Genomic DNA, 132,941 nt, shown 5'->3' with positions numbered 1-132,941 from the left:
CTATTGTTTCTTTCTCTCCTTATTACTCATACACTCTTTCCCTTTCATATTACACTGTCGAGAAAGTGACATATGATCATTAGTATATTCACATTTTATTAATAGTAAAAGAAATGATATCTTTTTACTTTTTAACTTAAAAGTATAATATGAAAATTTTAAAATAAAGTTGTAGTGTGAAGGTATGTTGACATACCTTCATTCTATTGTTTTAAATCTTTTTAACTTTATAATTCAAAAAAAAAAAATAAGCGATTGATAACACTAATGAAAAAAAGGTTTAATTAAGTCGTATAATTCATGTTTGAGTACAAAGAATTTGATGTTAAATAATATCACATCGTTTTTTAAATTGAAGTAACTTTTTTATGTATAACATTTTATACTGCACGTAATATTGTCATTTATGTGGGGTCATGAGTGTTAAATTAATTTTTAAAATATTGACATAAATTATGTAAGTAATTGAACTTCTTCTTTTAATAGTTTGTATAAAACAAAAACTTAAAAAAATGTATGATTTATGTTAATTTAAGTAACATCCATCCATTGCAACAAAATTCAAAATAAAAACACATTTTTTTACTTATATTAACAAATGGTGGACGGAAGACAAAAGTATCAGAGAAATGTCAGTTTATTAAAATATAACAAAAAAAACTATTAGTAATAAATAAATATATTTTATTTTTCATTTATTTCTAATATCATTCAAAGAAAATTTAAGGAATCTTCTAAACAAATTCTGTCATAACATAAATAGAGAAGAGAGAGCCACAATTCAAATTCAGAGGAAAAAAAGCAAAAAGACAAGACCAGACCGACACATATGCATAGGTTGTCTTTGGACAAGAAAATCAAGGAAATGTGTTAGGTGTTGGACTCTCTTACTATATGGAAAAAAAGTCCATAACTTGAGAAACTTATGTCTCACTTAATCTAGTGAAGAGAGAGACTGCAAAAAAAATAAAAATAAAGAGGTAGAACAATAGAGTCAGAATACAGTAAAAATCTAACACATAGAGGGAGAGGAAGGGGAAAAAAATTGTTCACGTTTTTCACAGAGCTGCCATCGTAAAATTGGCATTGCGGAATCGTTTACAGTTGATCGGGCTGAAACTCTTACCGCAGGTTCGGAACACATTGTTCTTCATTCTGACTAGTTAGATTGTCGATACGAGGTCTAAGTTGGAAGAAATTATTTTTGCACTGCAGCAGTGATTTTATAGGTTTTTATTCTCTTGTTCTTCTCTATTTGAAAGCTTTGTTACTTTGCTCTTTGGTTGGGTGTTGGAACTAATTTGTCCAGTTAATTGAGACTCATTTGTACTCTTGTTGATCATAGTGGAGCTATTTCTTTGATATGGATGACTCGTGATTTTAGTCCTTGATTTGAGGGGCTTTCCAATTTAAAAAAAGTTCTTGGTGCCTTTATTTGTGATTATGATGATTTATTATTGCTACTCTTTGATTGTTGATCCTCATAGATTCTTAGGAGAAATTATATTCGTTACATTCCCTGGTATATTGTTTGTGTTGTTGCTCCTCATATAATAGATGATGAGCTTTAAAGGAAGAAAAACGTAAGAAGAGATGACCGGACTTGCATCGGGCCAAAAGTTCCGTTTTGGACAAGAAAATCATAGAAGGGTAGGAAGCTTCTAATGGAGAAGGGAACACCGAGAAATTTAAACGAAAAAGGTGTGGTCTTTCCTCTCATGTCCTTTCAATGATTATGACATTTTATAATTTTTCATTGCTTGAGACATTTCTACAAGAAATGAAGTTGTTACGTGTTCTTATTGTTTTCGATGGTTTAATTGTTGTCGTCGCTTTCTTATACCGATCCAGAGTGGTGGGGAAAAAACGAGAGAAGAAAGAGGGAATTCCTTTAGAGAAGAAATATGAAAAGATAGAAAGTTTCTCTCGCTATGTTGGTAAGATTGTTTTGGGTTCTCAATTCATTTAGCCTACATGGTAGATAATGTTTATGTTATGGTGTTTATTCATTTGGTTGTAGCAAGACATTTGGGATTTGAAGATGTTGAAAAAATTCCACATTCATGTATGTTGGTCCAAGAATATTTGAACATGTATGTTATTACACAAAGAGAACAGAGAGAGCCACGATTCAGAGGAAGAAAAAAGAAACAAGACATGACCGTACTTTGTCCAGGCTAAGAGTTCCATTTTAAACAAAAAAATCATGAAAGGGTAGGGAGCTTGTAACAGACAAGGGAAGGTCGAAAGCTTCAAACGAAAAAGGTGTGCTCTTTCCCCTCATGTCCTTTGCATAGTTATGACATTTTTTCATTTTCTCTTTACTTGAGACATTTCTACAATAAATGAAATTGTTACGTGTTCTTATTGTTTTCGCTGGTTTAATTGTTGTCGCCGCTTTCTTGTACGGTCTAGAGTGGTGGGGAAAGAATGAGAGAAGAAAGAGGTAATTCCATTAGAGAAGAAATATGAAAAGATAGAATGTTTCTCTCGCTATGTTGGTAAGATTGTTTTGGGTTCTCGATTCATTTAGCCTACATGGTAGATAATGTTTTTGATATGGTGTTTATTCATTTGGTTGTGGCAAGACATTTGAGATTTGAAGATGTTGAAAAAATTCCACATTTATGTATGTTGGTCCAAGAATATTTGGACATGTATGATATTACACAAAGAGGACATAGAGAGCCACGATTCAGAGGAAGAAAAAAGAAACAAGACATGATCGTACTTTGTCCGGGCTAAGAGTTCCATTTTGAACAAGAAAATTATAAAAGGGTAGGGAGCTTCTATCGGACAAGGGAAAGTCGAAAGCTTCAAACGAAAAAGGTGTGCTCTTTCCTCTCATGTCCTTTGCATGGTTATGGCATTTTTTCATTTTCTCATTGCTTGAGACATTTCTACAATAAATGAAATGTTTACGTGTTCTTATTATTTTCGCTGATTTAATTATTGTAGTCACTTTCTTGTAACGGTCCAGAGTGGTGGGGAAAGAAAGAGAAAAGAAAGAGGTAATTCCTTTAGAAAAGAAATATGAAAAGATAGAAAGTTTTTCTCGCTATGTTTCGTAAGATTGTTTTGGGTTCTCAATTCATTTAGCCTATATGGTAGATAATGTTTTTGATATGGTGTTTATTAATTTGGTTGTAGCAAGACATTTGAGATTTGAAGATGTTGAAAAAATTCCACATTTATGTATGTTGGTCCAAAAATATTTGGACATGTATGTTATTATACAAAGAGGATAGAAAGAGCCACGATTCAGAGGAAGAAAAAAGAAACTAGACATGACCGTACTTTGTCCGGGCTAAGAGTTCCATTTTGAACGAGAAAAGCATAAAAGGGTAGGGAGCTTCTAACGGACAAGGGAAGGTCAAAAGCTTCAAACGAAAAAGGTGTGCTCTTTCCTCTCATGTCCTTTGCATGATTATGACCTTTCATTTCCTTTGCAAGTTCATGATATTTTTTCATTTTCTCAGGGACAGTCTTAATGGCTTGATGAAAAAATATTTAAGGAAAAATTCTTCCCTGGTTATGTGTTATGAAACCAAAACCCTTCCCCTCCTCATTGTCTTAGTGAAACCAAAACCCTTCCCCTCCTCGTTGCCTCTCCAACTTTCTCGTGCTCTCTATCACTCAGAAGAGAAACTTATGTCTCACTTAACCTAGTGAAGATAGAGACTGCAAAAAAAATAAAAATAAAGAGGTAGAACAATAGAGTCAAAATATAGTAAAAACCTAGCACATAGAGGGAGAGGAAGGGGAAAAAAATTGTTCACGTTTTTCACAGAGCTGCCATCGTAAAATTGGCATTGCGGAATCGTTTACAGTTGATCGGGCTGAAACTCTTACCGCAGGTTCGGAACACATTGTTCTTCATTCTGACTAGTTAGATTGTCGATACGAGGTCTAAGTTGGAAGAAATTATTTTTGCACTGCAGCAGTGATTTTATAGGTTTTTATTCTCTTGTTCTTCTCTATTTGAAAGCTTTGTTACTTTGCTCTTTGGTTGGGTGTTGGAACTAATTTGTCCAGTTAATTGAGACTCATTTGTACTCTTGTTGATCATAGTGGAGCTATTTCTTTGATATGGATGACTCGTGATTTTAGTCCTTGATTTGAGGGGCTTTCCAATTTAAAAAAAGTTCTTGGTGCCTTTATTTGTGATTATGATGATTTATTATTGCTACTCTTTGATTGTTGATCCTCATAGATTCTTAGGAGAAATTATATTCGTTACATTCCCTGGTATATTGTTTGTGTTGTTGCTCCTCATATAATAGATGATGAGCTTTAAAGGAAGAAAAACGTAAGAAGAGATGACCGGACTTGCATCGGGCCAAAAGTTCCGTTTTGGACAAGAAAATCATAGAAAGGTAGAAAGCTTATAACGGATAAGGGAACACCGAGAAATTTAAACGAAAAAGGTGTGGTCTTTCCTCTCATGTCCTTTGCATGATTATGACATTTTATAATTTTTCATTGCTTGAGACATTTCTACAAGAAATGAAGTTGTTACGTGTTCTTATTGTTTTCGATGGTTTAATTGTTGTCGCCGCTCTCTTGTACCGGTCCAGATTGGTGGGGAAAGAACGAGAGAAGAAAGAGGTAATTCCTTTAGAGAAGAAATATGAAAAGATAGAAAGTTTTTCTCGCTATGTTTCGTAAGATTGTTTTGAGTTTTGGGTTCTCAATTCATTTAGCCTATATGGTAGATAATGTTTTTGATATGGTGTTTATTAATTTGGATGTAGCAAGACATTTGAGATTTGAAGATGTTGAAAAAATTCCACATTTATGTATGTTGGTCCAAAAATATTTGGACATGTATGTTATTTATTATACAAAGAGGATAGAAAGAGCCACAATGCAGAGGAAGAAAAAAGAAACTAGACATGACTGTACTTTGTCCGGGTTAAGAGTTCCATTTTGAACGAAAAAAGCATAAAAGGGTAAGGAGCTTCTAACGGACAAGGTAAGGTCAAAAGCTTCAAACGAAAAAGGTGTGTTCTTTCCTCTCATGTCCTTTGCATGATTATGACATTTTTTCATTTTTTCATTGCTTAAGACATTTCTACAAGAAATGAAATTGTTACGTGTTCTTATTGTTTCCGCTGGTTTAATTGTTGTCGCTACTTTCTTGTCTCGATCCAGAGTGGTGGGGAAAGAACGAGAGAAGAAAGAGATCATTCCTTTAGAGAAGAAATATGAAAAGATAGAAAGTTTCTCTCCATATGTTGCTAAGATTGTTTTGGGTTCTAAATTCATTTAGCCTACATGGTAGATAATGTTTTTGATATGGTGTTTATTCATTTGGTTGTAGCAAGACAATTGGGATTTGAAGATGTTAAAAAAATTTCACATTTATGTATGTTGGTCCAAAAATATTTGAAAAGAAGTGAGGAGTGTGATGGAAGAATCTATGAGTATATTTTTCATTTTAAAGAACAAACGTAGATCATGTACATATATAGTCGATGAAATTGAAAGATGCATCCTTAACTATTTTTCATTCATCTGGGATCCAACTCCATCTATCATTAGTCAAGTATAAATCTTAGCTCTTTTTAGTATTTATTCATCCGTATATTTTTTCTTACATTTTTTACCTAAATAAGCTCTAACAAAAAAATATATTTTAGTATAAGACTGATTGAGAATTTTATCAAGGTTAAGTTTGCTTTGATACCGTGCAATGATAATTTAAAATTTCTTAATAACTCTCCAGATACAGTTATATATCTTTTCAACTTACTATATTAATTATTTCATTGATTGGTTGATTGCAAGCTTTAAGTGTGGAATATCCCTTTTAGTAACCTGACGGAAATTATCTTAACAACTAGAAGGTAAAATTTGATTTTATTTAATTCGTGCATTATTTGTAAATAGCATCTCATATTATTAAGCTAAAAGTTTTGAAAATTTTAAGAACATATGTTTCTTTTAAATATGTAAGAAATGCATTATGTAATTATGTAAGAGAATACATTTTAATTTAAATATTGGTTGTACTTAATATATTCCTAATACTCTAGTACTTTATGTTTACAAGAAAATAAGGTTTGAAAGAGTAATTATGAGTTTGAGTGACCAGACTAATCTCCACCTCAGTATAAGAAATGAAAGCAATACATTGTGATAAAGAAATGGTGTCCCAAAACTTAATTGAAAGGAGTCCAGTATTGTTGTTTATGGGAGGTGGCATAGGATTGGAAAAAGCACATTTTCTGGAACTATTCTTAAAGTGTAAATCTCAACCTATTTAATTCTTATAACATTATTAATATATGATGATTAATAAACCTCGGTAACAAGAACCGATGCCTATTTCTCTTTTTTATTTTATTTATGATATTTAAATTGAAAAGGATATTAGGCTCTAGTTGTTCTTGAATAGACCTATAATGTAAAATTTTATGTTTCAATTCAATATCGAAGCTAAAACGCCACCCTTTTTAAAACACCGCCATTTTTAACATCGCTTGCATATGTTTTTTTTAAAAAATCAAAGCCGGTGTAAAAAATAGTTAAGGATGCATCTTTCAATTTCATCGACAAGCTGAAAAGAAGAATGTCATTAATTTAAAAAAAATTGAAAAATATGGATCACTTCTCTCACTCTCTCTTCGTGTTGGTACACTTACGTTTGTTTTGGGTTTTGAATTCCTTTACCCTACATATGTTAGTTAATGTTTTTTATGTGGTGTATTATTCATTTTATTGCAAAAGGATAATTTGGATTTGAAGATGCGGAAGAAGTTCCATACTTTTGTATATTTGTTCTTGAATATTTTAGAAGATTTCAGCGACATGATGGAAGAATTTATGAATATATTTCCCATGTCGATGCAGACATCATAAATTCTCTCTTTATAAGACTTGATATAGAGTTTGAAACAAAACATTTTTTACCTCGTCAGAATATGTTTTTGATTCAACAACCGAAGACCAATATAAAAAATAAGAGCTGCCAAAATTCTTTTGTACATTGGTAGGAAGAAGGTCATTCCTCCAAATAAATGTGGATAGATAGGACACTTATTTGAGAACGTTGTTAAGCTTGTTTTGGGTTTTGAATTCCTTTGTCCCACCTTTGCTAGTTAAATTTCTTTTATATGGTGTGTTACAACAAGACAATTTTGATTTGAAGATGCGAAAAAAGTACCACACCTATGCATATTGGTTTAGGAATATTTGAAAAGAGCTCATAGTGTGTGATGGAAGAATTTTTAATATATTTCCCATACCGTAAAAAAAAGAACATATATTCTCTACTCGATGATGAGTTTGAAAAAAAAAACTTATTTTACCTTGCTTGTATTTGTTTTGGTTCAACAACCGTAGCCAAATGTCCAAAATAATCGCAGTCAAAACCTGTTTCTACATTGATAAGAAAAAGGTCATTTCTCTAAAGAAATCTGGAGAGATAGAACACTTCTCTTACTATGATGGTAGGTTTGTTTTGGGTTTTGAATTCCTTTACGCTAAATATGTTAGTTAATATTTTTGATATGATTTATTATTCATTTTGTTATAGAACGACAACTTGGATTTGAAGATATCGAAAAAGTTCCACACTTTTGAATACTGATTCAGAAATATTTAAAAGATCTAACGGGTGTGATGGTGGAAATATTTATGAACATGTTTCCCACGTCAACAAAGAGAACATAGATCATATACTCGATGATGAGTTTTAAAGACCATATTTTTTTACCTCGCATGTACTTATTATGGTTCAACAATGAATCTTAATTTCCAAAATAATCACGGTCAAAACCCTTTTCCATACTGGTAAAAGGATCAAGGTCATTTTCTAAACAAATTTTGTTATGACACAAAGAGGACAGAGGGAGCCACTATTCAAAGGAAGAAAACAAGAAAGAAGACATGACTGGACTTGCACCAAGCCACAAGTTCTGTTTTGGACAAGAAAATTATAGAAGGGTAGGGAGCTTGCAACGGAGAAGGGAACGTTGGGAGCTTCAAACGAAAAAGATGTGGTCTTTCCTCTCATGTCCTTTGCACGTTTATGACATTTTATCATTTTCTTATGGCTTGAGACATTTTTACAAAAAATGAAGTTGTTACATATTCTTATTGTTTTCGCTGGTTTAATTGTTGCCGCTGCTTTCTTGTCTCGGTCCAGAGTGGTGGGGAAAGAACGAGAGAAGAAAGAGGTCATTCCTTTAGAGAAGAAATATGAAAAGATAGAAAGTTTTTCTCGCTATGTTGGTAAGATGGTTTTGGGTTCTAAATTCATTTAGCCTACATGGTAGATAATGTTTTTGATATGGTGTTTATTCATTTGGTTGTAGCAAGACAATTGGGATTTGAAGATGTTAAAAAAATTTCACATTTATGTATGTTGGTCCAAAAATATTTGAAAAGAAGTGAGGAGTGTGATGGAAGAATCTATGAGTATATTTTTCATTTTAAAGAACAAACGTAGATCATGTACATATATAGTCGATGAAATTGAAAGATGCATCCTTAACTATTTTTCATTCATCTGGGATCCAACTCCATCTATCATTAGTCAAGTATAAATCTTAGCTCTTTTTAGTATTTATTCATCCGTATATTTTTTCTTACATTTTTTACCTAAATAAGCTCTAACAAAAAAATATATTTTAGTATAAGACTGATTGAGAATTTTATCAATGTTAAGTTTGCTTTGTTACCTTGCAATGATAATCTGAAATTTCTTATTAACTCTCCAGATACAATTATATATCTTTTCAACTTACTATATTAATTATTTCATTGATGGTTGATTGCAAGCTTTAAGTGTGGAATATCCCCTTTTAGAAAGCTGACGGAAATAATCTTGACAGCTAGAAGGTAAAATTTTATATTATTCAATCCTTCCTTGCATTATTTGTAAATAGCATCTCATATTATTAAGCTAAAAGTTTTGGAAATTTTAAGAACGTATATTTCTTCTAAATATGCGAGAAATGCATTATGTAATTATGTAAGAGAATACATTTTAATTTAAATATTGGTTGTACTTAATATTTTCCTAATACTCTAGTACTGTATGTTTACAAGAAAATAAGGTTTGAAAGAGTAATTATGAGTTTGAGTGACCAGACTATTCTCCACCTCAGTAGAAGAAATGTAAGCAATACATTGTGATTGAGAAATGGTGTCCCCAAACTTAATTGAAAAGAGTCCAGTATTGTTATTTTATGGGAGGTGGCATAGGGTTGGAAAAAACACATTTTCTTGAACCATCCTTAGAGTGTAAATCTCAACCTATTTAATTCTTAATATATGATGATTAATAAACCTCGGTAACAAGAACCGAGACCTATTTCTCTTTTTTATTTTATTTATGTTATTTAAATTGGAAAGCATATTAGGCTCTAGTTGTTCTTGAATAGACCCATAATGTGAAACTTTATGTTTCAATTCAATATCGAAGCCAAAACGCCATCCTTTTTAAAACACCGTCATTTTTAACATCGCTTGCATATGTTGTTGTTCAAAAATAAAGTCTATGTAAAAAATAGTTAAGGATGCATCTTTCAATTTCATCGACAAGCTGGAAAGAAGAAGGTCTTTAATTTAAAAAAATTTGGGAAAAATGGAACACTTCTCTCACTCTCTCTTCATTGGTACACGTACGTTTGTTTTGGGTTTTGAATTCCTTTACCCTACATATGTTAGTTAATGTTTTTTGTGTGGTGTATTATGTATTATTCATTTTATTGCAAAAGGATAATTTGGATTTGAAGATGCGAAAGAAGTTCCATACTTTTGTTTATTTGTTCTTGAATGTTTTAAAAGATTTAAGCGACGTGATGGAAGAATTTATGAATATATTTCCCATGTCGATGAAGAGATCATATATTCTCTCTTTATAAAACTTGATATAGAGTTTGATAGACAACATTTTTTACCTCGTCAGAATATGTTTTTGATTCAATAACCGAAGACCAATATAAAAAATAAGAGCTGCCAAAATTCTTTTGTACATTGGTAGGAAGAATGTCATTCCTCTAAATAAATGTGGAGAGATTGGACACTTATTTGACTAAGTTGTTGCGCTTGTTTTGGGTTTTGAATTCATTTGCCCTACCTTTGTTAGTTGATTTTCTTTTATATGGTGTGTTATTCATTTTGTTACAACAAGACAATTTTGATTTGAAGATGTGGAACAAGTACCACACCTATGCATATTAGTTTAGGAAAATTTGAAAAGAGCTCATAGTGTGTGATGGAAGAATTTTAAAATATATTTCCCACACCGTAAAAAAAAGAACATATATTCTCTACTCGATGATGAGTTTGAAAAAAAAAACTTATTTTACCTTGCCTGTATTTGTTTTGGTTCAACAACCGTAGCCAAATGTCCAAAATAATCGCAGTCAAAACCTGTTTCTACATTGATAAGAAAAAGGTCATTTCTCTAAAGAAATCTGGAGAGATAGAACACTTCTCTTACTATGATGGTAGGTTTGTTTTGGGTTTTGAATTCCTTTACGCTAAATATGTTAGTTAATATTTTTGATATGATTTATTATTCATTTTGTTATAGAACGACAACTTGGATTTGAAGATATCGAAAAAGTTCCACACTTTTGAATACTGATTCAGAAATATTTAAAAGATCTAACGGGTGTGATGGTGGAAATATTTATGAACATGTTTCCCACGTCAACAAAGAGAACATAGATCATATACTCGATGATGAGTTTTAAAGACCATATTTTTTTACCTCGCATGTACTTATTATGGTTCAACAATGAATCTTAATTTCCAAAATAATCACGGTCAAAACCCTTTTCCATACTGGTAAAAGGATCAAGGTCATTTTCTAAACAAATTTTGTTATGACACAAAGAGGACAGAGGGAGCCACTATTCAAAGGAAGAAAACAAGAAAGAAGACATGACTGGACTTGCACCAAGCCACAAGTTCTGTTTTGGACAAGAAAATTATAGAAGGGTAGGGAGCTTGCAACGGAGAAGGGAACGTTGGGAGCTTCAAACGAAAAAGATGTGGTCTTTCCTCTCATGTCCTTTGCACGTTTATGACATTTTATCATTTTCTTATGGCTTGAGACATTTTTACAAAAAATGAAGTTGTTACATATTCTTATTGTTTTCGCTGGTTTAATTGTTGCCGCTGCTTTCTTGTCTCGGTCCAGAGTGGTGGGGAAAGAACGAGAGAAGAAAGAGGTCATTCCTTTAGAGAAGAAATATGAAAAGATAGAAAGTTTTTCTCGCTATGTTGGTAAGATGGTTTTGGGTTCTAAATTCATTTAGCCTACATGGTAGATAATGTTTTTGATATGGTGTTTATTCATTTGGTTGTAGCAAGACAATTGGGATTTGAAGATGTTAAAAAAATTTCACATTTATGTATGTTGGTCCAAAAATATTTGAAAAGAAGTGAGGAGTGTGATGGAAGAATCTATGAGTATATTTTTCATTTTAAAGAACAAACGTAGATCATGTACATATATAGTCGATGAAATTGAAAGATGCATCCTTAACTATTTTTCATTCATCTGGGATCCAACTCCATCTATCATTAGTCAAGTATAAATCTTAGCTCTTTTTAGTATTTATTCATCCGTATATTTTTTCTTACATTTTTTACCTAAATAAGCTCTAACAAAAAAATATATTTTAGTATAAGACTGATTGAGAATTTTATCAATGTTAAGTTTGCTTTGTTACCTTGCAATGATAATCTGAAATTTCTTATTAACTCTCCAGATACAATTATATATCTTTTCAACTTACTATATTAATTATTTCATTGATGGTTGATTGCAAGCTTTAAGTGTGGAATATCCCCTTTTAGAAAGCTGACGGAAATAATCTTGACAGCTAGAAGGTAAAATTTTATATTATTCAATCCTTCCTTGCATTATTTGTAAATAGCATCTCATATTATTAAGCTAAAAGTTTTGGAAATTTTAAGAACGTATATTTCTTCTAAATATGCGAGAAATGCATTATGTAATTATGTAAGAGAATACATTTTAATTTAAATATTGGTTGTACTTAATATTTTCCTAATACTCTAGTACTGTATGTTTACAAGAAAATAAGGTTTGAAAGAGTAATTATGAGTTTGAGTGACCAGACTATTCTCCACCTCAGTAGAAGAAATGTAAGCAATACATTGTGATTGAGAAATGGTGTCCCCAAACTTAATTGAAAAGAGTCCAGTATTGTTATTTTATGGGAGGTGGCATAGGGTTGGAAAAAACACATTTTCTTGAACCATCCTTAGAGTGTAAATCTCAACCTATTTAATTCTTAATATATGATGATTAATAAACCTCGGTAACAAGAACCGAGACCTATTTCTCTTTTTTATTTTATTTATGTTATTTAAATTGGAAAGCATATTAGGCTCTAGTTGTTCTTGAATAGACCCATAATGTGAAACTTTATGTTTCAATTCAATATCGAAGCCAAAACGCCATCCTTTTTAAAACACCGTCATTTTTAACATCGCTTGCATATGTTGTTGTTCAAAAATAAAGTCTATGTAAAAAATAGTTAAGGATGCATCTTTCAATTTCATCGACAAGCTGGAAAGAAGAAGGTCTTTAATTTAAAAAAATTTGGGAAAAATGGAACACTTCTCTCACTCTCTCTTCATTGGTACACGTACGTTTGTTTTGGGTTTTGAATTCCTTTACCCTACATATGTTAGTTAATGTTTTTTGTGTGGTGTATTATGTATTATTCATTTTATTGCAAAAGGATAATTTGGATTTGAAGATGCGAAAGAAGTTCCATACTTTTGTTTATTTGTTCTTGAATGTTTTAAAAGATTTAAGCGACGTGATGGAAGAATTTATGAATATATTTCCCATGTCGATGAAGAGATCATATATTCTCTCTTTATAAAACTTGATATAGAGTTTGATAGACAACATTTTTTACCTCGTCAGAATATGTTTTTGATTCAATAACCGAAGACCAATATAAAAAATAAGAGCTGCCAAAATTCTTTTGTACATTGGTAGGAAGAATGTCATTCCTCTAAATAAATGTGGAGAGATTGGACACTTATTTGACTAAGTTGTTGCGCTTGTTTTGGGTTTTGAATTCATTTGCCCTACCTTTGTTAGTTGATTTTCTTTTATATGGTGTGTTATTCATTTTGTTACAACAAGACAATTTTGATTTGAAGATGTGGAACAAGTACCACACCTATGCATATTAGTTTAGGAAAATTTGAAAAGAGCTCATAGTGTGTGATGGAAGAATTTTAAAATATATTTCCCACACCGTAAAAAAAAGAACATATATTCTCTACTCGATGATGAGTTTGAAAAAAAAAACTTATTTTACCTTGCCTGTATTTGTTTTGGTTCAACAACCGTAGCCAAATGTCCAAAATAATCGCAGTCAAAACCTGTTTCTACATTGATAAGAAAAAGGTCATTTCTCTAAAGAAATCTGGAGAGATAGAACACTTCTCTTACTATGATGGTAGGTTTGTTTTGGGTTTTGAATTCCTTTACGCTAAATATGTTAGTTAATATTTTTGATATGATTTATTATTCATTTTGTTATAGAACGACAACTTGGATTTGAAGATATCGAAAAAGTTCCACACTTTTGAATACTGATTCAGAAATATTTAAAAGATCTAACGGGTGTGATGGTGGAAATATTTATGAACATGTTTCCCACGTCAACAAAGAGAACATAGATCATATACTCGATGATGAGTTTTAAAGACCATATTTTTTTACCTCGCATGTACTTATTATGGTTCAACAATGAATCTTAATTTCCAAAATAATCACGGTCAAAACCCTTTTCCATACTGGTAAAAGGATCAAGGTCATTTTCTAAACAAATTTTGTTATGACACAAAGAGGACAGAGGGAGCCACTATTCAAAGGAAGAAAACAAGAAAGAAGACATGACTGGACTTGCACCAAGCCACAAGTTCTGTTTTGGACAAGAAAATTATAGAAGGGTAGGGAGCTTGCAACGGAGAAGGGAACGTTGGGAGCTTCAAACGAAAAAGATGTGGTCTTTCCTCTCATGTCCTTTGCACGTTTATGACATTTTATCATTTTCTTATGGCTTGAGACATTTTTACAAAAAATGAAGTTGTTACATATTCTTATTGTTTTCGCTGGTTTAATTGTTGCCGCTGCTTTCTTGTCTCGGTCCAGAGTGGTGGGGAAAGAACGAGAGAAGAAAGAGGTCATTCCTTTAGAGAAGAAATATGAAAAGATAGAAAGTTTTTCTCGCTATGTTGGTAAGATGGTTTTGGGTTCTAAATTCATTTAGCCTACATGGTAGATAATGTTTTTGATATGGTGTTTATTCATTTGGTTGTAGCAAGACAATTGGGATTTGAAGATGTTAAAAAAATTTCACATTTATGTATGTTGGTCCAAAAATATTTGAAAAGAAGTGAGGAGTGTGATGGAAGAATCTATGAGTATATTTTTCATTTTAAAGAACAAACGTAGATCATGTACATATATAGTCGATGAAATTGAAAGATGCATCCTTAACTATTTTTCATTCATCTGGGATCCAACTCCATCTATCATTAGTCAAGTATAAATCTTAGCTCTTTTTAGTATTTATTCATCCGTATATTTTTTCTTACATTTTTTACCTAAATAAGCTCTAACAAAAAAATATATTTTAGTATAAGACTGATTGAGAATTTTATCAATGTTAAGTTTGCTTTGTTACCTTGCAATGATAATCTGAAATTTCTTATTAACTCTCCAGATACAATTATATATCTTTTCAACTTACTATATTAATTATTTCATTGATGGTTGATTGCAAGCTTTAAGTGTGGAATATCCCCTTTTAGAAAGCTGACGGAAATAATCTTGACAGCTAGAAGGTAAAATTTTATATTATTCAATCCTTCCTTGCATTATTTGTAAATAGCATCTCATATTATTAAGCTAAAAGTTTTGGAAATTTTAAGAACGTATATTTCTTCTAAATATGCGAGAAATGCATTATGTAATTATGTAAGAGAATACATTTTAATTTAAATATTGGTTGTACTTAATATTTTCCTAATACTCTAGTACTGTATGTTTACAAGAAAATAAGGTTTGAAAGAGTAATTATGAGTTTGAGTGACCAGACTATTCTCCACCTCAGTAGAAGAAATGTAAGCAATACATTGTGATTGAGAAATGGTGTCCCCAAACTTAATTGAAAAGAGTCCAGTATTGTTATTTTATGGGAGGTGGCATAGGGTTGGAAAAAACACATTTTCTTGAACCATCCTTAGAGTGTAAATCTCAACCTATTTAATTCTTAATATATGATGATTAATAAACCTCGGTAACAAGAACCGAGACCTATTTCTCTTTTTTATTTTATTTATGTTATTTAAATTGGAAAGCATATTAGGCTCTAGTTGTTCTTGAATAGACCCATAATGTGAAACTTTATGTTTCAATTCAATATCGAAGCCAAAACGCCATCCTTTTTAAAACACCGTCATTTTTAACATCGCTTGCATATGTTGTTGTTCAAAAATAAAGTCTATGTAAAAAATAGTTAAGGATGCATCTTTCAATTTCATCGACAAGCTGGAAAGAAGAAGGTCTTTAATTTAAAAAAATTTGGGAAAAATGGAACACTTCTCTCACTCTCTCTTCATTGGTACACGTACGTTTGTTTTGGGTTTTGAATTCCTTTACCCTACATATGTTAGTTAATGTTTTTTGTGTGGTGTATTATGTATTATTCATTTTATTGCAAAAGGATAATTTGGATTTGAAGATGCGAAAGAAGTTCCATACTTTTGTTTATTTGTTCTTGAATGTTTTAAAAGATTTAAGCGACGTGATGGAAGAATTTATGAATATATTTCCCATGTCGATGAAGAGATCATATATTCTCTCTTTATAAAACTTGATATAGAGTTTGATAGACAACATTTTTTACCTCGTCAGAATATGTTTTTGATTCAATAACCGAAGACCAATATAAAAAATAAGAGCTGCCAAAATTCTTTTGTACATTGGTAGGAAGAATGTCATTCCTCTAAATAAATGTGGAGAGATTGGACACTTATTTGACTAAGTTGTTGCGCTTGTTTTGGGTTTTGAATTCATTTGCCCTACCTTTGTTAGTTGATTTTCTTTTATATGGTGTGTTATTCATTTTGTTACAACAAGACAATTTTGATTTGAAGATGTGGAACAAGTACCACACCTATGCATATTAGTTTAGGAAAATTTGAAAAGAGCTCATAGTGTGTGATGGAAGAATTTTAAAATATATTTCCCACACCGTAAAAAAAAGAACATATATTCTCTACTCGATGATGAGTTTGAAAAAAAAAACTTATTTTACCTTGCCTGTATTTGTTTTGGTTCAACAACCGTAGCCAAATGTCCAAAATAATCGCAGTCAAAACCTGTTTCTACATTGATAAGAAAAAGGTCATTTCTCTAAAGAAATCTGGAGAGATAGAACACTTCTCTTACTATGATGGTAGGTTTGTTTTGGGTTTTGAATTCCTTTACGCTAAATATGTTAGTTAATATTTTTGATATGATTTATTATTCATTTTGTTATAGAACGACAACTTGGATTTGAAGATATCGAAAAAGTTCCACACTTTTGAATACTGATTCAGAAATATTTAAAAGATCTAACGGGTGTGATGGTGGAAATATTTATGAACATGTTTCCCACGTCAACAAAGAGAACATAGATCATATACTCGATGATGAGTTTTAAAGACCATATTTTTTTACCTCGCATGTACTTATTATGGTTCAACAATGAATCTTAATTTCCAAAATAATCACGGTCAAAACCCTTTTCCATACTGGTAAAAGGATCAAGGTCATTTTCTAAACAAATTTTGTTATGACACAAAGAGGACAGAGGGAGCCACTATTCAAAGGAAGAAAACAAGAAAGAAGACATGACTGGACTTGCACCAAGCCACAAGTTCTGTTTTGGACAAGAAAATTATAGAAGGGTAGGGAGCTTGCAACGGAGAAGGGAACGTTGGGAGCTTCAAACGAAAAAGATGTGGTCTTTCCTCTCATGTCCTTTGCACGTTTATGACATTTTATCATTTTCTTATGGCTTGAGACATTTTTACAAAAAATGAAGTTGTTACATATTCTTATTGTTTTCGCTGGTTTAATTGTTGCCGCTGCTTTCTTGTCTCGGTCCAGAGTGGTGGGGAAAGAACGAGAGAAGAAAGAGGTCATTCCTTTAGAGAAGAAATATGAAAAGATAGAAAGTTTTTCTCGCTATGTTGGTAAGATGGTTTTGGGTTCTAAATTCATTTAGCCTACATGGTAGATAATGTTTTTGATATGGTGTTTATTCATTTGGTTGTAGCAAGACAATTGGGATTTGAAGATGTTAAAAAAATTTCACATTTATGTATGTTGGTCCAAAAATATTTGAAAAGAAGTGAGGAGTGTGATGGAAGAATCTATGAGTATATTTTTCATTTTAAAGAACAAACGTAGATCATGTACATATATAGTCGATGAAATTGAAAGATGCATCCTTAACTATTTTTCATTCATCTGGGATCCAACTCCATCTATCATTAGTCAAGTATAAATCTTAGCTCTTTTTAGTATTTATTCATCCGTATATTTTTTCTTACATTTTTTACCTAAATAAGCTCTAACAAAAAAATATATTTTAGTATAAGACTGATTGAGAATTTTATCAATGTTAAGTTTGCTTTGTTACCTTGCAATGATAATCTGAAATTTCTTATTAACTCTCCAGATACAATTATATATCTTTTCAACTTACTATATTAATTATTTCATTGATGGTTGATTGCAAGCTTTAAGTGTGGAATATCCCCTTTTAGAAAGCTGACGGAAATAATCTTGACAGCTAGAAGGTAAAATTTTATATTATTCAATCCTTCCTTGCATTATTTGTAAATAGCATCTCATATTATTAAGCTAAAAGTTTTGGAAATTTTAAGAACGTATATTTCTTCTAAATATGCGAGAAATGCATTATGTAATTATGTAAGAGAATACATTTTAATTTAAATATTGGTTGTACTTAATATTTTCCTAATACTCTAGTACTGTATGTTTACAAGAAAATAAGGTTTGAAAGAGTAATTATGAGTTTGAGTGACCAGACTATTCTCCACCTCAGTAGAAGAAATGTAAGCAATACATTGTGATTGAGAAATGGTGTCCCCAAACTTAATTGAAAAGAGTCCAGTATTGTTATTTTATGGGAGGTGGCATAGGGTTGGAAAAAACACATTTTCTTGAACCATCCTTAGAGTGTAAATCTCAACCTATTTAATTCTTAATATATGATGATTAATAAACCTCGGTAACAAGAACCGAGACCTATTTCTCTTTTTTATTTTATTTATGTTATTTAAATTGGAAAGCATATTAGGCTCTAGTTGTTCTTGAATAGACCCATAATGTGAAACTTTATGTTTCAATTCAATATCGAAGCCAAAACGCCATCCTTTTTAAAACACCGTCATTTTTAACATCGCTTGCATATGTTGTTGTTCAAAAATAAAGTCTATGTAAAAAATAGTTAAGGATGCATCTTTCAATTTCATCGACAAGCTGGAAAGAAGAAGGTCTTTAATTTAAAAAAATTTGGGAAAAATGGAACACTTCTCTCACTCTCTCTTCATTGGTACACGTACGTTTGTTTTGGGTTTTGAATTCCTTTACCCTACATATGTTAGTTAATGTTTTTTGTGTGGTGTATTATGTATTATTCATTTTATTGCAAAAGGATAATTTGGATTTGAAGATGCGAAAGAAGTTCCATACTTTTGTTTATTTGTTCTTGAATGTTTTAAAAGATTTAAGCGACGTGATGGAAGAATTTATGAATATATTTCCCATGTCGATGAAGAGATCATATATTCTCTCTTTATAAAACTTGATATAGAGTTTGATAGACAACATTTTTTACCTCGTCAGAATATGTTTTTGATTCAATAACCGAAGACCAATATAAAAAATAAGAGCTGCCAAAATTCTTTTGTACATTGGTAGGAAGAATGTCATTCCTCTAAATAAATGTGGAGAGATTGGACACTTATTTGACTAAGTTGTTGCGCTTGTTTTGGGTTTTGAATTCATTTGCCCTACCTTTGTTAGTTGATTTTCTTTTATATGGTGTGTTATTCATTTTGTTACAACAAGACAATTTTGATTTGAAGATGTGGAACAAGTACCACACCTATGCATATTAGTTTAGGAAAATTTGAAAAGAGCTCATAGTGTGTGATGGAAGAATTTTAAAATATATTTCCCACACCGTAAAAAAAAGAACATATATTCTCTACTCGATGATGAGTTTGAAAAAAAAAACTTATTTTACCTTGCCTGTATTTGTTTTGGTTCAACAACCGTAGCCAAATGTCCAAAATAATCGCAGTCAAAACCTGTTTCTACATTGATAAGAAAAAGGTCATTTCTCTAAAGAAATCTGGAGAGATAGAACACTTCTCTTACTATGATGGTAGGTTTGTTTTGGGTTTTGAATTCCTTTACGCTAAATATGTTAGTTAATATTTTTGATATGATTTATTATTCATTTTGTTATAGAACGACAACTTGGATTTGAAGATATCGAAAAAGTTCCACACTTTTGAATACTGATTCAGAAATATTTAAAAGATCTAACGGGTGTGATGGTGGAAATATTTATGAACATGTTTCCCACGTCAACAAAGAGAACATAGATCATATACTCGATGATGAGTTTTAAAGACCATATTTTTTTACCTCGCATGTACTTATTATGGTTCAACAATGAATCTTAATTTCCAAAATAATCACGGTCAAAACCCTTTTCCATATTGGTAAAAGGATCAAGGTCATTTTCTAAACAAATTTTGTTATGACACAAAGAGGACAGAGGGAGCCACTATTCAAAGGAAGAAAACAAGAAAGAAGACATGACTGGACTTGCACCAAGCCACAAGTTCTGTTTTGGACAAGAAAATTATAGAAGGGTAGGGAGCTTGCAACGGAGAAGGGAACGTTGGGAGCTTCAAACGAAAAAGATGTGGTCTTTCCTCTCATGTCCTTTGCACGTTTATGACATTTTATCATTTTCTTATGGCTTGAGACATTTTTACAAAAAATGAAGTTGTTACATATTCTTATTGTTTTCGCTGGTTTAATTGTTGCCGCTGCTTTCTTGTCTCGGTCCAGAGTGGTGGGGAAAGAACGAGAGAAGAAAGAGGTCATTCCTTTAGAGAAGAAATATGAAAAGATAGAAAGTTTTTCTCGCTATGTTGGTAAGATGGTTTTGGGTTCTAAATTCATTTAGCCTACATGGTAGATAATGTTTTTGATATGGTGTTTATTCATTTGGTTGTAGCAAGACAATTGGGATTTGAAGATGTTAAAAAAATTTCACATTTATGTATGTTGGTCCAAAAATATTTGAAAAGAAGTGAGGAGTGTGATGGAAGAATCTATGAGTATATTTTTCATTTTAAAGAACAAACGTAGATCATGTACATATATAGTCGATGAAATTGAAAGATGCATCCTTAACTATTTTTCATTCATCTGGGATCCAACTCCATCTATCATTAGTCAAGTATAAATCTTAGCTCTTTTTAGTATTTATTCATCCGTATATTTTTTCTTACATTTTTTACCTAAATAAGCTCTAACAAAAAAATATATTTTAGTATAAGACTGATTGAGAATTTTATCAATGTTAAGTTTGCTTTGTTACCTTGCAATGATAATCTGAAATTTCTTATTAACTCTCCAGATACAATTATATATCTTTTCAACTTACTATATTAATTATTTCATTGATGGTTGATTGCAAGCTTTAAGTGTGGAATATCCCCTTTTAGAAAGCTGACGGAAATAATCTTGACAGCTAGAAGGTAAAATTTTATATTATTCAATCCTTCCTTGCATTATTTGTAAATAGCATCTCATATTATTAAGCTAAAAGTTTTGGAAATTTTAAGAACGTATATTTCTTCTAAATATGCGAGAAATGCATTATGTAATTATGTAAGAGAATACATTTTAATTTAAATATTGGTTGTACTTAATATTTTCCTAATACTCTAGTACTGTATGTTTACAAGAAAATAAGGTTTGAAAGAGTAATTATGAGTTTGAGTGACCAGACTATTCTCCACCTCAGTAGAAGAAATGTAAGCAATACATTGTGATTGAGAAATGGTGTCCCCAAACTTAATTGAAAAGAGTCCAGTATTGTTATTTTATGGGAGGTGGCATAGGGTTGGAAAAAACACATTTTCTTGAACCATCCTTAGAGTGTAAATCTCAACCTATTTAATTCTTAATATATGATGATTAATAAACCTCGGTAACAAGAACCGAGACCTATTTCTCTTTTTTATTTTATTTATGTTATTTAAATTGGAAAGCATATTAGGCTCTAGTTGTTCTTGAATAGACCCATAATGTGAAACTTTATGTTTCAATTCAATATCGAAGCCAAAACGCCATCCTTTTTAAAACACCGTCATTTTTAACATCGCTTGCATATGTTGTTGTTCAAAAATAAAGTCTATGTAAAAAATAGTTAAGGATGCATCTTTCAATTTCATCGACAAGCTGGAAAGAAGAAGGTCTTTAATTTAAAAAAATTTGGGAAAAATGGAACACTTCTCTCACTCTCTCTTCATTGGTACACGTACGTTTGTTTTGGGTTTTGAATTCCTTTACCCTACATATGTTAGTTAATGTTTTTTGTGTGGTGTATTATGTATTATTCATTTTATTGCAAAAGGATAATTTGGATTTGAAGATGCGAAAGAAGTTCCATACTTTTGTTTATTTGTTCTTGAATGTTTTAAAAGATTTAAGCGACGTGATGGAAGAATTTATGAATATATTTCCCATGTCGATGAAGAGATCATATATTCTCTCTTTATAAAACTTGATATAGAGTTTGATAGACAACATTTTTTACCTCGTCAGAATATGTTTTTGATTCAATAACCGAAGACCAATATAAAAAATAAGAGCTGCCAAAATTCTTTTGTACATTGGTAGGAAGAATGTCATTCCTCTAAATAAATGTGGAGAGATTGGACACTTATTTGACTAAGTTGTTGCGCTTGTTTTGGGTTTTGAATTCATTTGCCCTACCTTTGTTAGTTGATTTTCTTTTATATGGTGTGTTATTCATTTTGTTACAACAAGACAATTTTGATTTGAAGATGTGGAACAAGTACCACACCTATGCATATTAGTTTAGGAAAATTTGAAAAGAGCTCATAGTGTGTGATGGAAGAATTTTAAAATATATTTCCCACACCGTAAAAAAAAGAACATATATTCTCTACTCGATGATGAGTTTGAAAAAAAAAACTTATTTTACCTTGCCTGTATTTGTTTTGGTTCAACAACCGTAGCCAAATGTCCAAAATAATCGCAGTCAAAACCTGTTTCTACATTGATAAGAAAAAGGTCATTTCTCTAAAGAAATCTGGAGAGATAGAACACTTCTCTTACTATGATGGTAGGTTTGTTTTGGGTTTTGAATTCCTTTACGCTAAATATGTTAGTTAATATTTTTGATATGATTTATTATTCATTTTGTTATAGAACGACAACTTGGATTTGAAGATATCGAAAAAGTTCCACACTTTTGAATACTGATTCAGAAATATTTAAAAGATCTAACGGGTGTGATGGTGGAAATATTTATGAACATGTTTCCCACGTCAACAAAGAGAACATAGATCATATACTCGATGATGAGTTTTAAAGACCATATTTTTTTACCTCGCATGTACTTATTATGGTTCAACAATGAATCTTAATTTCCAAAATAATCACGGTCAAAACCCTTTTCCATACTGGTAAAAGGATCAAGGTCATTTTCTAAACAAATTTTGTTATGACACAAAGAGGACAGAGGGAGCCACTATTCAAAGGAAGAAAACAAGAAAGAAGACATGACTGGACTTGCACCAAGCCACAAGTTCTGTTTTGGACAAGAAAATTATAGAAGGGTAGGGAGCTTGCAACGGAGAAGGGAACGTTGGGAGCTTCAAACGAAAAAGATGTGGTCTTTCCTCTCATGTCCTTTGCACGTTTATGACATTTTATCATTTTCTTATGGCTTGAGACATTTTTACAAAAAATGAAGTTGTTACATATTCTTATTGTTTTCGCTGGTTTAATTGTTGCCGCTGCTTTCTTGTCTCGGTCCAGAGTGGTGGGGAAAGAACGAGAGAAGAAAGAGGTCATTCCTTTAGAGAAGAAATATGAAAAGATAGAAAGTTTTTCTCGCTATGTTGGTAAGATGGTTTTGGGTTCTAAATTCATTTAGCCTACATGGTAGATAATGTTTTTGATATGGTGTTTATTCATTTGGTTGTAGCAAGACAATTGGGATTTGAAGATGTTAAAAAAATTTCACATTTATGTATGTTGGTCCAAAAATATTTGAAAAGAAGTGAGGAGTGTGATGGAAGAATCTATGAGTATATTTTTCATTTTAAAGAACAAACGTAGATCATGTACATATATAGTCGATGAAATTGAAAGATGCATCCTTAACTATTTTTCATTCATCTGGGATCCAACTCCATCTATCATTAGTCAAGTATAAATCTTAGCTCTTTTTAGTATTTATTCATCCGTATATTTTTTCTTACATTTTTTACCTAAATAAGCTCTAACAAAAAAATATATTTTAGTATAAGACTGATTGAGAATTTTATCAATGTTAAGTTTGCTTTGTTACCTTGCAATGATAATCTGAAATTTCTTATTAACTCTCCAGATACAATTATATATCTTTTCAACTTACTATATTAATTATTTCATTGATGGTTGATTGCAAGCTTTAAGTGTGGAATATCCCCTTTTAGAAAGCTGAAGGAAATAATCTTGACAGCTAGAAGGTAAAATTTTATATTATTCAATCCTTCCTTGCATTATTTGTAAATAGCATCTCATATTATTAAGCTAAAAGTTTTGGAAATTTTAAGAACGTATATTTCTTCTAAATATGCGAGAAATGCATTATGTAATTATGTAAGAGAATACATTTTAATTTAAATATTGGTTGTACTTAATATTTTCCTAATACTCTAGTACTGTATATTTACAAGAAAATAAGGTTTGAAAGAGTAATTATGAGTTTGAGTGACCAGACTATTCTCCACCTCAGTAGAAGAAATGTAAGCAATACATTGTGATTGAGAAATGGTGTCCCCAAACTTAATTGAAAAGAGTCCAGTATTGTTATTTTATGTGAGGTGGCATAGGGTTGGAAAAAACACATTCTCTGTGGAGTCATCCTTAAAGTGTATCTCTCGGCCTATTTAATTCTTACAATATTATTAATATATGATTATTTATAAATCTCGATAAATCTCGGTAACAAGAATCGAGACTTTTTTATTTTTTTATTTTATTTATGTTATTTAAATTGGAAAGGGTTTTAAACTTCAATTGTTTTTTAATAGAAGCATAATGTGAAACTTTATGCTTCAGTTCATAATCAAGGCCAAAACACCATCCTTTTTTACATCTTTTGTATATGTTTTTGTTCAACAACCGAAGCCTATGTCATAAATAAACGCAGTCAAAACCCTTTTCTAAATTGGTAAGAAGAAGAAGGTCATTCCTCTAAAGAAATTTGTTGAGATATAACACTTCTCTGTACGTTTATTTTGGGTTTTGAATTCCTTTACCCTATATATGTTTAGTTAATATTTTTGATATGGTGTGTTATTCATTTTGTTGTAGCAAGACAACTTGGTTTTGAAAATGTCAAAGAAGTTCCATACCTTTGTATATTGGTTCAAGAATATTTGAAAAAATTTAAGGGGTGTGATGGAAGAATTTATGAATATGTTTCCCATGCCGATGAAGAGAACATAAATTTTTTGTATATAAAGTTTGTTGTTGAGTTCGAAAGACCACCCATTTTTATCTCATTTGTATATGTTTCGATTCAACAACCGAAGCCTAATATCCAAAATTAACGTGGTCAAAGCCCTTTTCTACACTGATAAGAAGAAGAATGTCATTTCTCTAAGAAAATCTGGAAAGGTAGAACACTTCTTTTACTACATTGGTACATTTGTTTTAGGTTTTGAATTTCTTTACCCTACATATGTTAGTTAATGTTTTTGATATGGTGTATTATTCATTTTGTTGCAGCAAGACAACTTGGATCTCAAGATATCGAAGAAGTTCCAAGACAACTTGGATCTCAAGATGTCGAAGAAGTTCCACACCTTTGTATCCTGGTTTAGGTATATATGCAAAGATATGAGGGGTGTGATTGAAATTTTTTTGAATATATATCGCATGTTGATGAAGAGAACATAAATTCTCTGTATATAAAGCTTGTTGATAAGTTCTAAAAATACATTCTTAGCTATTTTTCATTTAGCTATGATCAAAGCTTCATCTACATCTATAGTTAGTCAAGTATAAATCCTTACTTGTTCTCTTTCCTGTCTTTATTTTTTCATCTGTTATTTCTCATTATTTTTTTAATAAGCTTTGACAAAAACATATTTCAATATAAAATTGGTTTGAAAATTTCACCATGGTTGAGTTTGCTTTGCTACCATACAATGAATGATAATAATCTAAAATTTCATATTAACTTCCCGAATTTAGTATAACATCATATTCTTCCCATGCTTAGCTTTTCAACTTAGTGTATTAATGATTCCATTCTTGATTGGTTGATTGCATGTTTTAGGTGTGGAGTCTCCCCTCAATTTTAAATAAAATTTAAAAAATTTTAAAAACATATGTTCCTTCTAAATATGTGAGAAATGTATTATCTAGGAAATACATAATAATTTAAATTTTTGTTGTGCCTATGGTTTGTGATACTTAAAGGAAAATAAGATTGAAAGAGTACATACATTATATACAAAATAAATTATATATATATATATATATATATATATATATATATATATATATATATTAAAAATTGTAAAATTTAAAAATTCAAAAACATTTACCCTTAAAAATAAAAAGATAAAAATAAAAGTAAAAAAAAATAAACTTTAATTAAAAGTAAAAAAAGTAAAACATAATAAATATTTTTTTTATTTAAAATTTAACTATTCTTTTAATTTAATTTATTTTTAAAGAATACATATATAATATATATATATATATATATATATATATATATATATATAAATGTTTATTTTTTATTTTTCAGTTTTAATTTTTTTAATTTTACTAAAAGTTTAATATTTTTTTTTTAATTTTAACTATTTTTTCTTTACCTTATTATGTTTTTTTATTCATTTTTATCCTATAATATAAATTCTAAAAATAAAATTAATTATTAAAAACAAAATTAATATATTAAAACAAACAAAACTAAAAATTATTAAACTATTAAAAAAATTTGAATATATATATATATATATATATATATATATATATTCTTTTTAAATTTTTTAAATTTTATTTAAAATTGATTTTTTAAATTTTAATATTCTTTCTTTAATTATGTTATCTTTTGTTTTATGTTTTTTTTATTTTTTAATTTAAATTTACTTTATTATAATATGTTAAAAAATAAATAAATTAAAAATAATAATAAACAAAGTCAAAAATATATATAATATTTTTTTTATATCCTGAAGTTCAAAATGTTTATCGGATGTGATCTGAAAGAAATATCCTTTCCGAAAATTGACATCTGAAAGAAACTTGGGGTATATGATCTGCATTTTAACAAACTGTCAAGGAGTATTTATTTGAAATGTTTTTGGGTGCAGAAAGAAACCCCTGTTTGGTTTCTAAACATTTTACTTGGTAAACCCCTATGATTTTCTATTTTTCTCTTCCACACTTATTTTTTCGTTTTCTGTTTCTAAACATTTTACTTGGTACACCCGTATGATTTGCTTTCTTTGTTCTCTACACCTCTGTTTTCGCTAATTTTGTATTTGTTGCACCCCACATTTTACTAGGTAAAACCCCATGCTATTAACACTATTTATTTACACCTTATTTACTGATTGCACCGCATTTTCACTACTTACACGTCATTACATTTTGGTTTAAGTTTATATCCCATTAGTCATACCTTTATCCTTTATATTATTTAGCATTTCATATTTTCAAGTGTTCACCGATTTTTATTAAATAAAGAAAATATAAATATGTTTTAAAGTAATATTAAAAATATTTTTTTGATAAATAATGAAAATACAAAAATATGCCTTTTAAATATTTTAAACCATTTTAGATGTACTTCTAGTCCGGTTATTCCAACATTTTAAATCCTTTTAGATGCATTTTTATTTTATTATTTCAATGTCTTAACCCACTTTAGGTCCACTTTAATTTGGTTATTTCAATGTTTTAAACTATTGCACTTTTAATTTGATTACCTCTATTTTAAATCACTTTTTACGTACTTATAATTTGGTCATTTAATTTTGGTGTTACAAAATTTTATATTAAAATTAAAGATGATATATTAAAGTTTTCTTTACTCATAATTTTTTTTATAAATCTTTCTTACATCCAAATATTTGTTCTTCATAAATAACTATGTATTCATAAATAACTATGTAATCTTTGATTCTCAACTATAGTGGAGATATTTAGGACTAAGGTCAATCTTGTCGGGTTCACTTCCCAAAATTCCAAAAGCATTTTTCAAATAATTTTTCTAGAACTAGGTGATCCTTAATTTTTCATTGTGAATGAAAATACGTAAGACCGAATTTAATTTTTGTCGGGTCAAAAAATAAAAAAAAAATATTTTTGTTTCTTTTATGCACTCTTATTTTTATTTATGGGGAAAATAAACATTTGAAAAAATCACATCTTAAGACTGATGTTGTAAGTGGTTAATACCTGTGTAACCGATTCTTGAACCCAATATCTAGTCTTTGCAGACCATGTCTTATTTTATGGTTTTTTTGTTGTCTTTCAGAATAAACTATGATGGCAACTTCAAATTATGTTTTTCGACCATTTATCCTTTTGTCGTCGTCTCATCGCGATTTAGGTTGCAATACCCCAAAATGATGCACGGTTCACATAAAACGTGTGCGAGTAGGATGACTTCCAATAGGAAGTTGTATCAGGGTACAACATTCAATTTAAATTGAAAGTTGTACTACTTCCATTAGGGAAGTCGTAGAGAGGTGCACAACTTCATTCTAATGTTATTAGGTGGTGCACGACTTCACTCTAATGTTTTTTCCCAGCCTAATCGTGAGCATTACAATGTTGTCTACAAGCGTGTGTTTGAGAAGATAAACAAGCACAAGAGGAACATAAAAGGAATAGATAGGAGGCGTTGATGAAGTGATGTCTATGCTTACTTATCTCGCATAACTTAAAACAATATACACCACTTGATTACACACAAAGGATTCTCTAAATGAGTTGATGGTAGAGTCAGGATGAAGAAACATATCTTCTAACAGGCAACCCTCAGCAAGCAAGCAAGCTACACCCAAAAGAAATGCTCCTTTTTCCTCATACTCATTTTCATGTCTTCTCCTTCTTTGGAGGCTTGCCTTTTCAAACTCTTGATTGCTATATTCTCTATTATCTCTTCCTTTCAACATCTAGTCTCCTCCCTCTCCTCTTACACTACAAAAAAAAGTGATATTTAGTTGAAGTTATTTTGTCGAGGTTATAAAAATTCTCCACAAATTAATATTATTTAAGTTGGTTATGATGAATTGTCTAAAACATAATAATAGTGGGGGTTTAATTCTTTTTTTAAGAGGTTTATGACTTCAAAACATTATAATACATTTTTCACTCTCCCCTCATTTTTTTTACCCTCCCAAGATTTTACACTCACTTTACTTTTTCTCCAAATTCCCAAACCTAAGCACGGCTTCATCAAACCTATGCGCATTTTTGTTTTCGTGTTTATTTTACCTAGGTACTCGATCAATCTCGTCACCATAGACGTTCTAATATGAAAAATTCTATTTAAAAATATTATTTATAAATACAAAATGTAACTTAAAAAATACAAATCAAATACTTTATATAAATATTTATTTAAATATCATAAAGAGGTATAATCAATTATTTTATGAATAATTATAGTGAATCAATCCATTATAAAAGAGTAAATGTATCACCAACCGTTAATTTATAACAATAATATCCTTTTGTCCTATGCATTTTAGTGTTTGACTTTTTCTAAAAGATGTATTGTTGATTTTTATTTGTTATTTTTTCAATTTTTTAAATGTTGATTTTAATTATACTCTTGATTTGTTTGATATGTAAAAGAAAATTAGTTATGATATATAAATAAAAAAAAAAATTATCCAAACAATATTTATCTTTTAAACAAAAATTGCAATAGAAAGAAAAACTATAATTAAAAAATAGTTATTAAAATAAAAACTGAAAAATGTAATAGATAACTGACTTAAAATTATATAAAAACAAAAAAATTAGATAGTTTCCTTAGTTTGGATAAAAAACCAAAAACTATAACTATTATAAATGGTTAATATATAAAACAACAAACAGAGTTATTATTTGCCTGTCACACCCGATCTGAGTAAATACGGTCCACAAACAAACTTCTCCGTGATGAAACCTGGCTTCATTATATAAAAAGAAAATCTTAAATTTGAGTACTGTGAATAAAAACATATTTTTTAGAAATAAAAATTTCATTAAAAGTTAGTTAATCAATTTCTTTAATAAACGTTAGATATTAGTAATGTGAGACCACTTTTCTTTCTTTTTTAGTCTGAACTAATCAAACTAGTTTCATTCTCAAAATATTCCCACTTTCAAATTCTTCTCTCTATTTCATTTCCTCTCTTAAAAGCTTGAGTTCTTGTCCATCATCTGAAACCATCCATCTTTTCTTGATGTAGCAGACAAAATATGGATTAGTGCACTCCATCCAGGATGAGCATTTTTCCCCTTCTTGTAAATCGAATTTCAGTTTATAAGTCCCCTTAATTTCCAATTTCTAAAATTGAGCCCTATTCTGAGTTGAATTTAGGGTCTCATTCTTTCTCCTATGTTTCTGCATTCCAGTCCCTTGGGTCCTGTAAGGTTATGGTACCCTTCCGTTAAGGATTTCTTCTCTGCAAAATGGTAACTGTCTAGAGGTAAGGGAAGTTAAGTTGTTTCTTTAATTTCGTATAGGAGCTACTTTCTGATGGCTTGATTTCATGTTTATGTGTTGTGTGATGTTTGGATTCTTAAGGATGACATTTTGTTTGGTTCTTCTAGATTGCATGTAAGAGCATGTTGAGAATGTGATATTTTCGTGCCTGAGCGAAAATACCAGAAACTCATCTCTGCCTTTTGTTCGAGCTGTCACCCAGGCGAGGGATTTTCGTTTGAGCAAGAGAAAACCTCGCCTAAGCTAAAAAGTCTAGCTTTAGCGAGAATTCGCAGAACTTCTGATTTTTCTCTGTTTTGAGTCTTGCTCAGGCGAGAATGGCCTGCTTTGGTGAGAGAGCACCTGTCGCCTGGACCAGACCTTCTAGCTTGAGCGAAAACCACTACAGTAGAGTGTTTAGTTTTTGTGAGTTATGAATGAATGATCACTTTAAATTTGAAAGCATGAATTGGGAGAATGAATATGCATGAAATGGTGTTTGACAACATGTGTAGTATTAATGTGTGAACTGGAATATGAGAGATGTGGTTGATCTAGGATTTCAAGGGGAAATTCTAAAAGGTATGTTTTAGTGTATGTAAGGGAATGATGACTCACTATTGGATGTATCCTAAAACTCCAATGATCATTCACGCTCAGATATAGCAAAATGGATTATGTTGTGAGGAGTAACAGGAGATCTTAGTATCTGGACTCAATCAGGTCCTAGACGAGAATGAGACTTATCTTGTGAGTGGTGGGTAATAACTCTTTGAGGGCAGACTCTGCAGAGTTTGAAAACCACACACAAGTGCTTGCCACCAAGAGGTCAAATGCCACTTACATAGATTCAGATAATTGAGTCTAGTGTCAACTGTCTTTTCTGGGTTATTGTAATTTAGTGATTCTTGCTGAAACGCTAAATTGATACAACGTTTATGAATGAATTGTATGTTTCTTTTAATCAATTTAGCTGACCCTTTTTGTTGTTTTGTGTGTTTGTACTTGGTCACTTCTTTTGCAATGAGCATTATTGTGTGAGCAGAGAAAGATGCAGATGAATGAAGATGCTCCCATCTTGGACAGGAGTTGAGGCGGTAGAGTAGGACCTGTTGATAGTAGTATTTGCGTGTATGTTTTGTTTAGAGTTGGAACTCTCTTTTAACTCTATTTCCTTTAATGTTGTAAATATAGTCAGCATTACCATAGTTATTTTGAATGACTGGATTAATACTCTATTAACCTTCTTCTACTGTATTCTTTATTTTATCATGATTATATATTTTTTTTAGTAGTTCAACAACTATTAAATGGGATGTTACAAGTAAAATTTATAAATATTTTATATTAATTATATACCGAAAGATTTACAAGAGTAATTATTATTAACAAGTATGACGATAAATGAACATCACATTTTCTATTCAAAATTTCTTCAACACCAATAAAATAATATTTTTATTTTAAAATATAAAATAATTTAGAATGAATTAACTAAGAAAGTGAAAAAAAAAATTATTAAGTGTTGGAAATGGGTATTAAAATTAAGAGGTGTAGATTAAAATTTTTCCTATTAACAAATATACACACAGAGGAACAATTTTCTTTAAATTTTTCTCTTTCTCTTAACTATTCATCTACTTATTTTTACTCCAAAAATCACGTATAAGGAGGTTTTAAAATAAAATAAAAAGTAAAGAGTATATCTTGATGTGAGTTCTTCAACATTTATTATACAGAATTATGTTTAATTTTTTTCAACCAAGGCAGACAATTTAATAGCACAAAGAAAAGCTAATTGGAGCCATAGATGAAGCCACCAATAATAGACACATTACAACATCTTTGTTGAGAGGGAAATTGAAGTTATTGTGCAGATACAGCCTTTATTTTTAAGAACAATTGCATGCAGGAGGAGCAGATGGAAGTTGAAGTCTTAAAAGTGCTTCCCAAACCAAACAAAACAAAACTTTATCTGACAAACGACCCCTCTAAAGCACGTCACAGACGCCACTTGTTATTAGGTTTTCTTTGATGGTGGAAAGTGACCAAAAGGTGGGGGACTGCAACCTGGTGGATTGTATGGAGGTTCCAACACTGGTGGTGGTTTCACATAAGGGGGTGGAAATAGCGGTGGCGGCTTCTCATATGGAGGTTGAAATACTGGTGGTGGTTTTTCATATGGGGGTTGGTACACTGGTGGTGGTTTCTCGTAAGGAGGTTGATACACCGGCGGTGGCTTCTCATGAGGAGGTTGATACACAGGTGGTGGCTTAATGTAGGGAGGTTGATACACCGGCGGTGGCTTCACGTGAGGAGGTTGATACACGGGTGGCTTTTCGTGAGGAGGCTGATACACCGGCGGTGGCTTCTCGTGAGGAGGTTCATACACCGGTGGTGGCTTCACGTAGGGAGGCTGATACACTGGTGGTGGCTTCACATGAGGAGGTTCATACACCGGTGGTGGCTTCATGTAAGGAGGCTGATAGACTGGTGGTGGCTTCACATGAGGAGGTTCATACACCGGAGGTGGCTTCACGTAGGGAGGTTGATACACCGGGGGTGGCTTCTCGTGCGGAGGTTGATACACCGGTGGTGGCTTCTCGTGAGGAGGTTCATACACCGGTGGTGGCTTGACGTAAGGAGGTTGATACACTGGTGGTGGCTTCACGTGAGGAGGCTCATACACCGGAGGTGGCTTCACGTGAGGAGGCTCATACACCGGCGGTGGCTTCACGTAAGGGGGTTGATACACCGGTGGCTTCTCGTGAGGAGGTTGATATGGTGGTGGCTTCACATGAGGAGGCTCATACACCGGAGGTGGCTTCACGTAAGGAGGTTGGTACACCGGTGGTGGCTTCTCGTGAGGAGGTTGATACACCGGTGGTGGCTTCACGTGAGGAGGTTGATACACCGGTGGTGGCTTCACGTGAGGAGGTTGATAAACTGGAGGTGGCTTCACGTAGGGAGGTTTATACACCGGTGGTGGCTTCTCGTGCGGTGGTTTCTCATGAGGAGGTTTGTACACCGGTGGCTTCTCATGAGGGGGTTGGTACTCTGGTGGTGGTTTTTCGACAGGAGGTTGATACACTGGTGGTGGCTTCTCATATGGAGGATGGAACAGTGGTGGAGGGAGAAATGGGGGGTTATATAATGGCGGTGGTTTTTCAGTTGGTGGAGGTTCATAGATGGGTGGAGGTTCAGTTATGGGTGGTATCCCAATTGGGGGAGGCTCATAAATGGGTATGTTGAAATTGGCCACCGCTGGTGTAGTAACAAGTGCCACTCCAAGAAAGAGCAACAAGAGTGAGTGTGAAGAAGTCATGGGAACAGCTTGTGGTGGAAACTGGTAACAACGAAATAGTATTTATAGGGAGATACCAAAAACTTTTCTGTCAATATCATCAACCTTTTGTTATTTTATGCAAAATAATATTTAAATCCGAATTAAAGTCAAAAGTGTGGCAGGTATAATTTGTGATTTTGATATTCAGTACCCGGGAATGGATTTTTCACCCATTCAGATTTAATGGAGTCTACTGGGAATTACATGTTCCGAGTTTTCAGTGTAACTATAAATAGTTTGTCTGATATATGAAAGTTGAATCTGCAGCAGCACATAGATAAGAATCCTGTAATTTTCACAAGTTGTCTTGCCATTAGTCTTAAATTTCCCGCGTATATATTTTTTTGATGTGTATTAAGTTATAAGTTTAGTAAATTTGAGTAGCACTATTAATATTATTTATAAAATGAGTTGACGTGTGGTGGTGGAGGCGTGAGTAACAGGGCAGAAGGTGTGGATGGAGGAATTTATGGGGATTATATTATATCTTTAACATATTATATGGTGAAACTTGAAAATTGTCCATTGAACTAAGGATTGGGATGATTGGTGATGGTGTTAAAGGAGTCACGAGAAGCTGATGAAATCATGACCACCCCAATTCACTCCAATCATACACCACAACCTGCTCTTACTCATCTTTACATTAGTATTAGGGTGCTCCTTTATCAATCAATCCAATTCAATCAAAATTCAAAATTAAAATATTTAAGGTTTAATTAAATTGGAATAGATTTTAAATTATTCTTTTTATTTAAGTCGATACCTATGACTAATTTCTTAGGTGGTGTAAACAATTTTCTGTCCTTTTAAACTTTACCCTTCCAGACTAACCTTTCCTGATATTCTTATATTTTTCACATTTTAATAATATTTTATGCAAAGAAAACATTTTAATGCTTAAATTTTTCCTTCTAAACATAGGGGCTACACGCATTCGTTTAATACGTATTTTACCTTTCAAAAAAATCCGCAACAATATTTAGTGAAGAAAAACTAATTCGATTTCAAGCTCATTATATTTAGTAAACTAATAATATTCCACCTTTTGGTTTCACGTAATAAATATCTAGTTATGGTTTGTAAGAAGATAATTTTAATTTTATAAAATGATTTAATGTGATACAGACACACAACAAATATTGAAAATAGTTTAAATGTGAATCAAAAATCTCACATTGTATAAAATAGATAAAGTTAAATTATATATAAAAATAAAGACTCATCACATTATTATTTTAAAATTTTAAAAATAAAAATAATATCAAATATCTTATATATGGAAAACTAATATCATATACATATAAACATAATCTCTCGATGCTTATTACGTATGATCATAATCCTCGTATGAAAATATATATATATATATATATATATATATATATATATATATATATAGTTCCAACAAAAAAATATATCTTCTGAACTAAAATATTTTATCTTGATATAATATATATTTTCATTTTGATAAGTTAGATTAGTTCCAGGTTTAAATTTTAAGCAAACTATAAAATAATTTTGCTCCTGTAAATGATGAACATAATTTAACAAAGTATAAAATATAATTGTGAATTAGAGATTAATATATAGTTAGGATTACAGTACAGTATATTTATATTACAAAATTATTAGAATATATAAATAATTAATTTTAATCAATATTAAGTTATTCTATATTAAAATACCCTATTTACTTTCACGGTTGATAAAAAGTTTGTGCGAGCCACATGAAGTACGAGTTCCACCGCCAAAATTTTGTCACTTGTACTGCCAAAAAGTTTTTATTTAAGTAGTCTGCTAATACTCAATCAAAGGAAATTTCACTTCAACCCAATTAAGGGTGACAAAATATTTTATTTCTCTGTTATCTATATATAAATAACAGATTAAATGAAATTTATTACTTCACAGCAAAAGATTCATTATTATTATTTTTAAATAGTGATTCCTTTTATACTTAATTGATCAAATTAACTTCAGCCAATTCTTTTATAAGTTTTTTTTTAAATATATTTTTGACTTTTACCAAATTTTATGAACATAATTTTAATTTTTTTTTTAAATATTGATTGCATGGATTGATATCATTTATCCTAAAAACATAACAAATAAAGGAATTTTTTTTATGGACAATATATTTGTGCGCGTGTATGTATTAAGAAAATTAGTGAATAAATTGAATGAATTTTATTAGATGTACTGAATTAGATCTAGTTTTTAATTAACTTTTAAATGAATCCAAATAATTTACTGGTTTTTTTACGACTTACTATATTAAACATAAAATTTAACTTATTATTTTTATTTAGCACCCTACACATAATTGAAAGTTATAAAAAATCACAACTAATATTTTTATTTGTAAAAATTAATATTTTTAAAAATTATAATAATTCAATGCACCCTACTAAACTTATCAGTGCTTCTTTACACAATAAATCACATTCAGCTGGAGTTTCTGTTGTTATGAAAAAAATTAAGCAATATAAAAATGTGTTGTTATGATATTTATAATTCATTTTTTAGGAAAAAGATTTTAGTGAAAAATTATATTTTATTCCCTTTAATAATCTTTTCATTCAAGAAGGAATTAGTTTTTTTTTTTATTTAGTTAAAATTTAGTTTTAGTACACATAAATATTTAGATCCGTTATTTCATTTAAAACTTTATTCCATACTCGTAAAAATTATAGGATATTGCCATATTTAGACGCATGTATGTTTTGTAGGAGAAAGTGATATGTGAACTAATCTTTGAAATTAATTGAAGCATGTATAGGTATAGGTCTTGCTTGTTAGCCAAAAGTCAATAAGCTGTTCATTTTTTTCTTCCATTACTTCTGAGTAATGCCTGGAATCTAACAACACGTAGTTTAACAATGAATAAGATATTATGCAAATGGACTCATCTTTTGGATTCAATCATGCAGCTTGGATACAAATTTAATTTACTTATAAATGAAAATGAATAAAGTTATAATTATAAAACAAACCCTCAATTTGTGTTTATATTTTTGTCTTTGTGAAAATTTTCCTAATATCTTATATGAGAGGCTAATTTCTCCCAATTGTAGTTGCTGACCGGTGAGTTACTAAATTGTTAAAACATATTTGAAATTAAATTTCACTAAGTTCCTACCATTAATGATGTAGTAATTTCATTTACAAACCCAATAATGAATTTGATGTTTAAATGAATGTGTTGCCATCTGTAAAATCTAAAAAGGTTTGTGTGATCTGTCTTCTTTACTTTCCAAAATTTTGTAGAAAATTAGAGGGGAACAGCTGGATCCATCGTTGATTTCGTGTTTAGGTTTGGTGAACATGATTAAGACCCTTAGAGATAATTATAGTTCTTATGTGAGTGTCTTCAACGAAAAATCAGTGTAGTAGGCGAGTCCTCAATGTAAAATAGCATAAACAATTGTGTCTTTTAACAATATATTATTTTGTAAAACAGTAGGTTTTATTTAATTAGTGCAAACAAATTTATCATGTGTTGACACATGACAAAAAAGTGCCTTTGAAACAGTATCCTGAATGTATAGTTACTTTGTTTGTATATAAAATTTACTGCCAATTACACGTCAAAATCAAATCCCTTGATAACTTAATTAATTCTTAAATAAACCTGGTTGCGCTAATGAAGACAAATTAGTTGGATCCAAGTTGCTTAGTAGGAGGCCTGTCATAATGGCCCAACTCTGATCCATTTAAGCTAAAGCCACTTAAACAAACCAAACAAATATGGTTCAACAAGTTCTATACGGCCTCACAAAGGGAATTTCTTGAATTTCTTCCTGCACCCCCATACCATAAATAAAGTAAAAAGTTAAATTTGTTCTCCTCTTCTTCCTTCCTCCTCCCCCACAACACTTCCATACTTTCCTCCACCTTCACTCCATCTTCTTCCACCTCCACCTTCACCCAATCTTTTTCTTCTACCTCCAACTCCACCCTATTTTCACCTCCCTCCATCTCATCTTTTTCTTCTACCTCCACCTTCACCCTCATCTTCTTCTTCCACCTTTAACCTCATAAACATTCACAAATATTCATTAAAACAAATGAAAATATCACAACAATATAAAGTGTAAGAAGAAAATGACAATTAACAATGAAAAACATAAAATATAAGTTTCAGATTTCACAATCTGTATGCATTCTGATTATAGAATTTGTAATGAAAAATTATATTATGAATTGTATAATCTATAATGTAATTTGCATCAGAAACTGTTTTTTAAAATTACATTACAAATTATACAATCCAAAATATAATTTTACACTATAAATTATACAATCCAAAATCCAGAATGTAATTTGTTTTTCAAATTGACTTTCAGTTTTGCATTACAAATTATATAATTGTAAATTTGTATTACTTCTCTACAATTTAAAATATATTTTTTGATTACAAATTGTACGATCCTAAACTATAATTTCAACGAGATATAATTGAAATTTAAAAAAGCAAGGAGTGCAAGAAGAAAATATGGGGCTGCAGAAAGAAAATCCCCCTCACAAAACTTATTCACGCGACTAACAAATATTTTATAAAATATGATTTATACCGTTCAACATAACAAATTAATTTTAAATGGTCAAGTTCGCTTAAGTATTATAAAAATGTATAACTATAGTTACACGAATAAATATTTAAATTATGCATATAAGTCCTAATTAGAGATGGCAAATAAACCCGTCCCCGTGGGTATTGCCCGAACCCGTCCCCATTTTGACGGGGAATCCCCGCATTGACTGGGTATGGGTATGGGTATGGGGAATCCCCGACTTTTTCAATTGGGTATGGGGATGGGTATGGGGATGTACGTATCCCCGCCATAATACCCGTCCCCGCCATATCTCCATCTCCATTTAAATTATTAAAATATTCATAATTAATTAAGTAACTATATATATATATATATATATATATATATATATATATATATACTTTCTATTTTTTATTTCTTTTAATTATTTGGTTTGTCATGAAACTCATTCGCATATCTAATATATTTTTTATCTTATCATAACTTTTATGTAATTATGTTAAAATGATTTATGTTAATTAAAAATTTTTTATGCCTCACATTTGAATATTTCTATTATTTTTTAATATTTTTATTTATTATATATTTTCCTTTCACATGAGAATGTTTATACTATCAATTTAAGGTAATATAAAAAAAATTATTTACTTATTATTATTAATTTTTGTTTAATTTGAAGAACTCTTTTGTTTCATTAAAATAATTTTCGTTATTTTTCAACTATTGAGTATATATGTTGATATTTGAAAAGTTTTCTTAGTTCTCTAAGGTATTTTTCATCTTATCATACCTTAATTATACATTTGATTTTTTTTGTGCGATTTCTTTCGATAGTCTCTCAAATTATTTTTAAAACACACATTTGTTAATTTTTTAATATTTTTATTTATTGTTTATTTTCATCATGTAGAATAATATTTCGATATATTCTATCTAATTATTTTTTATTTTATAACTCATTATTAATCATACTATAATTTTTTCATTTTAAATTATGTTTGAAGTGGTTAAAATTATATATATATATATATATATATATATATATATATATATATATATATATATATATATATAAAATGATATTTGGGAATAATATATGATAATTCACTACAAAAAAACATGAAATAGTGACCGATTTAGTCAATAACCCATATGAATCACTATTTTCCGTCATTGGTGGTAGTAGTTGATTTATTGACTGAATAAGTGATTAAATTAGTTATTGAATCGGTACTTGATTTAGTGACCAATTTAATTACTAATTTATTTGTAATTTAGTGACAAATTTTTTGGGCACTAATGATATTTCTATTTAATTTTAACCACTTCAAACATAATTTAATAATTTGTTCTCTAAGGTATTTTTCATCTTATCATACCTTAATTATACGTTTAATTTCATTTGTGTGATTTCTTTCGATAGTCTCTCAAATTATTTCTAAAACACACATTTGTTAGTTTTTTTAATATTTTTATTTATTGTTTATTTTCATCGTGTAGAATAATATTTCAATATATTCTATCTAATTATTTTTTATTTTATAACTCATTATTAATCATACTGTACTTTTTTTACTTTAAATTATGTTTGAAGTGGTTAAAATTATATATATATATATATATATATATATATATATATATATATATATATATATATATATATATATATATATATATATAATGATATTTAGGAATAATATATGATAATTCACTACAAGAAAAACATGAAATATTGACTGATTTAGTCATTAACCCATATCAATCACTATTTTTCATCATTGGTGGTAATAGTTGATTTATTGTCTGAATCAGTGATTAAATATTAGTGACCGATTCAATGATTGAATCGGTACTTGATTTAGTGACCAATTTAATTACTAATTTATTTGTAATTTAGTGACAAATATTTTGGGCACTAATGATATTTCTATTTAATTTTAACCACTTCAAACATAATTTAATAATTTGTTCTCTAAGATATTTTTCATCTTATCATACCTTAATTATACATTTGATTTCCTTTGTGCGATTTCTTTCGATAGTCTCTCAAATTATTTCTAAAACACACATTTGTTAGTTTTTTAATATTTTTATTTATTGTTTATTTTCATCATTTAGAATAATATTTTGATATATTCTATCTAATTTTTTTTATTTTATAACTCATTATTAATCATATTGTAATTTTTTTCACTTTAATTGTATAAATAACTTTTATTTACTACAATATAAAAATTTAATGTAATTGTTATGAATATTTTTTTGTCACTATCCAACATATATTGAAGTTTAAAAGATACAAAATCTATGTCAAAATTTTATTATTGTGTTTATTATTTGTTCTTGGTGTCATTTTGATCAAATGATGTATTATAACTTTTATTAGTGTATAAAAAAGAGATTCATTAGAATTTAAAAAATTGAACGAAACAAACATTTAAAATATATTTTAATTTAAATATTTGTTTTCCTTTTATATTTTTTTGAAATATTTTTTAATTTTATCAACTAAGTTTCATTAATGTTGTAGTTTGCAAATTTAATAAATGTTTTGGTTCTCATGAAATTTTATTTGGTATTCAAATATAACATGTAGACAATTATAATTTATTTCAAAGTATTTGATATGGAAGAAACAATCATCCTCCTAATATTGAATATTTGATAATATTATGTTTTCTTTATCGTAATTTTTTTCTCTTATAAAAATTAATTAATATTGAAGTTGTTAGAACACGGGTACGGGTATGGGTACGAGATTATACCCGTTACCCGGTGGGGATGGGGATGGGACAAAAGTTTAATACCCGTTGGGTTTGGGTATGGGGATGGGGATGAAAATTTTTTGTGGGGATGGGTATGGGATAGCGAAACCCGTCCCCGCCCCGCCCCGTTGCCATCCCTAGTCCTAATCTTATAATACCAACACCCATCTCAACAAAAAAAAAATCAATATTTAAATCTAATTTATATTAATTTAAATCTATTTTAATAAAACTATTAATTTATATATTAAATATTTTTGAACTTTTAAAATCTAAAATAATTATAAGTATAAGTCAATTAGGTTATGAAATATTAAGTCAGATTAGATTCCCATAAAACAAAATTTGGTCTCATTGGGTTTCGTTGAGCCAAATTGGACCTAAGTCAAATAAGGTTGGATCTAGAAAAAGATAATTGAATCACACCAAAATTAAGATTAGGTTAGACCCAAGTTAAGTTGGACTTAGTCAAATCAAAGTCAAGTGCAGGATTAAACATTAATGAGTGGTCCGACAGCAGGTTATGATAGATTCTAATTCATGATTTTAATATCATATTAAGAAGTTGACTTTAAACTTAACTCAACCTTATAAAACTGATAGTTTGTAAGGTGAGGTTGTTAGAGATATCATATATCTCCTGGGTTTAATTCTATTAACAGAGATATAATATATTTTATTCTCTCGTATTAATATTAAATATTTTGTATTATGATGATATATTAGGTTTTACTTCTTTCATTTATATATTGAATAAATTTCTAATAGCTCAATACGAAAAATAGGAAAATTCTCTTTGAATTGCTTCTCATCAAACACCTCTTGTGCATATTTCTCTTTCTCATGAGTTATACATTAGCAGAGGTTTAGATACACTTATAAATTGTCAATCTGTGTTATCTCTAGTTAATATGTGATCTCTAACACATTTAAATGATCATATTTTCTTAAATCAATTATAATTATATTAGGTGAATAATTTATCTTTTTCTCCATAAATACATTAGATAAAAACTTAAGAAAAACATTTCAAAAGATAATAAAATGTTTTTTCAGGCTAAAAGATATCATGCTATCCTAACGAGATGTTGAGTAAAGTACATATAATTAAAATTTATCAAATCTCATTTTGTTTCTAATTAATTTCTTCAATATGTTCTTTTGTTAGAATTTTTCCGACCTATAAGTTTGTTCCATTTCGATTGGATCCCCCACAACACTATAACTCAAAATCATTGCACATTGACTTGTTCATCACATTCACTATTAAAAATTCTTATATTACATGAGAATTTTGTTACAAATTTGTTAAAAATTTTTGCAAGAAAAGTATTTTTCTTACTATTTTTTTCTAGGAATCTTGATTGAACAGGTAATTCTTTCATCGATAATTATTTCCTGCAAAATTATAAAATTTGCAAGTATTTATTATAAAATTTGTTGTGAAAAGTGTATTATATAAAGTATTTTGCAAAAAAATTGACAGCAATTTTCAGCAAATTTTTTTTCATAACAAAATTTATTAGTATTTCCTAAAAAAAATTTAAAATAAAATTTACGGGAAATATAATTTTTTTAATAATGATTATGTCATTACTAAAGAAGGAAGAGGTATGCTAAAAATATAATTTATTTAAAATTTATAAAAAAAATTATGAAATTAGTAGAGAGATCACTAAAGGGTGTTTTCCCTTGGCGGTATGGATTTGGGAGAGAGTGTGAAGATGAATTTATATGGATTTGAGTAGATGAATTTGTGTGTTTTTTTGAGTGGATTTAAAGGGTAAAGTGAGTGAATTTGGAGATAAGTTTTATGAAAGTTAGTGAAAAATTTGATTGATGTGATGAATAAAATAAATTGTAAAAATAGATAGATTTAGAAAGTGACCAAAATACCCTTAATGGAAAAAGAGAATGATTTTGTAATTTGATGTTATAAAGATAATTATAAATAATTAATACGAATTAAAAGAAATATTAAAATTATATGAAATTTTAAAATAAAAAAATTTCATGAATGTGAAAAAAATTATATATATATATATATATATATATATATATATATATATATATATATAACTCGGTTTTTTCATCATCACGAATTTAAATTTCTTTTTTTATCACAAATCATGAACTTGAATCAGTTTTATTATTATATACAAAGAGGGATATAAAGATAAAATGATGAATAATATACACAAATCTTCACATTTTGAAGCGGATAAAACTTATGATCATCACAAATCCATCGCTGCAATCCATTGCAAATCATCTCTATCAAACACAAAATAAATTTTATATCTATCTCTCCATATATAACTCGGTTTTTTCATCATCACGAATTTAAATTTCTTTTTTTATCACAAATCATGAACTTGAATCAGTTTTATTATTATATACAAAGAGGGATATAAAGATAAAATGATGAATAATATACACAAATCTTCACATTTTGAAGCGGATAAAACTTATGATCATCACAAATCCATCGCTGCAATCCATTGCAAATCATCTCTATCAAACACAAAATAAATTTTATATCTATCTCTCCAAATCAACTTATTTATTGAATCTCTATATACGAACATAACCTAAATAAGTTCTGAAACCCATTAAATTTTATAAATTTGAACCACTAAAAAAATTATTCAATAGAATATATTTTTGAAAAGAATAATTGGAGAATATATTCTTAACGTGATTCAGTATTGTATTAGATTACAAATGTAGGCAAACTCCTCTGTAGACCTCTTCAGAAAATGAGAAATGCCGTAGAATTAGTACGTAGTTCTTTTGGCATCTTTCACATCCGAAGAGACTTTAGGATATCACGCATGCAGTAGTGTCACACCAATAATTTCGATTTATTTGGAATGCCCAGTTTTCTAGGAATCTATAAAATGAGCGTTCATACTTCAAGAAGCGGTACCTTTCAATTTTTTTTATTAGAGAATGATATTATGATTCACAATTTTTACTTCGTAGATATTTTTTCTTTAGAAAAATTAATAAACCTACACTGAATCACGTCAAATAATAAAGTATGAGATTAAAAAATGGAAGTGAAAAAATAATTTTCCATTTTATTATACTACCAATGAGGACTACGTACACTGAAATAAAATGCTTCTCATGACGCCAAGACCATGAATCCTACTAATTTCAAATACTCAAAAGGATTTTGTTTAATGACATCCACTGGACAGTAAAAGTTACTCCTTTCGAGAAACAGGCCACTCACTATTAATATTTTTTATAGTAATCAATAAGTAGAGTTGATAAAATAGGTTGGAACCCACTAATTAATCCGGTTCACCACGGGTTTGGACCGAGTTGGGTTGAAATTTTTTACAAATCTTAATACAAGTTGATTTTTGACGCGGCTTACCTAGAATTTGGCTCACCTGGGTTGAACCCGTGGTGAGCCGGGTTGGCTCACCAACCCATAGATAAAAGAGTCACACAAGTGTTTTTATTAAGTTGGACTTTACATTTGAGTCATCTTAGGTTGTTTTTTTAGCCAACACATAAATAATTTGTATTTTTGTAATTTTGGTTTGTATTTGTATTGTATTAAAGTTTATTTAAATTTTAATTAGAATTATAATTTAGTTTTGACTGAAAAAAATTGTATTTTTTTTAATTAAGTGAACCCATGAACCAACCCGTTTAACCCGCCAACCCATGGTGGGCCGGACCTAGGGATGGCAACGGGGCGGGGCGGGGACGGGTTTCGCTATCCCATACCCATCCCCACAAAAAATTTTCATCCCCATCCCCATACCCAAACCCAACGGGTATTAAACTTTTGTCCCATCCCCATCCCCACCGGGTAACGGGTATAATCTCGTACCCATACCCGTACCCGTGTTCTAACAACTTCAATATTAATTAATTTTTATAAGAGAAAAAAATTACGATAAAGAAAACATAATATTATCAAATATTCAATATTAGGAGGATGATTGTTTCTTCCATATCAAATACTTTGAAATAAATTATAATTGTCTACATGTTATATTTGAATACCAAATAAAATTTCATGAGAACCAAAACATTTATTAAATTTGCAAACTACAACATTAATGAAACTTAGTTGATAAAATTAAAAAATATTTCAAAAAAATATAAAAGGAAAACAAATATTTAAATTAAAATATATTTTAAATGTTTGTTTCGTTCAATTTTTTAAATTCTAATGAATCTCTTTTTTATACACTAATAAAAGTTATAATACATCATTTGATCAAAATGACACCAAGAACAAATAATAAACACAATAATAAAATTTTGACATAGATTTTGTATCTTTTAAACTTCAATATATGTTGGATAGTGACAAAAAAATATTCATAACAATTACATTAAATTTTTATATTGTAGTAAATAAAAGTTATTTATACAATTAAAGTGAAAAAAATTACAATATGATTAATAATGAGTTATAAAATAAAAAAAATTAGATAGAATATATCAAAATATTATTCTAAATGATGAAAATAAACAATAAATAAAAATATTAAAAAACTAACAAATGTGTGTTTTAGAAATAATTTGAGAGACTATCGAAAGAAATCGCACAAAGGAAATCAAATGTATAATTAAGGTATGATAAGATGAAAAATATCTTAGAGAACAAATTATTAAATTATGTTTGAAGTGGTTAAAATTAAATAGAAATATCATTAGTGCCCAAAATATTTGTCACTAAATTACAAATAAATTAGTAATTAAATTGGTCACTAAATCAAGTACCGATTCAATCATTGAATCGGTCACTAATATTTAATCACTGATTCAGACAATAAATCAACTATTACCACCAATGATGAAAAATAGTGATTGATATGGGTTAATGACTAAATCAGTCAATATTTCATGTTTTTCTTGTAGTGAATTATCATATATTATTCCTAAATATCATTATATATATATATATATATATATATATATATATATATATATATATATATATATATATATATAATTTTAACCACTTCAAACATAATTTAAAGTAAAAAAAGTACAGTATGATTAATAATGAGTTATAAAATAAAAAATAATTAGATAGAATATATTGAAATATTATTCTACACGATGAAAATAAACAATAAATAAAAATATTAAAAAAACTAACAAATGTGTGTTTTAGAAATAATTTGAGAGACTATCGAAAGAAATCACACAAATGAAATTAAACGTATAATTAAGGTATGATAAGATGAAAAATACCTTAGAGAACAAATTATTAAATTATGTTTGAAGTGGTTAAAATTAAATAGAAATATCATTAGTGCCCAAAAAATTTGTCACTAAATTACAAATAAATTAGTAATTAAATTGGTCACTAAATCAAGTACCGATTCAATAACTAATTTAATCACTTATTCAGTCAATAAATCAACTACTACCACCAATGACGGAAAATAGTGATTCATATGGGTTATTGACTAAATCGGTCACTATTTCATGTTTTTTTTGTAGTGAATTATCATATATTATTCCCAAATATCATTTTATATATATATATATATATATATATATATATATATATAATTTTAACCACTTCAAACATAATTTAAAATGAAAAAATTATAGTATGATTAATAATGAGTTATAAAATAAAAAATAATTAGATAGAATATATCGAAATATTATTCTACATGATGAAAATAAACAATAAATAAAAATATTAAAAAATTAACAAATGTGTGTTTTAAAAATAATTTGAGAGACTATCGAAAGAAATCGCACAAAAAAAATCAAATGTATAATTAAGGTATGATAAGATGAAAAATACCTTAGAGAACTAAGAAAACTTTTCAAATATCAACATATATACTCAATAGTTGAAAAATAACGAAAATTATTTTAATGAAACAAAAGAGTTCTTCAAATTAAACAAAAATTAATAATAATAAGTAAATAATTTTTTTTATATTACCTTAAATTGATAGTATAAACATTCTCATGTGAAAGGAAAATATATAATAAATAAAAATATTAAAAAATAATAGAAATATTCAAATGTGAGGCATAAAAAATTTTTAATTAACATAAATCATTTTAACATAATTACATAAAAGTTATGATAAGATAAAAAATATATTAGATATGCGAATGAGTTTCATGACAAACCAAATAATTAAAAGAAATAAAAAATAGAAAGTATATATATATATATATATATATATATATATATAGTTACTTAATTAATTATGAATATTTTAATAATTTAAATGGAGATGGAGATATGGCGGGGACGGGTATTATGGCGGGGATACGTACATCCCCATACCCATCCCCATACCCAATTGAAAAAGTCGGGGATTCCCCATACCCATACCCATACCCAATCAATGCGGGGATTCCCCGTCAAAATGGGGACGGGTTCGGGCAATACCCACGGGGACGGGTTTATTTGCCATCTCTAGCCGGACCGGGTTCAAATTTTTTTGGCTCGCTAAAAAGTGAGTCGGGTTGAGTCAGCTCACTAACTCATCAACCCGTGGTGGGTCGAGCCGAGTCGGGCCGAATTATCCGTTTTGACAGCTCTATCAACAAGCATAGATATATCATTTTCATTCATGGATTAAATAAATGAGATTATTTGGTTTACAAATATAAGTTGTCTTAAGATTTTGAAGTGAAATCGGAAGTCATGTTTCCTTATACGTAGACTGAACTGATGTCTCACAGTATTGTATCTCTTTAATAATTTTTCATGAAAAATTCATAAAAAATAAGTAAAAATTTATCATCACATCTTATCCAAAACATTAATTTAACAAGTTTATATGTTTTTATTTTTATATGATGTTCATGTTTCTCATATTTAATCAATGTAAAATTTAAACTCATATTTAGATATATTAATTGTCTTTTTCTCAAAATTTAGTTTGTCTTTTTTCTTATTGGTGCATCCCCTCAAACGAAAATATTTCAAATCAAAGTATCTTTTACTTGTACATTTGACTAAAAACACAGGTATCTCGTACACTTGCCTGAATTTTCATTCACGAAAGCTTTTGATTCAGAGACCTTGTACGAACTTTCAGCTCTAATACTTAGATCTTTAAGAGGATTGAGAATTTTTCAGCAGGAAACATCTCATGAAATAGGTTGGAATTGTGCGACAGCTTTGATGAGTACACCTTCTAGTTTCTTACTTTCTTGATCTTAATTCGGGAAGGATACATTGTTTGTAGTTTGATTCTGTCAATTCTAATTAGAAAAATACAATGCATTGTTTGTAGTTTGCTTCTGTCAATTCTAATTAAGAGGAGAGACCATAATTGCCATTAATTGTTGTTGGCAAGAAGCTTTATGGGCCGAAGGAAAATGAGATATAACAAAAAAGTTAATTAATCTAAAACTTACCATATTCTGCAAATTAATTGAATATTGGAAGTGGTATCACATAGCAGAGAATGAATGAACTGAAGCCAGTTTTAACCTTTAAGGCAAAATGTTTGTAATTAAGTGAATAACTCATTATTAAGAGTAGTGGTGCTTCAAAATTTTGAAATATTTTTCCCAACATTTATTTTTTAAAACCATTGAAAACGTACGTGGTATTCTTCAGCCTTAGTAAAAAACTGCCATTCCAGATGAGAAAATGCATATCAGGATCACTTTTTTTTACTACAAAAAGATGAAGAAAAGATAAATGTTTGAGATAATGAGATGAAAAAATAGAATAAATACCCTAATTTTTATAAATTATTGGTATAATAAGTTTATACGCGATGAATCAATTAAATTTTGAAAAATAATTATTATAAAGTTAACAGTATACATGATAGTTTAGATTAGGTACTAAAAAAATATTTAAAAGATGACCGATGGATTTTAGTTAAATTAATCGCAAATAGCCCTAATCAGACAAAAAAATAAATTAGGCTGACAAAATACATTAGATCATCCAAGCAACCACTTTAACTTTTTTCTTTCTTAATTTTATGGATCCAGTTGGAACTCTTCAGCTTGTTTTTGACCAATCATATTTAACATGTTAGAGGATGATAGGACAAGTATACCTACAACCTTTTTTAAATTTATTGATGAATGGATATTACGTTAATATTTGTTTTTACCATTTCTTAATTTTGTTACGTTAATACATTCATTTAAATCTTAAATTATCTATAAGTGGTTAGAATCTAAGTATCAAGAAAATGAGATGGGGTAAATGTTTTAAGCAACTGATCCATCTCCCATATTTCCCAGGTCAATATAACAGAGTGAGTTGATCTATTTTATCATCATTATTACAAAAATTCATAGTTTTATAGAAATCACCTTTTGCCAAAAAATATTTAATAGCAATTTACTTAAGGTTCCTACAAGTTTAGTTTATGACAACTTTCTCTTAGATTCGTTTAACCTAATTCTGGCATACTAAAAAAATTCGTGTCTAACGTACAAACTGAAAAGAGTCAGAACTTGGTTCAAGATTCCCGAAACCAGACCCACAGCCCAACCCAGGCTAAGATTCCTGGCAGCTAAGATGTTCTTCTTTTGATAAAGCGATCTTATCTTTCATTTGGATTGTAAAACAATACAAATTGCTGTTATTAAACTTAAACATATACTTTGCAATACTTGCATACAATAAACAAAAAAAATATTTATATGCATAAATTACGTAAATATCTTCTGCAGTCACTATCCTTAAGGTGGGTATGAATATAGGAGTCTTGGTGAGAGAATAATTTGCTTAGTCACACATGTGTGCTTGTTTTTTGTATGTGATTTGATATGTTTTAGGGGTTATTTTTCTGATAATTACATATCTGAGACGGATTAAGGGAGAAGTAGTTGACGTTAGTTAAATATTATATTAGTAGTCGTAAGTACCTAATTAAATTGATTAGGATACAATAATGAATGATGCGCTGAGACGTGGCTGGTTACATAGTTTACGTGTTGAAAAATACTGCGAATGGATTAGGCTATTTAGTTTGGCGAAAACAGGACAAATGATGTGAGAAGTGGAACAAACAGAAGCAATTGGTAAATTGATGTATGCAGATTGAAACCGCGTCATTTTTCATGTATTTTTACGTCTCTCACTCTCACTTTCATAGCTTCCCCTTCTATTCCTGGGACCTCAACGCACTCACCTCGCTCCCACTTTATTCTTCTCACTTCATTCTCCTACGCGTTCGAATATGTTCTTCACTTAAACTTTCCACTTTTCAACGCCCTCCACTCCTTTCTTAAGCACTTCTCTCACAAAACACCAATATGGTTAAGCTCTTGTTCTCACTTGAATTTGACTTAAAGCTAAGATGATCGTTGTCAATATATAAGAACCACCTAAGCCCAACTTCAAACTGCTGCTATTACCTCTTTTCCTTTCCTTTCCTTTCACTTTGTTCTTTTCTTTCTTTTATTGACTTTTGAAACCTCAGACTCCGAATGGAACGTGCAGTTCTTGATGGTATCATCAATAGGCTGCTCGAAGTCAGAGGCAGGCCCGGCAAACAGGTGCAACTTTCTGAGCCTGAAATCAAGCAGCTTTGTCTTGTCTCCAGGGATATCTTCTCCAACCAGCCCAACCTCTTGGAACTCGAGGCACCCCTCAAGATCTGTGGTACTTTTCTTTTCTTTCCCCCCTCAACCACATCTTTCTATTTCTTCCTCAATTTTATTATTGCATCATCGTCTGAATTTTGTGACCTTGTTGTGTCTGAGTTAAAGCTATAGGAATAATGATTCTTTTCTTACAACAGTTATGGTCAAAATTTGCTTAAGATTATAGGAAAACGATCGTTGTTATTATTGAATTGGAGATCAAATTCGAAACAACTTTTTTTTCTTTTCTTATGTTGTTGGGGGTGTGTATCATCACTGAAAATTTTGGTCTTTAAGTGAATCGTGTTTGTCTGCGACGCTGCCTCTGTCATCACTGAAATGGGATAAGGCCTTGTTATTGTTTTTATTGATAATGTTGTTTTTGATAAGGTTGTGTTTGTCTTATTTTTCCTAGACCCCTAAATTCTCGTCCATTAATATTTGAATATTAATAATAAGTTGAGTGCCTGGAAATACGAGTTTTTATTAGATTCTTTAGATCGATTCATATTTGATCATATTTAAGTAAAATAAACCCTTCCCCTTGAAAGAGGTATGTTAAATTATTAAATTCTTTTTTTTTTTTTTTTGGGACGTTAAATTGTCTCTTCTTACTCTGTTAAAGTGATTGTTTCATAGAAGTTTGGTAAACTTTGATGTGTTGTAGATAATTGATTGGGTTAGAGGTAGCAACATAGTTGCGTTTTCTTCCTCTGTCGTGATGCCTTTGCACGTTTTATTTTTTAGAAATAGAAGTGTGCTAAATTCAACTGAGGTTTTCTCGTAACCTACTGTGTCAGGCCTTATCTAAGTTTGGATTTATCATAGCATCAATAAGAGTCTTTTATCTTCAGAAGGAATTTAACGAAGCAAAACTCTGGTTGTGGTCAATTGTACTAGCAAATGTCTCCCATATTTTCACTTGTAAATACTGAAACATGAATTTGTTCCCTCTGCGATTCAAGTACCTTAATTTACTACGAGTTGAGAAGCATCTCTGCCGCTAAAGAAATTATTAAGCAATCATAACACATTCAAAATTTGCAATAAAAAATTAATAGCATTTTTTATTACATGTCATACAAAGATTAACAGGGGTTACAGAGTAGTCCAAGGCCATCTAATATTATCTTCTCCCGGTATATATTTATTAGAGTACGATTTACCCACATGGAGAAGCTATTGACCTAAGTGTTTTTCATGCACTTCAACTGAAAAACCAGTATGGTATACATGAAATGTATATTATGTATATTTTCTTTGAATTTTTGTTAGTTATCTTAATTGGTAGTGGTAATATTGGAAAAAATCTATTGGACTCAAACTTCTTGAAAAGACATTTAAGAATGATACACACTGATCTGGTGATTTGCAATATACTCAAACTTCTATACTTGTCTTCTAAGATTAGTTTTCCCCTAGTTGATGTGTTAAGTTTTCGATGACTTAGAAGTGTAATTGTATCTGCTCCTTTGAAATAGTCGTTGCTTTCTTTCTTAAGGTTTGAAGTGGTCTTCTAGCTGTTAAATTAGCGAAACAAGTTCCGGAAGTAGTTAAATTCGTCTATTTAGGTTTTAAGCACTTAAAAGTTTTGTGGGATTGTGTAAACTGATATTTTGTTTGATTTGTCTGTTACCAGGAGATATCCATGGTCAATATTCTGACCTTCTGCGACTTTTTGACTACGGTGGATTGCCTCCTCGTTCTAATTACTTATTTCTAGGGGACTATGTTGATCGTGGGAAGCAAAGCTTGGAGACTATATGTCTCCTTCTGGCTTATAAAATAAAATATCCTAATAACTTCTTTCTTCTGAGGGGCAACCATGAATGTGCTTCAATAAACCGAATCTATGGATTTTATGATGAGTGTAAACGAAGATTCAATGTGAGGCTTTGGAAAGTGTTCACAGAATGTTTCAACTGCTTGCCAGTGGCAGCTCTCATTGATGAAAAAATACTCTGCATGCATGGTGGACTCTCTCCTGACTTACACTATTTAAATCAGATCAAGAGTTTGCCGCGTCCTACGGAAGTACCTGAAACCGGTCTCCTATGTGACCTTCTTTGGTCTGATCCTAGCAGTGACATTCGGGGTTGGGGAGAAAATGAACGTGGAGTTTCCTACACTTTTGGTGTTGACAGGGTCACCGAATTCCTTCAGAAGCATGATCTTGATTTGATTTGCAGGGCCCATCAGGTTTCATACTGTTTTCGAATGTGTGATTATAACGCTAGGAATCCAAAATGTACAATGTTTCGATTATATATGTTCCATCTTATGATGTTCCAGGTTGTGGAAGACGGTTATGAATTCTTTGCTGACAGACAACTTGTGACTATCTTCTCGGCTCCTAATTACTGTGGAGAGTTTGACAATGCTGGTGCAATGATGACTGTTGATGAATCACTCGTCTGCTCTTTTCAAATATTGAAGCCTGTAGATAAAAAGCCTAATAAGTTTCGCTTTGGGAGCACAACTACAGTTAAGCCTACTACCCCAACAAAAGCCAAGGTATTTTGATTCCTTAAATCCATTCCTGAGCTTGCAACAAAAATGTTTACAATCTTTCTTTTGTTTCCCTGCTCTTTCAGCAGTCATTTTTTGGTGCTAAAGCTTGACCTGATGAAGGTGACTATAATTAGTAAATGTTTGGTACATCAGAAGAAGTGTTCTCCGTGCTCACTTTAACGTGAGGAAGAAAACAACCATCAATATATCTCAAGAGGAATGAAGAACATTGGATACTGTCTTGGCTATACCCTTTGGGGATAGCTGAATGCTTCTTTCTTTTGCTGGCACACAGTTGCTCCTTGTACAATATTGTCAAATTTTCTTCTCCTTCAGCCCTCTCACATACCTTTGAATGTCATTTCGAAGTTATTTCACCATTGTGAATGTGGCGCTGTTGGTTAGAATGTTAAGTACTATAACCCTTGCATGTGGGATGAAAATAATGAGAGGTGAAGAAATAAGATTGGCTAAATCACATGCTAAAAAATAGACACATTTTTTCAAGTAGACTGCATAATGCTTCGGTTTTTATTCAGTCTGTGTGGATTATGCAGATGATGAATTGCAGATAACATTAGGTTATACTTGTGATGAGTTGTTTTCCAAGTTTGTTGCTAGCTGCTGCTCCATCGTGTATATATTGGAGCTTCTTGTAAATCGCATAATACACATGAACATACCCATAAACAAAGCTTATTTGGCAGTGAATTCAAATAGCAGCAGTAGCAATATCCAAAGACACCCCTCTTCTTTTTCTACGCTATACTGATCAGTGATCACATTAAGTTGTTTCTTTCTATTCTTATTATTAAACACATTTTAAAATAAATTATGGATATAAGTTTTATACAACTATTTTTTTTATTTACCTCTATTAAATATTATGAGTATTTATGTTTTGTATTAATGAACGGTGAGTAGAAAATGTTAAAATTTATTAATAATGAAATTCAATTTGATAGTGAAAAATAAAAATTCACCTCGAATACTTTTTATAGATACGTATTACTGATTTGGAGTGTCTTATATGGAAGACTGCAGGGAATAATTTCTATAGATGGATTCATTTAATGATCATCCTCATTAAATTGGTTGGATTTTTCAGTGTCTTATGTAATGTTGATAGTCTTCTAAATACAAAATTGGGTCTCATCAATTTGAACCTTGAAAAAAATTATTAATTTATTCCCATAAGGATGTCAATTATTTAGTTCACTCAAGACTTCAAACTTGCTCCGTACTTTTCACGATTAAAATTGGGCCTCAGAGTTATATCTATTACTGGGGTGTTTCTTTTTGTATCTCTCATGTTTTTCTTCTTGTACCCCCATAAATCATAAATCCAAATTACCCTTCATTAAAATTATAATAATAAGGTAAAATTTATCTATGCACCTCCTTTCTTTATTTGTTGGGTTAAATATGTTTTTGGTCCCTCAAGTTTCAGTGAATTTTGGAATTAGTCCCTCTTCAAAACTTTATACCAATTTAGTCTTTCATTTTTAGAAATACGTGGATTAAGTCTTTCTTACCAAATTTTGTTAACTTTATTTGACATTTGAAACGCATTTTATGATAATATTTGAATTAACATTGAAGCGAAAATGTGTTAAATTGTGTAAATAATTCAAATACTATCATGAAATGTGCTTGAAACATTAGATAAACTTAACAAAAATTGGTTAAAAGGACTAAATTCACGTATTTTTAAAGATAAAGGACTAAATTTGTCAAAAATTTTAAAAATTGACTAATTTCAAATTTCACTGAGACTTGAGGGACTAAAAAAATTTGACCCTTTATTATTTTATGTTTCATACAGGTAACAAATTTAAAAATATTTTTTGAAATACACAATTCAAAATATATTTTTTAATATATTTCAGAATATTTTGATAGATATTTTCAATCAGAGAAATATCTTTCGGACACTCATTTCAAAAAATAAAAATGTATTTTAGATAAAGTGTTTCGAAATATAATTCTAGATCCAAAATATTTATGGAAAAATGTTTTTTATTTTTTGAAATGAATGTTTCGGAATAAATCTATGAATTTGGAAATATCTTCCAAAATATACAATCCTGGATAAATTAAAAAAAAATCTGAATTGTGTTTTGGATGATATTTTCTAATCATAAAACATTTTTCGGAATATATTAAAAAAATTAGGTGTAGGAATAAATTTTATTGTATAATCTTATTTTCCTATTCACCTCTCCTTTATATTCTTCTCCAATGCTATCTGTATACTGATCATTTTATTACCCAATGTCCTCTGTTAAGAAGAATGGAGGATGAGGAAGATGATGGTGATTATGGCTGGCAATGGAGGTGTTAGGAATTATGGTTATGGAGAGGTTGAAGAAAGAAGAAGATGGAGATGGAAGGGTTGTGTGTGAAAATGAAGGAAAAAACAAATGGAGATGGTGAGTGGCATGATGGCATGGAGGATGAGGTCTGGTGATTTGAGTGGGAGGAAAGTGGTGAAGATGAAGGTGGAGGGTGATGGAAGGGAATGGAAGAAAGTGTGGGTTCATCGTCTTCCTCTTTCACTGCTCCTTTCGTTCTCTCTTGGATGATGCCTCCAAATACCAAATCCCATCGCAACCTCATCCCCCAAAACTCAACCTCGACATCACCATCGCCAAGTACAATGACTGGACATAGGAACTGGACACATGGAAGAAGAGGATAAAAGAGTGATTTTATCAAGCCTGGGTGCAGAAAGAAAAAAGGGAGGTGCAACAGAAAATAACTCCATCTTTTCACCTCCATATATTTCTTTTTAGGGTCCAGATAGAAATAATTGATGTTTTCTTTTTGAAGAATGTACAATTCAGAAGTTAAAAGTAACTTTTAAATTATATAATTCCAAAGCTAAAATTTATTTTTAATCACGTGATCCAAAATCACTTTTTTTTAATAAAATATATTTTGGAACTATAAAATTTATAAATAAAAAGTAATTTTCAAATTATGTAATTTGGAAACCAAATAACTTTTGTATTGTATTAAAATAACTTTTAAATTATGTAATTTGAAAGCTAATGATTTTGCATAATCTAAAAATTATTTAATTTTCCTAATTACATAATTGAAAATAAAAAATGAAAAATTGTAGGAAAAAAAGGTAACAGGAACAAACCGGCATATATCCACATTAAAAAAAAAGACCTTTTTTATCTACTTTATCCTTTATATACTTCATAAAAAGCCTTGCATACTTTATATCTTTTTCATGTGATGACAATTTTTTTTTATCAAAAAATATTAGTTGTTAATTTTGTTAATGCAAAGAATTGAACTCGGAACTTCTTTCATTCTCCTTTTCAAACCCTTCATATAAACCTTGTGTCTCCCAACTATTAGTGAGAGAGTTGAATTCACAATCTTTTTTATAACCTCTTTCCACTTTTACCACTCAGTCAATTTTATAGCTTTTCATATGATAATAAATTATTGATGGACTTTGGAGTGTCAATATGACCTTCCTTAATTGAAAAAAATGTAACAATGTTTGTATTCTTTTTTCATTTAAATCTACCAAATGTATAAAGGATAAAAATGACATTATAAAAATAAAATATTTAAAACTTGAGAATTTGTTTTATCCAAGAGTTTAAGGTTCAAAATTTATAAAGAGACTAACATGTTTTATTGTTATTCTCTCACTAACCTAATTAATATAGAGATTTAAATTATTTGACATAATAAATTATGATATAAATATGTTATAATATCGAATTTCTTAAAACTCTCCTCATGTAAATGATTTAAATAAATTTATCGTAGTAAATCATAATTATATCATCATCTCACTTCAAAATTTATTCCTTACACAAATTAACTTAAATTGATTTATTATAATCTTAATCACTTAAAATCAATTTATTAATAACATTAATACTAATTAGGTGTTCTTCCCCCAACAAATAATAAATATGAAACTTACAATAATCTCTTCTTAACAATTGTTTCTTGGAAAACTAAACTTACATTGTTAGTTTTGATGTCAGTTTTTGAATCACACATATTTATTATTGTTGGGGTCTTTTGAGAGAGGATCGGGATATTCAACATTAATTAGACATGAGCTCAACCCACACATAAGAGATTGATATCACTTTTAGTCTAAAATCTTAAGACGATGATGGTTTATAGATCTTCATTCTTATGGTATTCAACTTTCTCATATTTTTACTCAATGTAGGACTTAAACTCACACTTGAATTTTCAACAATTATTAAGCTAAAAACTATAATTGATAATAAAATGAGGACTCTTTCTACTTAGGTGTATATCAATCCCAATGTTTGTGATCTAACCTATTTGTCTTTATTAGGTCATGAAACAATTAATGTACTCTAAAATAATATGATCAAACTAATATTAAGATGCATAAAAGCTACATAATTGAAGTAAATCTTTGATATATTCAAATTTAACGAGTTTATATTTCATAACAAAAATGTAGCTTGTTGAGTTTTGTATTAGGTAAATATTGTTTTTTCTCTTATCACAAATTTCTTCTTTTTCAAAGGAAATATCATGCATGTCTTCGGATTGATACACTGTTGGAAAGACTGGATTTTGAATTTGACCTTTGAGATCTTTACAGGCTAATATTAACTTTTGAGGTCATAAAAAAGTTTCTCAAATACTTTTTCTTTCTCATATTTCAACCTTTAGATTCTTATTGTACAAGGAAAATTATATAAAATAAACTGTTTTTTCTTTATATTTTAATTTGGAATAATAGATGAGGTTAATAGTGAGGTGAATTATGTGATATAATTGAGAATCCAGTTTATGTTTTGATAAAAATACTTTAATTGAGGAATTCTAGGTGTTTGTTGATTTAAACTTCTAACCACATTAGTAATGATGTTAAATAGAAGATAGTACAGGTGAGACCATTTGGGACTATACAAAGTCAAGTCTCCAAAATATGTTTTAGGAAATTCTATTTTCAACTTTTGTTCACATATACACATATAGTAGGTAAATTTATATTAGCTTAGGTACATCGGTTGACTTAGAGTTCTGGTTTAGGAATTTGGTTATAGATTCTGTAAGTCCACATGTATATGGACATTTCAATTTTATATATCTGTATATGTGTGTGTTTTGTTTATTTATTTATTTTAACCTATATATAAAATTTCTTCCTATATAGTAATTTATAATAATTTTAATGAGCTGAAATCAAAGATATATATAATCTTTTCATTTTAACAATTCTTAGATGATCAACATGCCTCGCATAATCTAAGTTGATGTAGCTTCCCTTTAGCAAATAAAAAAAAAATCCTTTAAACAAAATGTTTCCTTATATCTTTTCATCAAATTATGTTCATTTAAGTGAGAAAATTCTTATTTTATGTAAATTTATTTCTGTTAAATAAAATAATAATCTCTTAATCAAAAGTTAACTTTTATCCCTCGCTTCTAAAAACATCAAAGTTACTCTTTTTATTAGGAATAAAATAAAACTAAAAATTCTAAAAACAAAATTAAAAAACAACCCTTGTTGATTCTGAACTTCGTTCGCGAAGGAACCGGACGTTTGACGGGCAGAATATATATACTACCATCAAATATTTGATTAACAACCAATCTAATACTAAAAGTTGTTAGTCATTATAGTAACCAATTTAAATACTAATTTACAAAATAAAAGACTATTGATTACTAAAATAGTCATTATTATGAATAAAAAATTATAATCGATCACTGAATTGGTTACTATTTAGCTATTAAGGTTTTAACTACCAAAGAAAATTGATTACTAAATTTGTTATGAATAAATAATTTTCATTAGTCACTAAAGTAGTTACTAATTAATTAGAATTAATTTATAAATCAATTTCGTTGGTAGCAAAAACTTAATAGTAACTAATGTTTAGTGACCAATTACTTTGGTAGCTAAAGTCTTGGTACTTAAATTTAAAAACTAATTTAAAGATCAATTATAATTTTTTTTATTCATAATAATAACTATTTTAATAATCAATAATTTTTTTTTGTAAATTGATATTTAAATTGGTCACTACAGGGACTCACAACTTACAACTTGTGATTACTAAAATTGATTTGATTGTTAATGATAATTTTTCTTGTAGTTATATTTAATAATCATTATCAAACACTGAGTTATCAATTTGCCTCGTATAATTTCAAATCATTCATAAAAGCTAATTTGTTTCGCTTGTAAATTATTCCTAGTGAATAATACTGTGTTAAAGTCTAAAATCATAAACATTGCTTTAAACATATACAAAAAATATTATATGTATTAACTTCTTTGACTTGCTTTTAACTTTCTCAATTAAAAATATTCAATCCTAGAACGGTACTTTCACCACCCGCAGAGAAAAGTTGAAATTTGTAAGACAACTTTATATTTCAAGTACATTCTTTTTGGCTACTATTAATATGAGTGGAGACCTACAAGTTAATCTCTTACACTGTATCGAACCAGCGTTTGGTTTTTGTCAAATGAAATATCTATCTATCTATATATATATATATATATATATATATATATATATATATATATATATAGAGAGAGAGAGAGAGAGAGAGAGAGAGAACGAAATAATTTATACCTAAACAACTGTCTATATTATTATTCCACGAGTTCTTGTCTTGCTGTTTTAAATTCTGTTAACCGGTATGTACGACTGTAAATTATAAATTATCGCTTATATCAAACAGTACAAACATAATTAAATAAGTATTATCTTTATACATTGTAAAAGTACACCACGCTATACTTTATTTATTTTGTATTTTGACGTATATATAAATGCAGACACAGAGACGAAAGAGCTAGGAAGAGATGAGTATTAAATGAATAGATATGATTATGAAAGAGTGATGAAGAAAGTGTATAAAAGAAGTAAGAACGCGGTTACAACCCTAATACGGGACAGATTAATACTGAGAAAGTGATGCAGAGAAGGTGAGGACAAAGAGAAGGGCACAGAAACCTTGTCAAAATGTCTTTGAATTTATATGCATTTCATGAACAGTGATGATTAGTGATAGGTACCCATTGGCAACTTCCAAAGCGAAACCGCGTTTAAAATCTCTCTCTCTCTCTCTGTTCCATAACATGACAACATTGAATTCATGGAACGCGCATGTAGGAATGAGGACATTGGCCAAAGCCAAATCACAAGAAATTCTTTCCATTCGATTGGTTTTGGTTTGTGGTCAGTTGACTTTGACAATTGCCATTTGCCCCTTCTCCCATTTCTTTTTTCTTTATTTTCTTTTCCAAGCAATTTCCCATCGATCTCACCAAAGATATTACCAAATTTCTATTTCAATCATGGAGAATGAATGTTGAGACACCGGTTAATGGTTAAGGAATAATAAATATGTTTCGGTATTATCATTTTTATAATATTGAAATAATTAAACACAGTAATTAAAATAGTATAAATGTATATAATAAATTTTATAAAGATAAAAATACTCTTTTAAATTTTTAGACAATAATTTACTGTTACAAAATAAGGACTTTGGAATTTTTAAAGTTTCTACTAAAAAGAAAAAAAAATTCAATTAAGTCTCAAATTGACGCTTTAATTGTTTTTTCTTGTAACATTTTTAGATGTTTAACACTAATTTTTTTTGTTGATTTTTCTGTTTATTTATACTTTCTATGTTGTTTTTTTATAAGTTTTAGATGTTTAACACTATTTTTTTGTTGGTTTTCCTGTTAATTTAAACTTTTTTTATATTTAATTATATTTAATTTTTAGTAATATTAAAATATAGTTATTTTATTATTTAATTAGTTTTTAACTTTTGTTTGTGAATATTAAATAAAATATTAAATACACATGTACAATATTTATGGACATTTTTGTCCTTTAAAAAAATAAAGTTACATTTATGATTATTAGGTCAAATTTTGTTTAATATTACACTTATCTATGTACTCTTGAAAGATCCAATATATATTAATTATCCTTAACAAGTAACTAAAAACACTGATGAAGCCTTCAATCATTCATGCCCAAAATATCTTCTCTTTATGATTATCTCTCTTCGGTCTAATTTTTTGTTTATCCTCCTAGCTTAACAAAATCAAACATTTTTTTTCATTCAACCTTTGAGTCTATTATTCTTTCGAGTAATTAAAAAAAAAATAATTCAAAACAAGTTAATCAATTCAAATGAAATTGTTTAGGGAATATACGTGTACTTTCTGTTAAAACTGATAATAATAATAATAATAATAATAATATTTTATTTATATTTTTGGAAAATAAAGTGTAAAGGGGAAGACTTTTATATACCTGACACGTCATATCACGATAGAGATTTTTATCTTCTTGTTGAGCATGATTTTGACAAAATGATTCATCAAATGGATGTACACCTCGTTAATCTTTGAATATTATCACAAGCCATGAACTGTTATGGATCAGGCACAGTTGTCTTATGACACTGTTGAATTTTATTACTACAGTAAACATTATATTTTTTATATATAAAAAACAAATTTATTATACCAAAAAATGTTTAAGTATAAAATACGGTCATATTAAATGCCTTATATTTTTATTATTAAAATAATAAATCAGACGATGACATTTTTTTTTACTAACGTTAAGTAAAATTCAATAAAATATATTACGGGTACTTTATAAATATTTATATGTATATAACATCCTAAAACCTAACTCTAGCATTATAACTGAAAATTTACTATTCAAACTCAGATATCCAACATAGATTTATATAACTAAAGTTTTTTTTTTTTTTAAATTAGGTACAAGTTAAGGAATAAAATATAAACTTAACGATATACAAATAAATATAATTGAAATGAATAAAAAATTATATTGTGTGTTGCCTTACACAACACAACACCCCCCACTTGATCGTCCTGAAAGGCATAAAATGTTGGCGCGTGTGTGAACTTCTAAGCAACTTCCATATGTGAAATATTTAGTACTTTGCCATCTGTGTAAAGTATTTAATTAACAATGTTTTGTTTCTATAAAATTAATGGCATTAACAATGTGGCTTTTATAAACTCAAAGGGAATATTAGCCACGAAGGAATCATCCAATCAACCAACTCATCCTACCAAATTTCTATATAATTTTCATTTAGCATTTTGTTTATACATATTACAAATGTAAAATACTTACGTACTTGATAGATAACTAGTTTTTAAAGAATGTTGATAGTTTTCAATTGAAATCTTTTTAATACACTATTAATAAATGTCCTATTATATACTACTTGTTATGGCTATTAATAAATATCTTATTATACTAAAAAAGGAAATATTTTGCAATGCTCTATGAAAATTATGTTTAGTCAATATTTCATATTATAAATATTAAATTAGTGGGAATCGTTGTTTTGAAAAAATAGAAAATTATAAATTAACTATAATAAGCTTAAATTTTTGGTGTTAGTCCTTTTTACGAGTATGAGAAAAATAATGAATTTTTATTTATAAAAATTTATTTAAATGAATAAAATTATTACAAATTATACATTAATTAATCAATTACGTTTTACGCTTTTAATTATGTATAAGTGGGCTAACTAACGTTCTACTTAACGTTCCGCCGATGTGGTGTAGTTGTTTCTTTTTAAATTTTAAAAGTATATTTTCATTTACTATTTTCTTTAGTTTATTAGATTACATGTTTGTCCAAAACTGCTTTTTATGCCTCATTTTTCTATATACGATTTTATCTTCTCCTAATTAATTAATATATGATAAATTATCTTCTAACGTCAGGAAACTAAAATAAAATAACTTCAAAGTCAAACAAAAGTAATTAAAGTCATAAATAATATTGAATAGACAAAAAAGTAACGGGTTAAATCATAGCGCGATTGAACAACATTAGAAAACTCCACCTGTAAGGTTTAGGCTATATTTTGTAAAGCATTCAAACTCGTGATCGTATTAACGGATTTTTAAATTTAAATAATGTAATTTTTCTAAAATAATTTTAAATTAGATTATCTATTTTCTATCTAAGTTTTCTTAAAATTCCTTTATCATTATATCTTTCTAAAGTTACTGGTTTGGAGGTAAATAGAAATATATAATATAATATTAACTAAACACAATTTTGAGTAGAGTAAATTTTATGGTTTTTTTTTTTTTTTAGTTATGAGTTTTATTTTTTTCTTTTGGATTTTTTTTTAATCTAAGTCTGTGGTGGTGTGTTTTGTTTTTGTTAGATTGAATTTTCGGAGAGTAATATTCTAGAGGATCTTTTGGTATCATCAACTTATGCTCTATTATAAAAGTAGAGTTCCTTTGAAGATAATGTGTTTTACAAGTAAAAATAACCAATACTGAATTTGAATAAGATTATATATTTTAAAATTAAATGATTGGTTTTGTTATTGTTGTTGACATCTTGTTTGAATTGTTGAATATTATTTTAAACATATAATTAAAATGTTGTTCGTTAAACTTGTAAAGCTGTATTAATTATATTATCACCTAGCTGATTGTAAAATAATGGATTTGTAGATGTCGAGATTATTGTTGAAATTTAATATTTACCTAATAAACATTGATTTAAACTATTATGTCTACATTTGAAGAGGAGAAAAAAATACAGTAATTCAATTAAAATAGGTTTGATTTTGAAAATGAAATGATAAATATACGTTTGAATGAAAATTGTTGAGTTTTCAAAGTGTTTTTATTTGTAAGTTAATTATATGATATTCACATATACTACTTAAGTAATATGAACACGATAAGTGATTAATTCCGTCTTCTCTCAAGTGGTCATATATTGTTCAAGCATTAATGTATAAAAGCTTTACCGATAGTCAATGGTTTGAATAAAAGATAGAAGCTAATTTTATATAATTTTAATTTGTCTTAAAATTGGGATTAAATATTTCTTTTTAACTTTTAGTCAAAATTAGAATTAGTCTATTTTCAAAAATTTTAATCTAATATAATTTATTAATTTTAGAAATGTTATTTAACTTTTTTAATTAAATTTTGTAAAATTTATTTAATATTTCAAACATATTTTTTAATTAATATTAAAGCAATAAAATGTCGAATAATATAAACAATTGAAACAACTTAAATATTATCATGAGAGATGTTTGAAACATTAAATAAATTTAATAAATAAAAAATAAACTTAATAAAATACAAAAGCAAATTTACAATAATTTTGATTTGTCTTTTAAACTGTAATATTAAAGATGAATTAATTATCAGCAAATCTCATTTTGTGAATTAATTATCCCAAAGAAACAGAGAGAGTGTTACCTTAAAAGGTTTTGAGTGAATGAGAGAAAAAGAGAAGCGATTTGGTGATTTTAAGTAAGTGAGAAGAATAATTGTGGAAGTAGAGTGGAGAAAAGTCAGCATTAATGGGTTGTATTCCCTATTTCCTAGTTGGTAGTGCAATAAAGGCGTACAACTAAAACGGTCGGAACAATAAAAGTTGAAGTAGACCCATCACTTGCGTGGGTCATTCGTTTCCTGCCATGTAATCATCAAAATCTCTCTACCATGTATTTTGGAGTGTTTCCTTTAGTTTCAATTTTTTTAAAAATTCGTACAATTTCTTTCCATTATTTTTGTTCCTTTTTTAGTTATAATATAAAGTTTTAGTTTGTAAATTAACAGAATTTATATTTTATTTATACAAAAGCTTATTCAATTTTTAAAATATTTTGCTTCTCCTTGTTTCTTATTTTAACATACTTTATGTTTTTATTTCGTTTTTAATAAGTGCAAAAACAAAAATATAATTAATAAAATAATTATTTTTAGGTTTAATTAGTTATTTAGTTTCTATCTTGATTCAAAAATTCTACTTTGGTCATCTAGGTTTTTTAGTCTCAACTTAATTTTGATTCATGAAAAATTTATGCAATTAGATTCTTTTAGTTAATATTATACAATCGGTGTTAAAAGTAATATCAGACAACAAATTTTAATTTTTTTGAATTTTTTAATTTTTTTTATAATTTCTTATTGGAAAAAAAAAACACACATCTCAAATCAAAGTTATGTCACGTGGTATTGTTAATGTGACATGGCAATATTATCGTCAGTTTAGTTCCTATGTTTGGTTCTTTAATTTGATTTAGTCTTATTTTTGTTAAAATAAAATAATGTTGTCTCATTTCAAGTTGACACCAAATTCATTTTTTTTGTATAAATCTTATGCTATTATTTTTATTAAAATTGACATTTTATTAAATATTTATGAAAATATTTTAAACCAATTTTAACTATATTAGTGGGTTCCATTTAAATAAATTACTTTTAAAGAAATATTTATTAAGATTAAATTAGTCCTTTTGTTATAATTTTATTTAAAATAGTTAAAGTATATAAAAACTATAGATAAAAATTTTAGATATATAAAAAATATAGATAAAATTTTTAGATATATAAAAATTTACATATATATCTATTAATTAAACAAGTTTAGATAAATAAAAAATTATTTTAATTAACAAAAGTTTATTTTAATTAATAAAAATATTTTTAAAAATGTTTAGAGTTGGTTAAAATATAATTTTAAAAAATATTTAATAAAAATATTAGCACAAAATTTATAAAAAAAATAAATTTTGTCTCGGTAGGACAACATTATTAACATTAATAAAAACTTGAGACTAAATTAAATAAAAAAATAAATATTAAGACTAAAATAAATTTTGTCACGTGACACAATTTTGATTTAAAAATATTAAAATTAAAAAATTAAAAAAGAAATTATAAATTGACACACAATACTATTTTTAACACCTTTTGTACAATATTAACAAAATATACCAAATTGTATAAATTTTTCATAAATAAGTGAATTGAGACTAAAAAACTTATAAAACCAAACTTGATATTTTGGAAAAAAATTGAAACAAAACGGTTACTTAAATTTTATTTTTATATTGAATATATAGAATGAAGGGGAAGAGCATAACTTCATCTTATGAATATTATTAAAACAAGGCAAAATAAGTAGTAAAAATAAAAACTTAAGTGTTTATACTAAAAAAAGGTTCACAAAATTCAAAGAATTTTTAACCAATTGGATTCAATTAGACAAGTAAGACTAATGTGAAAATGGTTGAATGTGATAATTTTGAACTTTTAATTGATTGACTGAAAAAAAATTTGTAGTTTAATATCAGCGTATTGTATTTAAGAGTAAAGTTAAAGTAATTTAACTTTAAAGTATACAAATGATTATTTAAGAGATGATATCCAAATTTTAAGTAATAAAATAATAGTTAAATAAGATAAAGATCATATCAGTTTTTTAATTATTGAAATTCAAGTGTGTAGAGAGAATTCAATCAATTTTAGTAATGTATTTAAGAGTAGAGTTAAAGTAATTTAACTTTAAAGTATACAAATGATTATTTAAGAGATGATATCCAATATTTAAGTAATAAAATAATAGTTAAATAAGATAAAGATTATATCAGCTTTTTAATTATTGAAATTCAAGTGTTGTAGAGAGAATTCAATCAATTTGAGTAAAAGATAAGTTTTTCTCATGATAGTATAAAATTCAATAGTCACTTAAACAATTAAGAATATTCATAATCCATTATTTATCCTTAAATAATCCTTTGAAAGGAATATGCTCCATGTTAAACATATTCTTCAATATTTGTATATCTAATTTGACCTTTTTAGTATAGTTTTATTGTTAATAGATTTCATATACACTTATAATATTTGTGGCTAAATACATTAGTATGAATATATAATTTAGTTCTAAATAAACTCGTACAAAATATTAGTACGATATAATATTTTAAAATTTATCTATTCATCCCATAAAATTGTATTAAAATAAAAAAAATAAAAACAAAATAGGAGAGAATCATACAATCTCATAATAAACAATTACATTATTGAAAGGTAATTTATTTAAGATGATAATTTCGTTAAATTAATTTATGATGTTGAGCAATGAAAGCATTAGTGACAAAAAATATTCAAGATGTATTATATAAGTAAATAAAATATTGCAAGAACCTATCTAAATTTATTTAATATTAATGTTCGCTAAAAGATCACTTAAAAATTAGTTTTTTGGTAATATTTATTAAGATCAGAAACATTATTTGTGAACTTATATATACATATATATATATATATATATATATATATATAATATTTATAATTTATTTACATTTATTAATAAAGATGATTAATTAGCTAGTAATTTTAAATTTTTGTATAGTTACATATGACTTAAAATTATCTTTAAACAATTAATGTATAAGATATTATTTTAATCTTTAATATAAGATACTTATGAATGGGGATGACAAGTAATATATACATGTAAGAAAAACTGTCGGACAAAATAACGAGCCAACTCACACTTAAGAAACTTTGTCCATTCATATTTCTTTCTTAATTTATTCAAAATTAACTCGTTTATTTTTATTTTTAATAAACTTGTACTTAAAAATTTAAAATTATAAAATTATGAATTTTATATATTTAAAAAATAATATATAAAAATTATTATTTTTACTAATTTAAATAAATAAAAAAATTATTATAGAATAAATTATACAGATCACACCCAAACACGCAAACCAAACATTATATAGAACGAATCATAAAACGAGTCAAAATAATTAATTTTACATCTTTTATACAAATCAAATTGACTCGATTCACTTACGAACAAAATAAGAGACCGATCAAAACAGAATATGTTAGTTTGGGTTACCATCTCTTGCACGTACTAAAGAAATATTTTATTGGTTTTCTTAAAAAAATATTACTAAAAATACAAACTTTATTCTTATTGACTATTAAATATCATTAACTTAGTGTTAGTAATGTGAACACATTAAAGTCTGTCATCCTAATCAAGCCACTGGTGACTATAAGTGAGAAAAAAAATATCAAATAGTTTCTAAAAATTGTAAGTTATCCTACAGTTATTAGAAATCACAAATTATTATCTTATAAAAAGAAACAAAATACAAGTAAAATAATATTTCTTATATAGTATCTTATATAAAAGATAAGAGAAAAAAATTTATAACTTCTTTAGTACGTGCAAGTTTTGTTTATATTTATTAGTAAAAATAGAACGTTCTTTTTTTTTTTATAATAATAAAAAAATAATAAAATTATTATTGTAATTATTATAATAAAAATAAATTTTATAATTTTGTTTTAAATAGTTAATTTTATAATTAAAAAAAAAAAACTTGTTAAACTAAAAAAAATCAAATGAAAAACGGTTAAATTTAAAAAAGTAATAGTAACTTAAAAAAGTTGTATTTAAAAAATAAAATAAAAAATACAGGAACGACAAAAAAGAAAATTTACTTTATTTGTGTTGGTGAAAACACATTTGTATGTTTGATTTTTTTAATTTTTATAAAAATTTGAGTTAAAATTATTAAAAAAAGATAATTAATTTTTAAAATAATTGTTTAATATAAAATTAGAAAAGTAAAATATAATAAGTTTTGAAAATTAAAGATAAAATAAGTTTTTAAAATAACGATTAAAAAGAAAACTATTTATAAAATAATTAATTTTTATAATAATATGGAGGATAAAACTGAAATAATTAAATGTGGATATAAAATAGGGTATTTTTTTATATATTGATATATTGATATAGGTATAAACTATATACTTGTTTTTTATTTTCTCACTTTTTATCTCATTATATAAGCTATAAATTTAACATTTTTTTTCATTTGTATGTCACATAAGTGTTGACGCAATCTTTTCTTACTTTCAGGAATGATTTTTCGTGTATCCTACATGTGCGAAATGACATTATACCATACTGTTTTTGTTTTAGCTTATATCAATAACATTTTAAAGCTATGTATGTGTATGTAAACACCGGTAAAATAACCCAACTAAAAAAATAATAAGACATTGTTATTGTTTTAACTTATAATATCTAGAAGAAAAAAAAATGTTAAAGAAAAGAGTGAAAAGGCAGAGATGAAGCAAGCAAATTGTGAGGGCGTTGACCTGAAAGTGTGAATTCTACAAAGTATAGGAATGGGGTATATGCCAGATACCTCCCTGATTCTGAATTTTTGAAATATCCTTTGCGCTATATATAGCAACTCCTTCTCCCCTCTTTCTTTATCTCTTCGTTGCAAACACACCTCCTTCAACCTAACCGTGGTAACAACCAGTGTCTGCTCTCATTAGCAGGTGAGACCCTATTTCTGTTCATGGAAACTTCTCTTGTTTCCAGTTTTTGCTGATGCATGGAACTTGTTAGTGAAACTAACTCACTCGTTGTAGTAGCCTCTTGGAGAGTTCCTCGTAGTGGGAGGCCCACTTTTCTAAGCACACAACACAACTTCACTTTCTCAATTTTATATAATTAACTAATCATTACCCTTCCCCCACTAAAAATCTGGAATCTCTTTTTACCCCTATCATTCAGGATACCGATTTCATGATTCTTCTCTTCTATCATCACCACTGACCCACTCATTTTGCAAAGTGGTGCTCCCCCTCCTGTAATTCTCTTCTATCAACACAAAAGAAAGTTACTTTCTGCCTTATCCCTTTTCTTAATTCCTCTTTTTATGGAATTGTGCTGATTTTCCGTGCAACTCAGCGCCCTCAAACAAAACCGAACTTTCTCAGTGGAATTTATTGTTCGGGAAATTATTAGCCAAACCAAATTTAACAACCCTCCTTCTCTGCCTTTTTGTTTTTCGATTTATTTAACTTTTACAATTTTGGATGATAAGTCTTTTCCGGTGTATATGCTTCTTTTGTCTTTACCAATTATGAGTTTTTTCTGGTCTCCTCGTGCTACTCGTGGTCTGCTAGTGCCATATTTCCTGTTTACAATCTATTCGCACCCCTTTTTTCTCCATGGTTTTGTTCATTAGGTTTGGTAGGGACAGGAGAAAAAAAAATAGTGCAGAATTACCTATGAATTTCCAATTTCTGAACCAAATTTTCTTTGTCGTGGTGTATATACTGAAGTTGACTCGTTGGTTCAATAGTTCATGCGGTTGTTCCACATCTAAGCAATTTAGGGAGGCAGTTGAAACCTTACGTGAAGTGAGAATAAATCTTCTCTTATACAAAATTTTCACATGTCTTTGTTATTGTGTTAATCTTTCTTTTCATACAAAAGATCTTATCAATTTAATGGTAAACACGATTTTATATGATAAGGTTTTGTTAACGTATCTATGACGTGAGAAGCTTTCAGAGCTGGAATTATGGAGTGTTGTACAGTCAAATTCCTTTCAAACATTTTATAGTTTTAATTTGGGATTTTTCAACTTTGGTGGCTGTTGACTATGGATATAGTAGAAAAAAACCAAAGGAAGGGTTTCTTTTTTCTATCATCAATCCATAGCACCAGCCTGAGAAAGATGAACATCAGCCGTATTTCTTTCTTTCTTTCTTTTTCAAACTGTTGAAATTATTAATTTCTTAAAAAAGTCTACTCCACTTATTTTGTCAATAATTCAATTTTTGTGATAATTAGTAGAAAGCGAGGAACATGTTCATACTACTCCTTGGCTATTATTGCAAATAACAGTTTTTTCCACTCATTGTTTTGTTCTGAAAAACAATAATAAAGGGATGAAGAATATGGAGTTGTCTTAGGCACATATATAGAAACCGTTATCTTTTTATGTTTTGCTGGGAATTTCTAATCATTGCTTGGGGCACATCAGGTAGCAGAGTTAGTGAGTGATGTCTGGAAGAGAATTAGGAGTGCTTAATGCACTCGATGTGGCGAAGACGCAATGGTACCACTTCACTGCTATTGTGATTGCTGGAATGGGATTCTTTACTGATGCCTATGACCTCTTCTGTATTTCTCTTGTGACCAAGTTGCTGGGGAGGATTTATTACACAGACTTTAGCAAACCCAAGCCTGGTGTTCTTCCTCCTAATGTGCAAGCTGCAGTGACTGGTGTAGCACTTTGCGGTACTTTGGCTGGCCAGCTTTTCTTTGGATGGCTTGGTGACAAGTTGGGAAGGAAAAAGGTTTATGGCTTAACTCTTATGCTGATGGTAGTGTGTTCCCTTGCCTCGGGGCTCTCTTTTGGAGATACCCCAAAGGGTGTCATGGCCACACTTTGTTTCTTCAGGTTCTGGCTTGGCTTTGGGATTGGTGGTGACTACCCTCTATCAGCTACAATCATGTCTGAATATGCCAACAAAAAGACTCGAGGGGCATTCATTGCTGCAGTGTTTGCCATGCAGGGATTTGGAATCCTGGCTGGTGGAATAGTTGCCTTGATTGTGTCATCTGCGTATGATCACAAATACGATCTTCCAAGTTACGAAGTCGACCCACGAGGATCAATAGTTCCTTCCCTTGATTATGTTTGGCGTATCATTTTGATGTTTGGTGCAGTTCCAGCTGGGGTTACCTACTACTGGCGTATGAAAATGCCAGAGACAGCTCGTTACACGGCCCTTGTAGCCAGGAATGCAAAACAAGCTGCTTCAGACATGTCCAAGGTGCTGCAAGTTGAGATTGAAGCTGAAGAGGATAAGTTGAACCACATTGTTGAGAGTGAAAACCAAAGGTATGGTTTGTTCAGCAAGGAATTTGCCAAACGCCATGGGTTGCACTTGGTTGGAACCACAGTTACCTGGTTTTTGTTGGACATTGCCTTCTACAGCCAGAACCTTTTCCAAAAGGACATTTTCAGCGCCATTGGATGGATCCCTCCTTCTCAAGAAATGAATGCAATCCATGAAGTTTATAGGATTGCAAGAGCACAAACACTGATAGCACTTTGCAGCACTGTGCCGGGGTACTGGTTTACCGTGGCCTTTATTGATTACATGGGACGTTTCGCCATCCAATTGATGGGTTTCTTCTTCATGACTGTCTTCATGTTTGCTCTTGCCATACCTTACAATCACTGGACCAAGAAAGAAAACAGAATTGGGTTTGTTGTGATGTACTCTCTCACCTTTTTCTTCTCCAATTTTGGTCCCAACGCCACCACATTTGTTGTACCAGCAGAGATTTTCCCAGCAAGGTTAAGATCCACCTGTCATGGAATCTCAGCTGCAGCAGGAAAGGCAGGAGCAATTGTGGGTGCATTTGGGTTCTTGTATGCTGCACAGAGTACGGACCCCAAAAAGGTTGATCATGGTTACCCAACTGGTATTGGGGTTAAGAACTCACTCATTGTGCTTGGTGTGGTCAACTTCTTTGGAATGTTATTCACCTTGTTAGTGCCAGAATCAAAGGGAAAATCACTGGAAGAGTTGAGTGGGGAGAATGAAGAAGGTCCTGAGGCTGTAGAGATGGCAGGGTCTGCTAGGACGGTTCCAGTTTAATCAACAAAGTACTCCAAAATTCAAGTAATGCCACTATTGTATGACAATTTTAGTTCAGGTTTCTACAGTCAAATGCACTACTATATGATGTAGATATATATGTTTCCCGGTGTTGTAATTTTAAATCAATAACGAAGTGTGTGCATTTCGTTCTTGTCTTTAATTAAAAGAGGCGCTTAAATCATACGTGTATTTCATATCTGTAGCTGAAGGTACTGAAGAAAAGTTTTGTTTTGAGTTCTCACTATGATATCATATAACACTTTTACTGTGGAACAGATTCTACAATATTAATTCAATTATAAAGGTTTTTTTTTCTTTTAATTTTCTTTCCTCCTTTTTGTACGGCAGAGACAAATTTTTTAGATAATTTATATATCTTGTACAGACTTATGATAGATAGAACAGAAAAATCAAAGTTTGTCTTAAGCTTTGTGTCTATGTAAATAAGCACTCCGAACTTTCATATTATTTCATAGAATCCTTCAACTCTTGTAAACTTATAGCAGAAGGATCGATTAAACCGACCCAATAGAAAAGTTCAAAATATCTCTGCAAGTTTAAGGCGGTTGTATATCCCCTACCCAATATAATAAGATTCATGTTAGTTAAGGCTAATAAAATATGTCAACGAATAATGAACAGCGAGAGGATATTATAGTATATTTTTTCAATCAAAATTTTATAGTTGTAGAGTATTTTTCTAAGTATGAATATATAAAGGTATACACGTAAATATACATTTTAATAATATTAAAATTTTAAAATATTTTGGAAGGAAATGACGATTCCAATGTCTATTTATAAATATATAAACCTTAAAGAAGTTACATTATATGTGCTCTTTGTTCTAAAGAAAAAAGATTGTATGTGATGGATTTATTAAAATAAAACATGGTGTAACACTGCATCTATTAACAGAATTATTTTTGCTAAAATAGCAGAGAAAATTGGGTTATAAATGGAATCTTTTCAATTTTTGAATTAATTTGATGTTTTATTTTTATGTGAATTTAATCTTTTAATTATATTTTATTAAATTTATTTGACATTTTAAACGGATTTTTAGTTAATATTAAAACAAAAATACATAAAAAAAATTGAAGTATCAATTAAATTTAACAAAAATTTGATTAGAAAGATTAAATACACTCATTTATAAAATAGAAAACTAAATAAAATCAAAATTTTGAAAATAAATTAATTCTAATTTTGATTTAAATTAAGAGAAAAAAATATATAAATTAAGCTACAAAAGATTTTCTTTTTCTTTAATAATACTTTTTTTAAAAAAATTATACCAAAAAAAGTTTTGGAACATTACTTCCCCAAAAGACCTATCTGCTATAGTAGATTCAGAGTTCAGTCACCCAAATTTTGAGAGGATATTTGTTTTTATTCTTTTACTGTTTTTTGAAAAACAAAAATTAAAATTAAAAATGAAAATAGAAATAAGAGAAAAGGTGTGACACTCCAAATTAACCTGACCACACTATTAATTTAAAGCCTTACAAGTTAGATATTAATCACATAACATATATATTTTATTTACAATTCTTTATGTAAATTTAAAAAAAAATATATATTACAAAAATTAAAATTCCTTCAAACACGTAGAGGATATAACAATATAAACATTTGGACTTGAAATCACTACCTTACTGCATCTTACAAATCTCCTAAATCGTCTCATGCTTCCCATCTCTCCCATTTATTATGAAAGAGAATGGATAATGGAAGAAACAGTGTCGTGGGTGGTGGAGTGGTAACAGGTTTTTTGGACTTGCAATTGGTTGAGAAGGCGTGCGTCTCTCAGCATAAAACATTGAAAATCGGTGTGCAGGTTGCATTTTAAAAAAAAGAAAAAATTATTAAAAAATTAAAATTCAACATGTTGCAGACATGTGTTAGGACACGTTAGCATAAATGTTAAGTTGAAGATATAAGAAAATGACATGTATAAGTTTTTTGAAAATATAAACATATAAATAAATATAAATAAATGCATCACATAAAAAAAAGTTAACATGTCTTTGAACCAGAAATTTTTATAATTCCAAAATATTAAAATATCTAATAATTGAATATTTAAAATTAAATTTTTATTATTTTATAAATAAGTTGAAATAAAATAATTAAAATATTTTAACTTTTAATTTATTTTATTTGAATAAATCAATTTAATTTTCATTTATTTTATTTGAATTAATCAATTTAATTTTCATTTTATGGTGAATTTAACTATTAAGTCTTAGTTAACTTAACACGATTTTTAGTTCGGTATAACTTGTTTTTGATCTTTAATTTAAGTTGATTTTCGATTCGGATTGATCTGACTCAAGTGATTCAGACTAATTTCACATTTATGATTTGATTTTTATCTTATTCGGTGTATAGTGTAAATTTTAGAGGGATAGATGATTTATATGTTACTTATTTTTTCGTAAAAACCTTAATATTTTTTTTTTCATTTGTTAGTGTAATATAATTATTGATAATATTATGTGAAATTTACAAATTCGAAAGTAACCTCTTTGTATATAATATTTTCTAGCTTATTCTCTTTCATTGTTTTGCTTTATAATATCGAGGATTTAATTTTAACACATAAACATATAACGGAGTAAACCATAGAATCTAGTAACAAAAAAGAAGAAGCAATTATATAGTTATTTTACTCTTTACATTGCATCATATTAAGAATTAAAAAATAATAATTAAGGATGATATAAAAAATACTTTAATATTTTATCAACACCTAAAGGTATTACTGTATTCATTTATGACAATTATTTTTAACATAAGATAATCAAACCTAATAATACTCAATTTAAACTTTTTACAACTTGTAAATAATATACTGATATTAGAAGTATACAATTGGATGGAATGAATGTTTTTTTAGGAAATATTCTGATAAATTCATGTAGTTCTCACCCCTCCATTTAATGTACTCCCTTTTTTTAAGTGCATGCCTCAGTGAAAAGTAACAACATCAATTACAAAAAATCGATAATAATAATTAATGATTGTTTAACTAGTAAATTATGATAAAATAATTATTTTATTTGTTATAGGATGTGGTAATTCAACAGTATCTATTTTCTTATATATTTACTACTAAAATCTCATCATATCTTTTTAATATGTTGTGTAGAGACTAATGATAATACTAACGTGAAATTTGTTATATGTATGAAAACTAATTGATATTTACTATTTTTAATAAAATTAAATACAAAATAATTAATATACTAAATAATTAAGCCAACATTTTATTTATGTATTAACCTAAATTTAAGTTTTCTCTGTTTTGTTTTGTTATTTGATTTTCATCTAAAAGTTGCCATTTAATTAATATTTTATAAGTTTTTAAAGTACGCTAACAATACCTGGATAACGATTGGATTTAGGATATGTTTAGATGATATTTTATATAGTATTTGAAAAAAATTAAAATAAGTTTTATAAGTTAAAATTAATTTATGTATAAGTTAATTTAAAGAAATTATTTTATATGATTTATTAAATTTTTTATTTTTAATTTATAGAAAAAAATAATTTTAGCTTATTCATAAATTAACTTTAATTTGTAAAATGGTTATTTTATTTCAAAATATCTTATTTAAAAACTAGTCCACAAACGTAATTTTTTATTTTCATCTATACGGATAAAAAGATAATTAATCTTAAAACAAAAATGATAGAGTAGTTATCAGGACTTATATTTCTTTAGAATTTTCACATTTTGAATCTGAATTTACTTTTTTTTAATGTCACAGCAATGAATAAAAAAGAAAAAAATGTCATAAAATATAATTACCAATAATAAAATTAAAAAAAAAACTAAAAAAAAGAAAGTTAAAAATATAAACAGAATCCAAAATTCGAAATTTCAGTACTAATTTTATATTTAAAAATAGAGAATTAAAGATGTTTTTAAGGAATAAATTTAATCTAATCATATTACTTCCTCGTATACAAATATTTACTCTTTATCAATTGTAATTATGATTATCTTAATCTTTAACAAAATAAATGAAAAAGATTAAAAAAATAATCATATTATTATCATTAAATAATAAAAAAGATTTAAAGATAAAGGATAAGATAGAATTATTTCTTATAAATAAGGAATCATCTCTCGTTCTACATCACATTCCTTCGCTTCAAAAAGCTTAGAAATTAAAGTTTTGGTGATTTACGGTGTGCTACTCAGGTATGTATCAGGTTGTCTATGTGCTATGATGTCTGTTTGTGTGTAATACGAGAATGTTGTTAGTTGATGTAGTTATAGATTGATTTTAATGTATTAGTTTGATCTCTTTTCAGGAATAAATAAAGTCTTTTGCATTTAAATAGTGAAATCTATACACATCTTCATCGTCATTTATCAGACCTTCTCTATTTGTCTTTTTGGTTTTTTCATTCTAAACATGCTCTTTTTTCACTTGAGTGAGGGTTTCCTTGCATCCGTTAGAATGCAGATAATGTTCTGCTTTCTTTAGGTTGATTGTGTCCTTGTTTTTTAAATTAGGGTATTAGTTTAGTTGTTGGTGATAATTTTTTTTTTCTCTTTGTATATTATTTTTAATAATTTTATTTTATATTTTGAAAGATATTTTGAAAGAAAAGTGTCATGTGATTAGTGTGGGAGAGAGGTCTTTCAGAAAAAGTGGGTGTTTGTGTATCATGATTCAAAAATGAAATACAAAATTATCTCATTCAAAATTTTAAATCGGATCTATTTTATAGGGCTGTTGGTAACCACTAAAACTTTATTTCTCCATCATGTTTATTTATACATATTATTTTCTGATGTTAGGTATCGTGTGATCTTCTGAAGTTAAGGTCCTGAAAGATTGAAGGAGGAGAGGAAGAGAAGATATAGTTTTTATTCAGAAAAGCATGGGTGGGCAATCTCTGCATGTGCTTAATGCACTGGATGTTGCAAAGACACAATGGTATCAGAAAAGCGATTGAGCTTATTACCATGAGCATAAGGGTCATCCCGTACACACGCTTCCTTCCCATTTTGTCACCAAGCCACCCAAAGAAAAGTTGGCCTGCAAGAGATCCACAGAATGCGACACCATTGATGGCAGCTGAAACATTTGCCGGCAGAGAACCTGGTTTATCATAGCCTTCAGTGTAGTATATGCGGCCAAGTAATTTGGTGACGAGGGATATGCAGAACAGGTCATAAGAATCGGGAATGGGATTCTTCACCGATTCTTATGACCTGTTCTGCATATCCCTCGTCACCAAATTACTTGGCCGGATATACTACACTGAAGGCTATGATAAACCAGGTTCTCTGCCGGCAAATGTTTCAGCTGCCATCAATGGTGTCGCATTCTGTGGATCTCTTGCAGGCCAACTTTTCTTTGGGTGGCTTGGTGACAAAATGGGAAGGAAGCGTGTGTACGGGATGACCCTTATGCTCATGGTAATAAGCTCAATCGCTTCTGGTCTTTCCTTTGGCAAACACCCTAAAGCTGTCATGGCTACCCTTTGTTTCTTCCGCTTCTGGCTTGGATTTGGCATTGGTGGAGACTACCCTCTTTCCGCCACCATCATGGCCGAGTATGCAAACAAGAAGACTCGTGGAGCATTCATAGCTGCTGTTTTTGCCATGCAAGGTTTTGGAATTTTGGCTGGTGGCGTGGTTGCAATAGTAGTGTCAGCTATTTTCAGTGCCCTCTACCCTTCTCCAACATTCCAGGTCAACCCAATTCTGTCCACAGTGCCACAAGCTGATTATGTTTGGAGGATGATCTTGATGTTCGGTGCAATCCCAGCTGTGATCACATACTATTGGCGCATGAAAATGCCTGAGACCGCCAGATACACTGCCTTGGTTGCCAAGAATACCAAGCAAGCTGCTGCAGATATGTCAAAGGTGTTGCAGGTTGAGATAGAAGCTGTGTTAGTATTTCAAAGGTTGTGAAAGGGGTAGTTGAAGGGATAGAGAAAATGTGTAGATAGAAGAGTGTGAAAGTTGTAGTTGGAAGGAGTATGTAGTTGTAGTAGTGAGAGTGGTGTGTTAGATGTGATCTTAGTTCTTGGCATTCATCAAATGATTGAGTACATGGGTATTTATAGACCTATAGAGTATTCTAGAAAGTGCTAGCCACAACTTGTGTGGAATGTTCTAGATTTTTGCCTATGTAGAATGTTCTTGATATTTTTCTTCATATCTTAGGCTTTTCTACTTTGTTCTAGAACTTTCATTACATTTCAATACTTTTATCTTATGATTTTCTAGATTCTTCTAGAATTTGCATTACACTTTAATAAGCTGAAGCCGAGAAAGTTGAGGAATTGGAGGGAAGAAGAGAAAGGGGAAATGAGTTTGGCCTGTTCACAAAACAGTTCCTTCTACGCCATGGACTTCACCTTGTTGGAACAGCCAGTACTTGGTTCCTGTTGGACATTGCCTATTACAGTCAGAATCTTTTTCAGAAAGACATTTTCAGTGCTATTGGTTGGATTCCTGCAGCAAAAACCATGAATGCCATTGAAGAGGTTTACAAGATTGCAAGAGCACAGACCCTGATAGCTCTTTGTAGTACTGTCCCTGGTTACTGGTTCACAGTGGCACTGATTGATAGGATGGGCAGGTTTACGATCCAGTTGATGGGCTTTTTCTTTATGACTGTCTTCATGCTTGCCTTAGCCATTCCATACCACCACTGGACCATGAGCGGTAACCAAATTGGGTTTGTTGTCATATATTCATTGACCTTCTTCTTTGCCAATTTTGGTCCAAATGCCACAACATTTGTGGTGCCAGCTGAGATTTTCCCTGCAAGGCTGAGGTCAACATGTCATGGCATATCAGCTGCAGCTGGCAAAGCTGGGGCAATGGTAGGCGCTTTTGGCTTCCTCTATGCTCAAAACGCCATTGGACTCAGGAATACACTTATTATTTTGTCTGCCATTAACTTCTTCGGGTTTCTCTTTACCTTTCTCATTCCTGAATCTAAAGGCAAATCGTTGGAGGAGATGTCTGGTGAAGCTGAACAAAACGATACTCCCGCAACAGCATCAGCAATGGAAGCCGGTCTCGAAGTCAGAACATCTGTCTAACTTCATCTTTAGTTTCTGCTTCTTTTAGCTTACAAAGTCCTTCCAATTCTCTCTTTTATGTTCCTTTGTTTTGCTTTCTTTTGTAATACAATCAGTTCGTATATATATATACACACATTCAGTTTAAAGATGTTTACTTATGCTCTCGACCCTTTTGTTTTGTGCTTTCCTTTTCCATTTAACTCTATATATCAAAATTAATTCTCACGTATGTTCTTAGACGCCATCTGGTGTGGTTGCTAAACAACAGTTTCTAGTGTTCGATGACTTTGAAAAGAAATTTTGGGTTTGGAAGTTGGTTAGGTGTGGAAAAATGTATTAGCACCCCACCACAAATGTGTCTTTTAATTAATTAATTAAATATGTAAAATAAAAGCCGGTTTTTAAAATATTTGTTGTTCCCAAAAATCAAACAAAATAAATATATATACAAAATAATAAAGATCAAAACATTGTTGACCTCACTCTTATATATCTCATTCAAGATAAGATATTAGAGTTACATTGTTTGGAAATAGTTGCAACCCAACCATCAATTCTTTCCAAGAGAGGTGTAGAACTTCTTTCCTTTGCCCTTTACATGACAAACTACATGCTTATATACACACATTGTAATACAAATATAATCTTAACCTTGATCGTAATGAACAATATGACATAAGGAATAAAATGGCCTTGATGGCAAATGTTACAAAAATCAAATCATAAAATAATATAGAGCTGTCAAAATGGGTAACTCGACCCGGTTCGGCCCACCACGGATGGGTTAAATGGGTTGGCTCACGGGATCACTTAAATAAAATAAATACAATTCTTTTATTTTTTGTCAGTCAAAACTAAATTATAAATCTAATTAAAATCTAAATACACTTTAATACAATCCAAATACAAACCAAAATCACAAAAGTACAAATGATCTATATGTTGACTAAAAAAAACAACCTAATCTAACCCAAATGCAAATATCAACTTAACAAAAAACGCTTATGTGATCATTTATTTACGGGTTGGGTAGTCAACCCGGCTCACCATAGGTTCAACCCGGATGAGCCGGGTTTTATGTAGGTCGGGTCAAAAATCAACCCGTATTGAAAATTGTTAAAAAAAATTCAACCCAATCCCGCCCGAACCCATGGTGAGCGGGTTGGCTCGCAGGTTTCAACCCATTTTGACAACTCTAAAATAATATACAGAGTCTTGATTATAATTGTTACAATTGTTACCATAAATATTGTCTCTAATTATTTAGAATCATATATTGACCTCTAACCGAAAAATCTTGATGTAGCACATCCTATAACTCAAATCATAGCATAATATCAAGATATTGATTCTAATTATTATCATAAATATTACTTATAATTATAATCGTACTTTCCTCTCACTACAAAAATTCCAATGAGATACATCACATAATCATAAAATTAAGATATTAATTCTAATTAATATGAGGGATATTGCTTCTAATAATTAAAATTATACCCTTCTCTAAAAAAGATATTTTAAAATATCTTTTGTTGGACATGTCATGTAGGGGGTAAATAGCAAAAGGTGCGGTAAAAATATGTATAAAATGGTTGAGCTCATGAAAAGGATGTGACGACAATCAGAAACAAATTGGGTTCTTTCATTCTTCTTATCTTTATCTCTATTTTTTTTTGTGTTTGAATTAAAAGATTAAAAAAAACTTATTTCACTTTTTTTTCCTTACCTACCATCAATTAAAAACATTTTTTTATTTCATTTTTTAAACAAATACATTCATCTTGACAAAATTGGTATTCACATTAGTGGTGGATTATTTTCATGTTTTTCAAATACATTCTCTATTGTGCAATTCATAATGTATTACTTATGTTGCTTTGTTATTGTAGTCACTATTTTCAAACGGGGATCTATAGATCAAACTTAAGTCTAACTAGAAGTAGGGATGACAATGGAACGGGACAGGCACAGGTTTTGCTATCCAATACCTATCTCCGTAACAAAATTTATCCTCATTCTCATACCAAAATTCAACGAGTATCAAACTTTCGTCTCATTCCCATCCCCACCGGGTAACGGGTATATTCTCGTACCCATACTCATACCCATTTTCTTACTACTTCAATATTAATTTTAATTAATTTTATAAAATAATAAAAAATTATGGTAAAGGAAACATAATATTATCAAATATTCAATATTAAAAGGATGGTTGTTTCTTCAATATCAAATAATTTAAAATAAATTATAATTATTTACATTTTATATTATAATACCAAATAAAATTTCATGAGAACCAAAACAATTATTACATTTGCAAATATTAATGAAACATAGTTGATAAAATTTAAAAATATATTTTAAAAAATATAAAAGGAAAAAAATATTCAAATTAAAATATGTTTTAAATGTTTGTTTACTTCAATCTTTTAAATTCTAATGAATCTCTTTTTTATACATTAATAAAAGTTATACATCATTTGATCAAAATAATACAAAGAACAAATAATAATCATAATAAAAGTATTAAAAAAAATATAATTGTTTACATTTTAGATTATAATACTAAATAAAATTTCATGAGAACCAACACATTTATTAAATTTACAAACATTAATGAAACCTAATTGATAAAATTTAAAATTATTTTTTAAAAAATATAAAAGGAAAATAAATATTCAAATTAAAATCTATTTTTAATGTTTGTTTACTTCAATCTTTTAAATTCTAATGAATTTTTTTTATACACTAATAAAAGTTATAATACATCAAGAACAAATAATAATTATAATAAAAGTTTAAAATAAATTATAATTATTTACATTTTAGATTCTAATACTAGATAAAATTTCATGAGAACCAACACATTTATTAAATTTGCAAACATTAATGAAACCTAGTTGATAAAATTTAAAAATATTTTTTAAAAAATATAAAAGGAAAACAAATATTCAAATTAAAATATATTTTAAATGTTTGTTTACTTCAATCTTTTAATAATCATAATAATAAAATTTTAACATAGATCTGTATCTTCTGAACTTCAATCATATTGGATGGTGATAAAAAAATATTCATGACAATTACATTAAATTTTTATATTGTAGTAGATAAAAATTATTTATACAATTATAGGGAAAAAAATTACAGTATGATTGATAATGAATTAGAAAATAAAAAATAATTAGATAAAATATATCGAAATAATATTCTACATAATAAAAATAAACAACAAATAAAAATATTAAAAAATTAACAAATGTTTACAAACAATTTGAGAGACTATTGAAACAAATCGCACAAAGGAAAACAAATGTATAATTAAGGTATGATAAGTTGAAAAATGTCTCAAAGATCTTAGAAAACTTTTCAAATATCAACATACATACTCAATGGTTGAGAAATAACAAAAATTGTTTTAACGAAACAAAAGAGTTCTTCAAATGAAACAAAACTAATAATAATAAGTAAATAATCTTTTTTATATTACCTAGTAAACGAAATGTTTGTGCTATTAAATACTTAAATTGAGAGTATTAAACATTCTCATTTGAAAGAAAAATATATAATAAATAGAAATATTAAAAAATAATAAAAATATTCAAATGTGAGACATAAAAACATTTAATTGACAGTATATATATATATATATATATATATATATATATATATATATATATATATATATATATATATATATATATATATATGGTTCCTCAACTAATTGTGAATATTTTAATAAACGAAGACGTGTATTATGGCAGAGATATGTACATCCCCATACCCATCCGCATACCCAATTGAAAAAGTCAGAGATTTCCCATACTCATACCCATACCCAGTCAATGCGGGAATTCCCCGTCAAAACGGGGACAAGTTCAGGCAATATCCACGAGAACGAGTTTATTTGCCATCTCTAATTAGAAGTAGTGTAATTAAAGTTTTTGATTTTTAGTTATGTTGTCATTAGGGATGTCAAAAAAATTTGTACTCGCGGATATCCGCGGATAAAACCCGCAACGGGTAAAAAAAGGATATTAAAAATGGATACCCGCTACCCGCGGGTACGAGTATTTTTGATACCCACATGTTAACGGGGCAGGTACGGGTATCATAATATCCGTACCCGTGGATACCCGTACCCGCTAAACTTACACCCCTTGACATTCTTATTTTTCTTTTCTTTGAAATTTAGCATATACATCAAACCTTATATAAACAATGACATTTATGGTATGCTTGTTGTCAAATGATGGAATCAAAATAAGAATACTTGGCACGTGACAATTGAGGTTTATTATTTGTTTATTTTGTTTATTTTTCAGGAATCAATAGGAGAAAGTAAGTTTGTTGATCAAAACACTACTAATTAAAGAATTTCCATTGGGTTGAACGTCATTTTATCATTACTTTTACCATTATTTGGACATGTATCAACTTGAGTTTATTTGAAATTTATTTAAAATTTATGACAGTGATGTATTTTATTTTATTTTATTTGAATTTATGATTAAATATTTGTTTTTTTAAATAATTTTGCAAATACCTGCAGGTACCGGTGGATACCCGCGGATATAAAAAAAATAGGCGGGTACCCGCATAACGGATACCCGACGAATATAGGTAGGGTATGGGGGAGCTACTACCCGTACCCTACCCGCCCCGTTGACATCCCGAGTTGTTATTACATTTCATGCAATTAATTAAAAGAAACTCTAACATAGTTTTCCTCTGTAAAATCTTTTATTTAGTTTCAATTTTCTAACAAATCAATAAACTACTCTATTATACATGAAATTTTAGAAATTATGATTCTTACAATTATACTATTAGAAGAGTTCAAGAACTTACCTAGATCCATTGCAAAGTTACCTTAATCAATGATTGATGAAATAGAATTACCAATTACAAAATCTTCTCCAATCAGACTTACTTTTATTTTATGTTGTATTTTGAGACGTAATCCTCTCTAACTTTCCAGGTGCCACACGATCATATTAACGTCTAGTATTTTAAAAACTTTAATAAAATACTATAATACCCTTATGAGATGAGAAGTGAAAGAATTAATTTAATAAATCTAAAATAATCTCCATAACTTAAATACCTTTATATTCTAATAATTATCACATTAGAATCTTTACATTAAAATTATTGTTTAAATTACATGAGCGAAATATTAAATTAATATAATTTAACATCTTCCTCCTTCTATACTTGAAAACATTCACCGAAAGTACTGTCAGAAGCCACACTCTCTCATATTCATGCGTGACACAACATTAGCACATGATGATTTTTTTTTTCTCTCAATCTTTTATTTGTATCCTTTAATTTGTGTTTCCTTTTTCTATACATTTATATATTCATTTTATTTATACAACAAAATACATAACAAACTAATATTGCAATGATTTTACAATTTTATAATTTTACAAACAATATTATAATTTTAAATTATAATTTTGTATAAAATACTACATAATAATTTCTTTAATATTTGAAAGATGATTTTTTATAATGTAAGTACTTAGAATGATAGAAAGACCCGTCTCATAATCATCAAGTAGTGTAATTGTCATTATCTTTAATCTTTAACGAAATAAATTAAAAAACAAAAATAATCATATTACTTTCCAATATATAAATATCTACTATAATTATCATTATATATCTTTAATCTTTATCGAAATAAATAAAAAGATTTAAAAATAGATAATATTTTTGTTAGTTGATATCTATGATGCATAGATACGATATGTGTATTGGATACGACATGTATCTTATATGTCGATACGTTTATTTTAAAAATAATAGGATACGATACGTAATAGATATGCGATATATGAATATTGAAAAAATGTATAATAATTCTTAAAAACATAATAAATATATGATTGTTATTATGTGAATCCAAATTAAAACTATTTTATTAAAGTTGTCAACATAAAAAATATAAATTATTGTCATCATAAAAGTACTACTACCAGAAATTCTTAAATAATGACCAATTTTAGTAACAAAAAATATGTTAGAGACCAATTATTTTGGTAGCCAAAATTTTGATAACTAATGTTAGTGACCAATTTAGAAACCAATTATTTTGATAGTCAAAACCTTGATAGCTAATGTTATTAAACAATTTCGAAATAATTCATAATAAAAACTATTTTACTTATCAATTTAGTTGTCAACAATTTTTAGTTTTTAAATTGGTATCCAAATTGATCACTATATAGTGACTAATTATTTGTTGTCACAAAAAGTGGTCATTATTCAAATATTTTCTTGTAGTTTACCACGATTTTATAAAGTAAAAACTTCATTGACAAGTATTGGTAAAGTATACTAAAGTATCAAATACGAATACGTGTCAGACACAAATACGTAACCAAAGTTAAAATATCGGTGCATCATAAGTTGATATCATTTACTACAATAAGATAGAATTGTTTTACTTCCATCTACATCAAATAACTATTACTTATCATTATCTTTAATCTTTAACTAAATAAATAAAAAAATTAAAAGAAAATAATCATATTACATTCTATTATACAAATATCTGAGCGTTATCAATTGTAATCATCATTATCTTTAATAAATAAATAAAAAAATAAAAAAGAAATAGATAGATAATATTTTTGTTAGTTGATATATTTTACTAAAATAAAGAAGAATTGTTTCTTATAAATAGGAACCATTTCTCGTTCTCCATTAAATCCCTTTACTTCAAATCTTACAACCTTACTTCACGGTGTACTATGTGAGAATGTTTTAGTTTATATAGTTATGGATTGGTTATAGGCTTAATTATTGTTTAATAAGTTGTTTGTTTGTCTCAATTTAATTCTCGATTTTTTTTTCAATTTAATTCTAATTTTTAAAAAATTGACGTAATTTAATTTATTTCGTTAAATTTTTGAATGCAAATCAAAATTTTTATTAATAGAAGTATAGTACTGTACTAACAAAAGCAAATCATCATTACTTCAATTTTAATAAAAAATCTTTTATATTTAAAAAAAAAATTAACGAAAAAATAGAGTAGAAAAGTAATCAAACCTCTATTTTAATATATTAGTTTGATTCTTTTAAGGAATAATTAAATCCTTCTGCATTTAAATACTGAAATCTATACATCTACATCTTCATTTATGAATCCTTCTCTAATTTTTTCTTGTCTGTCGGTTTTCATTCTAAACATCCTGCTTTTTGGTTTCCATGCATATGCAGGATAATGTTCTGCTCTCTTTGGAGTACCCAATAGAAAACTGAGCCAATAAACAAGTTCATCCCACCCCAATATAATAAGATATGTTAGTTAAAGCTAATAAAATATGGGAATGACAATTTTGTAATAGGATAAAATACATGTCAATGAATAATGAACGGAGTATATTTTTTCAATCAAAACTATAGTTGAAGAGTATTTTTTTTTATGAATATATAAAGGAACGTAAATATATATTTTAATACTATTAAAATTTAAAATTATTTGGAACGAAATGAGGATTCAAATGTCTATTTACAAATATATAAACCTTATTATAGAAGTTACATTATATCTTTTTTGTTCTAAAGAAAAAAGATTGTATGTGATGGTTTTATTAAAATAAAACACGATGTAACACTCCATCTATCTATTAACAGAATTACCTTTTGTTGAAAAGTTAGGTTATAAATTGAATTTTTTAACTTTGAATTAATTTAATCTTCTAAAACTTTTATAAATATATAAATTTAATCTTTCTAAATCTATTTTATTAAATTTATTTGATATTTTAAACAAAATTTTCATCTAACATTAAAAAAAATTGTATCAAAAGAATTTAAAATATTAATTAAACAATTGAATTCCTAGTATCATGCTTAAAAATAGGTGAAGAAATAACTTTGTATTGTTTTCATCTTCAATGGTATCTTCTCTTTTATCACTTAAAAAAGAATGAATCTATTATTTTATTTTTCATCAATATACCTATTTAAAAAAATAAGAATAAAATATAATTTATCAAAGTTTAATAAAAAATTGAGAGACGTAATTATTAAAAAAAATGATAATCAAGTCACATTTAAGAAATAGTTGTTATGAAAAAGCATATAATACATAACTTTTCTTTTTATATTCATGAAAAAATAAATATATAAAAAATTCATAAGATGAAAAACAAAACTAAATATCAAACTAATATTTTTCTATCAAGAGAAAGGAGGAAATTACCTTTTGTATCTTAAAAGAGAAGGGATGAGAACGGAGAGCGAGACAATAAATTTATGTTTAATTTTCTATTTTTTTATTAAAAAAAACAAAAGAAGATATACACTCATCCTCTTCCTCCCCCACCACACCCAAGCACCTCATGTTCTTCCTCCTCCATGGATGCACTCAACAATCACACCACTGTTATGAATTCTCACACACCCATGTTGTGTCCCAAAGTAACACCACCACTCACCTTACAAGGATTTACGACCACCACAATGGTGAAACCAAACAGCATTCACAATGACACACTCCGGTGTTGTCAATTTTAAATCGTCTTCGAAGGAATGCACAGTGGAGTGGAGGGAATCTCGTCAGGAATCTCTCTAGCCGAGTGTTTGAACTTTTCGAATGTAGCCTCAGGAATCTTTGCATGCAACCTCAGGAATCTAGCAGGCAGAGGTAAGGGAATCACGACATGGCAGAAACTTTGCATGGGATACAAGAAAAGAGAAGGGTATTTTCGTAATCTCCTACATTATATACGAGTATCACCCCACTTTTGCAGGAATGGATTAAACCATTTATCCACAAATCCGCTCTCTCATTTCACTTGAAATCACACCAAAGAAACACATTGAACAACAAATTCCGCATTCCCAAATTCCTTCGCCCAATTTCAACTCATCAAAGGAACATTATGTAACAGAGATAACCAAATCGAAGATGGCAGATAAAACTTACACTACGATATCAGAATTCATCTTTTAATTTTAGTTGACTGCATATTGGACAAAATAAATCTAGTATTAATATAACTGCAAGGCGATTTTTATACTTATGATATCTAAATTACTAAAATAATATATTTATTAAATTTTAAAAACTTTATATTTGTTTTAAATCTGTGACTTTTAGGATTCAATAAATACTCTATAACATGATTTCCTTTTTATTTATGGCATCAATATATACCTAAACTTGCTATCTTAATAAAATAGTTAATTTCCTTTACTTGTCTACAGAACTTAATAAATTGGGACATCAAAAAGCTTGAAAGGTATAAATTTTATGTACATACAAATTTATTAATTTAAGAAGTAAAAGTTAAGGGACCATACATTATCGAGAAATAAATCTGGGTTAGTTCATAAGAAACAATTCAGTTATATTAAAAAAAATCTAATTGTTAGGATGAACTAGTTTATATAATTAAAGTTTAATTTTCTATGTACATGCTTAGTTGAGTACATAAATTATTGATTGTGATTTGTGAGGTTGAGGATATTTTCCTCGTTCTATGCTGTGCATGGCAGACACGTGTAAACTGTTATTATACCAGATGCCTCGCCACCAGACCTTGTCAAGAGTGCACACTCACTCACCTTCCATTTTCCAATCCCATCTCCACTATCTAATTATCTATCATTTCTTTTCTATTAGTCTTTCTCAATAATATTTCAGAATTAATTAATTATATATGTGCTAACTACATTGCATTAATTACACCACAATATAGAAAGTTATTAAAACAATGTCTAGTTAAATTCATAAATATATAATATTATATGGCAAATATATCTAATGGAAAAGCAAAGAACAGTTTTAAATTAAATTTTGTGACACAAAAAGTTAATTTGATGACAATGGAAGGCACTTGTTAATCCCTAACCGACCTTTCAATCCACGAATAGCCAACTACCGTAATGTTGCCATTAGCCTTCATTAGTCAGCATGTCACCTGCATCTGCCAAACCTAATTTGTGGACTCTTCTTTACCATCTCCATTCTGTCTTTTTTATGACCAGGTTATTCTCTAACTTTTTCATTTATCGCATCTGTATGTATTATGGTCTCATATCCATTAAGATTAAATATAATTTAAATATTTCTTTTTTTTTCATCATTTAAAATATTTTTTAATGGTAAAATTATAACGATGTTTCATGTTTTAAAGTAGACAATATGACGGTTGTTTATGATGATTTGGCTAAAGTTACTGTATTTATTTATTTTTAACTATAGATGATTACATGATAATTTACAACAAGGTATCTTCTATGATTAAATGTCCAGTTATTTAAAGTAATCATCCACATTATCGTTGTTGTCATAATGAGGCACTGATAGTAGTACTAGTTTTATGCTCATGGTAATGGGAATCAACCTACTAAGACAATTATTTATAAACTATGACCAAAGTCATCTTTGGTCATTATTCATTGCCAAAAGCTTGTGTCCTTCTGAATTTTTTTTTCTCCGCTAAACAACAATTTCATCATCATCATTAATTACAAACTTGTTTGTGTCTATTATCAGAGGTTGAGGTTTACAATGACCATAAGTTTGTTGTTTTGGTCAATTTACATATGGAAAAATTTGAAATGAAAACAAAAACACCACTGGTATGAGTCACACACCCCTTTCAAATTAAGGAAAGTAACAAAAGAAAGATGGAGAATAGAAGAGGGAAAAAGGACATGAGAAACAAAAAGTCGAAAACTTACTGTTGTGAATCGCCAACACAACTACAACCAGCCTAAATAAATGAGAAAGAGGGTTCAACTGGAGAAATCATCATAGTTAAAAAATTGTCATGACCAAACTATTGTTTAATAGCTGAACTGAGTGAAAATTTAATTATTATTTACTCTTAATTTTCAAAATTCTAAAACAAGTGAGGTGAAAATATCAAAAACTTATATGACTCTTTTAAGGCTTAAATATATTCTTTTACCAGTACTTTTATACGTTTATAATTTTACCAGTAAATGTTTATTATGATTTTTTTTTTTGTTAGTTTTGGAAAATTTTATCATTAAAATTTCAAATTTTGTAAATTTTACTTTTTCAATTTCAAAATTACTCCCATTTTATATTTTTCTCAGTTGGATATCAATTTACTAATCATGCATGGACAACAAATAAAATGAAAGCATTCTATACTACATTGATTAGAAATAATAATAATATGATTAATATTTTATATATTTCTAATGGAGCGTGACAACGTTGTTCAACATTATGAGAAAAAAAAGCTATATGTTTGTCTCAATACAACACCATTAGTAAATTGATAAAAATATAAAATCTATATAATTTTAAAATTTACATGGTAAATTCATTAAATTAAAAATTTAGTGATAAAGTTTGTGAAAGATAAAAATTCAGTAATAAAATATATAATTAATTTATATATTTTGAGGCTAAAATTATTAATATCAGTTACGTTGCCTCCATTTGTTATTAATAATAACTACTTTTCATCTGTAGAAATCTTGATCACACATTATAAATGACCTAGAAATCTAATTTTAACGCGATATTATTAATTCTTACTCACAGCACTGCAGTCGACCCGGACATACGACAATTAAAATATGTTGAAAATGATAAATAAATAATTAGAAAAATATAAATTTGTAATTACGGATATGTAGGGATGTGAGGGTCCCTTTCTAATACTCAACAACAAAAAGTGTCATTTTTGTTTGTGAATGGGAATAAAAGGTGTAAAAAATTAAAAAAAAAAAAAAAAATATATATATATATATATATATATATATATATGTAAATTTTTAAATTACAAAATAAAAACAAAAAAAAGAATAATTTTTATAGATTTTTTTACGAGAAATTAAATAATTTTGAAAATAATTTATAAAGTGATATATTATAAAATGCTTAAATTTTACAAATTAAATTTAATTAAGTATTATAAATTTATTATTAATATTGATATTAATATTATTATTTTATCATTATTTTTATTATTTATTATTTCATAATTTTAAATAATATTATTATCATTTAGTATTTATGATTTTATTTTTACTTTTTTCTAACTATGGTGAGTTTGTGAAAAGTATCTATCCTCAAAATCCATCTTTAGTTTTTATTATAAATGGAGAAATACAAACACTTATAATTTCCACCTTTCTTTTTATGTAATAATTCAATTGTACAAACAAGTAAAACATTAGTGTCTCCTTTAGTTATGCAAAATGAGGGTTTAATTTACCATAAAAACTATAGTTAAGCATAGATCTTGCTTAATCGGCGTATGAATAACATCAGAGAGACAACTACGTTACAGGGAGACATGCCCCCAAATCTTTTTATAATTATATAACTTATTATATAATTTTAAATATATATTTTAAAAATTTAATGTTTTTAATATATTTTATATATTTAATATTTTTAAAAAATTATATATTTATATTAATATATAAGAAATTTTTTTATTATCCACATTTATTTTTTAATTTAACCTTTGAATATTTTTTAAATAAAAATAATTATTTTCTTAATATTATTTTTAAGAGATCATTTATTTAATTTAAACATCTTTTTATTTAATTACTTTTTTAACTTAAAATTAATTATAGTAAAATTATAAAAATGATCTATATTTAATTTTAATAATCATAATTTATATAAAAGATTAAGGATTACTCTTTTGGTTTTCATTTTAGTTTAAAAATATCAAGTTGGTCCTTTAGTTCTTTTTTTTTTATAGTTTTAATTTGATTCAACTTTTGAAAAAATAATGCAATTTGATCTTCTTCTTTTTTGTTAAATTTCTTGAATTGGATCAAGATTTTTCCATAAAAGTTAAAGTTGTGAATAAAGATGATTTTCTTTATTGATGTAATTGACATAATCCTAATATCAATTTGATGAAAAAATTCTTGCTTCGTTTCAAAAAATTTAATAAAAATGATCAAATTGTATCAATTTTTAAAAAATCAGAACCAATTTGAGACTAAAAAAACTAGATAACCAATATGATATTTTTTGATTAAAAAATAGACAAAAGAGTAATTTAACCAAAATTTTGACACCCTCAAAATATTGGTCGAAGATCCGCCACTAAATAACCTATTCCGATAATGAAGGTTTAGAGGGTTTTCACCCCAATTCTCTTTTATATATATAAATTAAGGTTAAAATATTTTTTTTCTAAATCATAAAATTAGGTTATTTTCGTTAGAATTGAATAAATAATATTAATTATAACTTAAATCAATTTTTGTAAATTAAATAATATATATAATAATAAAACAATTTTTGTAATTTGTTTACTTTATTGATACATAAATTAAATTCAGTTATATTTCGAACATGGACAATAGTTTGATTTAGAAAAAAAAAACTCAATTGAATAAAAATATTATAAATTCATAATAACATAAAATAATAAAATCTTGAAATGATAATATCGTGAATTTTTAAAATTATAATTACAAATTCATAAAAATAAAATTTTAAAATAATAAAATTATAATATTATAAATGAATTAAATAATATGTGACGACAAGATAAGATAATAACTACCTCAATCATATCATAGTTAGCAAAATAAATAAAAAACAAAAACTTAATTAAAAAATATAAATTTATTGTAATAAATCAGAAAATTTATTAATAACTCAATTAAAAAATTTTAAATTTAGTCCAGATTTCAAACTTAAGCTTTTCAATATTAGATGTGATTCTAACATACTCATTATCTTAATATTAAATTATATATCTTGTACCCATTTTTAAAAACAAATTTAAAATAGGTACTTTTACTTTTATGAGTTTAATATCTTGACAAAATTTGATGCAGTTAAGTTAACATCGTACTAACAAATTAAAGATATATCAAGTGTCATTTATTGTTTTTTTTTAATTTTTTGTAATATTTTTTATTTTTAAAGTTAAAATATTGTCATATATCAAATTATTATTGTGTCAAGTGACAATAGCGATATCACATGTCATTATTACGTTAAGTGTCTTTGTTTTAATCTCAATTTCGTCTTTAAACTTGTTATTTTTATTTAATTAAGTCTCATTTTTTTTTTAAATATCGAATAATTTCAAGCTTTTTCAAATCAAGACCAAATAAAAATGTTATACAAATATTTTTATTAAATATTTTTAATAATATTACGTATTTAAATTTAAATTTTATATTATTTTAAAGTTGTGAAAGAAAGTATGGTATTAATCTAAACTAATTACCATGAATCACTCAAATCAAATTATGGATGACAACGAGTCAGATCAGACATAGATAATGTGCCTAACCGCAACCCGACTCACAAAAAAAAAAAAAAACGACCTGCTATCCGTCGCGTATCTGTTTAAAAAATACCTGCATATTTTTTTAAAACTTATGGGTACACTTGGATACCCACATAACCACGAATATTTAAAAAAAATTATAAATTTTTAAATAAAATTATAAAAAAATAAATATAATATGACTTAAATTAAATATAAATAAAATTTTAATTTTAATTAAATTTACCCTAATAAAATATAATTTTAATTAAATTAAACTTAATAAAATATTTATTCAATTTTAGTTTTAATTATTTTGCTTGATATCTGCCAGAATGGATAGTACCATATTGTATCAAATTGTTTATAAACATATATTAAAATATTCACTATTTACTACAGATGATAAATACTCACAAATACTTCTATACACCTTGGATTTTATCTGCAAATATTTTTCTAATCCTTAAATCAAGTAACGATGTCAATATTGTTATATATCGAGTAGTGCATAGTATACTTCATATTTGTTCACATATGTTAACAACTATGAAGAAGAATGTTAAATAGAAGTAAAAAATATTTTCAATAAAGTTAATAAAAACAACTTTATTTCTGAAACAATGTAATAAAATGTCTATTTAAACTAAATTATCAAATTATAAATTGTGTTAATAATTTAAAAAAAAAATATACTTAAAAGAAAATATAGCCGAAGTATAGAACATTTGTTTCTGTTTGGTTTAGTTTAGATGTATTATTCAAATTCAACTGTATCTTAATTTTATATTTGATTGAAATGTTTTTTTTTTAACAAGCAATAGTGTTTTGGGTTTCAGCCTTTATCTCTTAAATAAAAAATAAAAAAACCTTTTATCTTAATTTTATATTTGATTGAAATGTGTGTTTTTTTTAAACAAACAATAGTGTTTTGGGTTTCAGCCTTTATCTCTTAAATAAAAAAACCTTTTTTTAATAAGTTTTGAACACGTATATCTTCACGGTGATAATTTTCTTGAAATAGAAGAATTTTCATAATTTTTTTGTATACTTTAACATTTTCCATCTATTTTATATTAATGAGTTAAAAATAAACTTATAGAAGATATCAAAAAAATATTTTCTATTAATAAATTTAGAACAATTTTAAATAAAATTAGATATAAAATATAAATTTAAATTAACTTAATTTTATTACGAATATTTAACAAAAATATAAATTTAATAAAAATTTCGGTATAATATTAATAGAAAAATAAATTTTAATTTTAATTTAGAGAAAGATAAAATTAAGATTAAGATAACACTTGTTGACCTTATAGTGACATATATTATTATTATTATTATTATTATTATTATTATTATTATTATTATCACATATTATAATTATATAATGATAGTTTGACATATGATAAATTTGTATTTTTTAAAAAAGAATAAAAAAAAATCACGAATTAAAATATAGTATTGTTAGCACGGTGTTAACTACTGAAAAAAAAATTAGTGCATCAAATTTTCATAAAAACTAAATTAAGGTGTATAAAAATAAATAAACACATGTAAGATATGCTAAGGAACGGATACGAAAGACAATTAATGGGAGTAATGGATAATGTGAAAATTTATTTACTGTAGAAATATTGAATTATACAGTTTGATTTATGAAAGGAAAATATGCAATTTATATAGTTACACATCAAACATCGTCTTCTCACTAAGCCACATTAGGCAACTTGTTTCAAAACATACATCAGTCACTCTGTTGAATAATGCTAAACCACCCGTGTCCTGTTCATGCAAAATTTCAAAAACAAAAATTAGCAATCCTTTAAACTCTAATTTCTGTAACTAATCATATTGTTTGAAAGCCAAAACTTACTCAGAACTTGTTCAGCAGAGAACCTTCTAGAGACTTCTCTGCACAACATTCTACGAAGGAGATCCTTGGCAGAATGTGAAACAGAAGAGAAAACCCGGGTTGGGAATCTCAAACTGGAGTGCAGAACAGCCTCAAAAACCTCCACAGGGGAATCGCCTCGAAAGGGCAAAAACCCCGCCAACATCTGATACAAAACCACGCCGCAACTCCACACGTCAACTTTCTCGGTATAACCACTTCCGGCGAGGACCTCCGGAGCGACGTAATGCGGTGTTCCCACCACCCCGCTCATGAGGTCGCCCTCTTTGAAAGTGTCAGCCGAGCCAAAATCGGCTAGCTTCAGCCGATTCTCCTTGTCGAGAAGAATGTTGTCGGGCTTTATGTCTCGGTGGGCCACACCGAAACGGTGGCAGTGGCTCACGGCTTTCATGAGCTGCCACATCATCGAAGCAGCTTCGCGTTCCGGCATGGCCTGGAGATGAAACGTGGGTTCGTAACAGAGGTCGAGAACCATGTGGAGGTGCTTTTCATCTTCGTAGAGGCTGTGAAGAGTGACGATGTGAGGGTGAGGGGAGAGCAGCTGAACGATCTTGGCCTCAGTAACGAGGCATTGGGTGTCCAGGGAATCTCCGCTGGCAGTTATGGCTACCTTGTCGATCGATTTAACGGCGTAGGACTCGCCGGAGTCCGCCGAGGAGCATCGGTAAACGGTACCGAATCTTCCCCTGCCGATCTCCTCCGAAACGACGTAGTCTTGCTGGAGGTATTCACTCATACTGTTAGCTATTTTACTTGCTTCACAGGATAAATTTATGAGGACAGGGGTTTGTTTTATAAGGTTGATCGTTGGAGTAAAATATTTGATTATGGTGTAATCTATATATTTTTATTATATCAAATTATTATTTTTTATCTTTCTATTATTATTTAATATTTATTAATAAATTATATTATTCGTTAGTATCTATTATCTATTATATATTATTATTATTATTAATTTATGGATATAATATATCTAAAATTGATGAAAACTTGTCGAGTAGTATTTCTAGGCTACGGTTTATTTTTGTTTTTTAAAAAAATAAATTTTGTAAACATAATTTTAAAAATTAAAATACCTACAGATTTCAAAATAAAAACATGTTTATATTAAATTAGAAAAAAACATAACAATCTTGAAGAAATAAAAATATTATTCTTAATTCATTAATTAAGTATTAAAAAATATTGCAAAATAAAGAATCTATAAAAGAGACATGTGATTGTATAAAAATTTAAAAAATGGGATAATCTACTAAAATAATAGTTTAAAACTAAAAAGTAATTTATATACAAATTAAAGGAAAACTTTAATATTTAATATATATATATATATATATATATATATATATATATATATATATATATATTAAAATAAATAGAGAAGTAGTTAATACTGATCTCGACTTTAATATTTTAATATTCTAAAAATTTCGGTGAAAGAAGTTAAAACCAATGTCATTAAAGATAAACGCAATTTCAATAATTAAAAATATAATAAAGTTCTCGGTATATGTGACATCCCAATTTAATAGATTACACTACTAAATAAAGCATCACACAGTTATAATAACGAGAAGCACTCAGATGAACAAAAATGATAGAAAAGGTAACTGTTACAGTCATCCGGAATCACTTAAAAGAGGTCATAGGCATACAACCATGCCATAAGAAAACACGATCTAAAAGTCTAACAGTCTTGCAAAAAGGTTGTCCTCAAGGCAACTCGTACAAAAAGGCCTCATGGCCATGAAACTGATCCTAAGGTCTTCAAGGTAATAAAATCTAAACCGCACCGCTGCTGCCCCCAGTTCCATCCCGAACATCCCTTCCATATGCTCCCACCAGTAAGGTGATCATCGCAAAAGAGAAGGACACAAAACATAACATACACAGAAAGCAAGGGTAAGCTAGTGTAACATGAAACTTATCATAGTGTAAAAGAATAAGTGCATAAACATTCCCAGGCATACAACACAGAGACACATACTTCATGTTATGGCAAACAAGCAAGACACTATGACTCAATTATCCGGATACGCATATTAAGATCGGATTCACTGGACGCTTGCACTTGTGGTGGCCTCTACTGCTCTGCAGAGCCATTGCCAATGGGTTTCACCCTACCACACACAAGGTTAGCCTTTAAGCGTCTAAGGCCATTATCCTGCCAAAGACTAGGGCCTCCCGCTACTCTCACCACTTGGGTCAGTTTGCTCTACTTGAGACTCACTGACCCTTTAGAGTTTCGGGATGCGATCCTTACTTGAATCCTTATCTTAATATATATACACTACACGCCACCATAAAGTCTCCCCACGGGACTCATGGAATTACGCCTATCACACCAAATTCATGTTTCATACCATATCCACCACCTTTATCTCGAAACATCCAATTCTCATGCAAGTTCTCAACCACCAACCAAACAAAATCCATGTGTTATTCATGCCAACATACCAACTTTTAGTTCATAAGATTCAAGCAACTATACATATATATTCACATGCTTTAGGTTTTGAAAGAAAGGGGTAAATAAATCACACAATTCACCCATCAAACAAAGAGGAAAACAGAATTGGAACCACCCGCTGCAGTAGCCTCGCTCAAGCTAGGAGTCGTCGCCCAGGCGAGAAAAGTTGTCTCGCTCAGGCGACTGGCTCTCACTTAGGCGAGCCTACAACAGTGGGTCATTGGAGGATTCACGATCTCTCGCTCAGGCGACGCTGTCTCGCCTGAGCGAGCTGGCCTGTCGCTCAAAACGTACCCCCTCGCCTGGGCGAGTGCTCGAGGCAGAACCAGGGTGAGCATTCTGATACTCTCGCCTAGGCGAGACGAGCTCGCTTGGACGAGAATAGCAGAGCTCACCACTGTCAACCCACATGCAGTGGCGGAAACCGCCCAAATCCACTCCCAAACACACATGCAAGGCAGAAAAACGACATAGAGCAACATCCAGAACATAGCCAAAAATTTATTTTCACGATTCAACACCATTCAAACACCCACAACATGGAACAGAACATAAGCATGCCACAATAACTTTAAACTTAAACACATAGCTCCCCTTACCTTGTTAAACGCTAGCCGAAGAGAGTAGCAACCCAAGAAAGGTAGTGGAGCACAGGAGCAGGGTACGGAGCTGAAAACAGACCCACACAGAGTTGAGAAAGGGGTGCTAGGAAGAACCCAAGACAAAACTACTAGCCTTCGAACTGGAGAAAGAGAAGGACAAGGTTGGAGTTCGACTTACCTAGAGTACAATGTTCTTTGCTATCTCGAAACAAGGGGAGAACATCAGTGCTCTTGCAGAGCTCTTATGCTAGACAAGGGGAGGGAACAAGGAGCTGTTTTCTGTAAATAGAACAGAATGAAGGGGGTTAGGGGCTGGCATGGTTATTGGGTCCCCTTATTGGACCGACCTTAGGCCCACGAAGGCTAGGCCCCAAAACTCAGCTGAAAGAAAAAAGGAGCTTACAATATAAATTTAATATTTTTAATTAATAAATTATATTATTCGTTAGTATCTATTATATTATATTATTATTATTATTATTAATTTATGGGTAATATATATTTCAAATTTTGGATGAAAATTTTTTGACTGCTCAATAACATATTAAAATATACCTCATTCTATTAATAAAAATATACAGTCGATATTACGTTAATCAGTTTAGATATAAAAAAAAAAGAAAATAAGACAGTAAGTACGTTTTTTTTTTCTTTGGCATTCAATATTCTGACATATAAAAAAGAGAATAATACTTTTGCTTCCAGTATTTAGTATTCACTCGTAATAATGTTAGCTATTTTACATGGCTGGACAGAAAAATTGATGATACAGGAATTTTATAAGATCGATTGTTGGAATAGACTATTTGATTAATATGGGTCCATTCCTTTTGAATTTTTTAAAATTACATACAGGAAATTCGTAATAAGTGGATAGGATTTCTTGTGAAAAAGTTGTGATCCATTATTTGATAATTGGAAGTGAAGTCTTATGTCCATGGAAGTCAAAAAGGTCAACATGACTTCAACTTTAATTAATTAACCAAAAGTCGTATATGACTTCAATAAATATATGCTTCACCTAGAATTGTGGAAACATGAAACGATTTTTTGAAAAAAAAAATTATCGACAAATATACACTTAACTATATCTTAAATAAAAAAATATTTAATATAATTTAAAAAATAAATTAATTTATGTTGAAAAATAAACTTGGTCAAATTTTATTAAAAAAAAAAATTTGTAAAAATATTATAATCCTCTACTTTAACATACTAACAAAATCGGGTTCTAGAAGTTCCACTTTTAACATTTTATATACGAATAGTATCTTGTATGAACGACGACGTATGTTGCTCCTTTATATTAAAAACGTACGTTGCTGGACTCTATTTTTTAAGTTTTATATATTTCTTTTATTTAAACTTGTCGAATAGTATTTCTAGCCTACGATTTATTTTTATTTTTTAAAAAAATAAATTTTGTAAACATAATTTTAAAAATTAAAATACCTACAAATTTCAAAATAAAAATATGTTTATATTAAACTAGAAAAAACATAACAATCTTGAAGAAATAAAAATATTATTCTTAATTCTTTAATTAAATATTAAAAAATATTTCAAAATAAAGAATCTATAAAAAAGACATGTGATTGTATAAAAATTTAAAAAATGGGATAATCTACAAAAATAATAGTTTAAAACTAAAAAGTAATTTCATGTAAAAATTTAAAGGAAGACTTTGATATTTAAAATAAAAATATATATAAAAGTATAAATATTAAAATAAATAGAGAAGTAGTTAATAATGATCTCGACTTGAATATTTTTAATATTCTAAAAATTTCAGTGAAAGAAGTTATAACCAATGTCATTAAAGATAACAAAATTTCAATAAATTAAAAATATAATAAAGTCGTCAGTATAAATTCAGTATGTTTAGATAAGTCGTTTTATGTAATGTCATGCTATTAGATAGTCATAAAAAATTCTTTTTACTAATGCATTCCCGCTTAAATTGTTTTTTTATTTTCGTAGTGTTAAAAACATTTTTAGGAAGTTTTGTACAAAAATATATCATTATTATCGATGCCTAAATCTTCATCCTGAGATATTAAGAAAATTTAAAGAACTTTTTGAACAAGATATAAACATTTTTCTTTTAATATTTAGGGTGTTTGGTAGAAGATATAAAATTTTCATGATAGAAGATTATCACTTTTATGGTTCATTAATCAAATTTTGTTTATAGATATTTTTGAAATATGTATTCAAATTTTTCTAGAATTCCTTTTACAAGATATAAATATTTTTCTTTTAATATTTAAAAAGTGTTCACCAGAAGATATAAAAATTTCATGATACAAGATTGTGACTTTTATGGATAACTAACAAAATTTTGTTTAAATAAATTTTTTAAATTTCTTTAAACAAGATATAAACGTTTTCTTTTATTATTTAAAAAGAGTTCACTAAAAAATATAAAAATTTCATGATAGAAGATTATGACTTTTATGGTTCATTAATCCAATTTTGTTTACAAATATTTTGAAATATTTATTCATATTTGTTTAGAATTCTTTTACAAGATATAAACATTTTTATTTTAATATTTAAAAAGTATTTACTATAAGATATAAAAATTTCATGATAGAAGATTATGACTTTTATGGATAATTAACCCAATTTTGTTTACATAAATTTTTGGAATATTATTTATTCATATTTTTTAAGAATTTTTTTACAAGATATAAACATTTTTTTAATATTTAAAAAGTGTTCCTTAGAAGATATAAAAATTTCATGATAAAAGAATATAACTTTTATGTATAATTAACCAAATTTTGTTTATATAAATTTTTGAAATATTTAACCAAAAGTGTTTACATTTTAATATTTTTGGAATATAATATATTCAATGTGAGTGACACATGTAAATGTCATGTATTCTTATTTTCAATTTAGTTATTGTATTTGTTATTTTAATTAAATTTAGTATAATTTTCTTTTAAATAAAACAATTTTGTCTCTTTTTAAATTGAGATTAAATTTAACGGACTGGCCCGTTTTTTTTTAACTTTTTTTATTTTTTCTTAATTTTTATGATAAAATTTTTGATGTTTAGAAATTGGGAAACTTTAAGAAGTTCATAAAATTAAGTAAAGATTTTGGGGCATTGGATGATAAATTGATAATTTAACATTTTCATCATATTCATAGTATGACATGCACAATGTATTCTTTAAATTTTAGCACATTAAAAAATATATAATACTTGTCTTTTTCAGTTATACAAGAATTTAAAACGTTAATGCGTCCATAAAAAAAAGTAATTAATATACACAAGTGCAAGTTTTCTTTTTAATTTTATGCGGCTTACGGCCGACCCGCGCAAGTTGCGGACTTATGCGGGTCAGACCACTATGGGCATGCGGGTTCACTACCCTGGCCCGTCTCGCATTTTTTTCACGGTGCAAATATTTTTATTAAAATTCTAATTTTCATTAATTTTTTTTAGAATTATTTGTAAACTAACTCTAACTATTTATTAAAATATAATTATTATATTTATGTTTGATTTTTGCTACATGTAAAAAATATATTAGAGTTTGTTTTAAAATAATGAAAAATTTTCCTTCTAATTTTAAACTGAACTATAATCCAAATTGTTTTAACCATGTCTAACCTATTTTAAACTAAGCTCTAATTTAACATGTAAAAAAATAAAACATAAATCTAATAATTATATTCTAATAATATAGTTAGAGCTTGAAATGATAACATTGTGATTTTTTAAAATTATAATTACAAATTTATAAAAATAAAATTTTAAAATAATAAAATTATAATATTACAAATGAATTAAATAACATGTGACCACAACTCAAAAAATATGATAATAATCACCTTAATCACATTATATAGTTAGCAAAATAAATTAAAAAACAAAAACTCAATTAAAAAATATAAATTTTTTGTCTGTTTAATAAATCAGAAATTTTATTAATAACTCAATTAAAAAGTTTTAAATTTAGTTGACATTTCATACTTAAGCTTTTCAAGATTAGATGTGATTCTAACATATCTGTAATGTTATTTTTTTTTTTTTTTGTATTCTGAAAAGATGGAATGTTAACTGACATACTCATTATCTTAATACTAAATTATATCTCTTGTACCCATTTATGAAAACAAATTTAAAATAGGTGCTTTTACTTTTATGGGTTTCAATATCTTGACAAATTTGATACAATTAAGTTACTATGGTACTAACAACTTAAAGATATATCAAGTGTTATTCATGGTTTTTTTTTCAATAGTTTGTAATATTTTTATTTTTTAAATAAAAAAATTATCATATATCAAGTTATTATTGTGTCACGTGACAGTAGCGATGTCACATGTTATTATCACATCAAATATCATTGTCTTAATCTTAATTTGATTTCTGAACTTGTTATTTTTATTTAATTAAGTCTTTTTTTTTAAATATTGAGTAATTTCAGGCTTCTTCCAATCAAGACCAACTTTAATTTTCATACAAATGTTATACACATATTTTTATTAAATATTTTTAATAATATTAAATATTTAAATTTAAATTTATATTGTTTTAAAGTTGTGAAAGAAAGTATGGTGTTAATCTAATCTAATTACCATGAAACCACTCAAATCAAATTATGGATGACAATGAGTCGGGTTGGACACAAATAGTGCCTATTCGTAATCTGTTTAAGAAATACTTGTAGAATTTTTTAAAATTTGTGGGTACACGTGATACCCGCATAACCACGAATATTTTAAAAAGAATTATAAATTTTTTAAATAAAATTTAAATAAATTTATAAAAAAGTTAAATATAATATGAATTAAATTAAATATAAATTTAATTTTAATTTTAATTAAATTTACCCTAATAAAATAAAATTTTAATTTTAATTTTAATTAAATTAAACTTAATAAAATATAAATTAAATTTTAATTTTAATTTTTTGTCGGATACCTACGAGTACAAGAAATATGATAGTGCACCTGATTTGTTTAAATACCCGCTACTCTCTACCTACGGATAATAAATACTCGCACTATCTATGTACCTTAAATTTTATCCGCAAATACTTTTGTCATCCTAGATCAAGTCGTAACAATATCAGTATTAATACATCGAGCAGTGCATGATATACTTCATGTTTGTTAAGATATGTTAACAATTTTGAAGAAGAATGTTAAATAGAAGTAAAAAATATTTTCAAAAAAAGTTAATAAAAACAACTTTATTTCTGAAACAATGTAATAAACTGTATATTTATAAATTATCAAATTCTAAATTGTGTTAATAATTATTAAAAAAATATACTTAAAAGAAAATATAGCCAAAGTATAGAACATTTGTTTCTGTTTGGTTTAGTTTAGATGTATGATTCAAATTCAACTGTATCTTAATTTTATATTTGATTGAAATGCGTTTTTTTTTTTTTAACAAACAATAGTGTTTTGGGTTTCAGCCTTTATCTCTTAAATAAAGAAACCTTTTTTTAATAAGTTTTGAACACGTATATCTTCACGGTGATAGTTTTCTTGAAATAAAAGAATTTTCATATAAATTTTTTTTATACTTTAACATTTTCCATCTATTTTATATCATGATCGTTTAAATAAAAAGGAAATGAGATACTAATGAGTTAGAAATAAACTTATAGAAGATATCAAAAAATTATTTTCTATTAATAAATTTAGAACAATTTTAAATAAAATTAGATATAAAATATAAATATAAATTAACTTAATTTTATTACAAATATTTAATAAAAATAAATTTAATAAAAATTTCGGTATAATATTAATATAAAAATAAATTTAATTTCAATTTAAAAAAGATAAAGTTATTTTATTTAAAAAAATAAAAATTAATTAAATTAAAATAATAAATTCAAAAAGATTAAATTAAGATTAAGATAATACTTATTGATCTGATAGTGATATATATTATTATTATTATTATTACGTCATATCGTTACAATTACGGGATCGCTTGATATATGATAAATTTGTATTCTTTACAAAAGAATAAAAAATAATTCACGAACTAACGTATAGTATTGTTAGCACGGTGTTAACTACTGAAAAAATAAATAGTGCATTAAATTTCCATAAAAACTAAATTAAGGTGTATAAAAATAAATAAACACATGTAAGATAGCTAAGGAACGGATACGCAAGACATAATGTAATTTTATCTTAACCACACACAAAAATGGCAATAGATTCCGCTAGAATTAATGGGAGTAATGGGTAATGTGAAAATTTATTTACTGTAGAAATATTGAATTATACAGTTTGATTGATGAAAGAAAAATATGCAAATTATATAGTTACACATCAAACATTTTCTTCTCACTAAGTCACATCAGGCAACTTGTTTCAAAACATACATCAGTCACTCTGTTGAATAATGCTAAACCACCCGTGTCCTGTTCATGCAAAATTTCAAAAACAAAAATTAGCGATCATTTAAACTCTAATTTCTGTAACTAATCATATTCTTTGAAAGACAAAACTTACTCAGAACTTGTTCAGCAGAGAACCTTCTAGAGACTTCTCTGCACAACATTCTACGAAGGAGATCCTTGGCGGAATGTGAAACAGAAGAGAAAACCCGGGTTGGGAATCTCAAACTAGAGTGCAGAACAGCCTCAAAAACCTCCACAGGAGAATCGCCTCGAAAGGGCAAAAACCCCGCCAACATCTGATACAAAACCACGCCGCAACTCCACACGTCAACTTTCTCGGTATAACCACTTCCGGCGAGGACCTCCGGAGCGACGTAATGCGGTGTTCCCACCACCCCGCTCATGAGGTCGCCCTCTTTGAAAGTGTCAGCCGAGCCGAAATCGGCTAGCTTCAGCCGATTCTCGTTGTCGAGAAGAATGTTGTCGGGCTTTATGTCTCGGTGGGCCACGCCGAAACGGTGGCAGTGGCTCACGGCTTTCATGAGCTGCCACATCATCGAAGCAGCTTCGCGTTCCGGCATGGCCTGGAGATGAAACGTGGGTTCGTAACAGAGGTCGAGAACCATGTGGAGGTGCTTTTCATCTTCGTAGAGGCTGTGAAGAGTGACGATGTGAGGGTGAGGGGAGAGCAGCTGAACGATCTTGGCCTCAGTAAAGAGGCATCGGGTGTCCAGGGAGTCTCCGCCGGCAGTTATGGCTACCTTGTCGATCGATTTAACGGCGTAGGACTCGCCGGAGTCCGCCGAGGAGCATCGGTAAACGGTACCGAATCTTCCCCTGCCGATCTCCTCCGAAACGACGTAGTCTTGCTGGAGGTATTCACTCATACTGTTAGCTATTTTACTTGCTTCACAGGATAAATTTATGAGGACAGGGGTTTGTTTTATAAAGTTGAGTTGGAGTAGAATATTTGATTATGGTATAATCTATATATTTTTATTATATCAAATTATTATTTTTTATTTTGCTATTATCATTGATCGATATTAATTAATAAATTATATTATTCCTTAATGTAACATCCCATTTAATAGTTTTCCATACTATCAAACAAAACATTATATTACGGTCAAACACAGCAGATAGTAAGAGCAAACAAAACACGCGTGGAATAAAGATCTCTAGTACAGTCCTCCACACATAAACATCTAAGAACTCATATACATTAGATAAGAGTGGATAGAGGGGGATCCTACACTACACCCAAAACCTCCAAATAAACAGTAAAGGTCTAACTATTGTGGCACTCCTTGCCAATCTCCAACTTCTGCTCATGAGGAAGCGTCTCCATCAGGTTTCAGTTCTGCTCCCACCAAACATAGGTGATCATTGCAAAGGGGTAATATGCAAAAGCAGACACACAACAAGAAGGGTAAGCTAACTGAAGAAGCAAACATTAATACACTTCACAGTAAATAAAATTGTCATTTAAAGCATGTAATTCAATCATAAATTCTAGACTCTATATCCGGATTGTGTAAGTGATGTTGGAGCTCTTGGTGGCTTGCACCTGTAACGGCTTCCAGACTCTGCAGAGTCTGGACACATGGAGTATTCACCCGACCGTTCCCAGGGTAAGTCCCCCCACACGTCTAAGACTTGATCGAGTCCGACGACGAGGACCTCCTGCTACTCCTCACGACATAATCCATTCTACTCTACCCGAGCTTGAACGATTATTGGAGTTTCAGGATACCAACCATTTTAGATTCCTTACATCCTTACACACACTACAATTACTACTCGAATTTCCCTTGAAATTCCATCCAAATTTCATCTCTTCTTACTTACATTCATCCAATTAAATCATTTTATACATCAATGGTAACATTCCAATCATACAGAGTCTAATTTACACAAAGATGCTTTAAAACACATACTTATACCAAAGAAAACAGACTTAGAAACATTACTAATGCAGTGCCTCTCGCTCAAGCTAGAAAGTCTAGCCTAGGCGAGAGGTTATCTCGCTCAGGCGAGTCAGTCTCGCCTAGGCGAGACACCAACAGTGGCAAAAATAGAAAACTGGGCGAACCCTCGCTCAGGCTAGGCTGGTTCGCTCAGGCGAGATCGTGATCTCGCTCAGGCGAGTCCAGCTCGCCTAGGCGAGGCTTCGCATAGGAACAGAGGTGCGTTTTCCTGGTATTTTCGCTCAGGCGAGCGGTGCTCGCCTAGGCGAAAATATCAGGTTACGAACCTGTTCATCATGCAGCAATCCAGTTTCCCTTTAGCATCCAACAAATACTCATCAATTCACACAATTCCAAACACCAATTCCATAAATCAAACATACAATTCAAGCTTTTTCACGGATTTTCTAGAAACCTTAAAGAGAGGGTTAGCTTCCCTTACCTTCCCACAACAAAGCCCAAGCAAAATTAGCTCTCAACAGAGGAATGGTACCACTTCAACACCTAAGGAGCTGAAAGGGAATTCTAGTCATGAATTTATTCCCAAAATTCGACCCAACCACTTAAAGACCCTAAAATCAGAAGGAAGAAAGGTGAACTGAGGAAATTGAAATTCGACTTACGCATAAGGATGGATCGAACAGCTTGGGGAGGAGGTTCTGTTGTGATCTCAGGTGATGTTGCTGTTGCTGAAAGAATGAAAACAAGGTTTAGGAACTGAATTTGGAAATCTGGACTTCCTTGATGGTTAGAGAGAAGAAGGAGGATTGTGCAGTAGAGGGGGTGTAGGTGAGTGGAGTGTAGTGTCTTTGTATGTTGGCAGAGAGTATTATTAGAAAAGGGGGAAAAATAAAAGGGTTCTCACACTTAATATCTATTATATTATATAATAATAATAATTTATGGATAATATCTATTATCTTATATAATAATAATAATAATAATAATATCTATTATTATTATTATTATTAATTTATGGATATATCTCAAATTTTTGATAAAATCTTTTTAACTGCTCAATAACATATTAAAAAATATTTTTTTTCTTTGGCATTCAATCTTCTGACATATAAAAAAGAGAATAATATTTTTGCTTCCACTATTTGGTATTCAGTCGTAATAATGTTAGTTATTTTACATGGCTGGACAGAAAAATTGATGATACAGGAATTTTATAAGATCGATTGTTGGAATAGACTATTTGATTAATATGGGTCCATTCCTTTTGAATTTTTTAAAATTACATACAGGAAATTCGTAATAAGTGGATAGAATTTCTTGTGAAAAAGTTGTGATCCATGGACTGATATTTGATAATTGGAAGTGAAGTCTTATGTCCAAGGAAGTCATAAAGGTCAACATGACTTCAACTTTAATTAATTAATATATGCTTCACCTAGAATTGTGGAAACATGAAACGATTTTTCGAAAAAAAAAAAAATTAAATAGTTTTATCGACAAATTTTGAACAATACACAGATACACTTAACTATATCTTAAATAATTTTTTTTAATATAATTCAAAAAATAAATTAATTTATGTTGAAAAATAAACTTGGTCAAATTTTATTAAAAAAAATTTGTAAAAATATTATAATCCTCTCCTACTTCAACATACTAACAAAATCGGGTTCTAGAAGGTCCACTTTTAACATTTTATATACGAATGTATCTTGTATGAACGACGTATGTTGCTCCTTTATATTAAAGACGTATGTTGCTGGACTCTCATTTTTTAAGTTTTATATATTTCTTTTATTTAAACTTGTCGAATAGTATTTCTAGCCAACGGTTTATTTTTATTTTTTTAAAAAAATAAATTTTGTAAACATAATTTTAAAAATTAAAATACCTACAAATTTCAAAATAAGAATATGTTTATATTAGATTAGAAAAAAAATAACAATCTTGAAGAAATAAAAATATTATTCTTAATCCATTAATTAAGTATTAAAAAATATTGCAAAATAAAGAATCTATAAAAAAACATGTGATTGTATAAAAATTTAAAAAATGGGATAATCTACTAAAATAATAGTTTAAAACTAAAAAGTAATTTATGTACAAATTAAAGGAAGAACTTTAATATTTAAAATAAAAATGTATATAAAATTATAAATATTAAAATAAATAGAGAAGTAGTTAATAATGATCTCGACTTTAATATTTTAATATTCTAAAAATGTCAGTGAAAGAAGTTAAAACCAAGGTTATTAAAGATAAACACAATTTCAATAAATTAAAAATATAATAAAGTCGTCAGTATAAATTCAGTATTTTTAAATAAGTCGTCTTATGTCTTAATGTCTTTGGTTTAAGTTCTTGCACGAGTTTAGGTTAAGCTCTTACACTATTTTTTTATTAACAATAATTAATTTAAATTAAAATTATTGTTGACTTTCACAACTTCAATATTAACACAAAAATCGTACTAAGATTTTTTTTTTTTATTTTCACATGTCAAAGATGAAAGATTGTTCAATCCGATAACAATTTCTTTATAATTTATTCCACACATAATTCTTAAAAATGAGACTTATATTATAAATTTCGAAAATAAGTTCACACATATCCATAATAAAGAAAAACATGGGAGTGAAAACATTGAATTAGAATATTCAACTTACAAGAATCAAATAAATCTATTAAAATAAAATAGAATATTTAAGTTAGTTAGATTACAGTTATTTTTTTTTTCAATTACAAAATTATCCCTCTAACACTAACTTTTTCTTGTCTTCTCAGCTTTCAAGATACCAAATCTCACATAAATTTAAATAATTTTCTAGATTTTTTAAGTTATTTTTTGAATAAATAATTTTTTAATGATTTAGATATTAAATATATCTTAATTTTAAAATTTAATGTTTGATGCATTATTAATTTTATGTAATCTTATAGAACATGACTTTTAATAATAATTACTATAAAAATAGGTGAAATTGTTAAATATCATATATGCCATGCTATTAGATAGTCATAAAAAATTCTTTATACTAATGCATTCCGCTTTAATTGTTTTGTTATTTTTTTTCTCGTAAAGTGTTAAAAACATTTTTAGGAAGTTTTGTACAAAAATATATCATTACTATCGATGCCTAAATCTTCTTCCCTAAGATATTGAGAAAATTTAAAGAACTTTTTGAACAAGATATAAACATATTTCTTTTAATATTTAAGGTGTTCGGTAGAAGATATAAAATTTTCATGATAAAAGATTATGATTTTATGGTTCATTAACCAAATTTTGTTTATAGATATTTTTGAAATATGAATTCATATTTTTCTAGAATTCCTTTTACAATATATAAACATTTTTCTTTTAATATTTAAAAAGTGTTCACTAGAAGATATAAAAATTTCATGATAAAAGATTGTGACTTTTATGGATAACTAACCAAATTTTGTTTATATAAATTTTTTTGAATTTTTTTTAGAATTTTTTAAAACAAGATATAAATGTTTTCTTTTAATATTTAAAAAGAGTTCACTGAAAAATATAAAAATTTCATGATAGAAGATTATGATTTTTACATTAACCAAATTTTGTTTATAGATATTTTGAAATATTTATTCATAATTTGTTTAGAATTCTTTTACAAGATATAAACATTTTTATTTTAATATTTAAAAAGTATTTACCAGAAGATATAAAAATTTCATGATAGAAGATTATGAATTTTATGGATAATTAACCAAATTTTATTTACAAAAATTTTTGGAATATTTATTCATATTTTTAAGATTTTTTTTACAAGATATAAAGTTTTTTCTTTAATATTTAAAAAGTGTTCCCTATAAGATATAAAAATTTCATGATAAAAATTTATAACTTTTATAGATAATTAATCAATTTTGTTTATATAACGTTTTAAAATATTTAAACAAAAGTATTTATATTTTAATATCTTTAAAATAGAATATACGTGTTATGTGCCAATGTCATGTATGATTTTCTTATATTCAATTTAGTTATTTAGTCAAAGTGTTTATATTCTAACTATTTATTGAAATATAATATTCTACTTATAAGAATTAAATAAATCTATTAAAGTAAAATAGAATATTTAAGTTAGTTAGAGTTATTTTATTTTTCAGTTACAAAACTATCCCTCTGACAGTAACTTTTTCATGTCTTTTCAGCTTTCAAGATACCAAATCTCACCATAAATTTAAATAAATTTCTATACTTTTTAATTTATTTTTCGAATAAATAATTTTTTAATGATTTGGATATTAAATATATCTTAATTTTAAAAATTTAATGTTTGATGCATTATTAATTTTATGTAATCTTATTGAACATGAATTTTAAAATAATTACTACTAAAATGGGTGAATTTGTTAAATATCATATATGCCATGCTATTAGATAGTCATAAAAGATTCTTTATACTAATGCATTCCGCTTAAATTGTTTTGCTATTTTTTTTTTCCGTAAAAGGTTAAAAACATTTTTAGGAAGTTTTGTACAAAAATATATCATTATTATCTATGTCTAAATCTTCTTCCCTAAGATATTGAGAAGATTTAAAGAATTTTTTGAACTAAGATATAAACATTTTTCTTTTGATATTTAGGGTGTTCAGTAAAAGATATAAAATTTTCATGATAGAAGATTATGACTTTTATTTTCATTAACAAAATTTTGTTTATATATATCTTTGAAATATGTATTGATATTTTTCTAGAATTGCTTTTACCAGATAAAAACATTTTTCTTTTAATTTTGTTTACTGCAGTTACACTTATATACTGATCGGTCCACTCACTCACTTAAGCATTGGAGCCTTTTAGATAGGTACCTCGATCGTCTGTTCAACCGATCGTACGAGGAGGTAGATTTCTCGGAGAAGAAGTCATTGCCGTTGTGAAGAGAGGAGATTTCAAGAAGAAAAAAGTAAAATTGAAGAAGTCCTTAGTAAGCTCTTGGTCCCTACACCCGAAACAGATGGTAAATGTGTTTCCACTTAAGTGTAATTCTTATGCTCGAGTGCTGCGGACCTCTCGGTTGATCTTTAGGAATTGGGGTAAATCTACAATTTTAGTGAATATTTTTTGTTGACGTATCTAAGCTGGCACTTTAGAATGATTAATTGCATAACTTCACATGAGACGACAAAATGCGTCTCAAACCATTGGTAAACAGAAACAAAAAAATTTGAAACTCAAGAATCAAAATCAATAAAACAGACTTAGAAGAAAAAAAATTGATTATATATTTTTAAAAATAAAAAGTATGTTGGAAATAGATCGTGAAATGCAAAGGAATCACCCTGTCATTGTAACACTGTTAAAGATTAACATCACCGGATTACATGAAAAAAAGACACACCTTATCTGTAAGGTCACACAGAACTGTTGAAAGAAAATTTATTTGATCAGATCAGAAAAGCGAAAACTGAGTGGAACCCCACACTCTCTCATTGATAACATAAAACAAACAGTTGGCGTACGTTGAATTCTAGTGTATGGCAATTGAAGTAGAATCAGTGTGGCAGCATTTGTAGCTGATGAAAATCTCCATTGTCCTGCCACACTCGGGACATTTTATGGTCTCTGGTAACTTTCCAGCAATATTAGGAATTTCAAGGTGCACGCAGCGATGTGTGGTGCGCACGATCCTTTCATGGTGCTCTTTGAAGGTAGGCTCGAACCCCTTTTTCAGCATAGCCTCTTTCCATTTGTCAAACTCTGACACTGTCTTCAACACTGTGCTTCCATGGCCACTCATGATCACAGATGAGCCTTTGCAGAGGACAGCCCACCCAGTTTCATTTTTGTAAGAAAGCATCCTTTGCACTTCTTGAGTCACTGCATCAACTGTGTTGTGAGCCTTCGTCACAAACAAGCTCTCTATTCCACTCCAAAACCTCCTCAGAAAGCTTTTATCTTCCTTCTCCACACAGAACAACTCTATTTGAACATTTGCCTCCTTTAGAGCGCCGTCATTTGCAAAGGTAGTTGCATACTTCGTGAACTGTTGGATCCATTCTTTGTCGCTGCCTCCGTATATGAGAATGTACTTTTGCTCTCTGATCTGCATCTTACAAAGAAGTCACACCACAACCTTCCAATTAAGCTCTTAAACAATACCAATGCTTGAGATATGAATAAAAGGAAAAATATTGAAAAACTTGATTGCTCAAAAATCTAAGACGATGAGCATTTGCATGTCCATTTGCGAAATTTGCTTACCCAGGTGCTTATGTGAGGGTGAGAATCCCCTACCACTGAACCAATCCAGTGAATTTCTCTATCAATTCTCTCTTGATCAGCAATAGTAAAGGGAAAGGCCTTCATTCCATAAACATGAATGAGATGGTAAGCGTTTGCATGTTGCACTTTTCCCTGAGGATTCAACACCACAACCATAGGTTTCTTTTTGAAGTGCCATTCCTCCTTAATGTACTTATACCCTGCTATTGTTCCAAAGTGCTGCACCACGTACCACGGCATCTTGCTTTTCAAAACCTCAAATCTCTTCTGTAATTTTTCGGTCCATTCCTCTACAATGGGAATCCACACGATCTTATATTGATCATTGGTTTTAATATATTCATACACTGGTCGTAGTACTGAAATCTCTTCATCCGTGATCTCTAGAGTGGAGATCAACAAGTACACATTCTTCTTCCTCAGCTCAGTGATTTCAACCTGCCCAAACAAAAAATGAATCGAAATCAATAACATAGGCTACACGTGAATCATGAAAAACGGACATCATGTGCACAAATTTATCTTAGACTTTGTGTCAAATGATATTTTTCGACACATATTTAGGTTATGTTTGTATAATATTTGAACCTTTTTCTTATTTTTATAGGAGTGAATTAGTGATTTAATTTTTAAACTATAACAAATTTTAGTGACAAATATATATTTAAAAATTAATTTAGAGATCAATTTATTAATTAAAAAATAATTTAAAAATTAATTGTTTTAGTAATCAAAATTTTGATAACGAATACCGGTGATCAATTTAGATATTGATTCACAATAAAAATTTATTAAGTTACCAATTTAAAAAATAGTTATTATTAATTATTTTTAGCCGTTAAATTTCAATAATCATCATACACGGAGAAAGACCCTTTGCCTATTATTATTACTATTTGATTTTCTTGAGTGACCATCATTTCAATCTATTACCTTTCAGGTGAATTTGTAAATCAAATCTTAAAATTTTAAAAAAAAAATTAGTATAAGTTAAAAAAAATGTAATTTAATTTTTTTTGTTATAGATTTTAATTATAACATAATTTATGTATTTAAAATGTTTATAATAAAAATAATCATTTATTCTTTTACACAATAAAATATTAGTTTAAATATATTTGTCTTTACCAAAGTTTTGTGCTAAGACTTGAATTATAACTTTGCCGTGTACTAGATCCGGTAATATAAGGAAAAAATAGCAATATTCAACAAATTTTCTATATATTTTATGAAAAAAAAGAGAGTGTATTTTCTATTTAAACCAATGGATTATGAACTATTGATGAGAAGAGAGAGAGAAATCCGAGTCACAATTATGACAGTGAAACTATTATTTGTGGATTAAAAATTAGAACTTAAATTAAAACGGTAAGATGTTTAGAAATGGTATTTTTTTTTTTCAGTTATTACTTGGAGTTAAATGATTGCGCAAACTCTTGTAGAAATTTGGTTAAAAGAGTGACAAACCGTGGTCTTAGTGGAACCATCAAACAGTTGGTGTGGGGCATCCTTGGAAAAAACCAGAAACTTAAACACCTCCATTATTTCAGTAGGCGTCTGGAAAAATTTCCTGAGCCTGTGATGATACTCTGCCTCCTCTGAAATAGAAAAGACAAAAAAATGTACTTAACATGTTAGCCACTCCAAGTCTTTTCTGCCGTTCACTTTTAGTTTTAAATGCAAAAATTCAATTTGTCAAGTTTGCTTGCTATAAAAGATAAACGGTTATATCCAGTTAAGTCACCGACCAATCTGTTGTCTGCAAAGCATGATTTGCTTCCTGAGTTTGCTGAGTATGATGTTGATCTTTTGAGCATAGTGGGACAGATCCTGCTTGTTCCCTCTGAAATCAAGCAATTATGGGAATATCAAACAGGTTAAAAAATGTTTAATATTAATTTCTACCCATAAAATGACAAAGAACATATTTACGTAAAGCACAAAGATAAGAATGGAAGTTACTTACGATTCGGTAGTGAGGTAATCAATCTGAGTCTCAATAGCCACAATGGTGATGATGGCCCAGTAGACATCAACAGGAATTTGTTCTATTGCGGGCAACAAAGCTGGCACATCCTTTGTGTCGAACGTTGTAAGTTTCTCCAACTCAAAGATCAGCTCAATCACTAGCAACGTTGTCTTGACCAGATTGTTGAGCTCAATGATGGCTTGTCGATGCTTTTGCAGTGCTGCAGGTCTTGTGAGAACTGGGACTCCCTTGAGAAAAGCCACAGATTTTGCAATAGGGTCTGTGGGTTGATGCTGAGCTAGCAACCAGAACTCGCCATATTCCATTGCAAAAGCTGCCATTGTGAGCACCGCTTTTGCATCCCACTCATAGTTTGCAAGCTTCACCAGTATCGTCATTGTAGTTTTGTGAGCAATTTCTTCTCCAGCAGGCTTGCATGACATCTGTCATCATTCAACATGTTATTAGACAAAATAATTATCAGACAGATCCAATGACGTCACGTGTTCATAATCCTAACGTGACACATAATTAAGTAAATGAATGACCTCGGAAGAAATTTGCTTGAGGGTGCAGAGGGGTGAATTGAAGTTGGCTTGGGGGATCTTGTCTTCTAGCTGCTCCAGGCTTGATTTGGATCCCTGTAAAAGCCATCACAATGGCATAAAAAGTTATGAAGGAAATTGAGAAAAAGAAAGACGGAGGGAAATAGGGCAACAGAAGTAGAAATATGAAACCTGAACAACGTTGTCAACAATGAGAGTTGAACGCCTAAGGGTGTTCTCGACAAGAACGAAAAGAGAGTCGACATCGAACTTGGTGTGACTGTGGACATGGGTTGAGTAGATTTGCTCCAGTATCTGCTCATCGGACATGTTTAACGGGTTGTGGTCACTCTCTGAACTTCGGTGAAAGAGAGCCTTGAGTGAATGCTTGGTGGCCATTGTGAGCTCTCTGTCAAGAACAATGGCAAAGTCTGAGAGAAGGGAAGATTAAAAGAAGGAGAGTTGTGGTGATGATTAACCAGCCTCCTTCTCTATTTATAAAGTGAAGACGTGATCAATTTTGGTGGCTAGTCTTTGTCAATTAGATTAGGGAGCAGTTAACTACTAATTTCATCTTCATGATGTGAATTAGGGCTTTCAGTTCCTATAACATTTCAAAATTATTCTCTAAAACTCTTTAATTTTATAGCAAGCACTGTAACGAAATAAATTTGCATGATGCATAGAAATGCCAATAAGAACCATTGGCAATTTTTAAAACAAATATTGATATTTAAAAAATATAAAAAAATATGATTTAACAGAAATTAGAGGTTCGAGTGTTTTTCTATGAAAGTGATTGACATTTTTCTTTTATAAAGCATTAACTATACAGAATGAAGTAGAAAAAGTAATCTAAATAACATTTTTTTTTTGTAAAATCAAATATTAACAAATATATTTTTTATTTTGAAAAGGTTCTATACACTCTTAATAAAATAAAAATAAAGCTTATATTTTATATTTTAGTTCCAGAAATATTGAGACACTAATAGTAGTCCACAGAATTAGAAATATGTCATATTTTTTCAAAATTAAAATTTGTTAGTCACGTTAGTCTTTGTTATTACACTTTGAAGACTATCACAGTTTTAACGTATTAAATTTAGCGACAGATGAGTGAGTAATATATGTCAATATTAAAATGTGAGTACTTTTAATTGTAGAAAAATATATAATTTTTGAGGAATATTATAAATATGCCTTATAATTTTAATAATCAAATTGATACTTTATTCTATACAAAAATTGATAATTTATTCAATTTTAATGACTGATTGAAGATTTAGTGAATGAATATACGTACCTTTCACTACTAAAAATTCTCATATTACATGGAATTTTTTTTGCAAATTTGTTAAAAAATAAATTTGCAAAAAAAGACTTTTTTCTGTTATTTTTTTTAAGAATTGTAATTGGTAGGTAATTTCTTCGTGGGTAATTATTTCCTACAAAATTATAAATTTCGCAAGTATTTTCTACAAAATTTGTTGCGAAAAGTGTTTTATACAAAATATTTTGCAAAAGAATTGGCAGTAATTTCCTGCAAATTTTTTTTTCATATCAAAATTTATAAGTATTTCCTACAAAAAAAAATTCAAAACAAAATTGACAGGAAATATGAGTTTTTTTAGTAGTGTTTATACAAATATTCCGTAGTATAATTGTGGAAGAAAAATATAGTAATATAACTTATATTCAATGACCTTGAATTTTTTGCTCCTTCGAACTAGATTATAGACCCGTGTCATTTTATTATCATGGAACATACATAATATATGACTGTTTAAAGAAATTATTTATCCAAATTTTGTGGATTTTAAGGATTAAGGTTTTACAATGTGACATATATTCAAGTATTTTACACAAAAAATTACTACTTAAATACTGAGATTGTTAAAATAATTTTTTAACTTGATTTTATAGGTGTTACAATTCACTATCATACTAATATTTAAAAAAAAATCACCTTTATAGTTTCTTTTGATAATGTTTTTAAATAACATTTAGTTATGTTGGTACGTATATAAGTAATATGATACCATTTTTGTACCAAATATTTAAAAATAAAAATTGTTTAACATTAAACAATGCACTTTTACTTTTGATAACTGCTTTGTTTACTCACTAATATCCACCATTCGTTGTTTTTCTGTCAAAGGTGTTTCATTTGTAACCCTATTTTGTTAAAAAACTAAAATGTTTGTTGCATGGAATGTAAATTTATGTTAATGTCACTTATCAGAATCAGTATATGTTAAGGTAACGGAATGGTTGTGCTGAATGTTTGTTGAAGGATATGGGTGAGTCTCTCTGCCTACGGGTCTTCATGGAATATTTAGCTCTAATTCACCTTATCTCTATTAATTTTGCTTCTTTTTTTTTTTTCCTCTCCTGTTATTCTAAAATTAGTTGTGTAGCTGTTGATCATGCACACTCTGTATTTTTGTTAGTTAAGCTTTATCCCCATGTTTAAAATAGGTAAAAAATTGTGCATGATTCATAGAAGTTGATGAAAGAAATGATGAAAAACATTATATATGTAGAAATCTTGTATTATTGAGTAACTGTATGCGGTGTCGCAGCATTTCACCTTTTCTTTCATTCAATATTTTTTAATCATTTTTAGGCCATGTTTAGCTGTCGTATTATATCGATCATTCAACACAACGTCTTCATGGTTTAGATGTTTGGTTATGATATCTTATTACGTTGAATCATCGTGTTTGGTTCATTGCTGTTTCTCTCTGTGGGTGAGGGAATTGTTTTTTTGTGTTGCAAAAATGATTAAAAGAGGATTTGCATGTGTGAACTTCGTTGTGCTCTTACACATGAACGTCTAAACTTTATCAGCACATGATCATGTGCATAATAGGTGGTAGGTATAGATCTTTGCTTCCCTTACATCTAGTTTTCCATTTCTAATGATTTTGAAGTAGCTTCTACCTATAAAAAACTGAGGAATTTGTAACCATCGATTTGTTTTCAAGAAATATTTAATATATTCTAAATAATCACCTTTGTTAAACTAGATATATTTTAAGATTTGGACAAAAATTCAGGGTACCATATTAGATCTTTTATATATAAATTATTATTTTTTAATAAAAAAAACTCTTCATTCTCTTTATTCAAAATAATTATACATGATAATAGAATAAGAGAAAAATATGACTATCATTTACTATCATAACATAGAACAATAACAAAAAAATAAACAAAAAAAATTACTAAATTTCAAAATTTAGGATTATATTAATTTAGAGAAAAATATAATTAGGATTTATATCGATTTAAAAAAAAAACTCCTAAAATCGTAATCAAGATTCATACTAATTTGAGAAAAACTTAAGTTGAAAGAAATAATGTGAGAATGTGTTATTCATTTTCTCTCTAAGAGATTATGTGATAATGCATTTTTTAATATCTTTGTACTTTAATATTTTTTTCTCAATTTATTTTTTTGTCTTTTTTTTCTCTAACACTTTCTTAATTATTTACCTTATAGTTAGAAAAAAAACTTTAATTTCTTTCATAAACAAAGCTTTTATGGAGTTAATTTTTATTTTATCTTTATTTTATTTTTTTAATAATTTTTTATAATATAAACTTAATTTAAATAATACAATAATACATAAATATAATTTTAAAAAATATAAACATATAGAAAAATTAAAATGAAAAAGAAAAACTCTAGGAAGCTGTGGCTCCCCTGGTCATCATCAAGGTCCACTCTTGCGTAGGTTACATTCGCATAAAAAGTAGGGGTGGGCATGGATTGAATTTTTAATGATCCAATCCACGTCCACTTTAGATCTAAATAATTGGATTAAATTTTTGACCCAAATCCATTTTTTTAGCAAAAGTAGTTTGGATTTTTTTTAAATCCATATCCAAATATTTAGATCAAGATTTAAATCCAATCCAAATATTTGGATAGAGTTCAAAATCCAGAATCCATTTTTTATAAAAGAAATTTAAATTGAATTTTTTAAAACTTGTATCATTAAGGCCTGGATGCCCCCGATGGGCCTGACAACCTGGACGGGCCCAATGACCCGGACATGCCCGATGACCAGGACAACCCAAACGGGCCCGACAACCCAGGCCGGACAACCCGGACGGGTCCGACAACACGAACAAGCTCGACAACGCGAACAGGCTGGATGACCCGAATGGGCCCGATGACCTGGATGGACCAGACGACCCGGACAAACCCGTCCAAACAGTCGGGCCCAATCGGGTAGTCGGGCACATTTGAGTCGTCAGGCTCGTCCGGGTCGTCGAGCCCATCCGCGTCGTCGGGCATGTCCGGGTCGTCAGGCCAGTTCAGGTCGTCGGGCCCGTCTGGGTCATAGGGCTCGTCCAAGATGTTGAGCCCGTCTGGGTCGTAGAGCACGTCCGAGTCGATGCGCCCGTTCGTGTAATCATGCCATCTGGGTCGTAAGGCCCGTGTAGGTTGTTAGGCTTGTCTGGGTCATCGGGCCCGTTTGAGTCATCCGAGTCGTCAGGTCTGCCTACATCATCGGGCCCATCCGGGTCATCCGGCTTGTTCGTGTCGTCGTGCCCATCCGGGTCGTAAGGCCCGTGTAGGTCGTCAGACCCGTCCGGGTCTTCGAGCCCGTTCGGGTCGTTGGGCTCATCCAGGTCTTTGGGCTTGCCTGACTCGTTCGAGTCTTTGGGCTGCCTGACCTGTTTTCGTCATTGGTCCTGCCTGGTCTATTCGGGTCTTCGGGTCCGCCTGACCCGTTCGGGTCTTCGGGTCCGCCTGACCCGTTCGGGTCTTCGGGTCCGCTTGACCCGTTCGGGTCTTCGGGCCCGCCTTACCCGTTCGATTCTTCGAGTCTGCCTGACTCGTTCGGGTCATCGGGCCTGCCTGACCTGTTCGGGTCTTTGGGCCTGCCTGATCCATTCGGTTCTTCGAGCCTGTTCGGGTCGTTGGGCTCATCCAGGTCTTTGGGCTTGCCTGACTCGTTCGAGTCTTTGGGCTGCCTGACCTGTTTTCGTCATTGGTCCTGCCTGGTCTATTCGGGTCTTCGGGTCCGCCTGACCCGTTCGGGTCTTCGGGCCCGCCTTACCCGTTCGATTCTTCGAGTCTGCCTGACTCGTTCGGGTCATCGGGCCCGCCTGACCTGTTCGGGTCTTTGGGCCTGCCTGATCCATTCGGTTCTTCGAGCCCGCTTGGCCCGTTTGGGTCTTCGGACCCACCTGGCTCATCAGGTCATTGGGCCCGCCTGCCCCGTTCGGATCATCGGGCTCACTTGAATTTTTTGGATCGTTGGGCTCGATTGACTCGTTCGATTTGTCGGGCCCGCCTAGCCCGTTCATATCTTTAGGCCTACCCAAACTCTTATGGTCGTCGGGCCTGCCCGATCCGTATAGGTCGTCGAGCAAGGCATGTCCATGTCTGAATTTAGCATACTCCATCTCAACCTTTAGTCTAACCCAACTAAAAATTTAAATTGAAAATTTGGATTGGATTTTTTGGATTATCCATATTTAAAAATCTTAATTTATAAAATGGATATCCAATCCATAAAATATATAAAATGTAGATTAGATGGAAATCCATATCCATTAAATGGATTTTAAATGGATTGGATTTTTAATAAAATGGATTATAAATGGATTGGATTGGAGCAAAAGTGGATTGGATCAATAAAATTAGATTTTTTGCTCACCCCTAATAAAAAGATTCACACCAATTTTAATTTAAAATTTTGAGGTAATGAGTTTATGGTTTCTCGTTGTTAAATTTTCTCATTTTTAATATTCGGAACCACGCTTTCAATTCCTAGCCCTAAACTTTGCAAATGCCATTTTATTTTATTGTTCTCTTTTTCAATGTTCCGTTGTTCATGTTTTGGGATTTTCTCGTGCATGTGGGTGACAGTGACCCCATGCAAGCAGCTTTGGGATCAATAAAAAAAGTTACCAGGTTTGGGTTTGCTCAACTCTTATAATTTATTCATATCTTAAAAAAGAGCAGCTAAGCTATTTTTATTTTAATAAAAACTTTTTAAAAGTAACTAAACAGGAAAGAAATTTTTGTTTTGCTGAGAAAGGAAGTCATAAATTAGCTAATAAGGAGCTCTTTTTACATTTTATACAAATTTATTCACCTAACTTTCTTTTTGAATGACATAATCTAAAATATCATGTATTATTGTAAACTCTTACTAACTTCTCAAGCCGAGTATATCACTACATTTCCATTTTAAGTATCATTGTCTTGCAACCTTGGAGGCATTTTGGCAAGAGAATAAAATAACTCCCGAAGATTAAAATAAATACATTACCATTAATATGTATACATTTTAAACTCTTGTCTTTTTTATCATTAAAATAAATTTATGTTGATTACATTGAATTTAAGTAAACTTAAATTTTTTTATTTATTTTTTATCAAATATATGTTAACTTTGAAAAGCTTGAAAATTGAAAAATATTACAAAAATATTTTTTTTATTTTTTACTTTTATTAAGCACAACTTAACTAAATTTACTTTTTTTAATTAGTGAAATTATATTGCAATAGAGTATTTTAACTTGATAAGAAATTTAAGTTTGAGTTTAAATATACCATTGTACTAAATATTTAAAAGTAAACATTCGAGCTGAGCAGCATACGTTAACTAGGATGACCCTATTTCAACTTAATCAGAAATTTTATTAAGCTTACATATGATTTTTTTTTTGTATGATAGTAAGTGATTATTAACTCATAAATCAACATTTTATATAATTAGTGTCCACGCAAAATTAATAGATTTATGCAATAATAGAAATTAATCTTTTCTTGTAGCTATAAAGTTATATTTTTTTAGCAAACACATAAATAATTTGCATTGTTGTGATGCTTGTTTGTATTTGAATTGTATTGAAGTTTATTTAGATTTTAATTAGAATTAGAATTTAGTTTTGACTGAAAAAATAAATAAAATAATTGTATTCTTTTTTAATTAAGTGAGTCTATGAGCCAACCAGTTTAACTCACCATGGCAGGACCGAGTTCAAAATTTTTTGACTCGCTAACAAGTGAGCCAGTTGGATTAACTTACTAAATGATCAACCTATAGTGGATCGAGCCGGACTGGACCGACTTACCTCTTTTGACAGCTTCTAGTATTATGGACACTATTTTTGTCCACCTCTTTTATTTAGGTTTTACTATTTATTTAGTTAACTTAGCAAAAAAAAAAAAAAAAAACAAGTTTCTTCACCGTCTTTAACATACTTGGAACAATTTGCTGCATTCTCACGTTCCTACCTACCTTTATCAGGTTTGTCTTAAAATTTTAGATAGCATCATTTAATTAACAAAATTGGGTCTCTCCACTTTTACTATTTAAAAATAAAAGATAATTTTAATATTTTAAAATGTTATAGTATAATTGTATCGAAAATACTTCAGTCATAATTTTATACAGAAACAATACATTAAATACTGATAGGTCTTTCAAGGAGATTTCATTAAAAAAATACAACATCAATGAACTTAAGTCTAACTTATGTAAAGATTGACACTATTTCTAACTAAAAAAGGAAACAATGGATTTATGTTTTCTATCCCATAAGTTGTGTATTATCAAATGATGATCTTCTTATATACTACAAGAAAATATCCCATTAAAAATCAATTTCAGTGATAAAAAATTGTTAGTCATTTTAGTGACCAATTTACAAAATAAAAAATTATTGATTAATAGAATAGTCACTATTATGATCTTTAAATTGATCTCTAAAATTTAGCTACCAAGGTTTTTACTACCAAATGAATTAGTTTTTAAATTAATCTCTAATCCATTAGTAACCAATTTAGCGACCAATTACAATTTTTTATTCATAATGATAACTATTTTAATAATCAATAATTTTCTATTTTGAAAATTGGTATCTAAATTGATTATTATAGTAACTAACAATTTTTTATCACTAAAATTGATGATTATTTAAGAGTTTTTTTTTTTTTTGTAGTAATATCACCGTTATACTACTATACATCTGCTTTGAAACCATAGCACAAATGAATCTTTCGAAGGGGAAATTAACTGTAGAGATACAACACCAATGAAATTTAACCTCAACTCACATAAGGTATGGACACTACTACCAACTAGGGATGTCAACAGGGCGGGAAGGGTACGAGTAGTATTTTCTCCGTACCCTACCCGTTTGAGAAATATCCGTCCCGTACCCATATCTATATCCATACAGGTATTCATTATGCGGATACCCACATATTTTTTTAATACCCACGTGTACCCGCGGGTATTTACAAAAGAAAATTTTAATATTTAACAACATATTTTACCCATCAATTCAAATAAAAATATAATGCATGACATTTATAAATTTCAAACAAAGTACAAATAACTCATTTAAATAGTGTTGAATGACACCAATTGATAAAAAATAACCCCATTCAAAATTAATGTGTTAATGTTTTAATCATAACTTTTTATTTTTTTAATTTAAATTAGAATATAGCAGGTACGGATATCCATGTGTACATATAGAGCAGTCAAGATGGGTAACCTGACCAAGTCCGGCTCGACCCACCATGGATTGATCAATTAGTAAGCCAAACCAACCCGGCTCACTTATTAGCGAGCCAAAAAATTCTGAACCCGGCCCTGCCCACCACGGGTTGGTGGGTTAAATAGGTTGACTCACAAACTCACTTAATTAAAAAAAAGTACAATTATTTTGTTTATTTTTTAATAAAAACTAAATATAATTCTAATTAAAATCTAAATAAACTTCAATACAATCCAAATACAAACAAAAATAACAACAATACAAATTATCCATGTGTTGGCTAAAAAAAATAACGTAACTTGACCCAAATAAAAAACCCAACTTAACAAAAAACACTTATGTGACCCTTTATGTGCACCAACCCAGCTCACCATGGGTTCAACTCGAATGAGCCGGGGTCTAGGTGGATCGGGTCAAAAATCAACTCGTATTGAAATTTAGAAAAAAGTTTCAACCTAACCCAGCCCGAAATCGTGGTGGGCCGGGTTGACTCACGGGTTCTAATCCATTTTGATAGCTCTAGGTACAAATATTATGATACTCGTACCTGTCTCGTTAACATGCGGGTATAAAAAATATCCGCACCTGTTACCCGCAGATATCAATTTATAATATCTATCTTCTACCCGATACGAATTTTATCCACAAAAATTCATAAATACGAATTTTTTTGACATTCTTAGTTCAACATAAAACCTTAATACAATAAATTTATAGCTCTTTAATCTTATACAATACTCAATAACTTATTCTTACACTAAAAAAAAGTGAATATTTGTGACGATTAAAATTACAAATTTTAACGGTTAAAAACTGTCAAAAATGAAATTTCTGATGGTTTAAAAACCTGTCAAAATTACATATGTCAAAAACAGATTTTGATAAGAAAAATCTAACCGCTGGTATTGCTGTCAAAAACAAAAAAGAGATTACTAGCGGTCAAAAACTACTACAAAATTTACTTCAATTTTTTTATATTTTATCATATTTTGACGGTTAAAAATTATCACAAAATATATATCAAATTTTTTATAGTTAAAAACCGCTACAAAATATATTTTGACAGTTAAACCGCATGACATAAATCAGATTTATTTAAACTCATCTTTCAATCGTTCTTTTTTGTAAATTTTTTAATCAAGCTCATCTTGTATAATTATATGTCAAATCAATATACTTAAAATAAAATATATCAAAGTCTAGTTACACATGGTATTCTAGGAAACTTGTATGTAATTTCAATCAATTTTGTGATTTATTTCATCCTTTTTATTTGATGTTATCTTGTACATGCTGATCAATGTAGACTTTAATTTTTTCCTAGTCTAGGTTTTGCTGCACGTGACGTGATCATGCCTAGCCCATTTTTTCCTTTCTTTTTTCTTTGGTTTGCTTTAAATCATTTACAAATATTAGAAATAATGGTTCATCAGTTGTGTAATTTTATGAAAGAAATATTAAAAATAAAAATCTGCATTGGAATAAGAGAGACTAAAATATATTTAAGAAACTTTTATAACTGAGCATAACTTAGTAATTAAAGTGTATGAGATCAAATATTTACAAACTAGTACCTATACTTTTTAATTACGTATCAAATTTTAAGCAAAGATTGATCGGATGAAGTATGCTCTTGTCTCTATAGTTAGTCTGTTGAACTAGATGATGAAAAGAGGATATTGATGAACTTGTAAAGACATAAAAATGGATGGTGGTTTGATATCAACAATGAAAACAAAAGGAGGAGCTGAAAGAAACAATTTTTGAACGGATGTGTAAAGAAAAAATAATATTAATATTAACAGATAATAACAAATAAAAGACTTTTCCAATATTTTTTTTCTTACCTTAATTAATTAGATGGTTTCCACTTTGGTGGGAAATATTAATTTGTTCTCCGATCCACCATCTATTTTGAAATGTTTCTAAAAGCAAAGAGTATTACAAATTTCATAAAATTTTTCGTATTCTCACTTTTGGAAAGAACACACTTAATGTTGTTTGTTATATTCATTCGTACAATGCTAAATCTGCTTGACATTTTCTAAACTTTGTAATGAGATTTATCTTCATTGTTACTAGTACTAGTTTAGCAGGAGACTTTTCAATTTAAAAAGTTAAATCAAGATCCAATACATCTAAGTAAAATTAAACTTGTTCATTCTAGTCAAGAAAATTCAACCCATTGAAGAGTAGAACAAAGATGGTGGTGAATGAATGTAAAGATACCAGGATAGAGAATACAATTTACACATACCTAATATTAATATTTTGAGTTATAAAACTAAACATAAATATATATTTAATGATAATAACCTACTACATTTTGATATATAAATAAAATTAGTGATGCAATGCAAAATTATTATTCATCATATTTTTGGGCGATCCTACCATGTCTTATAATAATTTATATAATGAACTTCAATTAATCCATAAATCAACTATTCATAATTTATCATCTATGAATAATTAAAATAAAATTATTAATAATTTAAAACCAAGTAACTTTAAAATTTTGTTCACTTTTGATGACAAACAAAATTTATTATCTTAATTTCAAATAAATAAATATTCTTAATTACTATAAACTATACATATTACACTTTCATTAATTTTTAATTTAACAATAACAAAATATATACTGAGAAAAAAAGTACATTATTCATATAAGTAAAAACATTAACTGTAATTGCCCAAACCTATTAATTCCAGTTACACTTATTCATGCCGCTGACTCACGCACGCAGGAAACACCATCCAATCATATTCATTTAATTTCAATTTTGAATTCACACTGAAATTGCAATTCGTATTCAGTGTCATTAGCCTTGATCCAATTCAGGTAACGTACCAGTGGAGACATTTAATATCATTTAAATTTCAATCAGAAGAATCCAATTTTTTTAATTCAGAGAATCCAATCAAATCCCACGACTTTCACTTTATTCACGTAAAATTAGAATGGCAAAATGAGTAAAATTGAGTCATTCCGATGCCTTTTGGTCCAATTCATATTAGGTCTCTTAAAAACAGGCAGGGTCAATCTGTTAAACAAGATAGTTAATAATGATAAATTACTTGGTATAGAATGGACTAACGAGGCTCTATTAGTCTATCATTTTTTTTAATTTATTTTCAAATATTTTTAATTTTTAATTTTTAAAATTTGCTACATATACATACATACAAATGAATATAAAAAGGCTATTTAATCATATAAATTATTTTTTAAACTTTTAATTGATTAGTTAATATTTTTAATTATATAAATTAAAATAATTATTATTTATATGATAAATTATTTTATTCTAACTAATAATTTAAATATAAATTTTAGGTGTTAAAGATTTCAATTACAACATTATTATATACTTATATATTTAAAAAATATAATATAAAAAAATAACCTTTTTTAAAAAAATTAATTTTTAATACTTTTTAAATGAGCCAACAAAATGGGATGGTCTAGACTGTATTTTGAGAGTCAATTAATATAATATAGGGTTCAATATGGTTTTGGTCTCTCAAGTTTCAGCAAATTTTAGAATTAGTCCCTCTTCGAAATTTTATACCAATTTAGTCTTTCATCTTTAGAAATGCGTGAAATTAGTCATTTTTACCAAATTTTGTTTAGTTTATTTGATATTTTAAACGCATTTTATAATAATATTTGAGTTAACATTAAAACGAAAATGTGTCAAACGGTGTAAACAATTCAAATACTTTTATGAAATACGCTTGAGACGTCAGATAAACTTAACAATATTTGGTTAAAAGGACTAAATTCACACATTTTTAGAGATGAAGGACTAGATTGGTATAAAGTTTCGAAGATGGACTAATTTCAAAATTTACTGAATCTTGAAGGACCAAAAACATATTTAACCCTATAATAATAAGTAGTAGCGAACTATATGACATAAAAATTAGAATTCATAAAAAATTTCATATAAAAATTCCTAAAAATATAATTAGGAAGAAAGATCGTAAAAAAGGAAAATCATAAATATAATAATTTGGCTATGATACCACAAGTAAATTAATTTGTAATTTTTTATTCGATCATAACTCTTCCGAGAAAACTTATTTAGAATCTTAAGATTCATCTCACACATTAACACACCTAAGTTATAATACCACACTAATCTTTGATGCATAGGATATTTAATGAGAATGTGTTCTTCAATTTTTGCTATTCAATCTACTTTTCTAAATCTATCCTTTTATATCTTTGGAAAATGATTTTTTGACTACTAAATTCTGACAATTTTCTTTTACAATCTTATGTGTCATTTTTTAAGTGGTTTTCCATCTTTGTATTTTCTTATCTCAATATTCTAAAATTATTTAGAAAATGTCACTTCATGTTGTGAGAAAAAGTTGTCAAAATTTAATAGTTAAAATATCATTCTTCTTTATCTTTCTTTCTTTTCTTACTTCCTTTTTTGATAAAAGATTATTATGATAAAACAGAATCTTAATCCCTTTTATAAATCTACCTTCATCAAGTTAAGTTATAATTTATTTTATTTTATTATAATTTTTCATAATAATCAATCGATATATATTTTATTAAATTACACTCGAACTCATCTAATATGTTAAATGAGTCGCACAAATGGATTGGTAAATGAATTTTTGGATCCACTAGTATTACAACGAAAGCATAACTTCAAACACATTTTTTTTATCTTGATACAGAGAGATCTTTATTTTACTAGAGTAGCTAGCACGTAATCCTAAACGATACGCATAACAGGTGAGGCAAGCCTCTTATTCCCACACACACACACACACGAAGACAAAAACAAGTCACTCCCATTGAATCTAGTAGTGAGTGGTATTGTCATTGTGGCAGCACTTATAGCTGATGAAAATCTCCATAACCCCAGGACAATCTGGGCACTTGATGGTCTCTGGTAACTTTCCTGCAACATTAGGAATCTCAAGCTGAGAGCAACGGTGAGTGGTGGCGGCGGCAATCTTCGCATGCTGCTCTTTGAAGGATAACCCAAAGTCCTTTTTTATTGCAACTTCTTTCCATTTCTCAAACTCCGCCACTGTCTTCAACATTGCAATTCCATAACCACTCGTCACCACCGATGGCCCTTTGCTCAGGAGAGCCCACCCGCTTTCGTTCTTGTAGGAAAGCATCTTTTGAACTTCTTGGGTCACTGCATCAACTGCCTTCTGAACCTTAGTCACAAACAAACTCTCTATGCCCCTCCAAAACCGCTTCACCACGCTTTTGTGTTCCTTTTCCACACAAAACAACTCTATGCAAATCTTTGCCTCCTTTACAGCGGCATCATTTGCAAGGGCACCCGCGTACTTTGTGAACTGTTGGATCCATTCTTTGTCCTTCCCTCCATAGAAGAAAACGTACTTCTGCTCTACCACCTGCTTCATACAACTACTTCACATCATCACATTATAGTTTTGTTTAAGATTGAAGTTTAAACAATTAGTATATTTACCCAGCCGTTTATGACGGGGTGGATGTTGCCTACTACAGAGCCAACCCAGTTGATTTCGTTGTTTATTTGTTGTTCATTGAAAGTTGTGAACGGGAAAGCCCTGGTTCCATGAGCCTGAATCAAATGGAATGCGTTGGAGTGTTGCACCTTCCCTCGAGGGCTTAACACCACAACCATAGGATTCCTTTTGAAGTGCCATTCCTCCTTAATGTACTTGTATCCTGCTATGCTTCCAGAATACTGCACCAGGTACCATGCCATCTTGCTTTTCAAAACCTCGAATTTCTTGCGCAGCTGCTCAGTCCATGCCTCCACAACAGGAATCCACACAATCTTATAATTGTCTTTGGTTTTAATCAAATCATAAACTGGTCGCAGTACTGAAATCTCTTCTTCCGTGATGTCTAGGGAAGAAATAAACAGGTACACGTTCTTTTTACTTAGCACACTCATGTCCACCTACCAAGCGACAATATGAATCATGATTAAGAACTACATACTATAATATGCGTAAATGATTAATACTTGAAAGCATCGTTCATAATGCGTGGACTTTTTTTTTCTTCTTTTTTTTTTTCCATGTAAATATAAGAAGGAAACAAAAACCGATTGTTTTCATGTAAAACCAAAAGGGTGGTAGGTATGGGAAGGAAATATTGTTTTCATGAAAAAAAGAAGAAGGAAAGACCATAAAAATAAAAGTTATGGTAAATATGGAAAAAGGTTTTATTTTATAAACTTTAACAAACAACCACTTTTCATAAAAAAGAACTTTAAAACTTTGTTGCTTTATTTTTATAATAACTTTTATAAAAAATATTATTCTATTTAATAATTTTGTTAACTTTATTAATAAAATATTTATCAAAAAATCATTTTTATTTTTTAAAATAGTCGTGGTTTCTTACTGGAACCACGGGATCATCTGATGACTGTTTGTGCCAGGAAATAATTTAGTATGGAAAAAGTTATTTGACACCATCTTTCCCCAATAACTACCATTTAGTATTTAGAGTAATGGTTAGAAATATACCAAATTTTCTTCTAAATTCACTTATATATTTATGTAATTTTGGTCCCCATCTTAAGAGATAGTTCCGTCCCTTTCTCTGGTTCGTCCGATTATATGCATTTCAACCGGAGATTTGGTGGTCAAAATGACCCTTACTCTTTTATCCTATAATAACTTCGAGCATGACTTAAAGCAAAATTGTCAGAATCATTTTCTTTCTTTCTGATGGACAAATTTCCAGTTGTTTTAAATGAATGATAGAAAGAGGATTTTATAAAAAGTAATTTTTTTATGGAAAAATATAGTTTGACTTTTTTTTATCATTGATTTTTTTAAAGAAAAAATAGTGATATATTAATGAATAAATCACACTAAATTACGTGAAAACGTAAGATGAAAAGAAAAAGAATTAGAGTCTTAATATCGTTATATTTTTTTTATATTTGATGTTTTAAAAATTTAAAATGTGCCTTAAAGTACGTTCTTATTTTCTTAACCAAGTATAACCTAACAAGAAATAACGAACCGTGGTCTTGGTAGCGCCATGAAACAGTGGCTGAGGAGCATTTTTGTTGAAAATCAGAACCTTTAACACTTCCTGTATTTCAGTGGGAGTTTGAAAAAGCTTCCTAAGCTTGCGATAATATTCTGCCTCATCTGAAACAATATAGATAAATCCTCCGGTTAGCGTGTTATTTACTACTCCATGCCTTTTTATTACATCAGTTATGGGTTTGAATCAAAAGCACATATTCTTTTTATCGGAAAAAATAAAAACATGTTAGCTTTAAGGCCAAACGTGAGAAAATAATTAAAGGTTATTTTAGTTGGTGACCTATCTGCTGTCTACAGAGCATGATCTGCTTGCTGAGTTTGGTGAGTATGATGTTGATCTTTTGAGCATAGTGAGACAGTTCTTGTTTGTGGTCTCTAAAACAATGAATAAATTTGAGTAACTACAGAGATGTAGAGAGGAAAGAAGCATTAAGTAATAAGACGTGGGTAACTTACGATTCAGCGATGAGACAATCAATTTGAGTAACTACAGAGACGATGGTGATGATCGCCCAGTAAACAACAACAGGGATTTGCTCTATTGCAAGCCCTAAAGCAGGTACATCCTTTACGTCGTAACTGCTGGTAAGCTTCTCCAACTCAAAGATTACCTGAATCACTTGCAGTGTTGCTTTCACCAAATTGTTGACCTCAGCCATGGCTTGGCGATGCTTGTGAAGCAATGGCACACGCTTCAGAATAGCGACAGATTTGGCAAGAGGGTCTGTGGGTAGATACTGAGCTAGAAGCCAAAAGTGGCTATATTCTAATGCAAAAGCCGCGAGTGTGAGCACCGCTTTTGCATCCCACTCATACTTGGAGAGCTTTTTAAGTATGGCCAGTGTTGTTTTGTGAGCAGTTTCCTCACTTGGGGGTAGCTTGCATGCCATCTGCCACAACAAGTCACTGTGTCATGTTTATGATCTATTATTACTCATCAACATAATGTTTTCATGAATTAATTACCTCAGAGGCAATTTGTTTGAGGGTAGAGAGTGGTGAATTGAATTGGGGGATCTTGTCATCTATGGTCTCCAAGCTTGCATGGGATCCCTGCAAGAAAACGTGAATTAAGTGCATGGATATTTCAATTGAAGGGCACATAAATGTGAAGAAAAAACTTGGAGGAAAGAAGAAAAGTGACCTGCACCACATTGTCAACAATGTTGGTTGAACGTCTGAGAATGTTCTCAACAAGGGTTAAAAGAGAATCCACATCAAATTTTGTGTCACTGTGGACATGGGTTGAGTAAATTTGCTCTAAAATCTGCTCATCCGACATGGTTAGTGGATTAAGCTCATTCTCAGCATTTTGAGGGAGAGACTTGGCAGACATTGTTACGTCCATTCTCAAAGGTTTGGAAGCAAAAGAAAGGATTTTTTGCTGTTGCTGAGTAAGGATTTTTGTTCTATCCTATTTATATCACGAAAACGTGGCTGTTTATTGCTTATTTTATTTTGAGGCACAAATTTAGCTAACATGAAAGTCGCATCTTATCTGAGATTTTTGTTAAGTAAGGCTTTTTATTAGACTCGTGGTATGATATGACTGATACCGTGGTTTTATTAACACTAATTAAGCGTTATGATATGTTTACCACCTTTATTTTGTGCAAAACCATTTTACAATTATTTTTATTGAATAATTTAATTTATGTTCTACTTTAATATTTCGTTTTCAACATGGAGTTTTTAATATATGACGCGAGAAAAAAATTTGCTGTTAAACT

At 29.0% G+C, this 132,941-nt stretch overlaps 7 protein-coding genes and 1 pseudogene across 13 annotated transcripts; 3 read left to right on the top strand and 5 right to left on the bottom strand.

The window, feature by feature from the left end:
- Positions 1-31,903: 31,903 nt before the first annotated feature.
- On the bottom strand, positions 31,904-33,437 carry LOC114192766 (uncharacterized). Of its 2 annotated transcripts, XM_085675475.1 has the most exons (2): positions 33,045-33,437; positions 31,904-33,011 (listed from the first exon to the last, which is right to left on the bottom strand). In XM_085675475.1, exons 1-2 carry the CDS (start codon positions 33,415-33,417, stop codon positions 32,113-32,115), a joined length of 1,272 nt encoding a protein of 423 aa, XP_085531601.1. In that variant the 5' UTR covers positions 33,418-33,437; the 3' UTR covers positions 31,904-32,112. The 2 variants fall into 2 exon arrangements, with proteins under 2 accessions (XP_085531601.1, XP_027938379.2); XM_028082578.2 differs by having other exon boundaries at positions 31,904-33,437.
- A 16,316-nt stretch (positions 33,438-49,753) lies between these two features.
- Positions 49,754-53,327, top strand: LOC114190982 (serine/threonine-protein phosphatase PP1-like). 4 transcript variants are annotated; one of them, XM_085676106.1, is made up of 4 exons: positions 49,754-50,360; positions 51,981-52,540; positions 52,634-52,825; positions 52,939-53,327. In XM_085676106.1, the coding sequence occupies exons 1-4, from the start codon at positions 50,186-50,188 to the stop codon at positions 52,960-52,962; spliced, it is 951 nt and encodes a 316-aa protein (XP_085532232.1). In that variant the 5' UTR covers positions 49,754-50,185; the 3' UTR covers positions 52,963-53,327. The 4 variants fall into 4 exon arrangements, with proteins under 4 accessions (XP_085532232.1, XP_085532231.1, XP_027935890.1 ...); XM_085676105.1 differs by having other exon boundaries at positions 52,936-53,327; XM_028080089.2 differs by having other exon boundaries at positions 52,634-52,855.
- Positions 53,328-68,845: 15,518 nt separating this feature from the next.
- Positions 68,846-72,378, top strand: LOC114190966 (low affinity inorganic phosphate transporter 1 pseudogene; annotated as a pseudogene). 2 transcript variants are annotated; one of them, XR_014996703.1, is made up of 2 exons: positions 68,846-69,065; positions 70,565-72,378. The product of XR_014996703.1 is annotated as a low affinity inorganic phosphate transporter 1 pseudogene, transcript variant X1 (transcript). The 2 variants fall into 2 exon arrangements; XR_014996704.1 differs by lacking the exon at positions 68,846-69,065 and adding an exon at positions 69,105-69,935.
- A 5,322-nt stretch (positions 72,379-77,700) lies between these two features.
- Positions 77,701-79,286, top strand: LOC114189079 (low affinity inorganic phosphate transporter 1-like). Its single transcript, XM_085676222.1, has 2 exons — positions 77,701-78,140; positions 78,530-79,286. Exons 1-2 carry the CDS (start codon positions 77,773-77,775, stop codon positions 79,284-79,286), a joined length of 1,125 nt encoding a protein of 374 aa, XP_085532348.1. The 5' UTR covers positions 77,701-77,772.
- A 15,857-nt stretch (positions 79,287-95,143) lies between these two features.
- LOC114192663 (phosphoenolpyruvate carboxylase kinase 1-like) lies at positions 95,144-96,277 on the bottom strand. The gene is made up of 2 exons (XM_028082438.2): positions 95,415-96,277; positions 95,144-95,323 (listed from the first exon to the last, which is right to left on the bottom strand). Exons 1-2 carry the CDS (start codon positions 96,187-96,189, stop codon positions 95,286-95,288), a joined length of 813 nt encoding a protein of 270 aa, XP_027938239.2. The 5' UTR covers positions 96,190-96,277; the 3' UTR covers positions 95,144-95,285.
- An 8,545-nt stretch (positions 96,278-104,822) lies between these two features.
- On the bottom strand, positions 104,823-105,895 carry LOC146884851 (phosphoenolpyruvate carboxylase kinase 1-like). Its single transcript, XM_085665195.1, has 2 exons — positions 105,033-105,895; positions 104,823-104,941 (listed from the first exon to the last, which is right to left on the bottom strand). Exons 1-2 carry the CDS (start codon positions 105,805-105,807, stop codon positions 104,904-104,906), a joined length of 813 nt encoding a protein of 270 aa, XP_085521321.1. The 5' UTR covers positions 105,808-105,895; the 3' UTR covers positions 104,823-104,903.
- Positions 105,896-112,146: 6,251 nt separating this feature from the next.
- LOC114189525 (protein SIEVE ELEMENT OCCLUSION B-like) lies at positions 112,147-116,095 on the bottom strand. Its single transcript, XM_028078116.2, has 7 exons — positions 115,816-116,095; positions 115,627-115,719; positions 115,076-115,521; positions 114,858-114,952; positions 114,577-114,707; positions 113,089-113,547; positions 112,147-112,930 (listed from the first exon to the last, which is right to left on the bottom strand). Exons 1-7 carry the CDS (start codon positions 116,020-116,022, stop codon positions 112,355-112,357), a joined length of 2,007 nt encoding a protein of 668 aa, XP_027933917.2. The 5' UTR covers positions 116,023-116,095; the 3' UTR covers positions 112,147-112,354.
- Positions 116,096-128,880: 12,785 nt separating this feature from the next.
- LOC114191366 (protein SIEVE ELEMENT OCCLUSION B-like) lies at positions 128,881-132,565 on the bottom strand. Its single transcript, XM_028080537.2, has 7 exons — positions 132,356-132,565; positions 132,178-132,264; positions 131,668-132,101; positions 131,492-131,586; positions 131,183-131,313; positions 129,645-130,103; positions 128,881-129,567 (listed from the first exon to the last, which is right to left on the bottom strand). Exons 1-7 carry the CDS (start codon positions 132,557-132,559, stop codon positions 128,995-128,997), a joined length of 1,983 nt encoding a protein of 660 aa, XP_027936338.2. The 5' UTR covers positions 132,560-132,565; the 3' UTR covers positions 128,881-128,994.
- Positions 132,566-132,941: the final 376 nt, after the last annotated feature.

Source organism: Vigna unguiculata, chromosome 7 (assembly GCF_037176805.1).
Source record: "Vigna unguiculata cultivar grain cowpea cultivar isolate G323 ecotype 2 chromosome 7, ASM3717680v1, whole genome shotgun sequence".
In the NCBI taxonomy this organism is placed as follows: domain Eukaryota; kingdom Viridiplantae; phylum Streptophyta; class Magnoliopsida; order Fabales; family Fabaceae; genus Vigna; species Vigna unguiculata.
This window is presented reverse-complemented; position numbering and strand designations above follow the sequence as displayed.

What these genes read in the sequence shown, in the direction of transcription:
- LOC114189079 (XM_085676222.1), top strand. Translation starts at nt 77,773, where the DNA reads ATGGCCGAGTATGCAAACAAGAAGACTCGTGGAGCATTCATAGCTGCT. An exon ending in GTGTTAGTATTTCAAAGGTT is followed by an intron (nt 78,141 to 78,529) that starts GTGAAAGGGGTA and finishes ATTGGAGGGAAG; the next exon opens with AAGAGAAAGGGGAAATGAGT.
- LOC114191366 (XM_028080537.2), bottom strand. Translation starts at nt 132,559, where the DNA reads ATGGACGTAACAATGTCTGCCAAGTCTCTCCCTCAAAATGCTGAGAAT. An exon ending in TCAAACAAATTGCCTCTGAG is followed by an intron (nt 132,102 to 132,177) that starts GTAATTAATTCA and finishes TTGTTGTGGCAG; the next exon opens with ATGGCATGCAAGCTACCCCC. An exon ending in GATTGTCTCATCGCTGAATC is followed by an intron (nt 131,587 to 131,667) that starts GTAAGTTACCCA and finishes TCATTGTTTTAG; the next exon opens with AGACCACAAACAAGAACTGT.
- LOC114190982 (XM_028080088.2), top strand. Translation starts at nt 50,186, where the DNA reads ATGGAACGTGCAGTTCTTGATGGTATCATCAATAGGCTGCTCGAAGTC. An exon ending in GGCACCCCTCAAGATCTGTG is followed by an intron (nt 50,361 to 51,980) that starts GTACTTTTCTTT and finishes GTCTGTTACCAG; the next exon opens with GAGATATCCATGGTCAATAT. An exon ending in TGATTTGCAGGGCCCATCAG is followed by an intron (nt 52,541 to 52,633) that starts GTTTCATACTGT and finishes ATGATGTTCCAG; the next exon opens with GTTGTGGAAGACGGTTATGA.
- LOC114192766 (XM_028082578.2), bottom strand. Translation starts at nt 33,417, where the DNA reads ATGACTTCTTCACACTCACTCTTGTTGCTCTTTCTTGGAGTGGCACTT.
- LOC114192663 (XM_028082438.2), bottom strand. Translation starts at nt 96,189, where the DNA reads ATGAGTGAATACCTCCAGCAAGACTACGTCGTTTCGGAGGAGATCGGC. An exon ending in CTCTGCTGAACAAGTTCTGA is followed by an intron (nt 95,324 to 95,414) that starts GTAAGTTTTGGC and finishes TTGCATGAACAG; the next exon opens with GACACGGGTGGTTTAGCATT.
- LOC114189525 (XM_028078116.2), bottom strand. Translation starts at nt 116,022, where the DNA reads ATGGCCACCAAGCATTCACTCAAGGCTCTCTTTCACCGAAGTTCAGAG. An exon ending in TTGTTGACAACGTTGTTCAG is followed by an intron (nt 115,720 to 115,815) that starts GTTTCATATTTC and finishes TGGCTTTTACAG; the next exon opens with GGATCCAAATCAAGCCTGGA. An exon ending in ATGGTTCCACTAAGACCACG is followed by an intron (nt 113,548 to 114,576) that starts GTTTGTCACTCT and finishes TTGTTTGGGCAG; the next exon opens with GTTGAAATCACTGAGCTGAG.
- LOC146884851 (XM_085665195.1), bottom strand. Translation starts at nt 105,807, where the DNA reads ATGAGTGAATACCTCCAGCAAGACTACGTCGTTTCGGAGGAGATCGGC. An exon ending in CTCTGCTGAACAAGTTCTGA is followed by an intron (nt 104,942 to 105,032) that starts GTAAGTTTTGTC and finishes TTGCATGAACAG; the next exon opens with GACACGGGTGGTTTAGCATT.